This window comes from Sceloporus occidentalis, unplaced genomic scaffold (assembly GCF_023333645.1).
Source record: "Sceloporus occidentalis isolate IW3139 unplaced genomic scaffold, rSceOcc1.0.p SCAF_100, whole genome shotgun sequence".
Taxonomy (NCBI): domain Eukaryota; kingdom Metazoa; phylum Chordata; class Lepidosauria; order Squamata; family Phrynosomatidae; genus Sceloporus; species Sceloporus occidentalis.
Window position 1 is genome coordinate 1,118,647 of NW_028317080.1, and position 144,179 is coordinate 1,262,825.

At 40.3% G+C, this 144,179-nt stretch overlaps 5 protein-coding genes across 6 annotated transcripts in view; 2 read left to right on the plus strand and 3 right to left on the minus strand.

The window, feature by feature from the left end:
- Window positions 1-1,554: 1,554 nt before the first annotated feature.
- LOC149284034 (protein transport protein Sec23A) lies at window positions 1,555-35,689 on the minus strand. 2 transcript variants are annotated; one of them, XM_089497184.1, is made up of 19 exons: window positions 35,469-35,689; window positions 34,336-34,393; window positions 33,883-33,967; window positions 33,378-33,562; window positions 32,960-33,039; window positions 31,918-32,062; window positions 31,211-31,369; window positions 30,214-30,329; window positions 26,982-27,105; window positions 24,763-24,843; window positions 22,534-22,623; window positions 10,639-10,745; window positions 8,584-8,737; window positions 7,811-7,888; window positions 4,449-4,610; window positions 2,938-3,024; window positions 2,610-2,765; window positions 1,868-1,933; window positions 1,555-1,644 (listed from the first exon to the last, which is right to left on the minus strand). In XM_089497184.1, exons 1-19 carry the CDS (start codon window positions 35,687-35,689, stop codon window positions 1,555-1,557), a joined length of 2,244 nt encoding a protein of 747 aa, XP_089353310.1. The 2 variants fall into 2 exon arrangements, with proteins under 2 accessions (XP_089353310.1, XP_089353309.1); XM_089497183.1 differs by having other exon boundaries at window positions 33,378-33,614; window positions 33,881-33,967.
- A 21,378-nt stretch (window positions 35,690-57,067) lies between these two features.
- Window positions 57,068-101,081, plus strand: LOC149284035 (pleckstrin homology domain-containing family G member 3-like). Its single transcript, XM_089497218.1, has 18 exons — window positions 57,068-57,242; window positions 58,016-58,246; window positions 81,493-81,878; window positions 82,545-82,645; window positions 85,158-85,227; window positions 86,815-86,861; window positions 87,818-87,968; window positions 88,122-88,253; window positions 89,196-89,378; window positions 89,766-89,858; window positions 90,392-90,478; window positions 90,903-90,936; window positions 91,179-91,274; window positions 94,858-94,927; window positions 97,683-97,773; window positions 98,262-99,123; window positions 99,175-99,732; window positions 100,174-101,081. Exons 1-18 carry the CDS (start codon window positions 57,068-57,070, stop codon window positions 101,079-101,081), a joined length of 4,275 nt encoding a protein of 1,424 aa, XP_089353344.1.
- A 7,390-nt stretch (window positions 101,082-108,471) lies between these two features.
- On the plus strand, window positions 108,472-111,194 carry LOC149284036 (neuroglobin-like). The gene is made up of 5 exons (XM_089497219.1): window positions 108,472-108,647; window positions 109,252-109,359; window positions 110,199-110,319; window positions 110,761-110,841; window positions 111,072-111,194. Exons 1-5 carry the CDS (start codon window positions 108,472-108,474, stop codon window positions 111,192-111,194), a joined length of 609 nt encoding a protein of 202 aa, XP_089353345.1.
- A 1,008-nt stretch (window positions 111,195-112,202) lies between these two features.
- Window positions 112,203-114,244, minus strand: LOC149284037 (signal recognition particle 14 kDa protein-like). The gene is made up of 5 exons (XM_089497243.1): window positions 114,221-114,244; window positions 113,756-113,828; window positions 112,661-112,773; window positions 112,545-112,577; window positions 112,203-112,292 (listed from the first exon to the last, which is right to left on the minus strand). The coding sequence occupies exons 1-5, from the start codon at window positions 114,242-114,244 to the stop codon at window positions 112,203-112,205; spliced, it is 333 nt and encodes a 110-aa protein (XP_089353369.1).
- A 24,383-nt stretch (window positions 114,245-138,627) lies between these two features.
- LOC149284038 (bcl-2-modifying factor-like) overlaps window positions 138,628-144,179 on the minus strand; it is a 14,672-nt gene continuing 9,120 nt past the window's right edge. Inside the window, exons 3-4 of the mRNA XM_089497220.1 lie at window positions 142,281-142,432; window positions 138,628-138,687 (exon numbers count right to left, since the gene is read on the minus strand). Coding sequence (XP_089353346.1) covers window positions 138,628-138,687; window positions 142,281-142,432 — 212 coding nt within the window. The remainder of the gene's footprint in view (window positions 138,688-142,280; window positions 142,433-144,179) is intronic.

Sequence of the window (144,179 nt, forward strand, 5' to 3'; positions counted from 1 at the left end):
GCGCCCTGTGCGGACTACTCCTCTGGCGCCCCCCCCTCACTACCCCCCCTCTCTGCCCCTTCAAACTAACCGCCCTCTCTGCCCCTTCAAACTACCCCCCCATGCCCCTTCAAACTACCGCCCCTCAAACTACCCCTTCCCTCTGCCCCTTCAAACTACACCCCCCGTCCCTTCAAACTACACCCCCCCTCTGCCCCTTCAAACTACACCCCCCCTCTGCCCCTTCAAACTACACCCCCCCCTCTGCCCCTTCAAACTACACCCACCCAGCCCTTTTGCTGGAGAAACTCAACTGCCCTTTTTAATACCCAATGTAAGCGATTTCAAATCACAACTCCCCGGCAAACTCCCCGTTGAGTGTAAGGAGACTAGTGTGGTCTTCGGAAGAGCAGATACTGTTGTAGAAAGGAATGATGTGCTTTCTGGAGTTCCTCATAGGACATGAATTCCCGAGAGGGGTCAGCATTCTTACGCATAAACATTTGACAAAGTATGTGGTAGGGATAGAAAAAAACCCACAATTTTAAAGCCATATTTTTGATAATCACAACAAAAAGCACACCGACTGCAGAATATGGGCAATAAGAGGATATTTTATTCAAAATATAATAGAATGTGTTAAGCAAGCAATGGCGAAACATGATGCTCACACGATCCATCAGCTTTGGTTTCAAATATCGCTTTTCCTCGTTATGCTTCATTTTTGTGATAATGGACTTTTCAGCTTCAGCAGAAAAATACAATTTTGCAGCGAGGATATATGTCTTATTCTAAACAGGCAGCACATTCTGGGCTAAATAGTCTTTCTGGACTAAAAGGACACAGTCAAAGCCTTTTACTGCACACAAGGCGCAAGCCAGAGTAAAAGGAGAAAGAATCTGCAATCGGAGGTAAAAAGGTAAAGAAATACAAAAAGAATCACAAAAAATGCATGCAAAAAAAAAATACAAAACAAACCATGTTGAATACTGACTAGAATTTTAGGGTATTTATGTGTAGATAACGAAATGTGAAGAACGCACGTGGACACAAGAAAAACTCCCAAAGAAAAGACAACGCATCATGGGATGACATGATGAAAGGGCATCACGTGGCTAAACATGTTTTTAACGTGTGGAATATTAAAGGTCAGGCAGCTCCAACTAGAAGCCAGCTTCGCTCAAAGTAATATTTGTGGCCCTTTAGTTTGAAATAAGCAAATTGAACTTGAACATTCTGTAAATATTCTTAAAATTTGAGTTCTTGCTCATAACAGTCTATTTGGGACTTAAGAGACTTGGGATACGTAGTCTACTTGTCACAGTTTGCAGTGCATACACACGGGCTATAAACTAAAATGTGTAGTTTTGTTCTTTTTGCTCAAAACACTTAAAAATCCTTATTGTGATAAATTTGCTCTAATATCGATAGCGCGAGACCGTAATTTCTGCTGCGTCCGAAGCCGTTATCCAGTCCTATGCCCTCAAAATGGGGCCAAAAAACAACCTGAAGGAGACAGGAGAGGCAGCAGCTTGCTGGATAAAGTGTCGTGCCCAGGTCACATGGTGTAAGCGATTAAGCAGCGCTGGAAACCGCTAATTTCTTTAGATGATCCATAAAAACTTGAAGGCTGACATCATCTGTAAGAATGGGAGCTCCAGACTCCTGCGTGAAAAAGGCTCAGTGTTATCAAACTATAGTATCCACCCCGCAGTGCCTATAGAAATATATAGACTCCATAGCATCATCGACCTGTCATTACGCTGGGAAGCAGTTTGCTGCAGAATCATCTTTTGTTTATAACCAATTTTGATCTTTTTTATGCATTATTTTAGGAGTATATTCTCTGTTTTCATGTATTGGTGAATGCATGCAGAATAAAACTGACCTGTCCCCATCCATACATGTTGTTATGGGTCTGGGATGGATTCACTTTAGAAAGCAGAAAACGAGCCTGAAAAACAAAACACGCAGAGGAGCAAGTAAGAAACATTGCTACGAATAACCCGGCACATTTTCGGCGTGTATAGGGGACACTGCCTGGCTATACTTGTAGCTTTAACCTCTTAAGGACCAGGATTCCTCTTCAGGATCACGGATGAGAAGAAGAGGGGTCATCAAGTGGCTGTCATAATGATCACATCACTCCTATAGGTCAGGAGTGATCTGATCATCATCAGCCCACTCCTGATTGGCAGTTTGAACAGGGATGGTATTGCCAGGGGCTCTGTCTTTCGGTTGCTGGCCTGGATTCCTTGGCAAACAGCAGCAGTGCCCACATGCAGCATTTTTTCCCCATGACGTCCCAGGTACATCACTGGTCCTCTAGGGTAATTTTCTCATGACGTACCTGGTACATCTTCCGTGCGAATGGGTTAAATGGGTTAATCCTGTTTATTTCTTCAATTGATTTGCCACTAGTGAAAAAAGAAAATTTGACGTGGGGGGGGGGCTAAGAAATATGACCATATAGCACGATTGAATCCTCAGAATTTATGCTTCATATCGGTGCTTTTCAATAGTATTGCCTGAATGTGCGCAGATTCTTTGCTTTATTGTAATATATCCTCTATGCCACATCTCTCCTTTCATATGTCCAACTTTCATATGTCCCTTTTCTGTGCACCCACCTGACTGCCTCCGTGCTCGGTGTCTACGTAGCGAGGCATTGGGAAGCGCGACTGGAGAATCTCCTGCCCGTCATCCAGAGGGGCCTGCAATAGGTGACGGAAATTGTCGTATTCTGGCATGTCTTGATAGCCGGCCTTTCTCCACTGGGCAATAGTCTGCATATAAGAACAAACAGCATGAGAATACGGCGAGGAAAGATGGAAAGCGCTATCTGATATAAAGCCAGTAGAATGACTGGGAAATTGAGTACAAGCATTGAGGGGCCCAAACCAATGCAATGTAGAAGTATTTTAGATGCGTTGCTTTGCTGTTGCTTTCTGTACTCACCTCGCCATGATAAATAAGAATCTGGAAAAATGTGTCCATCAAGAGGATCCTATCAGGGAGAATACTGCTGCTGTCTAGCAACACAGGCTGAAACACAAGGATTTATATATGTTCAGTGCATGTGCAAGCATTGCTTGTGTTCCAGATCATAGCTCACCAGTCACTGTGAGAATCCAAATTGTATGATTTTGGTTCTGTTCGTTCTATGCTCGTTTTTCAGTCTTAAAAAGGCCCCCTCGGAAATCATGGGAACTGGTAAGGATTGACCAAACCCATCTTCTACAAGCCAAGGAAGGGGCAAGGAAATGTATAGCGGGAATTTGAATCCCTTAATGCATTTGCAAGAAAAAAAAAATTCTAAAAAAATTCTAAAAAAAATATTAGAATTAGACATTTACTCCCCCCCCCAACATAATATGCATCAGTGTCATGTATGAAAAGCTGCAGATAATCAAACATTAAAACAAGCCGGGCTGTAGAGACCGTGGCGATCTCCTCGTATCTCTGGATTAGATATTATCTTTTATGTATATAGCGCCAGCTATTTGCGCAGCACTTCGGGCAATACATATATTCACGACTAAGCCGAACAGATACATTAGGTAAAGATTCGTACGAAGCACTTTAAATGAATATGCGGTTATCAGGAAGACAAAATATACTTTGTGGCGGTTTGAATGATCAGATCCAATGACTTCCCATTTGCCCACTGCAAACACAACAATGGCACTTAGTAATGCCCCTGACGGCCCCTGCTGAGCCAGAGGTTAATCATTCAAGCAATTAACGTTACAGAAGAGCACGGTCCGGTTCATTAGGCAGAGCATTAGTGGGTTTTAATATAAGCAAAATGTTAGTCACTGTCGTAAAGTAAATATTTAACAACGTCTCTGCGGAATACTCTGGATTTTTGCATCACGCGGTTTACCTAAAGGGAACCGTATCGCAAATAAGCCTCCTACCCTAGAAAACGTGATTGTTGATGAATATAAGCGCAGAATTCAAATGCTTATGTTTACAAAAAGGACATGCGATGGATCCCTTATATGTTCTGTGAGCGCCCTGCCACGCGATAATCCGTATTACAAGATTTGTACTAGATGTCGCCACCGAATCTATCATAAAAACTTTAGTTTTGGGTTTAGACCATGGAACGCCGGAGCAGTAGCTCACAGGATAACATGAATGCAAATGTGTTTAAATAAGCAAAAAAATAGAGCACCAGTGTTGCAAAGTTCAGTTTTATGAACAATGACAACATTATTATGTTTTTCATAACATACTATTTACCAAAATACCAAAGTCACAACTGATGCTATCAATCACTGCTGTCGACATACCATTAATATAACCATCGGTCACAATGTCAACGGCAGGGCTGACCTCCACTTGGAGGTGTAGAAGTATGTAGGATTTTCATTTACAGAATTTTTTCTTATATTTAGACACGGCAATAAAGGTTCTTCTTAAACATTATGTACATTTGTTCAGATTTCCCCCATTCTTCATACCTCTGGTGGTCCGCTAAAGGAGTAGGAATACAGAATAGGCTGCATCATTATCAAGGACTGGGTGAGATCTTGACGCATGAAGTGATGTCTGTAATAGGAACTTTCATCCGGACTGTTATTAAAAACTTGAAGGAACGGGGATCTCCTCAAATGGAACATAAACTGTAAAACACAACATTGCAATCAAGGTGAGGCATCTGACTGGCCCCAAATGTCTTCTACAACATGACAAAGACCCCAAACATACAGCCAAAGCCATTAAGGACAATCTTAAGCGTAAAAGAAGAACAAGGAGTCCTGGAAGTGCTGGTATGACCCCAACAGAACCCTGATCTCAACGTCATCGAGTCTGTCACGGATTACAAGAACAGAGAGGAGCGACTGAGGTGCCTAAATCCACAGAAGGACCGTGGTCAGTTCTCCACGATGTTTGGAACAACCTACCTGTCACGTGTGTGAGAGAACCTTGAAGAACTGATGCTGTTTTGAAGGCAAAGTATGGTCACACCAAATATTGATTTGATTTAGATTTTTCTTCTGTTCATTCACTTTGCATTTTGTTAAATGAAAAAATAAACTATTAACGTGTGTGTGTGTGTGTGTGTGTATATATATATATATATATATATATATATATATATATATATATATATATATATACTTATGTGTTTTAGAATTTTGAAAAATGAAGCATATGGCTGTAAACGAACAACATACCATTTAAATGTCATATTTTAAACATGTTATCACACTACGAAGGTGTTTTTTGCTGAGTATCTCTCTCCAGTGTCTCGGAAGGGCCATACAACAGTCCCGAGATGCCATAATCCTGGCACGGTTCATAGGTGTCTTTAATTTGTAACACAGAGAACAAGGCTGATGGATAAAAGAGTTATTGTGCTGGGTTAGCTAGCATTACCAGGCCAGGTCACATGGAGAGGCCAAAAATACAACAGTCACAAAGTGTGAACAATAGCACTAACAGAAAACTGAGGCTTAACAAAAGGTTATTTAATAAAAGATTATTTAGAATTCATGTCTATAAAGCGGATCTTCTCCTTGTTCAAATGTTACATTTTATCATCAAGCATCCAAAAAACCCCAAAAACATATTTCCACTTTAATCATGTGTATGTGCCATGGGAGCGGCCATCTTATCTTGTTCTCAGATTTTTAGACATTATTCCCCTAGGCTGTCCTTTCCCATTTTTGCCAAGTTATTCCTCTCCTTTGGTTGAAGTGAGCTTCATAAGGGTGCAGGGAGGCAACCTTTGTAAGGGTGAGAACATACGGGAGATCCACACAGAAAACAGGTTTGTTACCCTTGCCATTTTTTGGCCACTTAGGGTGATTCATAGGGTTGCCAATAATTGTGGCACACATATATTTAACATTTTTCTTTTTTGGGGGGAAAAAAACTATGTTATGCGTGCACTTCCACGAGTGCATTTTTTTTTTTTAAAGAAAATGTAAACAATAAAGACCATTTCTCACAGCCTTTTTTGCTCATATTTACCAATGGTGCCAATATTAGTGGAGGGTGCTGTATAAACCACTACTGTGCAGTTTTGTATATTTATGTTTTTTGGTACACAGTCCCTTGGGTGTTTTTATTCCGAGTACGGACACACTTGCGTCTTGCTTGATTAAGTTTACCTCTTTCATGTCTCCATGCTCCGTTGTGTGACACTGTGGTGATTTTATTATTCCTTACAGGCAACTCGCTGCCCGCGGCTGTCCCCATGCGTGCGCTGGCGTCATGGCTACCATGGCAACAGTATGTACAGATCTGCTAAGATTTGTGTCAATCTTTGCGCTGCTTTGACAGCGTTTTACTGCTATGTGCCTATTTGTGTATTAAATGCATTTTGTTACCTCAGCTTGCGTTTTCTGGGGGGTAATTTAAAGGTAGCGCTGTTGCTGGTGTTTACGGCTGTGGGTTCACGTTGAGAAACGTTTGTGGGACTTGCTTATCTCCTCAGAAGCGCTGTGGTTTTCTTCTTGCTGGTGTTTACTGGATATTTTGCACGACTTTGGAGCAGTGGGGCTGTTTACCTAAGAGCTGCACAGGGCGATATTGTTTTTGGTGCTATTAGTACATACCCTACCTTTATTTGGATTGCCAATCTCCAGGTTGTCTTAATAAACTAATCCTCCCATACTCTGCCTTGTTTTAATGCGCCTGTATGTGTTTCTTGGCTCCACTCATTTTAGTTACGATGGCCCATGCATCTAACTTGATAAAGACCTCATTGTGAGGTCGAAACGTTGTTGCTGTCTTCCTATAATAAATCTGCCTGAGCTGGAACCCTTGAGTGCCTGGAGCCTTTATTTATTTTGGCCCATGTATCTAAGGCATAAATATATTGGGGATTCCATCACACTACATGGCTATATATCGCGAAACCCACCACTACGTCAAAGTACCCCAATTACATGGCTATAGTGCTTACCAAGCAGCTGAATCAGTGGGGCTGCACCTTCACCTCAGGGTTAAGCACCCTACTTGCCACACAGGTGCCTCATTAATGCTGTCCAGAGAAGGCTTTACATTGACTAAAAGTCTCTTTTGGGTTAAAATGCAGCTGCTTGGTAAGCAATACGGCCATGAAAAATTAGGAATTGCCAAACTTGGGGGACTTTGACATAGTGGCCAGGTAAGCAATATATGGCCATCTAGTGTGACGGAATTCCCAATCTTTTTGCCTTAGATAGGTATGTGCTGATTTCTTGCTCTGTTTAGGGGGCACCAATACTGATAGGAGCAGGCAGGGTTCAAGCCCGCACCCTGCCGCCACGGTAAAATCCACTAGAAGCATTGCACTTGCATGCTCCAAACGTTTGCGTCCTCGCGCTGCATCGCATGCACATGCGCAGCACACCCATTGGGACTGCTCGTCAGCAGACTGTCAGCACCTGCCCCATGAGCTAGCAGTTTAGGAAAAGGCTACGTATAGTCTGAACAATAACCAAGTGGGATTTTCTACAAAATGATATCCTCTTATGTCATTAAAACGGGTATTTTTGCAGTTTGTTGAAAGACATTTCTGTTGCATAGCTTGATTCAAAAACCACTAATCCTTTGGAGCCATTCCATAAAATTCATGCATTTATTTTGTTTGCTTGATTTCTCTGGATGTGTGGAAATTCCAATAATCTGAGGCAGTGATGCAACCCTTGCCTTTTCTCATGATAATAATGAATATTTTACAATATGATCAGGGGAAGTGAAAGAGACATCACTCATTTACATTAATTTATTAAATGCCTACAACTGGTTTTTTTCAGCCCAAGAAGTTTTCATTCCCCCCCCCCGCCCCCTCCTAATCATCTCCGGTCTCAGTTGGATATTACCAACTTACTTGCGGGTAGAGAGAAAAAGTCTCCGAAAACCGGAAAGAGTTGGGGTCATCCTTGTGATATTCTCCAAACTTCTGACACTAGAATGAAAGCAAAATGCATCGTTATGACATGGTGCCTTTATCCATGATCATCTGTATATCCGTATCAATATATACACACACATATATATATATATATATAAAAAACATAGTAAAACTAATAAAACCATGTATGCCCAGCGCTGAGTCTGTCTCTGATTCCTCACCTTATCCTTCGAAAGCTAACAGAATAAAAGGGGAAGAATATGTTAACCGAAGTAAATACGTTTAAAGGAGGAATAATCAAACAAAGATCAGGAAGTTATGGTCACCGAGGGGTTTAGTTACTAAAAGTAAAGTTTGTATTGGAGCTGAACTTTCCACTCCCTGACTTCACTTTATATTATGAAAGGTCAGCTCCAGCGAGCTTCTGATCTAAGCATAGCATGGATGACCCTGTATAAAAGAATATTTAAATCAGGAAGTCTCCTCACTAAAGTATGGATTACGCAGGGGTGGCCATTTATAATAAAGCATAATATATATATATATATATATATATATATATATATATATAATAAAGCATAATATTCAGGCTAATGGAACCACAGCTGTCTTGTCAACTGCCACTTTAGTGAATAACCCTCCAAGTGCTACGTATGTATAATAATATTGTTTCTCGCATTTGTGAACATATGGCATTTGTTTACTGGCAATAAACGCACAATATTCCTCAAATGGTGTTCTCAACTCACCAGTCGAATGAGCTGCCTGTCCAGCCACCTTAGGACATCAGGACCTTCTTCGGTTTCCGCCCTGTACACCGCCAGCCTGGCCATGAGTATTGCCGCGGCTTCTTGATCAAAAGACGCTGCGATGTTTTGGATCTGTGTCTGAGCATCGGCCCAGCTGGGGGGGGGGGGGCAGACAGTCAAAAGATTGTCAGGAAAACCTTTTATTATTTTATTATTTATTTTTATTGTGTTTGCAAAAAAAAACAAAAAAAAAACACTCTCTCACAGAGATGTGGTTTGGACTCACTTAACCAGTCACTATAAAGAAGACCTGATCTGACCCTGCATAATGGATAATTCAATGGTTCCGGGGATTAGGGGAATCTCACCGATTTATCTCTGCATTATCCATGGCCAGTCAGGCTTTTCCTTTAGAAGAAATTTCACGACGTTGGGCCTTTATGAAGCGTAGCGGATTAAAAGAGCTGAAACCAGAATTGTCTTGCAAACCCTCTTTTCCTTTTGTAGTGAATACATCTGTTTCTATTTGTTTCTCATCGATACTGGTTGATCCCACCAAAAAGTGCCCCCTTAAATTTGAGGGCTAATCTATAAAACAACAAGCAGCAAAATAGTTTTCAACTGTAATTGCCCTGGAGGCATTTAATATCTGTAGCCAGAGCCTGACTATGGTATCTGGTTTCCCGCTGCCTGCTGTTGTGGGGACGGTACTTGAATTTCGCCCCAAAATGGCAGCGTATCCATAGCAACAGCCACTTACACGACATTTTGCTTCCATAACAATTTTTTCCTGCCTGATTTCCTTTTCCGCCGCCCTTATCCCAAGCAAAATAATTGGATTTTGTTTGGAGCAGACGTGCTTAAAACGATTCTCTCAGGATACAGACAACTGATACTGATAAACATTATACTGTAAAAAAATATTTAAAAACATTTTAGAAGTATCATTTCCTTCCTAGTGAAAATGATGACTTTGCCCAAAGATTCTTAATGTACAGAAAAATTGGCGTTGTCTTATTATCCACTAATGTGGTCAACACGAGAATGTCCCATAACATGCGCTAATGTAAAAGTTTAGTTTGCTTCTTCAGAAAGTCTTCTGATTTGTTTGATTCTATCTGTTCTGTCTAGAATTACGTCATTTAAGACACAGCTTTCATATATTCTATATCAGTTAGTGGGGGATTGACGGTGGTCACCTTGGTTGTATCCATGGTGGCCCTCAGCCGGGAAGAGAGTTGGATTTCTAGTATATACAGACTGGTTATTTCAACCATCATCTAACCAGCCAAAATCAGATTTTCTCCCCCGCTGTTCCTGCGGTGAGAGATGTCTGTTTCCACAACACCTCGGTAGAGGGGACCTAGTTAAGACTAGCCGAAAATGGCGTCCCTTCATGCAATAGCAGTGACTTAATGTCATTAAACGTACTCATAATTCATAATAATTCTTGGGACATGGTAAATAGAATTTTGGCTTCTTCAACAAAGCCAACGTTATTTCTAAAGTCTAATGGCACATTAACCATGGGCCACAAGCACCAGTGTGCCACCAGTGTTACTTTTTTGCCATCTTGGTAGGGATTATTCCATTCTAGCAGTGCCAAGTAAACACGTATCCTTCTAACAAATGATGTCTGCTATGGAACTTTCGGGAAACTAATGGAGACACATTTCCAACTTGTACGAGTTGGCCGTGTTCTTTTCCCCCCCAGTTACTAATTAGAGAAAGTGCTAATTACCACAGAGAGATTACTCATTACGTGGCCAGGCTGGGCATGCCGTGACCTGTTCTACGTAAATTCAACTCGCAGCAGGCGACACTGAAATAAAAACAGTAGAGCCTCATTACTGCAGTAAAGCGGCAAAGAAATACAGAATCTCTCTGCAAATAACAATCATTTGGCTCACCGATGTCATGCTTCCTATCCACCATGTATCACAATAACCCTCTTCATATTCATAACTAAGCCCATTGGTTGTGGTTAGCCATCCACCACCCAGCAGAAGTTGCCATGAAGTCACCACCCATACAACAAGATAGTGAGATTCTTACTTTCTTGCAACGGTGGTTACACGGATCCGTCTCTGTCCGCTGGAGTGTTGGTACTGTGTCACAAACTGGATTGCACCACGTCCTCCTTGTGGAATGGGAGCATTGTGCTAAACAATTAAGAAGCGAAAAAATCAGCATTAATGACAGCAGCTGTAGAAAGAAATATGTACACATTTTATTCACAGAGGATTTCCACCTGACTATATTAACGAGCGCAGATGTAATTATTTGTGTAACGTATGAAAACATATACAGTTTAAGTCCGTCAAGTACAGTAATGGTTATCTGCAGTATCTACACCATGGACGACAAAAAATCCCATTGAGAAAATAAAAATGTGAGCTTTGTGAATAAAAAGCATTTGTTTCAGAAAACTTTTGTATCAACATTATTGATACAATTGATACATTCATTGCTCTCTGACAATGAAGGAGACACTTGCTTTTATTCCATACTTAATCACAGTTGATGCATAACGCTATTATAGTTAATGTTAAAGAAAACATAAGCAAGCAATGCATGTGCAGGTTATCAATGACTGTCTTATTTTCTTTAACATGCTATTGCATAAAATTGAGAGAGAACAACCACCCTGGGGGGAATTTGGGAATGATGGGAGAGTACATATAGGGAAATCATTTGGTAAGGCAAGGATTAAGAAGGATAAAAAGCAATGCTTTGAGGAGGGAGACAATTCTTGTGTAAGAGGACCTGGAAGTAGTCAAATGGGAGATAACGGTGGAGAAAATAATGTATGTGGGCATCTTTGTGGAAATCCATGCTAGTTTTGACTTGAATACTGTAACAGGACCTGGTATTGTTATTAGATTGGGCTATGTTTGTGACCACCTTGTACCGTAGCCCCGTTGGCAAATGTGTCTCCTGCCCCCACATCCCCTCCCTGTGCCTACATGCCCTTGTTCAGGTTTCCAATTGCAAATTGTAGGCACCATTCCAGTTGGTCACCACTTCCACCTCCACCCAATTGGAAGCACCTGGTTGGACCCTGTTTTTCCCCCAATAAAGCGTGTGTTGCGTCATCACTGTTGGTGTGGTTCTTTGGGACATTTACTTGGTACTTTATTAAGGTAGCGACGATAAGCATCGCTATACAGCGTGAAACCCCAGGTTTAGATACTACAGGCGTAAGATTCTCTTTTGCGACGGCATTTTCTCTGTCCCAGAAGAGCAGTTTGTATCATCATCAGCGTTCTAACCATGGTTAGTATGATATAGTTAGGAGCGACAGCAGGCAGGTTAATTACATTGAAACAGGGCAGGGCCAAAGTACACAAAATCTTACTTATTTTTTTTTTTCTTGATTTACATGGTTTCCACCACAATCCAAAACAAACTACGGAAGGACTCCTTTCTGTAGGGTTCATGTATCTTACCATACATTTTAATAGCTTATTCTATAATTTATTAAACGTAGGTTTCTTTACACCATTTTCTGACCCCATTCCTAAAATTCCAAGCATTCATTGCCCCGCAGTGGTCACTAGTTGTAAATTGCCACTACATCAACTACGGACAACATGCATTACAAGTCTTCAGTTTAAATATTAAAGAGGCAGGTATGCGAGTTTGTTTCCCTTCAGATAACACAATCAGTGGTTCTCTTAGAAACATTTGTTGACTTTGCCAGTGGCTGCTTCATGTCTTCTGACAACCGGCATCATGATGACATGAAGGCTTACACAGGCATTGGCAAACCCATTATTATTTATAGTTCAGGTTACATAAAATAGTAAAGAACGTAAGGTAATTTCATTGTTAGGACCATATTTTAAAATGCTGAAAAAAATAATTCTGACGGTAGAATGGAGAACTTAGAGGAACATCTGCAGATAATGAGGGAACAGTTAGCAAAACCATTCAGGAGGAAAGCAATATTTTAAGAGCTGCGACGTTTGTAAACGCAGTGATACGGGGTTCCACACCAACAATGAATAATTTCCTTAAGTAAATCCATCGAGACGTCTCGAAATGAAAAGAAATCTCGTTTTCTATAGTCTTAAAAAATAATGCACATGTGAAATAAACATTTCTTGCACGGCCATTTTTTTTCAATATATATGATGAGACAGAACCTTTAAAAGGTAACAATATCGTCAATTATTAGCGAATCTTCAATTTTTTTAAGCAATCGGCTTTTTGAGTGACTATATTAAATATGGGGATTTGTTTGACATTCGTATTTCAGTAAATCGAACTCGATTATTTAAATCTCTTTTTTTTTTTTTTTTTTCTTTCTATATATATTTTCCAATTTTACCTCCAATTAGTCAACAGTTTAGTGAGACGTTCGGTCCGGGGTTTCATCAGCCTCTCAACTAATTAACGGAGCTTTCATTAAATAGACGGACATCAAATCTAATCGCGATAATAAAACATCAGGCGTGATTACGGTCACTGTTGTCACAGCACATGTTTATTCTCGGTATGCAGCGGGGAGGAAATTGGCTGTAAAGTTTACAGCCACAGAAGTACACGATAGGAATAATTTGAGATTGTGTCTCTAGGGTTTACACACTTGTGTGCATCAGTCAGCTAGCAGACACTGGATAAAACAGGATGCTGCATGTCATATGATTACTGATCCATAGACGTCCGCTATACAACTGTCCATCTGGGCACAGGCTGTCTCAGTATCCAAACGACGACGACGGAATCCCTACAGCTGCTCGCTACAGAAGTACAGATTCTTCGCTGATCTTCTTTGGCTTACAAACCAACTGGTGTTCTTTGTGAGTAAGCTCCTCTTCTAGCCATGTTATAAAGTCTGCGCTTCATCCTGCCTTTCTAGCTCTCTGTCTCGTGTATAGCGTTGGAAGATACCGTATCCCACCGTGTGCCTTTAGCAGTGGAAGAGAAGCAAAGCACGCCACTTTGTTCCCCTGCCACCTAAACCTTTTAGATGTCTAGTTTGCAGCACGTTTCATTTATTCAAAAAAAATGTTTAAATGCGCGGAAAAGGGAGCTCTTGCCATAATGACGATTTTTTTGGAGATGGAGTTAAAAAACGGATAAGATGGTGAATGTACCGAGTAAGAAATTACAAGTAAAATAATAATAATTATAATAGATGGTGTGATTTTTCTTAGTTTATTTTTCTGCATAGGTATGTTTATCGTAACTATTGGCTTATAAAGAGCTCTTTTGATACACTTGCTGTCAACCAACGTTGTTCTTATAGGACAATTCTGCATTGCCTTAAGTCTGACCGTAGTGTTTTAGACTACATTTTGTTAAGGATCAATAGCATTCTCCGTGGCGAAGGAGAGAATAAAAAGATAGGCGATATTTATCATATATTACTTGGACTGCCCTTGTAAAACCTTGAAGAGGAACTGTCACGTTCACAGCTTTTAGTATAACCAAATGCATTAAATTAAATAGAGACTATTTCACTTTATGGAGGCTGAAACATTTATAGTGCTAATTTAAATTTTTTATTATTATTATTATTATTAATTTTCATTTTATACAAAAGTACAAAGACATAAAAGAATACATCGTTACATTTAAAACATCCGACAATTACAGACAAGACAAAATTAGGATTCCATTGTCCTGTGCATTACCAATAGTTAAGTACTCTAAGTGTGATAATGACTCTTATGAGGTATAGTATTTGCTAATATTAACCTGTAAATAACTTTGGAAATTGGGATCTAGTGTAACAAGATTTAAGAAAGTGGCAGGTCCACTCTAATGGGTACAAAATAACAATAGTAATGAAGAATCATGAAGTACATACTCCTCTCACGTAAAAATACATACAATGCATGGTATTCTGTAATACACTCTATGCTTCAGATACAACCCTGGCCTTGAAACTCACAATCTAAATTGGGAGTGACTGGCACAAGGTCAAGACCTAAGACAAGTCATCTCCTTACACCCGACCTACGTCCTGTCCAAAAGCGAGCTGTCAACTTTTACTTATAGAACCATGTTTGTAGAAACACTATTCTCTTTAGATGCGTCTATGATACGTTGTACTTGGGTCTTCCAGCTAGTATTTCAAGGGTGCACAACACGTTCCACTCTATAAAATCTTTTCCAGAACCTGAAATATGTATATATTAAAGTGGCTGCTTTGTTCTTTGCATTCAAGAGGCGTGATGGTGACTCGGAGCTGCAGACAGAAATTGCGTAATAGAGAAACTTAGGATAACGCACAGGTTGAAGATGCAAGCCGTTCTGCCTCTGTATTCCACTTTGATGAGTACCACTGGCATTGGTACGGTTGGCGCCAACCTTCTCCTTCTCTTATTATTTGCATTCCACTTAAAATTACGCACCGACACCTGGGCTCTAACGCTGAACCTTAGCATTTGCGACATGATTTTTGGAATAAGCGTCATACCAGTTGCAGTCTACAATAGTTTGTTTGGAGGTGGAATCTTTTCTCAGGATGGTACCGCCTGTGACCTGTTGGGATTTTTGTTTGTCCTGCTCCAGGTGGCTTCTTTGAACTCTCTGGTATGGGCAACTATTGACAAGTTTGCAGAAATCCGGTTTCCCCTACGCTACACTCAGCTCTTCACCAAGAGCAGGACTTGGATTATGCTGGTGGCTTTGTGGATGTACTCACTGGTAGTGGCTGCTCTGCCATTCATGGGGTTTGGAGAGTATCATTTTGATGAAGATGTCTACATTTGCTTGCCACATTTTGGCTCATCCACAAAAATTTACAGCACGTTGCTACTAAGCGTCGGAGTTATCGTGCCTATAACTATCAACAGCATATTGTACATATCCATCATTCACATTGCAAGATACCAGGCAAAGAGAGGAACTTTCATTTGCAACGATCAACACTGCTATTATGTACCCATTCGATCATATTTCAGGAATACACTCATCCTCATTGTATCCGCCGGTAAGTGTCTCTATTGCAAAACATAGCAAATATTAAAATCAGGAATCTGATATTGTGGTTTGGCTCGGCATGGACAGGATTAAGTGTGACCATTAAACTGGGGAATATCCACCTTATTTTTATGTTATGTTCATAAACGTAGGCTCGCTGCAACCTGGGTACCGACACCTGCAAATTTCCCATAAAAGATCACAGTTGGTCCTTCGTAATTCATGGTAATTGAAGAAGATCTTTCATCTCACCGCTACTCTCCTACAAATCACTGTTAATTAATCAACCCTGTATTTGCACACATTCAGACCACTTTACAAAAAGCGTATGCAACCAAAATATGGCCGACTTACTCATAGCTTCATGATAACAACAACACTACAGGTACTTCAACGGTTTGCCAAGCAAGATGGCGGCCCACAGCGGCATTACTTTACTAATTTCAGGGTGAAACAGCTCATGTCTAGGTTATTTATAGTTAAGCAATCGATTATAAAACATCTTTACCCCTAAATTATTTTTAAAACATCTCCTTTTAGCACAATGGTTAGCATTTGATAAAAATAATCCAAACACTGGAATTTTTTCAACAATTGTACTGGACCATTTTAGAAATCCCAGAATAACGGAAACTTTTAACCAAATGGAAAGCTATTTCTGTCCCCACTGACCAAAAAAAAAAAAAAAAGCATATTGAGGAGATTAAAGTGAAATGTCAGATATTTTCATAATGTTTAAATCTCACATCCCCTAAGGGATTATGGGAAGAATCCTCAGATACATTTGTTCACTCGAGACTTTGTATAAGAGGATGTAGCTGGATTTTGCAAATAAACAGTTTTACAGAACGATCTAATGGATTAAACGAGAGATTTTACCGACAGATACAAAAAAAAACGAAGGCAGCTTCGATAATTTGGGTTTCATTTTTCAGCAATCTCATTTCTTTACAAACATTTTGACATTTCTTTCCCAAAATAAACACTTATCTCACATAACAAAATGGCAAGATTTGTTTATCAGGTTTAGTATTTCAGTTATCTTGGATAACGGAATACATCCCTTAGAGGGACAGATTCACTGGAGAACAATATAGAAGTATTGATACAACTTGGGAATCACAAAAACATATTCACAAAGGATTTTATGTACTAAAGGAGCTGAACTTTGCTTTTTTCAAGAAGACCTCACAAAATATGTAACTTTCTATACAACAACTGGGGGGTACCTGGTACTGCATGATCTGAGGTCCTAGCAAAATAGATCTGGAGGCATGATCTCTTTGTCAGTCCAAAAACATAACAATCTCCCAACTCCAGAGACGGCAAAGGGTTTGAACTATGCAAAAAATGCAATGACTTGGGATAGTTGACTTGAGGGTTCACTTCCAATAAGTAGGGAAAGGAAAGGGAGGTTGGAATAACAAATCAAATGAGAAAGGGATGAAAATTAGAAAGATTAAGGGAGTGCTTCATAGCCAACCCAGGGCAGACGAGGAGGGTGATCTGTCCTGCAAGTTAATTCATCAGCCTTTATATGTGCTCAGTACAACAGAGGAGAAAAGTAGTATATGTATCCGATTTGTAACAAGCTAAACGCATCTGCGTTTGTTACTTCCTTGTGAAATTAACCGCAACTTTCTTCATTGAACTTTAAAAACTGTCTTGTCCTCTCTTATTCCAGTCTATCTGCTGGTTTGCTGGGTCCCGTTAGTCACAATTGGCTTCTTTGAAACCTTCTACCCTCATAATGTTCCTGCGATGGCAAAATTGGTTTCCATTTGGCTTGTAGCACTAATGCCCGGTTTGAACCCTTGGATCAACTCCCTGGCCCAAAGGTAAGAAACTGTTATAATTAACACCATTATACATGCATTTGAGTGTTATTAATCTACTGCAGACCTTGGAATATAAATATATTAACTCTGCACCAGCAGCAATTCAGTTATTTAAATTACATGGACTCCAGATAACAAAAGTGACAACACCGGAATTATCCATGACATTGGTTAGAAAATACAGTAATGAATCAGTGCATTGCCCATTTGTGTAGAAGCACCGTATATTAATGTGTAGCTTTTTTTTAACCATTACACCAAGCTATGCTTTATTTTTATGGTATATCAAGCCATTCCCGGCTGTTTATAGGCAAACCTGGCAAAAAAAATGGCATAGGGTTTGATTAAACAGTATGTGGTTCCACCAATATGTCACAGCCCATTCAAAAATATACTAAAAATCATGGCTGCGATATTAACACCACAAGCGTGCAAAATCCTTTCTGGAATACGGCAGGAAAGTAGGTTCTGGAGTGCAGATATATTTCTATGGCTTTTTGGGCACAATACACCTACCAAGCCAAAATATAAAGATGGAAAGCGCCATTAAGGGAGATGTAAGGAGTGGTCCTCTGGCATTGATCTCTGCAGGGAGCAGAGGGACCTACATACAGGTCTCTACTCCTTCCCCAGACTGCCTGGCTTAGACAAGCATGCCAGAATATAAGAGGTTGGTCTAAAAGGAAAGGTAATTAAAAGCCATGAATTGATCTTAGTCAGACCTAAGACAGCATCCTCCATAAATAAATCAGGAGCATCAGGGGAACGTGGAATATGAGATGATCATCGGCTTTTTTTTGCCACAGGAAATACAGGAAGGCTTTGCGAGAGAGTTGGCGGAAGCTGAAAAGGGTCTTTGAGAACATGGGATCCAATACAGAGTCATCAAGTGAGAATGACAGACATTCCAGCATCCAGTCCCATCACTGCTTGCCAGGACACAACACAGAGAATTTAGCTCAAACCTGAGTGGGGAAAAAAGGTTCCTCAACATACACAAAGCATATTCTGCGGCGGTAAGGACCTGCACCCTATTTTAAGTGTGTTATGCGATATAGTGAAGCTTTCCAAAATAAGTTTGGCGACAATACAGACAGCAAAGGTTAGAAGTTAACACGTATAGATGTGTATTCAAGTTTTTGCTTGATGGATCTTCTGATGGAGAGAGAAATCATACGATAGAGAATATAGTTACCTTTTACTGCTAAGTCTGTATCGTGAAAGTGTTTAGAATCTGTTTGGAAGTTTATCCATCAGAGGCATATTTAAAATAATGGCAGCACTCGTGTCATGCATGCCTCCAACCTCCATAAACAATAAAAGAGTAGGTTGCAAGAGATTTAGCACATATTCAATATTGGTTTTCTCCCAAGGATAAATCGTGGGAAACCACGAGTAGAAATATGACATTTCTTTGAAGCACTTTTTAGCATAGGCAATGATACTGTCCCACAGACCTAAAAGGCTAATAATCACCAATGTATTTAAGCTAAAAATAACTTGATTTTTTTGTACATCATTCATTTCAGGACTCATCTTTGTGGTAGAAAAAAAAAAAAAAGATGACAAACAGCTAGAATTCAAGAATTCCTCAGCAATATCTTCTCATGCAAGTACTGCAGTTGTGGAATTTCTGTGTAGTGGACAATCTAGTTCTATGAAGAAACAGAATTTCCTTTTAGGAATGTGTTAAACACTCAACGGAAAACGGACTCAAGTGTGGGGGGGGGGACCATTAAAGAAAAAAACTGTGAAATGACCAAAGAATCTTTGGTTAGGAGACGACATAACTTCAAGTTGACGGTTCAAACTAGCAGCGTTGTCGACCAATTTCTTTAGTGTTCTGTCTTTGACGTGCATATTTATTAAATGTCTCAAGCTAAATGTAATGAATTCAATATGTGGTGCAGTTACTATATATTCAGATATGCAAATGCGGAAATATACCAAATGCTAAAAAACATTAAGTTGTTTTGCATTGCCATTCTGCTACACTGAATGTCATAAGAAAGATTGTCGTAAGCCTGATAACGTCATCAGTACGCAGCGGATAGTAATGCGAGTGTTCAAAATGCCCTATTCCAATACACCAAAGCTACTTCGTGACTGTGGAGGTTCATAGAACAATGGTAATTGGGTATCGATAGGAATTCCAACGGGTAACTTGGATCTCCAAAAACATCATTTATCTAATTTTTCTACTTCCCTATACTAGTGATCAGGAAGCAGGTCTCTATAGTCCCGCATTGCTGATCATACGACCTGTGATCGGCAAGCAGGTCGAGCGATCGGGGATACCAACATGGTCTGGACAGACCGTTGTGGTGCTCCTCTCCTCTGTGCTTCCAGCAAGCAACTATAAGAAGGAAATACAGAATTGTGAAATCAGGTATTCAGGTGGTGACAGAAAAACCTGATCTCTCGTTTCCTGATGCTGGAAAAATACAATATGTCCTAAGGGTCATACTAGTACCTTTTCTGCGAGTGTATTAGTATGACCATGGAGTGTTTCCACTTACTGTCCCAGACAGCCCCAATAAAGATGGATGTATATTAAAGTATGTGTTCCTAGTTGACAACTATATGTTCAGTCTAGATGCCCCACACTGTGAGCTTAAATAAACAAAGATCAGTTGGTATGCCACTGCATTGTATGATCCGTTCGGATATGACGTGAAGAGACAGAGATGGGGAAAAGACTAAAACCAACCACTGGAGACGCGGTTGGAATGTTGGCCCCGTTTGCCAGCCACATGGAACGCTGAGAGGGGACCCCAGAGAATGCGTCTGTCATTCTAAGGATGAATCCTATGTGTATAGTTATGTAGTAAACAGGGTACCTAGTAATGTGTGCTTAGTGGGTAGAAGCAGTGAGCTTTTCTATGGTCTTCCTTACTTCCTGGTCCCTCTGTTTCTACAGTCTCCCGTTTCTTTCTTAATAGCGTTCCCTGCTTCCCTCATCCGGACCTCCGAGTAAACCATCGTCCAATGACGCCTAACCCCCCCATGCATGAAACCACATATTGCAAAAAAAAAAAAAAAAAAAAAAGCTGCATTTTCAGCAACATGCCGTTTCCCATTGGATGCCATGTAGGAGAGTACCAGAGGATCATGGATAATCGTGGCCAATACTCTTGTTAAACAAAAAAATAAGTACAATTTAAAGAGGTCGCAAATTAAGTATGTAGGTACAGTAGGTACGTCAATCATTACAAAGAAATACTGGTACGGCAGTGTGAGTTTTCTGTTAAGTGGTTTTCAACAGAAGTGAACCGGCTCAACTGTGACAGCAAAATGAATAAACACCAACAATCCTGACAAGATAAAGGCTCGAACAAAAGAGTGTGTAAAAATCAATGCTTTCCATCCCTAGTACGATAAAATCAAAGAATGAACAGCCAGCAAGACACGTTAAGGAAGATAAGTAGAATCCAGGCCATGACCGCTAAATATCGATGCAATAAAGGTCATAGAAACATCTGCTCTTTAGTTATTTAATGAGGTCGGCAGAGAATCAGGGCATGTAAAACATACATTTCAGTCAGATTTTTAAACAGGTCTAAATTAAACAAAAATAAAAATAAATCAAAATAATTAAAAAATAAAAATAAAATTAAAAAAAGGGATTCTTAATGCATCATTTTTTACTCTCCCCAGCACATAATCGATAGCTAGGATGTTTGCCAGCAACCCGGTACAGCTTGCATGTAAAGTAACCACTTAAAAACCTTTTAACCCCTTTGTGACAATGGCTGATTTTATTTTTGTACCCTTCATGACAATGGTTGTTTTAATATTTCTGGGGTGCTCACGTTTAGCTGTAATTTTCTTCTTTCACAAGTTATTTATTGGTTTTTTTTCAGGACAAGAAGGGCTTTCTTTATATGTCATTATTCTGATTTTATGATATAATTTACTATAAAAAGTATAAAATACGGTGAAAGATTTAGAAAAAAAGGACTTTTTCTGACTTCTATTTGAAAAAACTTTTACACGTGCTATTTGGGACATGGTTGAAGCCCAGACACCCCAGGGTATGCACACATTTTACCACCAGCCTTTGTCAAAGTTTGCAGTAGTATTTTTTGTGTGATTTTTTTCCCCACACACATTCTACATTAGGTATGAATTTACAGCTCCTGGTATATATCACCATCAAACAACATCCCAATTTGTGTTCAGCAACATCTCCCGAGTACAATGATACCCCCAATGCGTGGGTTTGTTGGGTTATTTGGGAGGTAAAAGGCCACCTTTGTGAGGTGTGTGTTTTTGGCATTCGGACATCTGGTCAGTCTGTGCCCATGTCCCATAGACCCTCTGTGAACTAATTTATCTGACAGTTGGCGCCGCCATCTTGTGAGTGGTGGCAACGCCATCCACTGATGGTGCTTGTGGTTGCTCTTCAGAGCAATCACATGGCGATCGGGGCAGGGGGTTGTGTTCCATATCGAGGCACGTTGGCAACAACGATTATGCTTAGGTAGGAACCGATCTTTGATGATCGGTTTAGCGGCGGCCATTTTTTTTTTTTAGGGGGAGGGCTTTCCTCCCATGATCCACGGCCAGCCTCACTTGTGAGGCTTCCGTTGATTCTGCAAAGCCGCCGATCATGGCGAAAACAGGCGATGCAGGTATTAAACAGCAGCCCATACCAATGCAGTGTATCGTGACCCCGTACATGTACAGGCTTTGTCGTGAAGGGGTTAAAGGACGCCGCCACTTGTGACCGGTCATCATCGGGTGGGCTTTTGGTGTCACTATAGAGGCATTTCAGCGACAAAGTTTAAGTTTAGGAGGTGATCAACAAAGTTCTTTTAAACCAGGCGTCCGCCGCCATAATATTTGGCGGACATTGATGTCTGGGGGAGGGGCCACATAAGTAAAATTGGAAAAAAAAAACCAAAAAAAATACCTGATGTTTTAAATGTTATTCAAACTTAATTAAAGACTATACAAAAAGTGGTGTGAATAGAAAAGCCCTAGCTTCCCTTGAAAAAACAATATATAATGTTTGGGCACACTAAACATGGAAAAGGGGAATCATGGTGATATGCTGAAAAAAATGGAAAATAGCTCTGCTCACCCAGGGGACTAAACCAAAGAAGTATATTGACACTGATGAAACTGACAAACATCAAATTGGAAATTTGGAAAAATACTAACAACCACCCACCTGGTTGACGACCTCAAAATATACAGCAAGGGTTGTGGATGTACTGAGCCCACAGATTTTCCACTGACAAGTTCCACCGGTACCGATCTCCTGAGGTTAAGGGGGGGAAAAAAGACATTCATGAATCATTGGATACTGACAAAAAAAAAGAAAAACATTTTTAATAAAAAATTGCTAATTGTACAAAGATCAGCTGCCACAAGCAATAACAATGCACAGTATTTTGTATCCTAGAAAACTGGGATTTAACCCCTTCGTGACAAAGGCTGATTTTACTTTTTTTGTACCCTTCGTGACAATGGCCGTTTTAACATTTCTGCGCTGCTCGCGTTTAGCTGTAATTTTCTTCTTTCCCGTTTACTGAACCCACACACATTAGATATTGTTTTTTTTCAGGACAAGAAGGGCTTTCTTTAGATGACATTGTTTTGATTGTATCATATTATTTACTATAAAAAAAAGTATAAAATATGGTGAAACATTTAGAAAAAAATGACTGTTTCTAACTTTTAGTTGAAAAATCTTTTACTCATCTATAAAAGGTAATTAAAAAATCTGCTAAATAGATTCTACTCTTTGTCCTGAGTTTAGAAATACCCAATGTTTTTATGCTTTTTTCTACACATTATGGGGCAATAAGTACAGGTAGCGTTTTGCTATTATAAAGCCATTTTTTCCAAATCTGGTAATTCTTCCCCCCATGTGCCGTTTCGGGTACCTTTGAACCCGGCCAATGCGATTTACCCCATCAAGTCATGTATTGTTGAAAACTAGACAGCCCAGGGTATTCCAAATGCTAGTATTGTAACCCTTTTCAAGCACTTATTCTACCATTAGCCTTTGTCAAACTTTATGGTAGTAATTTTTTTGCATTTGTTTTTTCACACACATTTTACTTCAGGTAGGAATAAATAGGTTCTGGTATATGTCACTATCATAAAACACCCTAATATGTGTTTAGCAACATCTCCTGAGTACAGCGATACCTCACATGAATGATTTTGCCTGGCTGTTTGGGAGCAAAAGGGCCACATTTGGGGAATGCGCATTTTTCAATGTTAAACTTTGGCATTTGGGGATCCACTGCCCATGCCCTATTTGGTACATCTTTGAGCCGGGCCATTTCAGTGTGCCCAATAAAACCATATATTTTTGAAAACTAGACACCCCAGGGTATGTTAAATGCTGGTATTTTAACTCTTTGCATGCACACATTTTACCACTAGAATTTTTTCAAATTTTGCAGTAGTATTCTTTTGTGTGTATTTTTCCCCCACACACCTATGTTATGTATGAATTTACAGCTCCTGGTATATGCCGCTGTCACACGACACCCCAATAAGTGTTCAGCAACATCTCCTGACTATAGTGATACCCCACATGCATGGGTTTGTCATTTTTTGAGGGAACTAAAAGGCCACATTTGGTACGTGTGCATTTTTCTAATTGGAAATTAGATGTGTGGCCATCCTTCCCCCCGTGTTATTTGGGACATTGTTGAACCCGGCCAATTCAATTTACCCCATCAAATCATACATTTTTTAAAAGTAGACACCCCATGGGCATTTAATATGCAATTGTCATCAAGGGGTTAAAGCTTTTTATTTTTGCTTTTCAGGCAGCAAAATATCAATATAATAGCCACAGAAACCAGTAAACAATGTTAAATGGTACCATTACCAGTTCATTATAAACTCCGGGCTAAAAGCCTATAATTAACTGCTTAATTGCTGCACTGACCTAGTCTCACATTGCTTGCATGACAGCATTGATGGGCCCTGGGCCAGCATATGAATCATTTTTACACAATAAATTTACAGTAAAGATTTTAGAACTTTCTGTTCAGTGATTTTCTCCTTTTTAGAGGGCAGTGAAAAATACAGAACCCAAGAGACAGACATTTTGAAAACACTTAATACCCCCCCCCACACACACACTACTGTCTAATGCAGACTTGACTTCTTAACGTAAATCTTTTTTTGTTACCGTATTCCACTTGCTAAAAACAGATGCTAAAAATAGTATGTATATGTATGGTACATACAATACTAATGTCTTATTGATCCAAACAAAGTACACTAATTTGTGTTTATTTGATCATGTGGAATGTAACTCAACTCTGTTCTATCAAAGAATTTACCAAAAAGAAGAGGAAAACACAGACTTAATGGAATTAAATATAAAACTGTGGTGCAATGTAAGTTTAAATTTAGCAAAACCAGAACTCACATTTTCAGATACACATGGTCCCTTGGCATTGAGAGACACACAAGGCCCAATAGCTCCCGAAATCTTCAGTTCTCTTGAGGTCTACAGGGCACATAAGAAGAAAAAACAAGGTCATGCAAACATCTAATACGAGAAGTCTTAACTAGTTCCTTGGATAAGCATGGGTATCGACAATTACAAGACTACTATCAACATGCGTAACTTAGTTAATGATCGCACTAGTTTGGAGACTCTCTAGAAGAACCAAGATTTCCAATACAAAAAGGTATTGCCAAATACCACAGTAGCTACTTCAAGATGCAGCCACCAGTATACAAACAATATATTCTGGAATATGTCAACTAGGCCAAGAGCAACAGATCTGAGGACAGGGACATTCACTCTGGGGCCCTACTGGGAAAGAGCCCAAATTGGACCATTCATACTTTGCAGGAGTATGTATAGTTGGAACAGCCTCCCCGGCACTGTGTATCCTTAGGAGGGGGAGTACAGTGATATAATGTTCGGAATAGCATATTTTTCCCTGTCACAGTGCCCACTGTCAGACTAGAAGAACAGACAGGCCCAAGATTTCTTCATCTCAACTACTTCCTCCAAGAGGACACCTCAAGGCTGGAGTTGCCAGAGACAGTGGTCCTTAATAGACAGCTGAAAACCCTAGATCAGTGGCGTCCAACCTGCGGCCCTCCAGCTGCTGCAGGACTACATCTCCCATAATGCTCTTTCAGTTATGGGGCTGGCTGGGGAGGATGGGAGATGTAGTCCTGCAGCAGCTGGAGGGCCGCGGGTTGGACACCCCTGCCCTAGATGGTGGCACCCAGATAGAGAAGGGGAACTCACAAATGGAGTGTAGGAACTGAGTGGAACAAGTTGAAGGATTGGATAAGTGTGCAGGATAAAAGCAAGCAAAGACTGTTGACTGGGGGGAAAAAAAACAACCAAAAAAGCAATCAGGTAGGAACAAGACTGATCGGCCACAGAAGATGAAACAAAATATCAGGAACAATGCAAGGCCATAATAAGGCTATATAAATAAAAGTAAGACCAAGCACACCTATGCACACACTTATTAGTCTCCAAAAGGCCAGATAATAAAAATGTAATCTTCATAATTTGCAAGAAATATAATTCATGATTTATGGGAGGTTAAATGTGTGAAGCAGCACGCCGTGCACGTCTGCAATGTATAGACATCAAGGAGTTGGTCCCTATTTCCACAGAACGACACAGACCAAGGACCAAGGACCATTAATATTTAAGTAGCCAACTGCTTCCAGTTTCTCTCACAAATCAAAGTTAGCTTGGGATGTTAAAAAATAAAATAAAAAAATAAACAAGTTGGTATCTCTATGAATTTCAACAAAAACCTGAACCATTTTTTTTTTCTCTTATTTGGGTCGACCCTATCAGGTTTAGAAGTTTTGATATTACAAGCCCGATTATAAAACACGAGGCGTGAACACTTTAAATGCTTGGGCAACTATGAAATCTATCTAGTTTTCTTATTACAGTCGCCACTCCTTTAGAAGCCCCCCCGACACATAAATTTAAGCACTTGGTCCATTTATGGAATAAATACTTTTACGGATCTCAAGAATTACCCAATCTTATACTTCAGAGAAACCAGAGCGAAATTCGCCCTCCCAGTTAAACGGGTATATACATGTAATAGCATTAGACATTTCTTTAATATAGTTAGGACAGCCCCTCAAATTGTTCTGGACCAGTTTGTAGAGAAATATACCTCATTAAAGTAATATCTAAAATCATTTGTTTTTTTGTTCAAAGCCTATTCGGGAATTTGGTAAACCATCTTTACTTGAGAAATGGCAGAGTGATGCGGGGAAAGTTTTCTCAATGGAAACGTGGTCTGAGTCTTGGCTTACGACTAGGAAAGCTATTCATTGTCTCAGTTTTCAAGAAATTCATTATAAGGCAATGCATCGCCGGTCTCTGCTACCTACAAGTAAGCGTATATTGGATACGAGTGCCCTTTCTTGTCTTGAATATGTGTGTTTATGTTTTCTTTTGTCTATGTTGATCTAAATTATCAAATAAAAATATACTTGGGGAATATGCAAGTTTTTCTCACCCAAGTGCATAATTTTACATTTGTCTATACTAAAAACACATCTGCCAGCTAACTGCCCACTTTCCCGTGTTGTATTACCCGCAACAATAGTCAAAACAGCAGCTCACAACTACTATATCCTACTTACCTTAATTTCTAAGGTGCCGCCAAACGCCATCTTGAATTGGCCCTGTCCCTCCTTGGTAAATACCCTCTGAAATGTTTGTTTGAAAAGGGAGGTGTTGAAGGAGTCTCCCATCACCATGTACCCACTGTGTAGACAAAACGGGTGAAAAAACACTCACATTGGTTAGTATGAAGCCAGTATGATTACCCCATATACAACTTAGTCCCCGAAGGCCTCCTAATGCTTTACATCATTTTCTTTGCCGGTGGCCATGCGAGTCTCTGTACGGATTTTCACAAATGAACGAAAACGTTAAGGTGATATTTTCATCTAATTTTATCTAGATAGTGAGGTGTTGCTTCCTTCTGCTTATAAATAAAATATGTGCTCTGAAAGATTCATTTTTTTCTTGGACAAAAAAAAAATGGATTGCTTGAAGAGCAGCAGTCGGATGACAGACCTAACATGGTATCTTGATGTAGAAAGATATTTTAGGTTAGAATCTTGCTAAAGAAATATTGGTTATAAATGTAACAGGTCTGCAGGCTTTTTTTTTTTTTTTTTTTGCCATTACAGCATTGATCTCAGTGGGGGGTCCACCAGAAGTGACACTAGTTTTGAAAAGGGTTCTAAAAGTTGCTCTTTTGTTTTTCTAGGGAATTGCTATTAGTTAAAACTATTCTTGGAGAAACTGCAAACGGAAACTGATTAAGTGCTGCCAAGTTTCCCTTTTTAAATGTTCTTTTGAAAGAATTTTGCGTGATTGTGGTCACAGTTAGCATTAGCGATACCGTTTGCTTGCTATATGTAAGTGTTTTACTAACGCACCATTGGGTCAGTCTGTTTGAGGAATGGAATAGCCGGTGGCCAAGACCTCAAATAGCAAAATGACTGAAAGCTGCTGCCAGACTGGCTATTGGCACATGAGAAGGCTATGCTCGGAGCTTACGCAGAAGAGGTGGCGGGGGGTAGCTTCTGGTCAGATGTCCAAACAGCGCGCAATAAAAGACTACTTAAAGGTGGATTTCATTCTTAAGACACAAAATGAACCATGCCTTTTTCTACAGGAGTTATCGAAGAGCATTATGGGATGTCTGGTAACACCAAGCATGAACCTCCCGGACTATCATACAGACCTTAACTCCAACCCATTCTACGATGATGTTTTAAAGAAAAGTATAAGGTATAACAGCAAATAGGAGGTATCGGCCCCAGGATCTAGCATGCCCATTTCTCCTACCTTCTCTAAGGCCTTATGTCTTCAACGGCGCTTTATGCCCATACTAATCAATTATTTCTACTACTTTAGCTAAAAAGATATTCAACCGAACCTCCACCCTCCAAAATCCATCTGACTTTTTTGTCATGATAAAGGTTATGTCAGCTTGGTTACAAAAGATGACATTTTTCAGTGATATCTGGAGTCATTCTTACGTGAGGACGCTACGCCAGGGCTCGACAAATCCCAGGCGCCAGGTTGCCATGGCGACAGAGAATTTTGTCAGCCTCTTACATCCATAAAAAAATGTGGCTGTAAGAGGCTGAGTAACCACACGGGGGCGCTGCTGCTGCTGTCTGCCCAGGAGTCTGGGCAGACAGCACAGCCACTCAGAGCCCGAGCCTGAGATCACTCCCACGGAGTGATCCTGTAGGCTGAAAACGCGGTTGCTGCAAAACCAGCAATCGTGTTATCAGCTGCCACATGCAGCTTCAGGTAAGGGGGTTGTGTGTTGATTGGTTCCCCACACAAGTGTGGGGACCTGACCCAACACCCCCCTGCTGCCTGATCGCTCCATGAGAGCGACAGTGCAGCGTTAACCCCTTCAATGCCGCGATCGCGGCATTGAAGGGGTTAATTCCCGTTTTGTAGCGGGCTCTGCTGCTGATGGTCTGCCTGGAAGCCCAGGCAGACCAGCAACAGCAAAAACGAGCCCCCACAAGCCCTTTGATGATTCCTGTAGGCATGGAAGCCTACAGCAGTCATCAAAGACTCCCCTCCCTGCAATGACTGGTCTATAGACCAGCAATTGAGTCCCAGAGGCAGCTTCAGTGACAGGGGAGAGGGTTCTTTGGTCTCCCCATGAGGGTGGAGACCAGCCCCAACACCCCCCTGCTGCCTGATCGCTCCATGAGAGCGACAGTGCAGCGTTAACCCCTTCAATGCCACACTTGTGTATGACACATTCGTGGCATTGCAGGGGTTAACATTTTTCCCCACAAGCTTGTGGGGACTAAATATCAGTCAATGCTGTGCTCCAATGGAACATCAGCATCGAAAGAGTTAAAAAAAAAAAATTAATAATAAAAAAAAAACAGCACTGACCTGAAAGTCCAGGGTGCTTCCAGGTCAAACGCTGTGAGTTTAGTAAGTGGGCTGATGATGATCCGATCACTCCTAACCAACTGTTAGTTTAAAAAAATCCTGGCTCCTAACTTTTTTTACCTGGCGCCTAGATTCACAACAAAATTTGTCAAGCCCTGCGCTACGCATTCAAGTGACACAAATAAAAGGTAATATTTATCTTTGGAACCCGTTCCTCTCACTCAGTGTCCATTTAACACGTTTGTATACTGTTTTAACACGTTCTATAATGCATGCATAAAAAATATACAATGATTTTTAGACTTCTGCGCAATTATCAGTAATATTCACAACAGGTAGATTAATACCTTTTATCACAAAGATTGTTCTGCTGTGTTGTATGCCTAAATTGCTCAAGAAAGGGACTTTTTATATCCTATTGAATAAGGACCAGGCTTAATAGGTGGCAGAGCCACTTTAATTAGTATACCAGTTTTTGTCTGCACGCTACAATTCCTTGTGATCACATTGTCAATTATTTCCAGCTTGAAGTAATACAAACTCAAACATTTTGGCTACTAGGTGTTTTATAAATGTTATTTAGATTATTTCTCTTTTATGCGACAAAGTAAGTTCCTCTGCCATTGTTATCAGTCTACAAAGATATTCTGACTGTAGTCAACAAATGGTCTAGCTTTTGTTTGTAAAGCATCCTTAGCAAGGAATTAACTGATGAGCTGAAAATGTTACCGGTATTTTGCGGCAAGGGGAAAAATCTGTGATCCACTCGGTATAACCTGTCCTGTATATACGGTGTGCTTTTAGTTAGAATTCATTAGGCGTCAGTGGTAATTCCTACCCCAGTATGTGTGCATATGGTACACCACACAATAGAGATGTAACTGACATAAAAGCGACACGTTATCAGTAAGGCCACACAGGCAGCTTTACCCTGTAAGATTTGTGCAGCATTTCATTTCCAAGAGCCCAGTCTGATCCAGCGCGCAAGCGTAGATGTCAATCACATGGCCGGACACAGCAGCACGGTTTGCAAGCGATTCGAAATGCTGAAGAAAAGAGAATAATCAATTTTTATACTCAACAGTCTTGGAGACAATAGGTCTCTTTAAGAACTACTAATGCTAAATGCATAAGAAAGTATTGGGGAAAAAAATAAATAATAGATGCCTTACAAAAACAAAAAAGTCTGCAGAGTTATTTTTTAAAATTCAGTAATAAGGCTGCACAGAGAAAATCAACTTACAGTTAAAATTCACGAGGCAGCGCTACTTTTACATGTCTGTTACACTTAAGAATAAATTGGTAATAGAAAATGTTTCCTAAAGTGCTGCTTTTCAGAAAATGAGTTTTATGACCTTTCAAATCACGTTACAAAAAATAGTCAACCGCAACATTGCGGATATATTACGCGATATCCGCATTTTATTAAAAAGTAGTAACGTTTTGTGATCAGTTCATACTTATTAGTCACAAATAAATCATTTAACACTGAGAATTTGTTTATCTCTCATTAAATCTTAATGTGAAATTGCCATTTATAATATGCTCTTCACATCCTAGCACACATGTGAGTTGGATTCGACCTCACAAATGTTCTACTGGATGAATGGGCAAAAAATCCCATAGGAATTCCCAGTGGAAGCTGTTATAGCTGCAAAGGGGAGATCAAAGTCCCTGTTGGTGTAATGGTCATGTGTCCCAATACTATTGGCCATATAGTGTGTGTGGGTGTGTGTTATATATATATATATATTATATTAAACTAAGCATTTCAGAAATGTTTGTGTGTGTGTGTGAATATATTTCTGAAATGCTTCGTTTAATCTATAGGCACAACCTGTCTTCAAACAACATGGATTATTACAATAGTAGTTATGTATTTTGCTGTATGTCATTTTTTAAGGGAATAACCAGATGCAGGGCTGACCTTGGTTGCTTTTTTGACATATTTAGCATTGTCTTTTTCAATGTCGTGCCAGGAACGGATAGGTGTCTTTAGCTCATCTCCCACTACCATGCCAGGACCCTGTGTGGCTGGACCTCCAATAAACATCATAATCCGAGCACCGGTGTTCGGAAAGGTACACTGTTGAAATAATAAAAGGCCAACATAAGTGCAAGAGACAATTGGATCTATTCACTAAAAAGTGAAGTAATAAGGTAACCGAGCCTTATAACCAGGGCAATATACAACCTCCTCACCCCAGGTTCCTTTTATTATTCACACCACACGCAAAGTAGAAGTTGGATTTTTGTCCAACTCGTGAGAGTTCACTACTGCAAACTCACATTTTTAGTCAACTCACAAGCACTCACAGTTTATTGAATAGACCTCAATTTGTAGAATTGTGACAGTTGTAAAAGAGTACATTGGACATACCATTGTCTGTTGGATGAGGCTTTAAGTATACGAGTCTATAAATTTCCACCTAACACAACTCAACTCAAAAGGAGGACTACATTAGGTAACATGAAACTATGCTTCAAGGGCCTCCATCTAGTGGTAAAAAAATGTCAGGCTTCACTTATGGTGTCCCTGTCGTGATTCCCTATTTCAGTCCCAGCAAGCGGTAGTGCTAGACATTTCTGAGCAAAGTCTTTAGGACTGGTCAGAAAACATCTCTCTCACATCACCTCAAGAAGCCCAACAGCTATGGAAAGAGCAGCTCCTGACGATCTCAGAGGTCTCTTGCTTTGTGTGACTGGCCAGGGGTCCCGCTGCAGCTCTCCCAACAGGTCAGTGAGATTCATGTCTATGTTTTGTACTGGCTGCAAGAATCTATAAGAACACAATGGGATTAGACAATAATGCAACATTTTAATTCAGGATATCTCATCAAGGGGACATCTGAAGTACAACAGGTCTTTTTGATACCTGTAACAAGTACCAGATAGCCAGATGTGGAAAAAGCACTTGCAATCTTAAAAAATGAAGAACCCTTTTATCAAAAGGAGCCGTTGGCTGATGTGCTCTAACCAGTGGATACGTGTACTATAAAATTATTGGAATTATATGCATCAGTGTTTATACACAGAAGAAATCTTTGTTGATGTTCTATACTATAGAATATCAGCACAAGGGGAAAAAACTGTTACAGTATGTTCTAAATCAGTTGTCACAGAACATTAAATAAACACCGCTGTGAAATGTAAAGGGTAATTATACCTATCTTGTTACATTTTTTGTAGTGCATTTAAAAAAAAATAAAAAATAAAAAATCATAATATCCTATCATCTTCATTCATCAATTTGACCTAAGCTACCATCATGATCTTCTCCTGCACACTTATTATCATCATCATCTTTTATCTATATAGCGCCAACAATTTACGCAACTCTTAATACAATACATAAATTCGAGGGATATGACAAGACAAGAATTGACAGACTAAGACACACCGATACATTCGGGTGGACCAGCATAATGCATGGATAATGCGATCAGAAGTATCAGTCTTCTGATTTAACTAAGCCAGCTCAGCCCCTCTTGGAAGAGAAGCTCATCAATGGTAGCCTTTCATAATACATAGTAATGTGGGGGAGTTGAAATGCTTGACCACCCTGCCTGGACACATGGATCCATCTTTTGGAGAGAATAGTTTATTTCCTCCGGCCCAAACACTGTTTGGAATTAAGAGTCTGTGAAAGTAATGTGAGCACATACATATATAATACCTGTTGGAAGGTGGAGGTTGCTGAACTTGCGGCCCACGTCCTACCTGAGTAGCAGCTGGTTTTGTAAGTGACAACATTTCCTGGGGGGGAAAAAGGTAGAATCAAGAAATCAATGTTATTTAGGTCTACCAACCATGCCTATTTATTACCAGGTATAAGACAGAATTTTACTTGAATATATGATTATTAGTCTACATTTGTGTTAGATTAAGTTCCATTAGATTAACATATTAGACACGTGTGCAGTTTTAAAAGTGCCCTCATTACTATTTCAAACTGTGCATTAGACATGCTCTTTATAAATAACTCCCATTGTGCATTATATCAGTGTTGTGCACTCATTGAAAAACACTTTGCTATGGGGTTCGCAGATGAACCTGATGCTGGTGGTGCATTGTGCAAATTGCTTGTGTTTTACCTGGAGCTGTTTCGCAGACACATCCTTGGTCCCTCGGAAAACATAGCTTTTGGAGATGCCTTCACAACCCAATTCGTGCACATGAACCATCCGTCCAAAAGTGATCAACCCCACCAGGGCTGTAGGTGGCAGCAAGCTGAGAGACATCTGCATTGACTCCTTCAAAGCCTGTAAGTCGTCATCTTCCATGCAAGTATCCACCACGTAAAGAAAGATCAGTGGCATGTGGGGACCTCGCTAAATGTGAAACATCAAAGTACATGGAGGAAGGATTATACATGTGAAAGAGATACATTAGAGGCTGCAAAACGAGACACAGAAATACTACACAAAATGTTTACAATGGTACTGGAAAGAGTGCTAGAAATGTACAGAAGTAAGGGAATACACAAGAGCATCAAATTAGTGGAACGAGCATCTGCAAGCTGCTGTGTATTTTTTATTTATTTTTTTTTAACTAAATGACATCATCACTGCTGAAAGAAGCACAACGTGCACTTTACCTGGACAACATATTCAATGCTGGAAAACTGCGGCAGAAGCTCGGCGGGTTGATTCACTTCAGAAATACCAGCGTATGTAGGTGGGAACTGAAAAAGGAAAATGCTGATTATGTAAGGAGGCAACCCCCAACCACAGCAAAGCTAAAAAAGTATACTGCAGTGAAATATAATCAAGTTGTAACCAATCCCACAATACCAAGGAGTTATTTTATCTGGAAAAAAATTGACCGTCTAAGCCAATTAAACATAAAATGCCAGTGCAGGGATTTAACAGACAAGTTCAATCCTTTAAAAAAAAAAAAAAAGCAGACCGACCATGCCTACAACAATACAACTTTTTATAGCATTCTGCCTATGAAATCCACAGATTGTACTTTGCAGTTTCATAGATTTGATAGCCTAGTCCGTCGGAGCTGGCTCACATAGCAAGCTTCCCCGTATAAAGCTCCCCTCACCTGATTTCGCTGGTAGCAAAAGTTGCAAGCCCAAAGTTTCGCTCGATAATCCACTTGGCTTCAAAATAAAACAGAAACATCAAACCACAGTTTACAAGACAGTAAATAAAGGCAATAACATGTCTGTTTCTTTTACCCCCCCAAAAAAAACATTTAGACATTATCTGACTACGCTGCTGTAAACAATCATTGCTATCAAGATTATCTGTGATTCTACCAAACCCCTTATTAAGATCTACATATTTTTATATCATTAATAAACTGTTACGGCTGTGGGTTGTTTTTTTTTTATTGGTTTGATTCTGTAAACTCAGTCCAGAAATGGAGGAAAACCAGGATGGCCCATCTTCCCTGCGCCAGTCTACAATATATATATTTATTTATTAACATTTTTTTATATTAGAGTCTTTTTTTACATAGACTCCAATAATTTCAGTATTACTAGATCTCAGCCTTAGCCACAGAGAACCGCCTTGCTACAAATGGACATGACGACATGAAAAAATGCAATATCACCAAAATATATATATTACATATTATATTGTGAACTTGCATTGTGTATTTTTTTTTGTTTGTTTGTTTTTTTGCTGCAAAAATGACAAGCCTGCCGAATGGGTTATTCACTAAAGTGTTAGTTAGCAGGAGAGATGCAGTTTCAACTAACTGACTTCACTAAGCATTATAAAAGCCCAGCCCCTGCTATATTCAACTGCAATAATGCCTCGGTTCACCACGTATAAGGTATAATCAGCTGGTGATTATTACTGAACATCTCGCCAATTTAATTTATATTATGTAGGACCAGCTTAGCTCTTTTGAAGAAGAAGCTCATTGGGTTTGACTTTTCATATTTCACAACCAACCAACTTGTAAGCATTCTTCTGCAAACTCTTCCTTTGATGGAAAAACCCCAATTGTGGCTTTACTGGGTAAGATACATAAAAAATGTCTCTTGGATATATATTATAAGACAGGGGGCAGCTTTATAGCTGGTTCAGTTTGCATAAAAAAAACAAACACTCCACCACCTTCCTTCAAGATTAATTTTATGTTCTTCATGCCAAAATAATGACAGCTTTTGTCTAAAAACCTATGGATTGTAAACGTTAATGTAGTTTATTATAAAAACATACCACAAAGGATTCAGCACTGCCCTACATGTTGTCCTGCTGCAGAGCACTGGTTCATACTGTATAGGGGGTAGGTCAGGCCTTTCTTTTAGTGGTGTGAATAGAGAGGCTACCGGGACCACCATTCGAGTTGCTTCCAGGCGGCTTGATGGCCAAACATTCCAGCTGAATCGTACACCATCTCTGTCTTCATTCTGCTGAATAAACTCCAGGAAGGTCGTCATTGTTAGATGTTCCAACTCTTCCTAAAAAAAAATAAAATATATATATATATATATATTCATTTAGAAAAGGAGCCATGATGTTTTGCATTACAGTTCGGACCATGCAATTTAACACCTAGCAACATTCCAGATAACTGTAATTTAATTACTACCCTTAACAATGATAACTACCACTGCCATTAACCTCATCCCTCTCGGGGCTTGAGAACATTAAGACGCGTGGATTTTGCTATAAGCAATCCCAAGAAAGACTTTGGGTCCTACTATACTATATACAATATACACAGGTCTAGATTTACAAGATAAAACAGAAAAAAAGAAAAAAAGAATGAGCAATTGCCGGTTTGTGTGTAAAGCATTATATTATATATATGTATATATATATATATATATATATATATATATATATATATATATATATATATAGATAGATAGATACTGTATATATTTATACCCACAGCAGGATACAACAAACAGATCACCAGGCATTCACAGGAGTTACTTTACTTTGGGACCACACGTCCCTTCTTCAAGATTCTTTATAGTATGTAGAATAATAGCGCTATCATTTTGGGCTGCTAGCCTGGAACGTTAAAAGGTGGTCAGCATAAACTTACTATAAAAATAGTACTTTTATTGCTGTTAGTTTCGTTATTTTTTCCCTTATTTTTTGCAATAAAACAGATAAAGATTTTATGCAAGTTTACACACATATACACACATATATATTTACATTGCTGATTATATAAATGTAGCCCTCGAAAAATAGATATGGTTGACAAACAATGTAAAAAAGATACATAAAAGAAGTCATTTTTTGTTTTACTAATAATAAATAATAATAATAATAAATAATACAGAGGAATTTCTAGGCAAACATCTAAACCAATAATAAGTTAACTCAACTTAAACTTGCCCAAGAATGGGTGTAAAGAGATCGTGAAAGTCTTGTGGTAATGAATGAGACACTTTCCCCACTTACCTTAAAACGTGACGTTTAATATTCAATTAGAGGGAATGAGAAACGTCACCAGCTAGATTAAGTCCACTCACACTCGTCTTGTATATCCACAACCCACTCACCCTCCACATCCACTCACGGCTGTCAGCGCCTATTGCGTTTACTATCCAAACTCTCGCCTTTAAACGTTGTCTCGCTGACAGACCGTCCACTCACTTGTTTTACGTCGTTACTCCTTCTCTCGCTCACACTTACCTTAATACTTCTCACTCCGTAGCCCTCTACCACCAGCACTCAGCTGCACAGCAGCGCACTATGTGACGTCATCAACATGGCGGCGCCCAGTGCCACGTCAAGAAGCAGAGAGAAGCTAGTGACTGACAGCCGGCCCCTGTGGCAAGACGTACAGTCCATGTAGAGATACATGTATCGTTCTACGTTTACAGTACGGCGCGCAATTACGGGCAGTATACACAGACTGTGCTACAATATAATAACAGGAGGCAAACGTCTCTTAATAGTTTATTTACGCGGGATTCAAGGGGGAAATCCCTACTTGAGCTGTAGGAAAGGTCTTCTAATGGAGGCTGATGTTAACCCTTATAGAGTTAATGACTCTAGGATAATTTACTTTCTTTTCAGTTTACAAAAAGAGGTTTAAGCTACTATCTCTAGTTATAGCGAATGAAAAAAAAGACAAGATTTCACTATAGGCATACCTGGGTTTTGCTCTGAGACTCTAGGATATGCGCTGGGTTGGCATCCGAATCCCTTGGGTCACAGGAGTGGGGTCCTGACACAGCCCACTCCCCCTCCATCTCCCCTTTAAATTAGAATGTTTCCCGCAACTTTGGCAGGAATGCCCGCCAACATTAGCAGGAATGCTCACTGATGGCAGCGGGTCGTCCTGACCCTGAGTGTGTGTTAGCGTATGGAGATAGAATGCATGTGTATGTTAATGTATAGTGTTAGAATGAATGCAAGTATGGGTGTGTAGGTATTGGGGTGTCAGCACATAGTGTTAGAGTTCCAATAGTGAGCCTAGGGTTGTAGGTCTGAGGGATATAGTGCGTATGTATGGTATGAGAGTGAGCTGGTGTTAAAACAAGTGCGTATGTTAGTATGTGTATGTTTTAGTTATAGGAGTGGGGCACCGAACCAAAATACTGTACCCTGCATGAGCAAAACAATGGAGCACTGAAATAATCCACATAAAGCATTGAGTATTCTCCAGGTTTGAATTTACAAAAGGTTATGGCACACCAAAAAGGGAAAATATATAAGAAACACATGGTTCGTAAGACGTGTCAATTTGGGAACCACCTTGTCTTTTTAGAGACACTATAACACTTTCTTGTCTTTTATTTGGATAGAGCCAACAACACAGCACCTCCTACAGTACATAAAATCATATGGGTGTGACAAAAATTGACAAACTAAGACAAACCAATAGATGATTAGGTAAGAGGGCCCTACTCACAAACTTAAAGGCGATTTAAGAAAACTTTGCTCCCAAGATTGTGTTGCTGCAGGTTTTTTTCTACTAGGGCTGCAGCCCCTCTGTCACAAAACATGGGCATATTGGGTGATCAGTGTCCCTGGTGCATCGCTGCTCAATGGGCCAGGGTCTCTTATCTCCCCAAAGTTCTAGCCAGCACAGCCTCTGTAGTATGTTGTAAATGGCGTTGTGCTTCTTTATGAGGTGGACGCCATGTGTCCTTACGACATCATAGCCCAGTGCTTAGCAGTAGAGAATGCGGTGGGATACATAGGGTGCTTCCCTGGGTCATGTCTAGGTCCTTGCCCATAGAAAATCTTGCACCATTCTAGCACTCGCAGAGAGTCAGTTGCAGCCTGGTATCCAGAACAGAGTAAGAAGGCAGCTGAGTGGAGGAGGGGTGACCCCACATCTTGGTATGTAAAGAGGTGATGAAGCAAACACTGTAGCATACCACGGATGATCAGGGAATGTGTTGTAAGCACAAGCTTCTCAGAGAATCAAAATGACACTGACAGTGTCAAGACGGAGAGGTTGTATCAATAATATCCCAGTGTAAAGCTAAACTTGTACTGTGCCAGATCATCTTCTATGCTCAGTTTCTATGCCCTGAGCGCATAGCTTTAATACAGTATATATGGGTTTGCATCCAAATGTACCCACCAAGTAAACGATGCTGACTCAGATCATGCAATTCACAGGAGCTCTTGTATTTCGCTTCCCCTCTGACTCGTAGATGTCTTTGTAGTAAAATTAGGTAGATGTCATTGAAGCAGCAAATGCCCTACTCTGGCCTTTGCCCAGAATCTGTTTCAGAAGATGAGGACTACTGGGCAGACATCCTGTGATGAAGATCTCACAGCTGGCTGCTTGTGTCCTCAGACTGCTAAATGATCTGAGGTTCTAAGACGTCTGCAACCAGATGCATCTATACCTGCCTGCCCCACACAGGGCTGGAGCCGAGCCTGTCCCTGCACTGAGGTTTCCACCTGATCTAGTACCCGCAGCCCTAACAGAGGCAAATTCTCCCATATGAAGGATTGGGGCTGTATGTCTGATTATCTGCTGCCTTCTTCTGGATCTCTTTGTACAGTTTTGCAATGTGGAGCTAGTTGTCCAGAAGGTCTGTTGTTCACCTGATGGGCAGAAAACAGCAGAGAAATAGCAGGAAACCGGACAGGAGTGAACAACTGGAGAAGGATACCAGAACATTAGGGCTCAGGAAAGTAGTCAGGACAGACACACTTATGTCATCAGACGGCTTCTGGCCTTAAAGTGCCAGGGCCTCCCTATTATCGCCAGTCCGGCCCTGGTGCTATGTGATGGAAGTAAAGGTCTGTGTGGCAGCTGGATCAGATCTCTCTGCTAGTGTTTTCTCATTTTTTAATCACTTAATTCTGGGTTTCAGAATATGATATAATTTCTGCGTACTCTGCAACATAAGGTGGACTTTGACAGTGTACTTTCGTTATGTGACGAAAATAGGTAACCCCGGGCCCAGGGCAGCTGTCTCGATTGGTCCATAATAAACATAGCCTTGAAATTTCAGTATAAGTGCATTTCTCTTTTTTTCTGTGCAAGGTACAGCACTTGTAGCCTGCTTTTCAGGCAGCTCACTCCTTATAATACTGCCTGTTGTAAACAACTGAATGGTTCAATCTCATACCTCCCAACATTTCAAAATGTGAAAGAGTCACACTTTTTTTTTTAATCTCGCGGAACTTACCGATACAAGCAATTGCACTTTACAATGTCGCGCTTGCATCGCCACTTAAAATAGGCTTCGTTTTTGTCAGCAGTCAAGCATATTAAAAATAACCAACACACTGAATTGAATTCCCATGAGGCTCAGCCAGACATACTACTTCCATGATGCTGGCTGAGTGTCATGGGGAGTGCAGCAACAGTGAAGCTGCAGATGCTAGCTGTGAACTAAAATTCCCATAATTACACACACACATATACACTTACACTGCCCTTACACACACATATACACGTACACTGCCCTTACACATATGATAACATCTCGAATATAAGTAGACACAGCCACCACTGTAAATAGCATGTCCTACATCTCATCATAAAGGAGATTTACCTGCCGATGTACTATCCTGATTCATTCGAAGATTGCAACATTAGAAAGACAAACAGCTGTTTGGTGTTTCCAAATCTTGTGGTTGTGCATCCATTCTACAGCAGGTGGCACTATAAACACTAACATGATTAACTCCGCCAACATATGGCTTTATGATCAGATTGAAGCACAAAGTCTATGTATTCACAGGCTGTCATCCTTTAGCAAAAGATACCTAAATCTATATAATACAACGTTTCCCTCCCTAATTCAGATGAACTTTAAAGTTCATCGTAAGTATTCCCATGTCACTGTCTAGTTAACATTCTGCGACACTGTGATGGGAAGAAATTAGGACTGAGAACATCGTCCTAAACTTTAGAATCTATACTTAGCAGGGGAGGGCTGGCAGGTAAAGGCAAGTGGCACCATTTTGTTGAATGTTTATTTGACAAGCTGCTCTTCTATAACACAAAGACATAGCTATGGATGTATTGGTCCCGAGGAAGACAGTCCAATAACATTTGTGATAAGTTTAGTGGAAAACCATTCATAAAGCTAAGTGCACATGAGGATGTCTGACGTCTTCAACCCTCTGGATCTGTGTCATTTTTTCCCAAGGTAGAAGAAAGTCTTGGCCATGGTCACAACCCTAACTTCTTGCTTACTCTCACCCATTTTCCTCCCACTCCCCAAAAAAATTTACGGCTAGAACCACCCGTTTGTAAAGCCAACTCCTCAGAAGGGGGTAAAGCTTGGGTGGCCTAACCCGGGACATTCCCAGGTAGCTATCACTGTGAGCTTTGGTCTAATTAAAGGCAAAGTATCACACAATGTGTGTGGTCTGCCAATTGTGTGTTTTGGGTATTGTATTTAACAAGCTATTGTTCTCCGAGTACTAGTGCTTGGAAACCTACAGCCCTATGGGAACGCTGATTGTGGTCATCAGAAGGATTTCACACAAATTGATTTAGCAAGGACAAAGTGTTGTTCTTTAACCCTTTAATGACCATGCCTTGTGAGCCCGTACACGTACACTATAGAGCTAAATCCTCTATAAGTGAAAAAGCAAATTTTTTTTGCAATGAACCTGTGCCCCTTCTAGTTAACACATTTTTATCAAATAATCCATTTTGTAAGAAAATGTTTTAACCCTTTAAAATCATCCAAGACATAAAAATACGTATGTACCGCATTGTATCTAGAGAACCTAATTAAGCAAAATAAAATCCAACAATGTCATTATTGTGCATGGGCAGAAAGCATTATAATTGCTTTTAATGGGAGCTTTTCAGATATACAGCATGTGATTATTTTCAAATTACATTGAACTGTTTAATGCCGTATTATTTATTATTCGGCTGTCCTCGGCACGGTGACCGGCATTCGGTATTATCTCTTTGGAATGTGGTTGTAGGCGGGGTACCGTGATTGATGGGAAAGTGGGCGTGGTCATTCATAGACCGCTCAGTGAAGAAGCGTTCCTTTCTCCCTTCTCTCACGGCGGGAAGGCGGAGTTTATCACTTACTGGGCGTGCCTTCTGCCGCAGCGCTGGACTCGTGGTTTGTCGTGCGGGTGCGGTCTGTGCATCTGGTTCAGCGCCGGTGGATAATGAACCGAGTGGTTTCGGTGAGTAGCCATGATAGGGCAGACACCGGGGAAGCAAGAAGCGGGGGCCATTACTAATAAATACGTTAATATCAGCAGAGCTTCTATGTAGAGCATAAAGAGTCGCAATTAGAAGTTAAATGGGTCAGATGTAGTTACCCGGCGACCAGTATATAAGGCGATAGCTATACTGATTTATGTAATTGCGGGCTCCGTGCCGTAAGGTCACCCGTCTCCTCCTGTCCCTGAATGGGATGGCTAAAGTGAACCGAATGGTTCATCAGAAGTTGAGCAGCAGCGTCCCGGGGCATGTAGCTGCTGTCCATGGATGCTGTGTGATCATCGGACCGGGATGTCTTCGTATGACATGGAGAAGACATCCAGCAGACATCGCTTATAGAGCGCAGTGTTTGCCTCCAGAACTTAAAGAGGCTGTGAAGTCTCCAAGAGATTTAATAAACCGGAAAAAATAGTTTGATTGATTCCCTCAGATCAGGATAAATACTGAATGAGAAGCAAAATAACAACAAACAAACACATGTATTTAGAGTCAATATTTAATATCTCTCGGGATCAAATAGACAACACAATTCCAGATTTTCTAATTATTTGGATCTCTCTGTGTTTGTCCTTTATGTGATAGCCCAGTAGTGTCCTTGCCCACATCATCTCTCAAGGGATTTATCCAAAAGAACTTATAAGAACCTAAGTGCTTCAAAGTTTATTGTATCTTCTGTATTTTGTCCTCCTTGCCCGAATATTACAAAGAAGCAGCTGAGTTTTATTGGAAATTGTTCTGTAGTTTTTGGAATATCAAGCGTGGTTAGTAGGATCCAGAAGAGCTTTAAACCTCTAATGCACGCGTATGGCTGACGGTTTGTGAGTTGGCCGCATGTCTTGGGAATGTCAGAACTCTGGGAATTGGTACAACTTTCCACCGTCTGGTTCTCTTGTGGCTGTACTTCACTTGGCTGTAAGGTTGTTGCTTCTTTTCCAGCCTTTGGTCAGATGTCACTTTTCTTTTGGACTGAAAAGCCTATGGCGCTCCCGTTAAGCATAGGTCCCATCAGAGGTGCATGGCCAACATAGAGAAACGTTGAATGTTGCATTGAAATCTATGCTTTTCCCCAGTCCAGTCCTCCAAGATCGAAGTCTTCTAAATAAGGACCTCCCCAGGATTATTAATTTAATGTATTTATGGATGTGTTTTTGGATGTATTTATTCATTCACAGTAGGAGCGATAGTTCTTGAACCTTTTCCTGAGTTTGGCAGTGAGATAGCCCTCTTTCCCAATAGCAATGCAAGTTACTGTAGATTGACATCAATGGAAATATTTCCATAGATATTGTCATATTTCATTTGAAAGAATAACACACTATACTATACTTTGTGTACTGCTTGGTTATTTTAGTGATAATTTGCTTTTAGGTGTGGTTGATCTACTTCCCTTTGTTGTGAGAACCCTTATAAAAGTTTTAACTGCTACAGCAGCCTGTGTTTTGGGAAAAACATATTAGATAATGATGTACCCGACAGATACAAGAATTTATGTTTTGATTAGAATTTTAAAAAAGTTTGAGATGTACCGTATGGTATGTGGTATGAAGTATGTGGACACCTGACCATCACACCTATATGAGCTTGTTGATCATCCCATTCCAAAACCATAGACATTAATACGGAGCCCCTCCTTTGCAGCTATAACAGCCTCCACTCTCTTGGGAAGGCTTTCCACAAGATTTTGGGTGTTTCTGTGGGAATTCTTACCCATTCATCCTGTACAGCATTTGTGAGGTCAGACTGATGCTTGTCTGAAGGTCTGGTGAGAAGGTCTGGCTCGAAATTTCCGTTCCAGTTCATCCCAAAGGTGTTTGATGGGGTGGACGTCAGCGCTCTGTGCGGCCACTGGAGTTCCTTCTCACCAAACTCCCACCATGTATTTATGGACCTTATTTTGTGAACAGGGGCTTAGTAGTCGTGCTGGAACAGGAAAGGGTCTTCCCCAAACCCATGCCACAAAGTTGGGAGCACACAATTGTCTTAAATGTCTTTGTATGCTGCAGCAGACCATTATTCCTCCTCCACCACCAAACTTTACAGTAGCCACTGTGCATTCCAGTAGATGGCATTCTCTTGGTACCTGCTGAATCCAGTATCCAATATAGTTTGCTATACATCCAAGTTCAGTAAGGGTAACTAGGAAGTTCTGTATAGTTACCATTACAGAAACTATAAAAAAACTACAATTTTCATTCATATGCTAGAAATAGCATTCAAGCGCTTGCAGCGTAGAGGGAACATGGTAAGCACGTCACACAGACATTTACTGTGTAGAGTTAGTATAAAGCCATTTGTTCCTGTATTATTTGTATGGCTTGTTCTGTTGAAGAATACAATTACGCTGTGTACAGTGTGTGTTAAGGAGCTGTTAGAATAGGAAGAGATTAGATATGTAAATTGTTTAAAAGATAGAAAGTGGAGGGGGAACGGAATGTGGCGTTTCAAAGATAGTACGGCTTCTAAGTATATGTCTAAAAATATGAGTCATAAGTATAAAAATGTGATAACATCAACAAAAAACTGGTGTGAGTTGGTACGTGAGCGTCTCCATTGGCCCTCATGGAGTCCATCCTCATTTGTTGCGTGTCGGCTGCAGCAAAGGTATTCTTGGTAGGATGCAGTAACCATAAATTGTCATTACAGTGGAAATAGGACTGCATTCTCTACGGGTCACAACACTAAAAAAACCTATATAATTGCACTCGGGCTATAAAACAAACAACCTATATGTAGTCAACAACCTCCCTATAGTTAAACCATGGTAGCAACCGTCTTAACTCGTTTTCCCAGGATTTGTATGATTATTCCTACACGTTGGGGAGAAACTGGCTGGTTCTGGAAGGCTTTTTTTTTGGGTGGGATGTGGAGTCTTCCAGGCATGAATCAAATTGCTCGGCTTAGCTTTGCCACAACTTGCTACAGATCTCAGGTTCTTGGAAGCTTTAGTCTGTTTTGATCTCGCTGAATATCTTCAAATCTCCAAAACAATCTCACTGGTTGAAAAGCAAAAATCCTACGGAGTTGGCAGTTTCAATAAACACGTTTAATGATGGTGAAGTCCTTGTAGGTTACAGTTACCCTATAAATGTGCATGTTTTCAGGAACACGGCGTTAGCTGGAATGTGATGTCTTATCTACTTGCTTTGTCCTTGATGCTTCTAAATGGGCATCTGTGTGGGGCTAGCGGGCACAAAGCCAGAATTATCTGATTATAATTCTGATGGCTAGTGTGCTTGGCGCTGGACATTCAGGATTGAACCTTGATGTAGTTCCAACATGTGCTAGCTTGATACACACACCAATGGTCCATACGATCTTCACCATGTTCCACACAAAAGTACTCTGCATCACTTTGGGATGTGAGGATAGGATGAGGAAGTACCCATAAAATGTCAGTAAAGTAAGTTAAGGAAGGTTAAGATGAACTCAGAGCTATCTTAAAGAGTTAATTCACAAAGAACCGACTAGATGAGCCAATTGATTGTTTGTTTGTTTTTTTTGTCGTCACTATTTATTTATGTATTTATTCAGATTTGGACACCTGTGTCTGTGGCATTTGCTGAAACGTCCGCTATTATACCTGTAGCTGCTTACCCCTTGGACGTCATGTTAAAAAGATCATTTTAACCCCTTAATGGCAAAGCCTGTACGGGCTGAAATGATCAGAAAATCCACATTTGTCAATTTGTTGCTAATGCAAAGTATTTGAGCGTAAGACTGTTTCCTCTCTGTTTCCCTCTAATGTGTATGGTTTGGGGCTGGTATGTTTATTCTTTGTTTTGATGTAACTCAGGCAGTGACCTGTGAACACACAGCTGGAATGTCTGACACTTCCTAACCAGAGCAGAAAGGTTGAAAATAACCTAAAATTGTACAAGGGGTCGAGTGACTTCATGAGTCCTGTGGTGATTTATGTGCGTGAACCTCTTCATTATGATGGACCTTCAGAACAACATTACACACCTGGCCTAACTTCTTAAAGAGGCTCCATCATTTTCCCAAATCCTACACTTTACAGTTCCGCGATTTGCCAGAAGTGCTCCAGGTGGCCTGGTTCATGGAGAAGTGTATGAAGAAAAGAAGATACAGGGAGAATTGGACGGAGAAAGAAGACAGAAGGGGCAAGAGAAGAAGTCGAGCTGCGGGAAATGAGACAGGAATGTGGAAGCAGTCAGTGGAGATATTGAGAGAGAAAGGAAGAGTGGGTGAGAGTGAGTGTAAATGAGCGTGAATAAGAGTGAGTGAGAGTGTTTGTACATTTTTAAAGTGTGTGTGTGGGGGGGTACAAAATATAGGATCCACCCTGGGTGCCAAATACTCTAGGTAATAAACTCTTAAATAAATCCATCACTCGTATTAGATTACATTATAGCGGGACTTTCAGCTCATGCAGGGAGTCGTGCAGTTCCTCTGCAAAGCTATTATCACAAATTCACAGCCATTGAAAATACGAAGTATTGTTCGTGTTAAACATAATATTACTCATGAACTAGAAACTGTTAGTTCAGTGAGGATAAGGGGAGGAAATTGATTCGATAATAATAGTCAGATTTTGTCACAGATACCAGAACCCTTGGGGTATTAGAATGAGCTGTAATGAAGGTACTATATAGAGTAATACCGTAATGGGAAACATTGTGATGATGACAGCTCCCTTTTAATGATCCCAACAGAGACAGTATGCAGTCTATTTGCTGATATCAGCGTCTGAAAGACTAGGCAATTTAATGTAATTTCATAATTACTTTTGCCCCTTAAAAGAAAAGGGGATGATGCTTTCACATTATATTTAACCCTTTTAGTACCCTTAGGACGTACCGGTATGTCCTTAAAATGGTAAGAACACACAACCAGCTGTGTCCAACATCTGGTTAAACACACACAATCCGTCATCAGAGTTTTGTAAACACTACACCAGCAAGATCAGCCCTTTATCAACCTTTATCAAGGTAAAAGCAGACGTGCCCCGGCAGGAATGTGTGGCGCGTCTCAAGAAACCTAAACAATCGGGAAATCCAGACCTTTATGTCTAAGACTGTGGGAACCCAAGGGGGGGAAACCCCCCCAGTGCAGATACCGCTTGATTAATGAGAGCTATGCTTAAAGGTGAATGAATCCTTTACTCTCTATAACTCTTTATTCATACGCCTCATTAGGTGTATTCAATAAAGTGGGGGCTTGAATGGGAGTTGTCGTTCCAGCCAACTTCTTTCTTGGTGTAGAACGTCTACACCGACTGGTCTTGCGTAAAGTTGTATCGCATTATTTTATTCGACTTTTACAAGCTCCAGGGTTTTCTTCACTGCAGCGTGTAAACGCTAGCCATTGTCCGAATAGATCATCATGATGTCTTTTGCATGCACTGCCATACCTTCCAACATTTGGGGAGGAAGGGCTGGGCTTTAGCAAGGCTATTTATATGACTTTGTTACCTATTGATGTATACTTATGTAAAAATAAATTCACTTCTAAACTTGTAAATACACTTTATTGGGATTTTTAGGGCTGCAGAACATAAATATATTTTGAGCTCCTACAAAACAGGAGGCTCAAAGGTGTTGGAACTCAAAGAATGACTATGTTCAATTGGTTCAATTGGTAGACATGCCCTACTCCAAGTACAAAATAGTCAATAGTCATAGCATTTCAGGGCTCGAACGTCATCAAGGCATATTGAGATATACTTGCGTGCTCCTTGGTCTAAACGGCTATAGTGAACTAAACAGCTGTACACTCCCAAGAGTTAGACCGTCCATTATCAGTTAAGAATCCCTGGTGTTTATCAAAAAGGGGCCATTACATTATAAGCAAAACAACCATTGGCAGATCTGCCATTTTTGTTTTTCATTTGAAAGCTTAACAGGTAATAACCTATCAGTGCATGCCTTTGTGTGACATCACGACTAATCATTCGCTGAAAAATGATGAAGGAGACAACATTTTGCGTGGCTCTGGGGAAGGTTTTGGGCATTCAGTAGTGTAAGTAGAGCTACGCATTTGATCGTCAGTACTCTGTGTGAAATGTTAAGTACGAGAAATGATGAAAGGGAAGGGGTAATTACTTCTGCAGGTTTTGCCCCGGGTCCCAACAAATTGAGCTTAAATAGTTACTATTTTTTAAAAACAAATAGTTACAAAACAGTTATACCATTTGATGGCTAAAAACATTTATTACATGCTTGTGGATGTTGCCCACTCAGTGTTTTTCTTCGGGTCTCCTAAATTCAAATCCTCGCCAGTTTATTACCTAGTTATTAAGCGTTTCCAGATAATAGCTTTCTTCAAACCCTGTTCTTGCTGTTGGAAGATGGATCCCCCCTGGGCAGCTATTCTGCAGTGATTTCCTTATATGGAATATTATATTTCTTAAAATCTCACCGTTAATTGTTTTATTTTAAGGACAGTCCTTGGGGAAACGTATGTTTATTTTCCAGGAAGCCAATACGACTACAATCTCTGATGTATTCCACGGACATGGGACTGGTTAACGTGCTTAGTGCTTTCCCGTTACAGGTTACATAAATTAAAACAACGTTCCTAATCCTTAAATAAAATCACTTCTTGTAGCAGTTTAAACATTTCTTCTTAAATATTCCAGAAAGGGTGACTGGATGTTTCGTAAATAGTAAATTCTCTAGATGTTCTCCAGATAGGCAGGACCATAGAAACATAGCATTTTAAACTCAGATACTATTTTTATTAATAATCTTGTATGGCTAATATTAAAATGGGGGGGATTCCTGCTATTTAAACTTCTGTATTTTTTGCTGATGCTGCCGTGGGAAAATGAACTATTTTTGTCTTCTCTTTAAAGGGAAATGCGACTATTTTCCCAAATGGGCATGGGATCAGTGGAAAAAACCCACAGCACAGGAAATGAGTAAAAGCAACGCGATCGTCTTTATCCCATTCGGGATGTTCTGGTTTCTAGCGAGTTAAGACATTTTGAACTGTTTTCATGTGTTTTAGGAAGACTTGCTTCCTCTGAGAAGGCTATAAGGTCACCGTCAGCCCCAGATACTTTAGATAAGCTTTGAATGTATGTTAGAAGACATCTGGCTTAAGTTTGTGCGTTTGGAATGAATATTGCACAAACGCCTGATGTGTGGGAGCAAAAAAGCACCAGTGTTAGTATGGCATATAAACAGTGTGGGAAGGAGACACAGACATCTGTACATTATATTGACAAAAGGATTGGGACACGTGACCATTACATCAACAGGGAATTTTATGACTTCACATTCTAAGTACATAGACATTAATATGTAGCTGGTCCCCCCTTTGGAGGTATAACAGCTCCCACTCTTCTGGAAAGGCTTTTCACAAGATTTTGGGGAGTTTCTGTCGGAATTTTTGCCCATTCATCCAGGAGAGCATTTGTGAGGTCAGACTGATGTTGAAAGAGAAGATCTGGCTTGCAGTCTCCGTTCCAGTTCATCCCAAAAGTGTTTGATGGGGTTGAGGTCAGGGCTCTGTGCGGCCGGTCAGGTTCTTCCACACCAAACTCATCCAACAACGTCTTCATGGACCTTGCTTTGTGCACTGGGACACAGTCATGTTTGAATAGAAAATAACCTTCCTCAAACTGTTCAGAATGACCCATTTTTTTCACAAATGTTTATTTAGGAAGGCCCTGTCTATGCCAGTATAACTGGATACCTCTTAACATTTCATATTTCTGCAGAGGGACAGTTTTGTTTTGGGGTGCGTAGCCAAAGTTGGTTGAGAACATAACCAAGGTCTTTGCAGCTGCTGGGGTGCTGGGGCCTCCAGGTGTTAGAAGCCCCCAAGGCTTCTCGATGCACAAACATGAGCTGATTTTAATCTGATTCTCTTCAACTAGTGTCTATTTGCCCCATAATATAACCACAAATACAGCCAATCAGATCTAAGAAATGATATATGCAACTTGGGGTGATGCATTCCCAAGACTATTTATATGACTCTGGGACCTACTGATTGTATTCATGTAACCGAGTGAGGCATTTAGAAGAAGAATGTGTTTTATTTATACATTGTAACTTATAAACACATTTCTTATTTGTTTATATACACATTATTGTGACATTGTAGGCCTGTGGAAAGAGGGGAAAGAGGGGCAGAGGAATTTTGGTCTCAACGAGGCACTGTACCTTTTGAAGAGCAGAATTCTGGGGACATATAGACGCTTAATGAAGTGGTTTAATATAATCAAACAAGAGATAGGCTACTGATGGTTTATATTTAGGAAACAGCTTGTGGCTTTCATACGATACAGCCAACCTAGCAGGGAGCTGGCCTTTTGATCTTGCATCGGTCTATTCCAGGGGTCCTCAAACTTTTTAAACAGGGGGCCAGTTCACGGTCCCTCAGACCGTTGGAGGGCCGGACTATAGGGGCTGGCAGTATGTTCCCCCACAGGCATACAGCCTCTAGCCATACAGTATGGCTGGAGGCTGTATGCCTGTGTACTGCCCCATTTCAGTGTTCCGACCACCGCTCCGGCCATAGCAAGACCGGAGGATCGGTGGTCAGAACACCGAAGGGACGCGCCGCTGGTAAACACTTACCTCCAGCGCGCGTCCTTGCTTCTTTGCTTCTTCTCTGCTCCTCCGCGCTCGGTTGCCATGGGTGCACGCATGGGACGTCAGTGACATTGCTGCGTGCGCCTGCTCCCGGCGGTCCCCGCGTTTTTAAAGTAAACGCATGCCGCAGGGACTTCACAGAGGCATCCTTGTGTTCTGAAAGCATCTTTCGGAACACATGGATGTCCTGAGGCAAAAACACCCGGCGGACCGGGTAAATGCGCTCCGCGGGCCGCATGTGGCCCGCGGGCCGTAGTTTGAGGACCCCAGGTCTATTCCTTACATGTTCTATATGTCCCAAGTGTCCCGCTTTAGAAGGACAGCTCATCTTTTGGAATTTTGAAGAACTGGTTGTTTTTTTAAGAACAGTGTGAATTTTTAATTTTTTTCTTATTTTAGTTGAAATTGTACAACCACAATCATACTGCTGTAGAATACTCATGATGCTTTTCCTTTGTAGAATTTTGTAATTATGTTGATTTCGTTGAATAGTTTGAAGGAATCTATAAACTGCTCGGCTACTAACATTTAATGTTTTATTGATTTTGTTGTTTTATTGAGTGATGGTGAAAATGATTTACGGAGTCATCTAATAAACACATTCCCTTATTAGCAACCTTCTGTATGTGTTTGATGATGTAAGGACCTTCCATGATGATACTTAAAGGGAACAGCATAACGTCCCTGACATCATACCCATGGAATAATGCATGTTAAAGTACTCTGAGTACCAGCCTGACTTTTGGGGGGCAAATGCATTTGCAAAACACACCACCCAAAAATTTTAAGGGACCACGCAGCTAATATAGGCATCAAAGCATATGTGGACTCGGGCTTCTCTTTTCCTTATGAAACCCGCCAGGAGCCCCTCTTTATCTTCATATAATTTCAAATGACTATTAACTATTGTTTTTCCTTAACTTTAAACTTTTCAGCCCATTGGTTTAAGTATAATTTACTTGCCATTCAAGAACAATCCCCACATTCTATCAGAAAGCCGACTTTGAAATTAAAGTAATTGGTGTCGGTTACGTATAATCATCGACTTGCTTTTTTTCCTCGAAGCAATTACGTTCCAGCTGGAACCATGAAGAAAAACATAGCTAAGAGCTACTGTAAGAAAAAAATATTTATAATTTCAATAATAACATCGATGATTGCAGTGTTTTATGATAATCAATTATACAATGTAAAATGCATAGCTCAAAGTACATACCACAACGGGCTACTTTACACTAAGCAAGTCTTATTAGTCGCATGAAGTTGTTTTTTTTGTCGGTAATTACATTTTATGCTGAATTAAAAAGTGTTAACGTTTTAAAGCCAGAGAGGGGAAGCAGGGCTGTTCTGCAGAGAGTTGGTAAGGAAGGAGTTAAACAGAGTTGCCCGAAAGAGAATGAAAGGGCAGCCCAAACAATTATTTCTTGTACATTGCAGAAGCTTAGTTCACTTGGCGTTGCGCTCACAATGCTCTCTGTATCCACTCACCAGAATAGTTGCATTATTATAGGGTCCATGTGACAGTCCGGGGTCCTGCCTGTTGTTCAGCTTGTGCTGTGCACTGACAGATCTATAAATAAAGCGCCCCCTCCCCTTCGAAAATATATAGCATGTGACCTTTCCACTTTTTCTTTATCCCCCCCCCTATGTAGAGTATAGGTTGAACTAATAATTTATAAACAACACCCCGTCCCCCCCCCGATGTAATTTTTTTCCACGCTGTCGAGGTGGGAAGCCCCTTCTGGAGACCACTGTTTGGTAATTTGTTGTTGAAGGGATACTTCAGTGTCCCACTCAGACTACCACTCAATGAAGAACACATTATAGTATAAGTGCTATAACATGCACCCTTAACCCTTATTAAATATAATTAATACATATCTACCTTTAGGAGAAGCTGCAGCTCCAGTGTCTCCTTGGTGGTCCTGTTTTCTCACCACTGATTGGCTGTTGGTTATTGGATATACTAATGGTTGATAAATGTTGAAGGTTCGGTACTGTTGGACTTTATTTTGATGTTCTGTTGTAAGACCCCCCCATTTATTTTTATCCCCCCCCTTATGTCTGTACATCAAAATGGTTATTAACTCTATATGCTGTCAATGTTTTCATTATATGGTGAGGGTCTATTACTTTTGGTGGTCTAAGAGTAAAATTATATTTTGGGCTGAGATTTTAAAGGTATGGATCAAGTCGTTCTCTGTATACGGATCTGTACATACCAGGAATCTATTCAGCCGTGCAAGCCGTGATTCTAAACTCTATTGTGAAGCGTCCCTTAATGATGTGGAAAGCAGCCAGTACATGGGTTGACAAGCAGGGATGTGGATGGAGGTCACTGAGGTCATCTGTAATGCCACCAATGATTCCAACTTAAAGTCTGCTTTCTTGCCTGCACAAAGAAGGGGTGTTTTGACAAATATTTCGAAGCAATGTCATCGTATTTAGAAGTGTCACTTTTTGGCTATTTGGAAATGCTGGAAAGTGGTATTGATTGTGTATGCATTTAATTTTATGGTGGAGATATATTGAAATATTTCTTTGCAGAGTATAAAGATCATGGTCTTACTCTTTAGCAAGACATTTTATTGATGCCCTATTTGCCCATTTAGCGGCCGCTACAACATATATGAAATAACTTGGAAGACCAGGTCCATGTATAAAAAATATAGAAAAGTAGTTTGATAATGTCAGCCAATTCTCCTTTTCCAGGTTGTGAGATGAATAAGGGATTTGTTGAGTAAAGGCTACAAAAATAGCTTTGTGCTGTCAAGAGGAATAATGAAACCTTGCTATTTTGTTTTGCCGCTCATTTTTTTTTCCATTTTAGCTAAATTGCTGTGCTTTACATTAAAGGGACAGACTAATGTCCCCGACTGGCCCTCTGTAGAAAAATGCATATTATCATATTCTCCAAACAAAAACCAAAAAGAAATAAAACTGACCTAAAAGCTGCAGTCCTGCTGCAGCAGCTGCCCTCTCCACTGTGATATGTTTTGGTTAACAGATCCCATTCCCAGCGCTAGGGGGCCGGGGTATGGGCAAAAACATATGAGGGGGTTCTGCTGATTCCCTGCCATGCCTTTGCAGAACGGACACCACGAAAAGGGGGCACACGGCTATCATGAGATTCAAAGGCATATGATGGCTGGAGTGTCCATTTAAGTATACAACGCAGCAAGCTTTATCTACTGTGCCTGTCAATTGCATTCATTTATATGTATTATACAGCAGACTATAAGGGCCGAATGGTTCATATCTGACGTCAAATTCTGTATATGAGTCCAATTATTCAGCGTTATATTCTGGAGAGGTTTATTCCTATCACTCATATGTTTTGAGTGCACTCACTTGACTCATCTCTACTATTTCTATTAGTGTGGATTGTTATGATATATGTCCTTATCAGGTTTGGTCTAATAATTAACTGTTTTTATTCAAAGATCTCCTTCCAATAACCCACTCGGCTGGAGTTCCCTTTTTTATGAAAGGCCACCACTTTTCCAGATCAACAAAACCATTATGATTTCCATGTGGGCACATTTATACCCCGTCTCCCTTTTTTACAGCTATTGTTAAGTTGAAAACTATCTGCAACCGCAAGTTGGGAAATATTTGGTTATCTGGAGCACATCTAGTAACGGCTTCCAGTTATGGAAATAACGTCTGTCCAAAAAAAAAAAAACAGGTTCTGCATTTACGCCCGGTGACTTGGCATTCAAATTGGGTTCTTTCAGCACGACACTAATATAATTTACTGTTCTATACTGACGTCTTTGGGCAAAGCGTATGCCTGTAAATATACGAGAACGAACACTAGTTTCTGTACCGTTCCAGTTATATAGGCTTTTTGTACCGGTATGCCCTAATTTATGTCAATGTTTTTAATGTCTATTTTGATGTTATTTTTATTTTCTACTCTCCTCCATTGTAACAGCGCTATGGAATCTGCTGGCGCTCTATAAATAAAGTGTAATTGGTACTTATTTTTGTACTTTGTACTTTGGGGCAAAAAAGTATTTAGTCAGCCACCAATTGTGCAAGTTCTCCCACTTAAAAAGATGAGATAGGCCTGTAATTTTCACCATAGGTACACTTCAACTATGAGAGACAGAATGGGGGGAAAGAATACAGGAAATCACATTGTAGGATTTCTAATGAATTCATTGGTAAATTCCTCGGTAAAATAAGTATTTGGTCACCGACAAACAAGCAAGATATCTGGCTCTCACAGACCTGTAACATCTTCTTTAATAGTCTCCTCTGTCCTCCACTCGTTACCTGTATTAATGGCACCTGTTTGAACTTGTTATCAGTATAAAAGACACCTGTCCACAACCTCAAACAGTCCTACTCCAAACCCCACTATGGCCAAGACCAAAGAGCTGTCGAAGGACACCAGAAACAAAATTGTAGACCTGCACCAGGCTGGGAAGACTGAATCTGCAATAGGCAAGCAACTTGGTGTGAAGAAATCAACTGTGGGAGCAATTATTCGAAAATGGAAGACATACGGGACCACTGATAATCTCCCTCGATCTGGGGCTCCACGCAAGATCTCACCCGTGGTGTCAAAATGATCACAAGAACGGTGAGCAAAAATCCCAGAACCACACGGGGGGGACCTAGTAAATGACCTGCAGAGAGCTGGGACCAAAGTAACAAAGGCTACCATCAGTAACACACTACGCCGCCAGGGACTCAAATCATGCAGTGCCAGACGTGTCCCCCTGCTTAAGCCAGTACATCTGAAGTTTGCTAGAGAGCATTTGGATGATCCAGAAGAGGATTGGGCGAATGTCGTATGGTCAGATGAAACCAAGGTAGAACTTTTTGGTAGACACTCAACTCGTCCTGTTTGGAGGAGAAAGAATGCTGAGTTGCATCCAAAGAACACCATACCTACGGTGAAGCATGGGGGTGGAAACATTATGCTTTGGAGCTGTTTTTCTGCAAAGGGACCAGGACGACTGATCCGTGTAAAGGAAAGAATGAATGGGGCCATGTATCGTGAGATTTTGAGTGAAAACCTCCTTCCATCAGCAAGGGCATTGAAGATGAAACGTGGCTGGGTCTTTCAGTATGACAATGATCCCAAACACTCCGCCCGGGCAACGAAGGAGTGGCTTCGTAAGAAGCATTTCAAGGTCCTGGAGTGGCCTAGCCAGTCTCCAGATCTCAACCCCATAGAAAACCTTTGGAGGGAGTTGAAAGTCCGTGCTGCCCAGCGACAGCCCCAAAACATCACTGCTCTAGAGGAGATCTGCATGGAGGAATGGTCCCAAATACCAGCAACAGTGTGTGAAAACCTTGTGAAGAGTTACAGAAAATGTTTGACCTCTGCCAACAAAGGGTATATAACAAAGTATTTATGAACTTTTGTTATTGACCAAATACTTATTTTCCACTATAATTTGCAAATAAATTCTTTAAAAATCAGAAAATGTGATTTATGGACTTTGTTGTCTCATTCTGTCTCTCATAGTTGAAGTGTACCTATGGTGAAAATTACAGGCCTCTCTCATCTTTGTAAGTGGGAGAACTTGCACAATTGGTGGCTGACTAAATACTTTTTTTGCCCCACTGTATAAACATTAAAATAACATGACATGGATCAGAAATACAGTGTAGATTAGCAGGTGATTTTTAATGGAATATCTTCGTAGGCGTACAGACGCCCTTTATCACTCCCATCAGTCCTGTGTTCCAATGGCCCTTTATCACTCCCATCAGTCCTGTGTTCCAATGGCCCTTCATCACTCCCATCACTCCTGTGTTCCAATGGTCCTTTATCACTCCCATCACTCCTGTGTTCCAATGGCACATTGTGTTCACTAATCCACATATGCTTTTTTTTAAAAAATGAATCAGTAGGTTTTATATGCTTTTTTTGCCTCATCAGTCTCTCAGTTAGGTGTCCAAAGCACTAACTAAGCATAGTTAAGGGTCCTTTGTTTGCCGTTAGTCTCTGAAGACAAAGTCTTGCATTGACTGCGCTCCTTCAAGGATTTCCTTTTTCATATTCCCCTTTCACCGTTAAATATTTTTGTGATATTCTTTCCATCCCAAAAGCCCTTGAGATTTCCTCCGGCATTCTTTGTCTCTCTTGGTCTCGTAAACTTTTTATATCTCATGACTCCACTCGGCAAATCGCTCTCTTGAATTCTCTTGTTTATAACAAGAAATAATTGACTCTTTCCCAGAATGTTGTAGAAACATCAGCGCAAAATATTTTATATAGTTAGGTTAATATTATCCAAACATATAAGTTTAACCGGTGTTTCTGCTTCGATACAAGATCTTTCTGTAGCTCTACATGTGACACAACATTAATGATCGTTCTGGATTGGTTTTAAAGGTGATGTTCCATCTAGGCATCAACTAAATACTTAAATTATTATGTACTACTCTGGTACACTCATTAAAATGATGTAGAGTTTTTGTTCCGTATCTTGTTCAAAACCTTTAACCTTAGCCACCTAATTTGTTCCCTCTGCGCTGCTTCCCTCTGCGCTGCACGGAAGGGGTGTTTGTGTTTAAAGGTGTGAGGCTGGTTCAATGGTGGAGTCCGGTATGCAGGGACGTAACCCCAGGAGGCGATAAACAGCTAAATGCAGCTTACAATAGGGAAGATTGAAGTAGCAGAAGTCGGGAACGTAGCCGAGGTCAGGATAATAGCAAGCAGCGAGGTCAAAATCCGAAGCCAGAGTCAGGAAACCAAGAGTAGCTTCGTCGGGTCTGGAGTTGCGGACCCTGACAAAAGGGGACTGGGAGTGGTTGTAGGAGGTCAGACTGCCGTGATGTAATACATAGAGGAAGACTTTGGAAGGATGACAGGATTCTATTGCTAAGCAGCACTAGTATTTCAACGAACCTTTAATTCAGTGTTTAAGGGAGCATTGAGCAGAAAAATAAAATGATGGGCCTCTTTTAAATGATGCATCACTTATCTGTTGATATTTTATGAGGGAATCACGGTTGTGTTATTACTTTTTTTTGCTTGTTTATTTTGTCTTATACGCAAAAAAATACCTCTGCCGGTGATAACTGTATGGAGTTGTAGAAAAGCGTCCCCTTCTCAGATGTCCGTGCTTTTTGCTACTTTCTGAATCTGTTGACATTCCGTAGGTTGCATTGCTAGAAATTATAATTGTCATTTGAAAGAAAAGACACTTTGGGGCATTTCCATGGTTTTTGGCGGAGATGGACATGGAAGAAATAAATTCGAATCTGTGTACTTTTCAAAGAGTTAGGGAGTATTTGTTATTATGCAACAGAAGTAAGTTTTCGGGAACAGGGGCTACTTGAAGCTTGGATTCTTCTAGATACATCTGAAATCTTAAACATCGCTCTTTTAGACTCTTAATTCCATTCTGATGGATTGATGAGGTTGCCACAGTGTCGGCTTCCAAGGTCTAACCATTGAGCCAACAGTTTTAGGTCAACAGGGAACTCACTTTGTGATAAAGCGGCAATAAATATTTCTTAAGCGCTTGATATTCTTGTAGTATTATATGTTGACATCATTGTATAATTCCCATGTCTCATTTATGTTGCAGGTTGGTATCTCATTGTAACAGTTGTTTGTGTGAAGAGCCAGGATATGTTTTCAGCAACTTCTCAACAGACACCAGGACTGGAAGAATATAACCAAGAGGATGAAGACGTGAACCCTGAATATTCCAATGAAGAAGAAGAAGACGTCACCAGCGGAGCGAACGTCTTCCAAACTGCAGAAGACAAAGACCATGGCCTGTGTCCGGAGCATCCAGAACAAAAGAACGACAAAGGTAAAATACCACAAAAAAATGCAGTGATTAATGCTACCCCAGCAAAGTTTTTTCTTCCACTTGTAGAATTAAAATAAAGAAAAATAATTAAAAAGTCCAAATAGCCTTAAGATATGAATAGGTTAGAAATCAAAACCCCAAGAATTATTTTTTTTGCGCTGCATAATAAAAAAATAGCTGTTTTTTTTTGTTGTTTTACTATTACATCCTGAGAAAAATAACCCCTGATCAAGCAGATCACGTCGGTCTCCCCTTTGTCAGCAGGAGGCAACATTATAGGGACCTTGGTGATGTCACCATGACATCATCAGGGTACCCCCTTGTTACAAAAGAGAATTGAATACATCTTTGGATAAGCTAAGCACAAAGTGTGCATTAGAAAAGCTAATGAATACAGTTCCAATTTGTAGGTAGATTTGGTAGATTGTTATCAGACAATTTGACAGTTATCAACTCTGGGTTGTGTGAATAGACCGTCGTCCGGCAAACTCCTTCATGTGATATGAGCGTTTAATTATGACTTTTTGCCAGTGTCTGGAGCAGCAGGTGCAAGCGCCAGGGCTGAACGACATTATTTCCTACATAAGTGTTTCTCTCAAATAATTAAGAGGAGAAAGCATGCAAGATCTTTACTTCTAGCTCCTTAAATTCATCCAGAGGTTAAACGTTCCACTGGCGGACACTTATACTGGCCTAGGCCACCTAGACTTGGGCCACGGCCCCTTGCTAGAAATTGATCAGGCCCTTTGGTGTACCACTGCTCAATGAGCCACGCTCAAGGTCAAGGACGCCTGCATGGTGCATCTACTGTGGCCAGTGGCACCATTTGGTCCAACCAGATTGGAACATTAGAGTCTGTAGAGACATTGAGTGGACGTGGGAACGATGTGTCCCTCTATGGTTTTTCGTATAATTTCCCAAGCATATTAAAATACTTTATTAAGTACTTTAATAAGCATTCTTTACCTGTTAAATGAAATAAACTTACTTAACTGGTCTCAGCATTTCGTGCAACTTTTGGCCACTCGAAGCAGTCAACAACAAGAGTGTGCTCCAGTTGATTGCATCCAGAGGATCTTGTTAGACCTCCTGGACCTCTCACTCGAGGGAGCATGGAACCTTGCGGGCGGTGAGTATGCACACATCCAGCTGAATGCACCTCCTGCAGTGTTAATAGTTGTTTTTTTGGGAAAAGAGAGATGAACAGTGCTGTACATTTGCCTGACCCATCAAATTTAAAGTGAATGTGATAACTGGAGTGTCCACCACATTTGCTATCAAGAACAGACTTGGATGTCCTGGTCTTGACCACACTCTTTACCATAATGTCTTATTCTGAGAATGGTAAGAGGTCTCCATTTAAAAGGTTTACTGTCTAATCTAAAGAAGCGGGGAATAACTGCGAGAAGAAAGTATGTATGCATCAGCAACAAGAAGCTAAGGACAGTGGAGGTTTATATTCTCTGGTAGACCAGGATGCTACTTTGACATACTCTTATATATATATTATATCACTTCTTAACCTGGCAAAAGATGCTAGAGGCAATCCACAATAATTAGCACGTAATAATAGGGCAGAGATAGTAAGGAGGGATAGAGATAATGAGGAATCGTGCAGATCCTGGGAACAGGACGTTTAGATGGCTGCTCCCATTGTATACACAGAAGGTGAAATTCTAATATACTGTTTATTTTAATCTGTGAAAATACATTACATTAGTTTATGTTGTATATAGGATTGTTATATATAGGGTTTGTAAAAACGTCATAGATCTGCCTTAATAAGGGATATTTTGCCATCTCAAAGGAGGAATTATAATTAGACCTCTATAAAACAAATAATAATAGTGATTAATTATTATTATTATTATTAGTGTTATTATACCAGCAACCGACAAATGAAATGTCTTCATGCAGGTGAACAAGGAAGGCGATTAAAGGTGATTAAACCCTTATTAGATACGATATCACAGACCAAACCGCTAATATTGGAACAGCCCCACTTTACATTTTACTATATGTTACAGTAATTTCCATGAACAACTCAAACACAAACCATGCCGAGCAGAGGTGGGCCGGCTGGCCATAGTGGGGCACAAGACAAGGCTGAAAGTGAAGGTGCATTTTTAGCCGGTTTGGCTACAGCTCTTGCTCCCACCATGTCGACAAGTCAAACAGGGTTAGAGGATGGGGGGTTTGAGCCCGAACCAGCCCGCTCAGCTCCAGAAGAGGGACTTTATTCACCTCTGCATCATTCTGGTACCACATAACATTTTATTTAACATTGTAGCCCTTAAAACAATAATGTAATAAAATGTTTAATGGGCATTTCTCAAATTACGTCATGATGTGACCCAGAAAGCATAACATTTAAAAAAAAAAAAGCCCATTTGGGGGGGGATCTACTTAGCTGTGACACTGCCCTCTGGTGGAAACTATTCATATACAATAACGGATCCTGGTGCAAATGTTGTAAAGTGGTATTGTCACCATAGCAACCATCTTGTCATATGTGTGTGTTAGCATGTCAGTACAAGAAACTGATACTTGCTGCAGGATCCCGCCGATCCAATATCTTTATAATTTAAACTGATGGACAAAGAAAAAGCATGGGGTATATGCAGGCCCGGACTGGGACAAAAAATAGGCCTGGGCACTTCAGACTGAGCAGCCCATTTTTATGAAAAAACATATATGTACATACATATACATAATACTTGGTCATTCAACATGGGAAGCCTGAAGCCACAATTTAGTACAACTAATCCTTTAAATAAATATTATAGAGTAAATAACACAATACCTTATCTTTTCCACTAAATGATTTCAGGGCCTTGAATGTTTTGTCCCCTGAAGTCACTACAAATTCAGGAGGGCGTTTTATCTCTTGATAAGTAAAAATGAAATAGTTCCTACTGTAAATTAAGGAAACAGATAACCAAACACACACACCAGGACAGGCTTTTCCACACCGACACCCAGACACACACACCAGGACAGGCTCTGCCACAACGACACCCAAACAAAGTGTGCATTAGAAAAGCTAATGAATACAGTTCCAATTTGTAGGTAGATTTGGTAGATTGTTATCAGACAATTTGACAGTTATCAACTCTGGGTTGTGTGAATAGACCGTCGACCGGCAAACTCCTTCATGTGATATGAGCGTTTAATTATGACTTTGTGCCAGTGTCTGGAGCAGCAGGTGCAAGCGCCAGGGCTGAACGACATTATTTCCTACATAAGTGTTTCTCTCAAATAATTAAGAGGAGAAAGCATGCAAGATCTTTACTTCTAGCTCCTTAAATTCATCCAGAGGTTAAACGTTCCACTGGCGGACACTTATACTGGCCTAGGCCAGGACAGGCTCTGCCACACCGACATCCAAACACACACCAGGACAGTTAAAAAAAGAAGAAATGGTTCAGCACGCAACTCCCAGGAAACTGGGAGCTAGCAGGAAAAAAGGGCAAAACAAAAACAGAAAGCATAACAAAAATAGCAACGTTTGGCCGAAACGTTGCTTTTTTGTTTTGCTTTCTTTGAATAAAGTAACCTAAGGATTGGAAGCTGATTGGAGTGCTAGGGTTCTTTTCTGTGTTCGTACACACCCCAGGACAGGCTCTGCCACACCAACACCCAAACACACACCCCAGGACAGGCTGTGCCACACTGAGACCCGAACACACACACTAGGACAGGGTCTGCCACACTGACACCCAGACACACACATCAGGACATGCTCTGCCACACTGACACCCAGACACACACACCAGGACAGGCTCTGGACAGGCACACCGACACCCAAACACACACACACCAGGACAGGCTCTGGACAAGCACACCGACACCCAAACACACACACACCAGGACAGGCTCTGTCACACCAACACCCATACACAAACACACACCAGGACAGGCTCTGTCACACCAACACCCATACACACACACATACACCAGGACAGGCTCTGTCACACCAACACCCCTACACAAACACACACCAGGACAGGCTCTGCTACACTGATACCCACACACACACCAGGACAGGCTCTGCCACACCGACACCCAAACACACACACACACACACACACACACCAGGACAGGCTCTGCCACACCGACACCCAAACACACACACCAGGACAGGCCCTGCCACACCGACACTCAAACACACACACAACAGGACAGGCTCTGCCACACTGACACCCGAATCCGGAGGGTTTCCACGGACGGTTTCACTTTGGTATTGATTTATGTGATGGTCACTGCCCGCAAAACAGCCTGCCTGTGGCTTCTTTGCTCCCAAAACAGCTTGCCTGTGGCATCTTTGCCACCAAAACAGCCTGCCTGTGGCATCTTTGCCACCAAAACAGACTGCCTGTGGCATCTTTGCTCCCCCTTACACATCCATGCCACACATATTCATTCACTAATTCACAGATAATCATTCACTCATTCAGATATTCATTCATACATTGATACTCATTAATTCCCTCATTCAGATACTCATTTACATATACTCATTCACAAACATTCATTCACTCACTCCTTCACAGATACTCATTAATTCACTCACTCACTCAATCTCACATACTCCTTCATACAGCTTCCCTCCCCCCTTACCTGAACTGATGATGTACTCGCCGCTCGCAGACTTCCGCGGACAACCTGTTCTACTGCACAGGGGAAGCAGACGCGCAGCAGGGTCATGTGAGGTACGTGACGTACGTAACGTGATTCCGTTGGAATTCCTGCGTCCCCCTGGCGGTAGAAAACAAACTGCTCGCGTAAGTAGGTAAGTAGCGGGCCCGCTGCTAGAGTTGCGGGCCCGGTCGCAGTTGCTGCGGGCTTAAGGGGCAGGTGCCCCTTTTGCCCTGCATTAAGGACGGCAGCATATTTTAAGGTAGGGGCCTGGAGCTGCAGCTCCATTAGCCCCTAAGTCAATCCGGCACTGCCGCGGCCCAGTCCAGTCCGGGACTGGGTATATGTATCTTGAATAAATTAAATTATATATATATAATATATATATATATATATATATATATATATATATACACATATATATATATACATAAATATGCTGTAATACTGACAGTTCCCTTATAATTGTAAATATACAATAGGATCAGCTGTGTGTAAGAGGCTTAATAGATCATTATTTTGTACGTCGATGGCCTCAAGAGGCTTTATTCATAGCTGTGAACTAGTTAGGGATTTATACCCACTACCCATGGACCGGCGGATGCACTGTATGATCAGTGGGGCTTGTCAGTGAGGCTCCCTTTTTTACCACACGGCTAGTTTGTGTTGTCTCGTGAGCAGCGGTGGGCTTGCTGGGTCACCGATTGTAAAAGTCCTCCTAGATGTCTTCTTGTTAAAAATATTTGCCTTTGATCATGAAATACAATGCCGTGTAGACTAACGGAGTTAGCATTGAGGAGAAAATTTTTTTTATTTTTTTTGCTCCCATAATCTTACTTTATCTGCAGACCTTAAGGCCACCATTTTTGTCAGTCATGTGATATTTTGGGTGACTTTCCACCACATTGAGCTGACCCTCTTGTGAGCACGGCCCTGTTGGCTTCTCTTAGTCCGTCATACCCTTTGAATGTATCTTCTATAAGAAGTGCCGCGTAAGTTGTTGGCGCTATATAAATAAAAGATAATATTTTTTATTATTTTATATAGCGCCATCATATTCCAGCGTAAACAGGACATAACAAGCTGTATATAACAATTACAGAAACGGGGGTGGAAAAAAAAGGTCTTGCGCAAATGAGCTTACAATTATTAATACAATATTAATAATAATAATACTAAATAGCAAAGCTAAGTAGTCTGCTCCTTCATAGAATTTCAGAGACAGTGTGCTTGGTAGATTGAGCTTCTATAGCAGAGCTACAATGTATACAACATGCAGCTGCCTATTATGCAAAAACTTAAACTCTTTTAAAAAAGCACAATATTTTTCAAAGTGTATTTTTTATCTGATACAAGTAATAAGAAATGACGGGAGTTGCCATTTAACTTGTCGTGCTTTAATACAACTCCTACAAGCATTATCCCCTTCCTGTACGGCAGAAATACTCCCAGCACTTCCATTCTCATTCTGCATCCGATTTTTGCCATACTCAGCAAAATCCTCCTTCTTTATGTGTTTAACTCCCACCCGCATTCCTGCCAGATTATTAGCTCGACATAGCAGGACAGAGACATGCCTTACAACGTACCATCAGCTTTGTCTCTCGGCCTCGCTAATGTAATATTTTATATATGTTATATATCAAGTACTTATCCCTTTTACAAGAGCAAACATGGCTCACCTTATTAAAGGGACGGTTTTCTGACGGCCCCCCGCTAAAGAAGAATTCATATTAAAGTACTCCATTCAAATAGTTGAGCTATTCTTCCAACAATTCCCCTCCAACAATTCTTGCCACTGATTGGCTGCTTCAAACAGTCAATCGGTGGCACAAAGATGCTCCCATTGAAATCAATGGCGGCATTTTCCATGCAGGGGCACTGGAGTTTGAAAATACCTCGGGTTGGAAAAAGGGCAAATGCCTATGGAGGGCTTTGCTGAACTGTCCCTAATGCGTTAGCAAGGAGGTCATCATGAACATTTAAATGGACAAAACAGCTGTCACATGATTAAATATACCTCTGCTTTCTGTAATCAAGTCATTCTTGAGCTTAAAGGCTCCTTTTTTAAATTTTCTTAAATATTTGCGCTCCACCTCTTAGTCCGCTCTGATGTAAACACCATGAGCCGCTACATTACACCACGCCGGAATCTTTTGTGGGCTGTTATTATGGGCCTGGCAATTGGCATAAAACTAAAAAAGTTAAATAATATTGTGTATTTTTGGCCTTTAGCGTCATGTCATGTTCTACGGCGTACGACCTCCAATCTGGTGGCCGAACGCGCAGAGGAATTTTAGTCCCCGGCATCTGGATGCCAGAGACGACAAACATACAGTTTGCTTTTCACATACAAGACAACACACGTGCTGTGAGCATACAGGTCTTTATTACCGATGATATTGGTACAGCTTATAGCGCATGTTAAAAGTAGACAATACAATATAATATATTATAATTGTTATTATAATTATTATATTATATATAATAATTATATAATTGTACAGATGTCAGGAAACAATTAAAGTGCGATTAATGATACGTATATACTGTCTCTCTGAACATGGTCTTCTCAAATAACCATTTTTATTATTATTATTATTATTATTATTATTATATGTTTTATGGGTGGTTTCAAAGATTTCAAGCATGATTTTTTTTTTTAAAAAAGACTCCCATAAACCAATCTCCTTTTTAGGCATTTATAGCAACATCTGAAGTGTTTGTAATTACATGTTTTTAAATTAATGTACACAATGTAACACCTTTTTAAACATATTTTCCAAAACAAGTCCTTTAAAAATCGAGTTACCGCAACAGTCTGAAAACGTTATCACTATCCACCCTTCCTACATATTGGTATATTAAATTTGAATTTACTGAAAGGGTGGTACATAAATGGAATAGCCTCCCAGCAGAAGTGGTAGAGGCTAATTCAGTGAAGGAATTTAAGCACGCATGGGCTAGGCATAAAGCGATCCTGAAGCTAAGCCGAGACCAAGGCAGACTAGAAGGGCTGAATAGTTCTTATTTGCCGAATAAATTCCGCGTTTTTCTTTATATATGTTTGCACACCTAGTGATTACCCGACCCCCCCCCCCTCACCTTATCTGAAGCCAACATCTACATAGTGTAGCTAATCTTCCATTGAGGCATTTGCTATTTAAGTAACAGACCATTAAGGAACATCTCACACAGATTATAGGATTGTCTCAGCAGGACCCTATCCCTTTTATCTCCTAAGAGCTTTAACCCATAGTTTGCCACAGTGATGCCCCCTGAAGCACAAGGTGTCGATCCCTATGTTTGGCGTTATATAAAATGTACCTATCCTGATTCTTGTCTTTGTTTAGCGTTTAAATTGCACTAAGGTGCCGTCCACTTAAACCCCACTAAATATATTATATGTATATATATATATATATATATACACACCAGTTATGTTAGTTACGCTCCTGGTTAAAAACGCCAAATGAAATGCTGGGTGGTTACGATGGCTACTTTAGATACAGATATGGTTAAAAAGCTGTTCTGCTACGCTCTGTTACTCTGTATTTTTAAAAGAATTTCCCCTGGCACATCAGGGGTTACAAGATAGGAAACCATAATAGTGGTAATTTGTAGACTAGAAGCTGTCATGAACAAGCCCCTTTTGTTCTGTTGTTTGATCTTCTACTGTTAAGAATTGTCCTTTTGTGTTGGGCCATTGTAGATTGCTGTTGAATATGTTCACACCTTATAGATAGTCCAGTCAAAAAAAACAACTCAAAAAACAGGATCCTGGACAAAAACGCGAATGCCGGCGGTCCATGATTTGCATTGATGTAGCATTGATTGCTTCGTCTTTCCACCCTGACCTCTGGAAGCTGTCTGGTTAATAATTATTACCCTGTAGGTTAAACGCTTCTTGAATAGTTGTGTGCTGGAGGAGGGGAACATGGATGTCAACCTTTAAAGGTAGCTACATTGTACCCTTTACCAGTGTATTATTATTTGTTTTATATAACATAATAATTTGACTTACAGAAACAACAGACGAGAAGGGCCCTGCTCAAAAGAGATTCCAATCTCCTGTTTATTATATGTTATATATATATATATATATATATATATATATATATAATTTAAATCCGGATCTGTTATTGTTTCTACCTCAAAGCTCAACATAGCGTGTAATGGATACAAAGACCCCAGGGATAGCGGGGTGTCAGGCTGCTTGTAAGTGCCTCCCGCGGCATTTGAAAGATATAGACACGAGGGAGTAGGAAGTTTAGGACCTGCGCTATGGAATATGTTGGTGCCACAATGTACATAAATATCATACAAACTAAAGCAAGCTCTTCTTGAATGTAGCGTAACATACTGCGTGTGCTGAAGACACGATAGGAATGTTTATCTGCGCGGGTGCGAGCGAGTGAATGAGGGCCAGGGATCCTGAACCTGTTCGGTTGGCTCTTTTAAGCCTCTTCCTTTCAGACATTATGAATGTAAGTCTCCGCCTGGAGGGAGTTACTCCTGTGTCCAGCGCTCTCTGCAAACGGTTCTCAGCCTGACTCAGTACATGACTTCCTGATAGTCCCTGGGGGGGGGGGAACTCCTCGCACCCAGGCTGGAAAATTTGGGATAATGCTGAATAACCATTGCTCCTGTGTAAAGGTTGAGGACCTGAGCACCATATCACTACTGCGTCCCCCTTTTGATCAACAACAAAGGTAATTAATTCTCTTTTCTTCCTGTTTTCGAAAGGTCATTTGTGTTTAGTGAATAGTTTATGCTAACATTCTTAACGCATTGGAATGCTGGTGTGTGTGTGTGTGTGTGTGTGTGTGTGTGTGTGTGTGTGTGTGTTGGGGGGGGCGGTATATTGTCTTACATGTTTCCCTAATGTTGATCATTAAAGGGTTAAAAGTGAAGTTAACTTAAACATATGCTTCGAGAGTTGCTGGTACTTAAAGAGTTAATGGAACATAGCTGCTGGATTTATGGCCTGGCTGGTAAAGGTGTTAATTGAGAATATCTATGAGATCTCCCTGTTTGTATCTCCTGTAATCTCTGTTAAGTCCCTGTTTCTCTGTGGCCCCCCCCCGGATCATTCTTGTAACAGGTGGAGATCGGTATCCTGCCCACTTCGTGTTTTTTTTTTTTTTTGCCGCTTGGTGGTTTTGATGGCACACGAGGGGTGCTCATCACCCTGGCACGATAACACAAGACCTATTTATGAAGCTTGGCATTTGCAAATGGCTGTTTCTGCAAAACCGTGCCAGCAATGTATCATTTCTTTGGAACCCTGCACGGTGGGAGAACCAGGGAAGCTGATTGTTGTAGACATACTACTAATGAAGCTGGGGAGTTGGTTAACCATTCAAGTTCCTGGGCATAACAATCTTAATGCCACATACCATGTATGTATTAAAATAGTCATAGAGGATGCGGTGAGACAGTGGAGGAAGTTTGCAGAACATTTCATCTCCATGATATCCCGATACATTCTGAAAGACCTATCTAAGTGAGCTGCTGCTGAAAGAAGGTCTAGTTGACCAAGTCCAAGTCTGGCACACCGGGCAAATGCCACATGGGCCGTTGGCCCACAGCATCACACACACACTCTGTCTGATGCTGCATATTCCCAGTCATACACTACATGAGCATAAAAATGTAGCCTATTGCCACGCATGTCCAGCAGTTGCCTACATTTATACCACTAGGCAGCTCCTGGCCTTAAAGAGCTAGGTCTGCCCTGTCCTTCCCAGTCCAGCCCTGGCCAGATGCATAGTTTTTGTGGGAGATCTGTCTCTAAAAACTTTCTTTATTATTTTAGCGATGCCTTCTAAAGGTCCAACTTAGCGCATCTTACCGGCAAAGCTCATTGGGCTGTGCCCTTCATAATGTATATAATAACATTAATGTATATGGGATATCTGGAAGTTCTCCCATGAACACGGTCTTTAGACTTGATTGTCTCTCACTGTGTCCTTTGACTATTTAAATGGATGTATAGGATATGGTATTGATATGTCGAAGATGTTTGAGGAAGTTTCTCCGCATGCCTCTGAATTGTCTCTATTAAGGTAGATGTGTCTCTTTTCCCATATCACACATTTTCACTCCTGTACACTAAATGTAATATTTAATAATTTCAAAGATATCTTCTCCCAGGAATACACAGTAAATTAGACTGATTGCAGGGCCCTCTTCTCCTTATGTACCAATATGTCTTAAAGTTATTGTCAATTTTAAGTTTTCTTTGTGGAACGTTTTCGTGTCCTCTGTTGTAACCACACTACGGAATCTGAGTCTGTGTAATATAATTGTGTTATGCTCTGTAATGAGAACTAGGTTTGTGCGGAAGACGTTGCTTTGTTCCCCAATCCTAGAGTTATAATACGGACACTGTTGGTAACCACTGCTGTGAATTAGTATAAGTGAAAATTTTGTTGTAATTATTATAAACTATTACTAAATTACAATTTTTATTTCACAGATATGGTTAGTGCTTTTGCTTTTAAATATGTAATAACATTGCGTTCTACGCAGGCGGAATTGCCCCATTAAGTTTAGCAAATTGGGGACTTTTTTTCTTCCCAAAAGAGAAAATGCGCATGACTCACGCCAAAAGAGGCATCAGCCAAACAGATACAACTTTGACAGCTCTTAACCATACTGAAAACACGATGAAGCACACTTATACTGGCCGCTCTATTACACGGATGCATGCAGATGGCTCTCCGTTAGACCAACCAACTACTCTCCAACACACTGACCAGGCCACACTAACACACATCTCAGCCAAATGAAAATTACAACACACCTCAACCTCATACCTCATACTCATTCATGCACAGTATGCACATACAGGAATAGCCACTGTGAATACTAGTTAATCCATCTTTAGCATGTAGGGAATGCTAAATCCTTGCAATAAGACATGGATTTCACACCTCGCTCCAGTGTTTTCTACAATTTAAAGGCCTTTTTTTTAATTTAAAAAGTTTATTTAGAACTTCGTCACTTTTCTTGAAGAGCTGAACACTGACATCTCACTGAGACAACTTTTAGCCAAATTAAATTATTAAGAATATTATCAGGCCACATCCAGACAGGGGGATAATAGGAATTTGCCCGTTTACCCCGAAATGGGGAAAGAAACCCCAAGAGCTGTCAGACATAGTCCATGCCTGGTTTTACACCCATTTACACTCAACTCTGATGTAATGATAGATAAGGATCAAAACTGGTTCTTTTTTTTTTTTTTGTTGGTTTGTTTGTTTAACTGTATAAATTTATTATATTTTCCCCAAATCATGTAATGATTTTTATATGGACTGCTGTCAGCGCAGTTCTCGTCACCAGGTGGTGACTCCCTATAAATTACATCTTTACTGGGCTGTATTATTTAAGTATAAGGACTCATGAGCGTGAGCGATTTGGTAAAGTCAGGGAAGGACTGGGTATAGAGGTTAATGTAGCCAATATTTCGATTTGCCTTTGTCTCTAGCTATATAAAGAACCTGAAACAATATCTACATACAATCACAGGTAATATTATACGTTCTTCATAAAGCACTAACATATTCTTTTGTTGGGTATGTTAGTTCCTAAGAATTTAATAAATATTACATGTTGGTATTTTAGTGCAAAGCATTTTGGTTGAGTCGATATCTGATAAGTTTGTCATAACATAGACTAAACATGTGCTTGGAAAGAGGGGCTAATACAATTAATTCACTCTTACACACATAGTTACATAGTACATAAGGTTGAAAAAAGATCTAAGTCCATCAAGTTCAACCCTTCTACCAAACCTTCCTACTCTTGATCCAAAAGAAGGCAAAAAAACCCCTAATTAAGCTACTTCGAATTCTGCCATCAGGGGAAAAAAATCCTTCTTGACTCCAAAAGGCAATCGGATTTCTCCTTGGATCAAGAAGCTCTAAAATATTAATTCTATTTATAGCCCTGTATGTCATATGCCTTTTGTAAGAAAATATCCCCCACATTTTTTACCATGCCGAGCCCTTTTAAAGCATTTGTGTGGTTTTTTTTTTTTTGCCCACACGTTCTCTGTTTTCTACGTTCTATGTATTGTTACAAGGAAAGATCTTGCATGTTTCCCATAAGGAAAATAATATAATACGTGGAAGGGGCAATCATTGTGCCAAAACTTTTTTTTTAATGCCAATTTCCTTGTTTCCCTTTCATCTTCAATGTGGGATGCTGTACGAAAGTCCTACTTTCTAGAAAGGGTAGGTTCTTTTCTGCCATTGCTATCTATGTATTTGTATATAATTGTAAAATACATCCTTCCCATATGCTTATTATAAACATGTCAGCTATATAACTTTTATATATATATGTTAACAAGCATGGTGCTAATAACTGTCCTTATAAACGCATTGTCCTTATAAACGCAGTCTTGGTAGTAAATTAAGTCACTTATGTTCAGGCTATTTAAAAAGTAGTCTAATGCTTAGACGCAGTAAATCAGAAAGGAACACGAAGGACTCCTGTCCTGGTTGTTGTGGGGTAAAAAAAAAAAACCAAGACTTTTTCTCAAGGTAAGTTCGCCAAGGAATGGAGGATCACCAAGTTAGCAATGATCAAAAGCGTTGTATTTCTGGAGCTTTCTTGGCCTTGAGTCTAAAGATAGCAGCACATTGTAGTGTGGTAGTCTGTAATAAATTCCTGTAGGCTTCCTGATGTTGGGAGGCTCGTGTTTGATGAGGAGCATGCCCTCCTCCCACATTCCTGAAGCTGCTCAGGACACTTGGCCTGAGGCTGTAGACATCAGCGTGCTTGGGATCCAGACCAAAATCCGGGTTGTAGTCTCTTGTCGGCCAGGGAATAGGATGCCTAGAATAACTTGCTCAGCAGGGAGCCCCCACCCCTCCGGTAAATATTTGTGAACACAAAGTGAGAATGAAACATTTGAAAGTATACAATATAAGGTGATTGCCTAATGGAGAACCAACCAAACAGATAAATAAGTATTACTTGTGATGGAATCGGGTGAGAGAGTGGCACTTTTAATAGCTTAGTGGGTCTAAGTTAGTAGCTGCTTGCCTAAGTTAGTAGCTGTTTCTCTGCCCTCCTCCTGATGAGTCTGTTCACCGATTGGCTGTTTGAAGCAGCCCGTCATGTGCAGGAAAGTGCTTCCATTAATATCAATGGCATCACTTTCCATGCATGCACACAGGGGTCGGAATAGAACCTGCCTGCAGCCTTCACCAAGCCAGCCGTAGAGCTGACTGCCGAACACAGCTCCTGCGTGGAAAACAGCTAAAACAGCTGGGGAGGTGGGGAAAAAGGGGCAAATGCATATGGCGGTGATTCTGTATGACCTTGAAAGTAGCCAATCCAAGAAAAAGAAAAAAAAATCATAAACTTTTAACGTTAACAACCGGTCAATGAAGAAAGTGAGCGTTAGCACATAGCTCTCAATTTTACTTAATTTACTTTAGAGACCTCTTTACTGCTGTTGCTATTCACATTATCGCGACTTTAGGCCCGCAGATTGCTGATAGAATTCTGGGGGGAAAAAAGAAATCTGGCGCGTTATAAATGAAATGTAACTGATTTATGTAGGTCACAAGAATTTGTCTTGCATAAGCTTATGTCTGTGAAGCCATAACAATTCCTCGAATATACTACATTACCTGTTTAAATACTATTGGCCTGTAACTAATTACTGATTTCAAAGAAAGAGTCCTCTCGATCTTTTGAGCGTCTGGTGGCTTAGTACTGCACACCCTTTTGGCACTTGCAGAATAATCTTCCGCTGCTGACATTCTCGTTCTTTACCTGTGAGTGTAGTCCACGCCTTGCTCCACTCCCCTGCTGCTGCCAGAGTATGTACACTGATAGATGAAAAATGCATGACATGCCGGTGACCTCATTACCCAAGCCTATCTCTACAGGAAGCCTCCAGATCTCAGATGGGAATTTGAGTTTTAACGAGTACTTTGAACTATAGACATATGCATTTCGATTGTTTAATGTCAGCTGTTTCTTTTAAATAGCCTTAAAGTAACAGGCAGTTTAATTCACATTTTTCCATATTGTTGCTGTATAAAGAGAAGGTTCTGTTTTGAGGCACTGTAGTGTTTTTGTCTGCGGAGGAGTAGAAGTATTATTAAACACTCATCTACAGACACCAGACAAGCCAGAAGGCTTGTTTTTCCCTCAGAAATCTCATGGTGCTTCGACAACCACAAGGGATTCTGGGTAGGCGCATGCAAATAAGGTTAACAATTATCACCTTTGCCTCTATATCCACTTTATACATGGATCCCTTGAAAGTAATTGCTCGCTGTACAAGACAGCCTTTAGACAAAACTCGGGAAGAGGTACAATAGCCAGATCACCACTCATGGACAGCTGTTTCGTCCTTCATGGGACTCGTCAGCATGACTGATGTATAATATGCATTACGCAGGGTCGGCTCTCTCCTTCTTGTAGGAGAACCTCCCTTCATGCATAGCGAAGTTCTTGAATGTAATTGTTGAGTTCTACTGCAGCATTTCATACAAGCCATTTATCGCGCTACGTAGTGGTTTTTATTTAAAAAAATTTAAATCCCGCCAGGATGGAGCTGTACGGAGGATGGGTGCGTCTGTGTTTGCCAAAGGATTATTTGCGGAGAGTGTTTCCTGAGAGTGTGTCCAGTGACACCGCTTAAGAATAGAGCTGGGCACGTCCCACCTAGAGTCATTGTGTAAACAGCACGTGCCGAAACTGGGTAGCATTGTGACCTCGAGGACAAAAAAAAGGAGAGCTCGGAACTGCTCATGCTCTTCTGGGACATTTGCAACATTCCCCAAGGTATGCAAGTTCAACCTAAAAAAAACTGAACATTATAGAGCTTCAAAACATTTTTGAAGGAAATTGAGACTATTTAAGAATTCTGCGTATGGCACAATACTTCTTATTCGGATTCGGCCATCCTGCTTGCACTTTTGATGGTCACCAACCATGGTTCCAGGACAACTTAGCCCGGGGGCCTTAGAAGGACAGAAGTCTGAAGTGTGCCGTATACTTATCTTCTTGGCATCTCCCTGCGTACTATATAATTAAGACCGTTTCCTGCACAACGCACACGAGGAACCTGAGATTGTTCTTATTTTCTGGAATTAGGCAGCCGAGAGTGATGAGCTGGCCGATTCTACTTTTGAAGGCTTCTTTGCACATACTATTGCGTTTCTAGACTTTATACATGATTTATTGTTTGCTATTTTTTTGCATTTGTCTTTTGTTCACAATTGTTTGTTTGTTTTTTGTTTTTTTTACTTGTTTTTTTTCTTTTTGGTGTGATGCTACCATACTCTTCTTTTTTTTCTTTTTCTTTTTTGAGTTGCACAAGACACTTTCTTCTATATCGATTCATGAATCGAGAGATTAGCATGGACCATCTGAATATCTATGATTCATTTCTGGATTGTGAATATGTTGTTTTGACTCCTCTGGAATGAATTTATATCCAACAAAGCTTCTTTAAAGTAGGCATTTAACATTAACATTCTTTTAACCCCAGGATTAACACACACATAACCGTAGATTAGAGAAACCACAATAAAGGTTGGCCAAGTCATTCAATCTGTTGCATTATCGATGTGTTACCTGCCGACCTTTTTTGTTCTCTGTTTGTCAGGATAAGCGGACTTCCTGTTGATTTACTTTAACAGTTTTAATTGGTGTGGTTATTTTATGTTGTGCTCTAGCAGAGTTAACATGTAAAGTTTTGCAAATGGGCTGAATTAGCATATAGACAAAGTATTAACACCTGAATTGAAACTCAAGGTGCACAATGTCTGTTGTAAATAGGCACCCGCTGCAGTATTATTTGTTGTTATTTGTATTTTTAAAAGTTCGTTCATATGTTATCTAGTATCATGGGGTAATAGTAAGTGCCTTGACCCTTAGTGTAAACAGACTGGAGAAATATAACCTGCATTTGCTATTGAAGCAGACCTGTCGTTGTCAAAGCCAGCATTGTGCAGCTCTACACATTAAATAAGACCATATAATAATGTAGTGATAAATATTCAACTTCCTGTTTTTTGGTTATGCATCATTATTCCCGTCGGTTGCTTATCTCCTCTTGTTAAGTTGATGATTGGACCAGGTAGCCTTGGTAATGGTGGAATGAGGAGGTGCGAGAGAAATGAATTTCGTCTCCCACTATTGGGTTTATCCATGCTATTTTGTCACAACAGATGCACCTTCAGTGTAGGAGACATGGGAAATCCATAGATGCCAACTGTCCTCCCAGCAGAGCCCCGTTTGATCCTTGGTATTTGTTAGGACAGACACCTCTAAAGCTGGGAAAGTTGGAATTGGCTTGAGGTGGGCTCCAGCATAGCCCAGCTCAATTAGAGCTTGGCTCAACTTGGCTTTGGTATAGATGCTCGCTTGATCTTTCCTGCTGACATGAATGGGTCCCACTTGGTGTATTTGCCAGCCCACCCACCTCAATATGTTCCCAAATCAAGTTGTTTTGATTCGATACATCTTGGTCCTGCTTAGTAGACTTTACTATGCATTTACCTGCCTGTTGGGGGAAAAAATAAAGAAATCCTCGGAACGATAAATAGTTTGGTGGTAGTTTTGTGGGTATGTAACTGGTGTCTACATAAGAATGATATTAACAGGTTCTAGCTGATTGTCTGGCATGAGAAACCCTTGAGGCCAGGAAACCGAGGGAACTCCACCCAGCGCATGCCGTTGCCTCATGCTTTCCAGTAGCTCTCGGTATGAACCTGCATGAATTGCAAATTCTAATTCCGTTCTTTTATTTGCTTTACAATGTGTTTGTGGCAGCTTCATCCGTGTATGAGTGGTGAATGCTAATTCTATTAAACTCTATCAAAGGAAAACGGCAACAAGTCATTTAAAGTATTTGTCATACAGATCTTAGGAAAACCTATAAAATATATATAATGCTCTTCAGTAATGGCTGGGATCCCACAGCTGCTGTAGTTACAAACGCTGTTGCCCTATCTGTAAAATACTGGCTGGGTGTTAAACCCAGGGGCTTCTAGATCAGAGTTTGTCAGCCTTCGATATGTGTATGTATTCCAGTCCCTTCTATGGGATGTAGCTGTGAATTAGCTTATTATATTTGGGTACAAAATGACACTTAGTATGAATCAAATTGCTGATATCGCCTATGGTGGAGGAAATGGTAACACTAGATTGGGAAAAGGGTTGGAAGCGTTCTTCTAGAATGTTAGCTCTTAGGATCTGGGTCTTCTCTCCCCACTCCCGTCTGCGCTACCATCTCTCGACTGTATAGCACTGCAGAATGCTCTTTATGAGGACCTATATTTCCAGGGCATGGCTTGCTAAATGCAGTTCAGCTAACGCGTTTGTTTGTCATACAATACAAAGGCATGTGCGCCCTAACAAAGTACTTCCCCTCTCTGGATGGAAGGGTGGACTTTCTGTTTAACCCAGTCCATCCTTAACCCCTTTGCGACCTGGATCCTGGGGTGCTCTGCAAAGCTTTTAGAGGATTACGCAAGCTCTTTCAAACCTAAAGGAATGCATTTTTCTTTAATGAGAGAATCCTGTGTACATGTCTGTGCAAGAGAGGTCAAGTCTATCGTAATGGGAATATTTCAAAGCTCTTGGTGCTTTCTGAGATGCCGACTCTACCTCCACAATATATATATATATATATATAACAATATAATCCTACCATTTTGTTTAGGTTGACAAAGATCATGACATAGAAAGTCAGTTTTAAGGACACCTTAACCCATCTCGTCAGAAGAAGGCTACTCTCTGGAGAATCGAATGGTGTGTCTGAATTTTTATTTTTCTTAAATCGGTAATAAATTCTTCTATAAACTCACATGTGAACATACACTTCTACAGCCCATAGGCAATGGCTTGTAATCACTTTTCTGCTCTGGAGCTATTAACCCAGAGAACCCTGCAGCCTACATCTCTCCACGCACATGGAGCCCAATCTAGAGTTTGGCCACTACAGACTTTTCATTAGAGTGGTTTTTGGCTTCTGTGAGACGTCGGATCAACATCCACATTCTTCACGAGTTTGTAGATTCTTGCTGTTGTAATAGCTCGTTTTATCCGGGTAGTGCAAAGAAACTATTCTTGGTTGCTCTTCTGCATGAAAAGTACATGCTTAAAACCTTTTCTTCCCGGCCGCGGTATACCTGAGAACACCTGTGATTTGGTGGGCGGGGGGGGGAGGCAGAGGAATCCTGTGACGTTTTGCTTCCTGTTAGAAGGTGGAGAGAGAGAGAAGGGTGGTTTGAGAGTCTGCAGGTGAGAGAGTGATGTCAGTGTGTCCACACCACTCCCGGAGAAGCCGTTCCATGTAAGGAAAAGATACGAACGTCTATGGAAGGAAGGGCAGGGGCTCTTCAATCGGGACAAAATGTTTGATGAGAGAGGACGTTTTGAAGGATTCAACCGCAGGATCTCACGGCTGTTTGGTATGTGATCATTTCATACATAAGACTTCAAGGTCCTACCACTTGGTCCTACACCTTCTCTTTGTTGTTCTTCAGGATCTAATCATCCGTAGCTTTACGTATTAATGCCCTACTCTGCTTTAAAATGATTTTCTTTATAGTCTTCTCCTGGAAAGATGTTCTCTGCGTTTCTGATCAATGGGTTTGTTTCTTCATAAGTATACTAGACATGACCATGCTGCTTTCTACTGTCAAAGTGCGACAATCTGTTTTGGATTTTTTAGTGTAAATCCCCTGTTTCGGCGACTTTGCTTCTTCTGTCCATCTCATATGTTGGTCTAATCCACCCTGCCAGCCTTCAAGGAAACATTGTTATCAGTGTGTTGACAAATGTGTATTTACCGCCCCGTGCTTAAAGGTGTTTTTATATGACTGCTACGATCGGTTACAATAGAACCGTATGTATTGGGAGTAGTTCATGTTTCTCAGATTTTATGAAATAAATGCAGTTACCAGACAAAATGTCTGTACCTATTAAGTATGTTGGATCTTGACCCTAATTCTTCTAAAAAATTATTTTGGAAGCGAAAAATATTTCTGCTTTAAATAAATACATTAAGCAATTGAACATCCCTATGTTCTTGTCTTCCCAAACTTGGGGTACTTTGACGTAGTTGGGGGCTAAGCTATATATGGCCACATAGTGTGAAGGAAACCCCAATATTTATGCTGCTGATATGTGTTTTTTGGATGGCATTCGCTGCGTATGCACTGAATTCTTGCTCTGTTTTGTATACTTATTGGTTGTTGTTATTTCAGCAGCGACCCAGTAATCTGAATGTGTATGCTTTTTAGGGTGTGCTCCCCTCTCTGTGTATATTTTGTGTGTGTGGGCAGAGCGGATTACAGTCCCGATTAAATTAGATATTGCCAGGAAAACTACTGGAGTGTAAGCGCCACTCTCAGGACTGTCCTGAAGAATTCAGGAGTGTTGGTAGTAGTTATTGCTGGAAGTCCCATGTTAAGACATCTTTTCTGACATTGGCACATGTCAACGCCACGGACAGAGAGGGGGCTGTGAAATGGCACAAAGACTACACCTAGTCTTTAAAGGGCACAGTAGAAGATCCTCACCCTTTATACTTAGTTGTGCATTGGCATGATGGAACGGCACATAGGACTTGCTCACACATGTTCAGGGGTGTATCTCACCTGTACACAGAATAATGCAATCCTACTTGGGAAATTGGGTAACATCTGATTGCCAGAGGAAAAAAAAAACAGGTTTTACTGTTACCTCATACAATACTAAGTTGGTGCAAGTAACCTAGATCGCGCCAGACCTGTCTGTGTATTTTTGGTGCCTGCCATTTGGAAAGTCGTGAAGCATTTCATTATTGTGGCTGATCATTTGCGTGCAAGATAAGGTTTTCTTACGGCGTTAACCCCAGAGACTGTCTTTTGACAGGTGATTACTGGTATTTGTTACCTAGATCCTGTATCACCAGAATGGACATTAAAGCGTTAGCCAAAGGCAATGTTATCTGTTACTCGGAAACAAGTTTCCCGTGGCTTATTCTCATTAGAAACAGGAGCTTATTATAACCTAACCTACTTAGTCTTTTGAATTGTATGTTTTCATCTACATTGCACATTTTGGTGCTCCAGTGCAATGTAAACGATCTCGATTAATGGTCTATCAAGACCTTTAACCTTCAATCTCAATTGATGGCTACTTTAAGTTTTTTGGGGCACACGTGACCCAAGCATTTCTCACCAATTAGATCTTCTTTCTAGGTGCTAATCCCTTTTAACTCATGGGCTTTTCACTTTTCCTCTGAGATTGCATGCTCTTATGTTTTCTTTGTAATTAGATATATCCCATAAGTTAGCCATGGCATTTAAAGTTTTGGCACCTAACTTTTTTTGTTACCGTAATATTGATCTGTGTATATATCTCCTATCTTGACCCCTGGGGGCAAAAAACACTCTGGTTGCCGGCATTGTTAATAGCTTTCCCCAGCCCTACTTGGAATGATTCATCGTTTATACGCCCCATTGTTTTACTTTCGTAATGTTAAAGGAAGTGTAGCCCTGCGCTTTCCCTGGTTCTGCCCACTTGGCTATTACTTAAGTGTGATTATGACCTTGGCGTGTTTTTGATTAGGGTTTTTCAGTCTGCACAGCGGGCTGAACCACGTACAACATATTGAATAATGCCATGTTTCGTGCCAGTGAAAAGCATCATGGGTAATGCGCAGAACAGCCTCTGTCTGCAGTTTGAAAGTCTCTTCCCATGTCATAGGAGAAGCAGTTACTATCCTCTATCATCTGTAAAAATTTATATCAATTAATAAAAAAAAAACAAAAAAAAAAAACCAAACCCATAGCCTTCTCATGATGGTAAATTTCTCCACAAGTGCTTTGTTGTTAACATCTTCCCGGTTATGTATTCTATCTCGTCAGCCTATTGCGTAACCTTTATTGTAACTTAAAATTCCAAAATTCCGAAAGCAACCATTGGAAATGTCAGCCTAGTTTCTGTTCTGAGGGCTAACAAAAGGGCTAGTGTGTGTGTGTGTGTAGGGATGTCATGGGATTTGCACCTGCTTCCTGGGAGTTCATTCTCTTTACACAAGCGAGGAGCTGCCTGTGGTGGGGAAGTGACACGTGTGCCCTTACAATAGAATGGAAGAAAAGCGACGGAGAGACCTTGGCACGTCCAGTGTGAAAACTGCGAGCCCTGCCCATGTCTGCAGGTCTAGGTATTCTGAAAGTGAAGAAACCTTTGCCAGCACTTAGTCATTCGGTATCATCACCTGTTTCATGACGTAGTCTAGGTGTGTGTGAATTATACCTAAATTTACGTGTGAAAGAATGTGCATGTACTGTCAATAGAGAGCAAGGGAGTTTTAATGATATTTGTTACATCGTATAGAAATCATATACGGCACCGTGCAAAAGGTTTAGGCGGGTGTGAATAAATGCTGTCAATTGTAGAGATGCTAAAAGCTTATTTTTATTATTTTACAAAATGTTTTGGGTTTTTTTTCTCAGCAGGTAGATTGTTCCAAACCTCTTGAAGAACTGTTCACAGTTCTGTGTATTTTTAGGTGCCTCGTTAGCTCCTCTCTGTTCTTGTAATCCCAGACAAACTCAATGGTGATGAGATCAGGGCTCTGTTTGGGCCATACTCCTTCTTCTTCTTCTTCTTCTTCTTCTTTACGCTTAAGATAGTTCTTAATGACTTTGTTGGACATCTTCTCATTGTGAAGGGAAATAAGCACAATGTATCTTTCATATTCTGCAGTAAGTTTTCTTGGCCGACAACGGCGTCTATGGTCCTCAGCATTGCCGGTTTCTTTTTCAAAAGAGATTGGGCAGAACATCTGGAAACCCTTGTCTGCCTGGGACATTGCTGATGCAGTATAGCTACCTTGTGTCTTGTTGCTGTGCTCAGTCTTGCCGTGGTGTTTGACTTTTGACCTTGTGAGTTTGGCGATTCCTTACCCAGTTTTATTCCTCTTGCACAGCTGCGAGTGCACCTACAAGAACTGATGTTTTGAAGGCAAAGGTCACACAATATATTGAGTTAATTAAGATTTTTCTCCTGTTCAATGACTCTCCATTTTCCGTAGGAATAAACTATTAACGTGTCTAATTTTGAAAGCATTCCCACTTTACAGCATTTTGTTACACCTGCCTAAAACTGTCCATTGGAAAAAATGTTTTCTCCTTGAGCGTATCAAACACCACACCGAGCTGATTCTTAATGGCAGCCAAAATTAAGTCCTTTCCTCCGTTTACTTTCATTAGTGAGTCTGGCTGGTTGACATAAAACATTGTATTCTTTACCACAGGTAGTACGATAAAGAGTCGGGGCTTTTGTCCACTAGATTGGGTTACGTTAACGCAGCCAGAAAACCTACTATGGCTAATGGGCAGTTGCCTGGAAACATATTATGCAAAAACTAGAACCGTTTTAAAAAAGGAAATGGCAAAATATTTTTTAAAAAAAAACCAACATATTTTTAATGTGATACTAATAAATAAAAAATATGTAAGTTCCCCGTTAACATCATTGTTTTGTATTTATTCTAGAGTCCCCCAGGCTTTCTGCTGCTTCTTCCAGTAGCAATGAGAAGTTATCCAGCTCCACCTCACTTTGCACAGAGTTTTACGACTCTGACCGGCCTGTGAGCGTCATCTCCACAGCGTCGTCTGGCTCTTGCCGTGAAATCTATGAGAATATAAGTGGCGGGTTTCAGGGGGAAGAACAGGTGGAAAACGAGAAGACGCGTCAGGACATGGAGCTGGTGTCATCTGCTGCAGGTAGCCTGCAAGCAAATTATCGAGAAATGCAGAGCGGGATGAAAAGTGCTCGTACTCCAAACAATAACACGGCAAACAGGCATAGCCGTCTTGGCTCTAGATCCCTCTCGCCCTTTGGGACCAAGGTTAATGTAATCACACACAAATTAAGCTACGTGGAACGCGTGGTGTTGGAGATCATAGAAACCGAGAGGATGTATGTCCAGGACCTGCGCAGCATTGTAGAGGTAGGTGTCTTTTTTTTTTTCTTGCCGTTCCAGCAACTCCATGTTCTACAGGGGATGATGGCGTAGCCGTTGGAATTATCCTTTTTTCACTGCTTTAGGTTCCCTCCTCTATATTCAGACCTCTGTGGAAAAAAACCTTTTATAGTAAAAATGCTTGACATTGTTCTCATTCTATTGCTTATTCAAGGAGCGGTTTCTTGTGAAGCAGAATTGCTTGTTTGTATAAACATGCCATTTATAGCTGGGTTTTTTTTGGTTTGTTTTTTCTCCACGTTTTTAGTTGAAACCCATCAGATTTCACATCCGGGTGTGAGCATTCTAAAATACTCTCTTTTTAACAGGAGGCTCAGTTTGAGAGTTAAAGCGCTGGTCCATTTAAGTGACTCTTTGCTTGCCTCATGTGAACACATTTTGGTGAATACTCCAGCTAGGAATTCAAAGAGTTAACCCCATATTTGGAATATTCACAATAAACGCCATACGTGTTAATATATAAGAAAAGTAGTTTCGGTTAATCAATTTGTCACATAGGTTATTACAAGATCATGTAATAAAATCCGCACCATAAGCTCAGGACTCCCAGAGGACTTGGTCAATAAAACAAAATACTTCAGCAATAAAACCCTGAAAAAGTTTCACCCAACAGTCTGCGTTTTCTTTCTGTAGGATTATCTCGGAGGTATTATAGACAGACAGGAGCTTCCTATGAAGCCCGAGCAAGTCAGCGCTCTCTTTGGAAACATTGAGGATATTTATCAGCTCAACAGGTGAGATGCTTCGCTTTGGATTTTATTTTGGCCATCAATACTTGTATGCTATTTCTGCAGAATGACCTTTAAAAAGGCATGCCAGTCCTCTAATTCTGAAAATACTGGTAGACCTTTCTCTCGATGTCCATAGAGTTGACAAAAAGCCCGGTGTCCAGCGAATCTGTTTTTGTTTTTTTGTTTTTCTTACAGCTTTTTTTTTTTTTTTTTTAAACCTTCTATAGCTATAAACATATATAATAGTGTTTAGTTTCTAAGCCAATGTTTAATGGATTGCAGCACAGAAATACCCCATTACCTTGATTTGTATAAATTAACCCCTTAATGACAAAGCCCGTACATATACGGGCTCAAAATGTATTGTTTTCAATGGGTTTAGGGACCGCCCATTGTCCTTAAGGGGTTAAGTCTATCAAGTGTAATAAACGTATGATATGATGCAGTCTACTACCCATGAAATACTTGATAGTTTAAGGTAATGTGTTTCATTCTTCATAACTCCGTCTGTGGTCCAATGGTAACTGGAAAAGACGATTCTAGCGGCCTTGACGAATATTTTTATTTGTTCAAGCAGTCTCTGTAGTTATAAAGCAGTAAAGGAATGAAGCCCCATACTTTGAATATTATGATCCAAACAAGAATATCGGAATAAACAGATCCATTTTCTTGCAAAACGTATGTAGCTATAGCTCTCCAATTGCCTGCCATGGAGTCGATAAAAATGACTCTATGGATTGCGTAATGTCGGTTCGTACTTGTCTTCTGTAAAAAGCACATCAGTAACAGGCTCTTTTATTGTTTAACATGTCAGAACACACACTATGACATTGCGCTTAGTAACTTAGTATATATCTTGCGGGGACGTAACTTTGTAACATTTTTTAGATTTCTTTCATACAGGAAAAGACCGTTGGCAGGAACCACATATTATAATGTATTTTTTTGTGTGGATCCTTGATGTCTCATAGTGGTTTGAGGGTGCAGAGAAAGTGGTTGCTTAAGAAATGCAGCATGTAGGGACGTTTCTGAGAGCTTTGTCCGTTCCTGCTCCATTATTTGTAATCTTATATGTTGCGTTTGAGACATTTACTTCCATGTCTGTGCTTGGCTTCTAGCAAGATTGATGGTCTGGCTATGTATGCTTAGATCATAACTGAAGACGGTACTAGTTTTGTTGCTGATGATGTCATTTTGTAAAGGGTTTTAACCCTCTTCTGTAGTTCTCAGCATTGCTGTCCACAGGAGTTAGTTGGAAAGCTCTGATATGTATCATTTACGTTACGCCATATATTTTGGATATACTAGATTTTATTTAGCGCGTGTTTGGTAAAGGTTTGATATGTACCGGTTTATGCTGTAATTTAAGGGGTGGGGGGTTGAAAATGATTCATTTTCTATTATACTGGGTTTGCAGCCTTGGTTACAATGAGGAAGATAAGCTCACAAAGTTTCTAACAAAGCAATGTAAAGAAAAACAAACAAATGTGGTTGTGTGTGTGTGTGTGTGTGTGTGTGTATATATTTATATATATATATATATTTAACAAATTGTGTATAACTTGATTTATTATATTAATTTTATGTGTGTGTGTGTATGTATAATTTATATAATATATAAAAAAAATACACACAAACAGTCTTTGGCTACCTCCTCATTGTGATGATGCTAAACCATGCGTTATAGGCTTTACTGCTTTTTTAATAATTACTTCCGGGACACTGATTTTGCAGCTATGATTTTTTTTTTTTTTACTGAAACCTAATGTATATCTGCATTCTTTTTTTCATTATACTTTTCCCCACCAATCCACATTAGTGAACTATTAGTATCAGGTAGGTCACTGTCTAGGTTGTGTTCAATAAGTGTGTGTGTATATAGAAATATGGTGCATGTGTGTTTATTTTCATTCATCGGATGCTCTCATTACCATAATATTTTTACCATCCTTTGGCGGCATGGATATATTAAATGTAGCGTCTCCTTTCACTGCATCGGTAGTGTTTATTTATTCTGGATTATCGCATGCACATTTTTTTATTTTTTTTTTGTGACCGTGTGCTGGTTTTAAACACCTAGAATCTTATAGTCTGTTATTCCAACCCCCTGGCAATGATGTGCATACCACTTAACATGCATCCTAATCGTGTGTTACCACGGTTTTATTGCCGTTTTGAAATGACTTGTCTTGATGTAAAAGTCGTCATTAATCTGGATGTTTTTCTAGAATTGCATGCGCAATCCCGTGAAGAGTGTTGATGAATATTCATAAATTGGGAACAATGTTTTCTTCCTCACGGACACATACTTCATACACGGAATTGCATGTGATCTCGGTTGGTTCTCAAACTACATTCACCGGAGATCAATTAGAGGGCTTGATCGAATTCATGTGAATAATCGCCTATATACATACACCTAGTGGACCACACATGTAAACCAGCATTCCCTGTAAGCTTAATGTGTAACGCGGTTCCTTTTTTAAATGTGATTTTATTGTGTTTTTATATACAGCGAGCTTCTCCAGGATCTTGATAGCTGCAGGGATGACCCCGTGGCTGTTGCCAGTTGCTTTGTTGAAAAGGTCAGTGAAAGCTCGAGACGTCAAAAACCTATTGTAACTTTGTTTGCTTATTGTGTTGTGTACTGTAGGTTGTCTTTGCACTGCGCGTGGAATCATTTGTTTTTAAAATGTTCTAAACGCTACACAAGGCTGATTGGGAAGGCCCAGTCGGACTCCACCACTTGCCATGTGATTAAACTTTTGCCTTAAGCCACAGCCAACATGACCGAAGGGTCCTATGGTGACAAGGCTACCAACTAATATATATATACCGTATTTGCTCGATTATAAGACGAGGTTTTTTTCAGAGCAAATGCTCTGAAAAATACCCCTCGTCTTCTAATCGGGGTCGTCTTCTAATCAGACCTCAAATAGAGTCTGATTAGGAGACTAAGATCCAGATCCCCCCACCGCTGCAGGGGACCTGGATCCTCCTGTCTCACCCCCCCCCATCATACACACACTTACCGGTGCTTCCTGCTGTACTGCCGGGGCAGCGGGTTGACGTCTACGCGATTCGCGTAGACAACGTCCGCTGCAGCCGGAAGGAGGTGTGGCTAGCAGCGGGGGTTGTCTGCGTCCGTCGCGTAGACCTTCCCCGACTGTCAGAGATCAGAGTTCCCCGCACCGGAACCGCACCGGTGCGGGGAACTCTGATCTCTGACAGCCGGGGAAAGTATACGCGACGGACGCATACAAACCCCCCCTGCCAACTCCACCTCCTTCCGGCTGCAGCGGAAGGCGACGTCAACCTGCTGCCCCGGCTGGAAGCACCGGTAAGAGAGGGCTGAGAGGGGAGAGAGGGGTGAGAGGGGTGAGAGGGGGGGGGGGGAGTGTGTGTGTGTGTGTGTTAGTTAAATGGGGGTATAGGGTGTGTGTGTTAAATGGGGGCATAGGGCATTTCTGAAGTGGCGTTAAGGGGGCATTTAATAGAGCACTCTGCCTCCTGAAATGCCTTATACCTCCCTATATGCCACTCTGCCCCATAATATGCCTTTTAACCCCCTAAATGCCAGAGTGGCATATAGGGGTATAAGGCATTTCTGGAGGCAGAGTGCTCTATACAATGCCTTTTAACTCCCTTAATGCCACTCTGCCTCCTGGAATGCCTTATACCTCCCTATATGCCACTCTGCCCCATAATATGCATTTTAACCCCCTAAATGCCAGAATGGGATATAGGGGTATAAGGCATTTCTGGAGGCAGAGTGGCACATAGGGGTTCAAAAGGCATACCATGGGGCACAGTGGCATATAGAGGGTTAAAAGGCATATCATGGGCCACAGTGCCATATTGGTGTGGCAAGCCTGGGGGCAGATGTGCGTAACTGGGGGACAGGTTGGAAAATACAAGGAAATAAAAACAAAAAAAATATTTTTCTCAATCATAGCTTTTATTTAAAAAAATAGTTTACATGAATTAACATTTACTGGTAAAACTTTTTTCCTTTAGGGTCGTCTTATATTCAGGCTTTTTCTTTTTTTCCTAAGTTAATATTCAGATTTTGGGGGGTCGTCTTATAATCAGGGTCGTCTTATAATCGAGCAAATACGGTGTATATATATATATATATATATTCCTCTAATTCATGGTCTTTTGTTTTACAGAGCCAGGAGTTTGATATTTACACCCAGTACTGCACAAATTACCCCAAGTAAGTCTAGAACATACATTAATGTTTTTGTGTTAGGGTTTCTTATAACAAAAGTTCTCATCATATGGTCAGTGCATCGTTGGTAGCATCCTAAAGACTAGCTAAACCTAAATAGAGTCAAAGTGATGTGACTTGATAGTGAGAACAGGGCCCTCTTCTCTTTCGGTGATAGTATGTCTTAACGTGTGTTAATGGTAATTTGCTGCCATATTGCAACCTGGAATGTTTGAATGTCGGACTTGTGGCTTGGATTTGGCATACTAAAGCCTTGTTTTATAACATCCCGTGAATGGGGATGTCACACTTGTTGTGTTTCTGGGGTTTATTAGGGCCTAATCCACCATTTCCAAAGTATGGCCAACTCAGCTAGAACTGTAGCTCAATTGCAACATGCTGGCGGTGAAGTTGGCTGAGCAAGTTTGTGCTCTACGTTCTCTTGTTTCTTTTGGTTATGAAGGGTGTTTCATCCAGAAAAGGAGGGTGCAGGAGATAGGGAGGGCCTGTGATGTGTCTGAACAAGCGTATGAGTAAAAACAGGAAACCACTAGCGCGTGACAAAGCAGAGCAATAATGTATGTTAATTACAGATTACATTATTACTGAAACTGGACTTTGGAATAGTCTCAATATTTTGAAGCCTATAATTATAAGGGTGCTATGGGGCCTTTTTTTTTTTTTGAAGAAAGGAATTGGTGATAACCGGGATAAAGTTATGTTTGTACCCTGTTTTATTTACTGTGGTGTATAATTGTTCTTTAGTTTTACTGATATAAACCAAGAATCACAAAACATGAGAGAGAAAAAAAGGGTCTTTTGGGGTGCCATCAAAACAGAGCATTCTGTTCCAAGACAATAAAAGGAAAGCGTTCTGAAATAAGTGGTATCATTTGTAAAATATTAATATTGTGATTGTGGGAGTGCTGGTAATCACCATTCATTTTGACTTCTGGTTTTAGCTCTGTAGCCACCCTGACAGACTGCATGAGGAACAAAGTCCTAGCCAAATTCTTCAGAGAGAAGCAGGAGATGCTTAATCAGTCCCTTCCGCTAGGTTCCTACCTCTTGAAACCAGTACAGAGAATACTGAAATATCACCTTCTGCTACAGGTACAGTTGTGAACATGGCGCAGGATAAGTGCAGCTGAGAATTTAGAACATAAGTCCAAACTAAATTGGGGATACATAGCTAAATCTTGACCTTGAATGACCAAATGGTCTCTTGTCTGAGGCATGTTTAACCATGTTTCTTACATCCCTCAGGAAATAGCCAAGCACTACGATGTTAAAGCAGAAGGGTATGAAATTGTGGAAGAAGCTATAGAAACCATGACTGGTGTCGCCTGGTACATCAATGATATGAAGAGGAAGCATGAGCATGCTGTGCGGCTGCAGGTGAGATGTAAAAACCACCATCCTATAGGGGAAGAGGTCGGGATAGTCGTTTTATGGGTTATTGTGTTGTAAAAGGCATCTGAAATAAATAGTCAGTTGGGCAGGGGCGTAACTAGAAGCCTCAGGGCCCCGGTGCGAGAATCTGTTAAGGCCACCCCCCAACCCAAACTACCCCCTTCTGACACTATCTACCCCCTCTCCCTCCCTTCTCACTATCTACCCTCTCCCTACCCCCACCTTCTTACTATCTACCCTCTCCCTTACCCCCCTTTGTAGGTCACTTACCGTGCAGTCCTGTGGTGGGGGCACGAGGCCTCTGTCTCGCTGCGGTGCGCACGGCTTCATATGATGTCATATGCCGGCGCTCAGCTTGAAGCGCCGGCACCCGAGACAGATGCCTCATGCTCCCACCACTGCAGTCAGGGCAGCGCTGAGGCAGGCGGTGGCGGCAAGGAGCAGAGGAGACAGAAGGGCGCCGAGCGGATGCTGAAAACGACCGCTCGGCACCCCTTTGGCCCCCTTGGCTGGCAGAACTCCAGGGCCCGGTCGCAGTCGCGACCCCTGCTGCCCCGGTAGTTCCGCCACTGCAGTTGGGTGTAGTATGTGTTTGGAAAGGCATTTAAGAAAACGATACAGTAATTTTTATATATAAATGTGTGTGTATGTCTTAAAAAACACTGATGTTGGAACTCAATGTTTTGGCATTGCTTGATTCTCCTACCTAAACTACCCCAAGTACCAAGCCTTGAGTACACAAGAAGTATATTCCCAACACATTGGGGTTACAGCTTTATGGGACCCATCATCTTGAAGGGGCTGTAGTCACTCATTGGTCTACTCACTAGAACAAAATAACTTACAGGGCAGCTATAATGTGCCTTTAAGGAAATGAATGTTTTAGACTTTTCCGTTTAACAACGATGCTTTTGTGTTTTACGACAGGAGATCCAGTCTCTGTTATTAAACTGGAAAGGTTTGGACCTGACAACTTACGGAGAGCTAGTTCTAGAAGGAACTTTCAGGGTTCAAAGGGTCCGTAATGAAAGGACCTTTTTCCTGTTCGACAAGGCCCTGTTCATCACCAAAAAACGCGGGGATCACTTTGTCTACAAAACCCACATTCCGGTAAAAGTCCATCATTCATTTATGTGTTCCTACATATACTGGTAATAAGGAGCTAGATTTTCCTACTAACTAAAGAGACATAGTTTATTTGTGCATTTATTCTTAAACTCAACTTGTGATTCAAATATTGAATTTGACTCAGAAAGTTTTGTGGTTCCTTTGAATGGACAAGTCTGAATACGGGACCTCTGAGGACTTTGTGTGTATGTGACTAGCCATCCTATGCTATAAATGTATTAGTCCACTAAGTTGGTTTTTTTGCAAACATTTTTGGGCTTTCTTTCTTTGGGGGCATTATAGCAATAACCATTTTTGTGTTAAATGGAGAATAATAAATAGATTTTTTTTGGTTTTATTTTAATGAATATGTATGGTTCTCAATTCTAGTGTTCAAGTTTAATGCTGATTGAGAGCACCAGGGACTCGCTTTGCTTCAGTATAACTCATTATAAGAACAGTAAGCAGCAACATAACTTACAGGTAAGTTGGTCTTACTGCTTAAAGGGGGCATTAGGACCTGAACCAAATAATATCTGCCTTACTGATACCGTCACCGAATTTCACCAAAAAATGATCAATAGCAATACAAGGTTGACTTCGTACCAGTAGGACCAAAAATGGCTGTACTAGTATAGACTTCTTCCACAGATAGAGGAAAGTCCCTGCCTCGGCCTTGCATGTCCAGCATCTGGATTCAGCTCCAGGTATCTGCCTGCTCAGCAGAGGCAACATTCAGTAGCAGAATATCAGATCTTTCTCCTGTTTTTAGGTTGATATATTTAAAGGACATTTATCTTGGCACCATCTTATAGACCTAGCGTAATCTGTTGTTTGAAGGTGGTGTATAAGATGGTGCCAAGATAAATGTCCTTTAAATATATCCACCTAAAAACAGGAGAAAGATCTGATATTCTGTCTCTCGATTTCATAAAAACATATCAAAATATCCTGTCTTAAAACACATAATTGTGTTATGCAAACTACTTATGTTTACTGACTCTCTTCTTCCTCAGGCCAAGACGGTGGAAGAAAAGCGCCTTTGGACTCACCATATCAAGAAGCTTATTTTGGAAAATCATGATGCCATCATACCACAAAAGGTAAAAAAAACTAAACCCAGAAGTGCAGTTCGTGTTGCAAAAAGTGCTTTATAAAGAACATCACATGGTTGTAAAAATAATATGGTAATTTGTATGTATGAGTGTGTGCGTGTGTATGTCTTAAAACATACATGCAAAAGTGAGCATCCAGTGATATGGAACGGGAACTACCACTCCCAGTGTGGACTACAGCTCCTATTATTCTTTAAAGTTATTGCATGACCACTGTTACACACATCTGGTATAAACAGCCTCATGAACACAGGTGAAATGTATCCTGGCATGTTCTTTTTAGCAGATGAAATATAATATTTGTGGGGTGGGGGGATCCATAATGGTGGTTCTTGCGTGGTTTAAAAAAATGTACACATGGCTAGGAATCTATTCAGTATATAAAGACTGAAAATGTCCTGTTTTGTTTCAGGCCAAGGAAGCGATTTTAGAGATGGATGCCATTTGTAAGTCTTTGACATGAAATTCATTTACCAATCCTTCTTTTTTTAAGAAACACTTTCGGGGGAGAACGCCTAGTTAACCACTTTTTTGTTTAATGGTATTCCTGCAGATTTTTTTCTGTTATTCTTTAGATTGCAGTAGTGAGCAGGACTCTTTCTATCTATCTATCAATCTATCTAATCAGCAATGAAAAGTGTTGGAGCTATGTAAATAAAAGCAGTCATCAGTTCTCTTAATGTCTCAGATCCAGGTCGATACAGATATAGCCCTGAGAGACTGAAGAAGGCAATGTCAACGGTGGACCCCCCTGTCACTCAACGGTCAGGGCGCAGGCAGTCTGGTATGTTACCGTTTTCTAGAGCTGAATCGCATGGTTAAAGATGCTTTTCCAGCTAGCGTTCTAAATTCTAAGACACATTGAAATACTAACATACATAGATGACTGTGGACTAAACAAGGCTATAATAAACCCATGGGTCATCATCCTAGATGCTTTCTATGTACTGGCACAGCTTACAAAATCTGTTCTGCATCCTTATGCCTTTAAGACCATACGACTTATCTATATGCCTCCTTCTGTGATCTATGGCAGAGCAATTGCCAGACCCCAATCATTGCTTTTGTACCTGCTGCTTTTCTCCTTTATGTGCTGTAAGATGTAACCGATGTAGCTTATTACATCGGTAGCCAATACCAGTCTTCCATTTCTCAAATAAGTCAAACAGTGTATTACACACGTTAGTTACACACTGTCGATTTGGGGGAATTACTACTTCCAGTAGATCTCATTTTAATGTGTACCGTTTTTGTTAACTTCTTCCTAAACTGTTAAAGGGGACTTTTCACTGAACAAAAAAAAAATCAACTTGAGCATAAACTATAGTGGGGTCTACAGTAATGTAGGTTGAAAGTGACAAAAAGGCAGCAAAATATTTTTTGAAGACATATTTTACTCTGATTTAAAAGAAAAACACACATCAAAAAAATGTGGGGCCCCTTTTAATGGGACTTTTCTAATGTCCTCGGCACCTTTACTACTGAAGAATGCATAATAAAGCACTCCCTAATAATAACAATAATACTAAAACACTTAACCGACACACAATTCCTCCATGATGTGGCGTTTCTTGCCACTGATTGGCCACTTGAAGCTGTCAATCAATGGCAGGAAAGCGCTCCTATTAAAATCAGTGGCAAGACTTTACACATGCCACTGGGGTCTAAACAAAGTCGCAGTGTTCAAAAGAGCTGACACTTGAGCCTAACGGAGCATTTACTTGAGGTACCCCGCAACTGTTGTGTATTAAAGTGCATGTGATGGCTGGAGTGTCCCTTTAAGTTTGACTTCTTCTCTTCAGTACCGGCATATGCGGAGATCTGTGTCGTCTCTAAAGCGCGGTCTCTTTACTGTTTAAGAGATAATCTCTCATCAGCTATTCAGATCAGCTCTCACGTCCCTCTTATATCAATTAGCCTGCCTGTGGCATATGGAGTATCCGGAATATCCGGCTGTTTACTGTTCCATTAGTGCTATTCCTTTGGTAGAAATGCTGACCCAAATTTTTGTCCCAGGAATGTACTAATGGACCTTATTAGTACCGGTACCGATTAATAATAATTAAATAATGATTAATAATAAATCCTTTGTGAACTTCATTCTAAGTTAAAGGTTTAATATACTGCAACCCTTATGTGGGTTGGCTGTTCTGAGTCTGTGTATAGTTAATGACGGTCTTTTGGGTCTATAGTATCATCGTTATTTTTCCGTGTTGTCTGTTCACACGAATAAAAAAAAAATAAAAAAATACGGCAGCCGGAGTATACGGCACATTTATATGTCTGTGTATGTAAAATATATATATATATATATATATATATTAGTATAGTAGTTACTAAACATTCTTAACAAAACTGGTAATTATTACATTTTGTAACGCCTGTTAATTTATGGAGGCCTATAACGTTTAACTTAATGACACATTAAATCAAAGATTTTCTTGTTTCATAAGCCGTCGACACACAAATTCTGCAAAGTAATTTTGGATGAATCGTGGAAGCTCCACAGTTGTACTTATTACGATATACAGTATGTATATTTATATACTGTATATACCGATCTATCTCAAATTAGGTATGGTGGGGGGGGGGGAAGTGTGATGGAAAACGCCTCCACTAGGAATTGGGTAATAGCAGGCATCATTAAACAAAATGAGTGACTAGAAGAAAAATCGAAATCAAATCGGCAATAATTCTTCCAGGTACTCTCACACAAAGCCAGGGATTAGGCATTTAGTGTATGATTAAATAATTATGACCAAACATTCTATTTTCTAGTAGAATGGTGCATTCACTGAATTACCTGTAGATTTGCAAAGCTTTAAGACCGCCACGGTCTTCATATACGATATTCATGCGGGGAAGGGATGTCTGCAAAGTTCCAGTTAAAACATTTAAGGATATGTGCCAAAACTAAACTGGTATTGGCTGCGATTTTGACAGTCCTACAATTTCTTCCTTTTTTTATTTATTTTTTATTCAAGAAAAATAGAAAATACATAGGCAAATAAAATATAAATACATAATATACACATCATATAAAATGCATAATAAAAAAAAAAAAAAAAAAAATCTACTAAGGTAATCGCCATTCTTACTCGGGGAAAATTAACTTGGCAGCATACACACCATTACACACTAATGGAGGAGCTTGACTCAATATTACTATAGAATTATTTTAACAGACTCTTTTTACTCATGTTTTGTTAGGGAATTTCCCCAACCAAGGCTTCCATAGTTTAAAATGTTTTCTTCCTTTCCAATTTCGTATTAGGTACTTTATTGGGTCAAAGCCTGGAATGGAAGAATACATTGCCCCTTTTCCCTTTTATGCACAAACATCTGATGTGCTAATATGGCATCATTTATTAAGTAATAATACATTTAATGTATAGCCCCAAGATTATGGTTAATCTATCGGCGATGATCAGAGATTTATTACGTTCTGAGGAACCCATAGCTGCTTCTGCCCTGCGCTTCAACACAACTATGTGAATTAATGGCGGACATCCTCCCTAACATAGTTGGTCGTTTTTTTCCTTGATGGCTTAACTGCTAACTGGAAACTGGAATTTAGTGGGAAAAGTAAACAAAATGTCTAACAGGCTGTCTGTATCCCGTCCTCAGATCCCAATCACTCTAGGTACAACCCCGGAAATGTTAAGGAGGGAGACGTGTGCCATGCCAATAACGGCCGCAGAAAGTCTGGTGCGAGATTCTCTTATTTATTTATTTTGTATGGGATTAAGAGTGCTACGTTCTATACCGATAAGCGATCCAGCGGAACATGAATGCAACGTGATCTGCCGTTCCACGCGTCACGAAAATGATTCCTCCGACAGACTGTTACTTAGTACAGGGCTAGATCTGAGCCACAAAATTGTGTTAAGTGGGAGCAGCGTATACAATTTTTACAAAAATGGTAAACAAAGGGATGGTGTAATTGGTTATAATAAACAGTGTATGCATATGGCGTCCGTACAGGAACAGGTATATCTGTAACCGCTACCGTGCCAGCGATGTGCGCTGTGCTTGTCAGTCCGTTGCTTGCCTCTCCCATACTGTCCTACATTGTGCGATCGCTTTGTAAATGCGTTCTTTGACTTAATCTCCTCAATCACGGTAATTGTTGTTTATATGACGACAACCCTCCTTGCAAATGTTGGGTACCGTCTTGGTGCATAAAATATATTACTAATTTTCATTCATGTTAAACGAAGCACAGCTGACCCTCTCGGCATCAAATGGTTTTACGTTGTGAATAACTTGATATAAATTACAAAGGATGGTGGGGAGGGGGGACAAATATGCTGTAGACTGTATTTAATTTTAATACGTATTCATTTTTATTTATTTTTTTTTTTTAGAGCCAGCAAAACACATTCTAAAGCAACTGGGGGAAAAAGGTAAGCTCACGATTAGATCGGAACGCGGTTTGCTTTTATAGAGCGAGGTGCCCAACCCCAGTATCTCGAAAACGTGTTCTGCACAATTTTTGGCATTAAATCACTCATAAGTCCATCTTTATGTATCGACGACAGGCAGTTTATAGTGGTTTTGTGAGCCGTCATCTTAGTATAGCCCCCCCCAATCCATGAAGTCCTATATTTCAAAATTATTAGCACTATGGAATTTATTCCATTTATTTATTTATTATCTTTTATCTATAAGTGTGCTTTATTATATAGTCGGGAGAAATCTATAATGCACGTGAACACATCCGTTGCTTTAATCAGCAAAATTGACTGTTTTTTTGTTTTTGTTTTTCTCCCCTTTTTTTCCCCCATGTTCTTCTAATATTTCCAGTTGGATTAAAGGTAACTGGTTATGTGATTTTTTTTTTTTTTTTTTTCTTCTTCTTTTTGTTCCTTAATAAAACTAAATTAATGCAAACTACTTTTTATAAAATATTTAAATGTAAGTAGTTTTAGATTTCACCGTGTAAGACACAGGGCCGGCCCAAGGCAAAATGCCGCCTGGGGCGAATTTTAAAATGCCGCCCCCCCTCCCTTATTTACCACTTCCTTGCCGCCCCTCCATTATCTACCCCCCCCCCTTGTACTTACCTTTCAGCAGTCCTGCGTTGAGTCTTCCTGTTCGGTCTCGGTGCCGGCACTCAGCATTACAAGCCGGCACCGAGACCGAACAGGAAGACTCGCCGCAGAGGAGAGAGGGGCGCCGAGCGGGTACTGACAGCTTGGTAAGCTCGGCGCCCCTTTCCCTCTCTCTTTCGCTTTCGCTTTTAAAAACAAAAAGGGGCTTGGGGCGGCAAAGTGCCGCCCCTTCAAAAGTGCCGCCCGGAGCGGTTGCCCCACTCGGCTCCATTGTCGGGCCGGCCCTGGTAAGACACAATTCATAAATGCGAAAAATATTAAGCCAGCCGTGTTCTTAGAAGACTGATATGTCAGGCTTTCACATGCATTTCTGTTTCACAGCAATTTAAGAGTAAATTTATAATTATGTATTATTTTATATAGCGCCATCATATTCCGCCGGGGTGTACAATTGGATATGACATTTTGATATGTTGAAAACTGAATAATTAATTGCTTTGCTTCATTATGACTTTATGATGTCTATGAGAAAATAACCTGGTCGGTCTCAAGTATTGGTACCGAGTAGCGGTTTACTGGGTAGGGTGGAAAGAGCAAGGAGTGCACGTCTAGTATAGATCTTTGTTGGTTCTTCGCTACTCCGCGTTATGCTCGATATCTGCTTACCACCTCCTACCAGGTCACCATTAAATGCAGAGTTTGAGGGGCCAAAACCCCTATAATTACCCAACTGACAACGGCACAGGGTGAAAAAGTCTGTTGTGTATGGTTCTGTTTTTTTATTTTTTTTTTTTGGTTGTATATATAGCGACTTTGGAAATAGCAACCTGTGTTAAACATTTGAATGAAAATGCTTTTGCTTTTAGTCACTGTTTAGCTAATAGTGCCCCCAAGCCCTAGGTGGGCGCTGAGGCAGGTGCCATGGGCGCCTGTGTTACTTGGCCCCTGAGAGACAGCAGTGGACAGCTTACATGCCGTGCAGACAGGTCTGAGGAAGTATGAGGGGGGTTAGTGTATATGCCACAATTTTCTTCATGTCCCTGTTGCATCTGCTAATATATTCTACTTCATGTTCTAAGCAAAGTTATACACTATACCTCCCAGGCGCCATGGCGACCTGGCGTCCGGGATTTGTCGAGCCCTGATGTAATGGCTGCTTTTTCATTGCCTGAATTTTATTTGTTTTTTAATCTTAAGTTTTTTTTCTTCACCTTATGAAGAATCACAAAAAAAGCAAATGGAAAAGCAGTTTCAAATCTCGTGGTATATTTAGCTTTAGGGCGACCGTAGCTTTACGTCGTCACTGCTTAGCTTTCATCTGCCTCCGAATGACAGGGACAGTGAAGGAGGTCATCGTTAAAATGCAATCCTTGTCTGTCTAGCACGCGGGCAGTGATGGAGCGCTACTGGATTTTGGGGACATTCTCCAGCCCAATACCAGCATAGAGCAGCCTCAGGCCGAGGGACATGAAGAGCAACCGGCCAGTACACAACTGAGTAGGAACTCGGGGGCAGATCTGAGTGCCTCTGAGGAGGAGGAAGAGGTGGAAATACATTTGAGAGAGGATGACCAGGTAGCTGATTTTGCCGGCTCCCTGCTGGCCGTCATACATTGCTGGCACTATAGAGCCAAGAATTTGCTTAATACGTTGGGCGCTCCTACGGTGAGGGTCTTTCTGAGTTCTTCCTCCTCGTGTGTTTCCACACGTGTTTAATCTTAATGATTAAATCCCTCTCTTGCTGGCAGCTGTCATCCCTAATACAACATTAATCCGTATACAGCGAACCTGCATGGCTTTCTTTTTGTCCCTGCTAACTTTGAGCCGTGTGCATGCCTCCGTTTTTGGTCCTATGTTCTAATTGCCTAGGCTACTAACTGCATGGACCAACTTAACCGGTGGTGTTTTGATGACGCTAATATAGTTCTGATCGTACAATTATTGTTGTGTTAGATTATGTGTTAATTCTAGATGCATTTGTAAAAAAAATAAATAAAAAAAAAATGCATTTTTAAAATGCATGGTGGTGAGTAATTGGGTTGGTCATTCAAAATACGCGGTGGAAATAAAGTGTCCCGGCTTTTGTTAAAATGTTCAATAATCTACATGTTTTCACCGAATACCACTATGTTTTCAGAGCAAGGAGTCTGTGTCACAAGAATCCCATAAAGGATTTAAGAGACAGAACAGTCAGTCTTCTGGAAATGCAGAGAAGAGACGGAGTGTGGAGGTTACAGCTGCAACTCAAGAGGTGAGAGTCCCCTGCGGGCCATTAAACACGTTCTTTCCGAGACATCTTTGCGATGATGAGCCTGATATTAATGAATAATCATGACCTGCAGAAAAGTGAAGTCTGCAAGAGATTAACCAGTGAAGCAAACGTGGAGACAAAAGCCTTAGAGGAAATGTATTTGAATTGTGTAGAAAATTGCTTTATGTTACTCTTTTCCCAGTACCTCAACCATACAGGTATATTCCCGGGATCATCTGGGATTTGTCCCATTTCTTTAGCATTCTGTAACTTCATCTCTTATAGAACGTTCCGATTATTCCCCTAGTGCGACGTCCTCCGTAATATTAACTTTTATTATTCATTTGAAGACATCATTTTCTTTTGTGCTAATTTGATAACATCTCTTCTAGGACTTACAAAATGTACGTTTTTTTTATAATTCCTTACCCATGATTAACTCTTTTTTTTATTATTTATTTATTAAGGTTGTGTATGAAATGGAAAAAGAAAATTCTGAGCCAGAAGGCACTTACAGTACAGTTGTGGTCAGCTCTTCTGATACTGTGTTAGCTGCCCCTTTGGAACACATTGAGGATAATCAACCAGAAGAGGAGGAAAGAGGGATTCACCAGGATGCGCATAATCCATCGGAAAGTGTAGAAACGGAAACTACAGAAGACCTCAAGACATTCAGCAGTGAGGAGGATGACGAAGAGGCAACATCCCATGAATCAACCAGTATCCTACCTCCTTCTGTGCTTGACCAAGCTAGTGTTATTGCTGAGAGATTTATAAACAACATATCCAGAAGAAGTAGCTTGGCTTTGGATGATGGGAAAGTTATCGGTTATTTAACCCCCAGATTAACAAGCCGGAGCAGCAGTGTATTAAGCTTGGAATGCACAGATAAAATGCTCTATCAAAATGGTTCCTCTGATTTTGAAAACTCTGTACCAGCCCAAGAATCGCTGTCAAATTCTGATACAGCCATTACAGAGATTACTCTCAATAATGAGAACCCTTCTGGCATAGAAAATGTGTTTGAGGAGAGAGAAAGAGTCAGCTGTAAGAGAAGAGAATCCATTCTTTCCATCCAAGATAGACAACTCCTCAACAAAATCAAATCGTACTATGACAATGCAGAGAATCAAGATGCTTCGTTTAGCATCAAGCGTCGAGAGAGCTTGACTTATATCCCCACTGGGCTTGTCAGAAATTCTGTATTTAAAATAAACAGTTTGCCCCGGTGTGATACCAGCCAGGTTTCTTTGCCTAGGGCACGACTGAACAGCTCTGGGAATATCAGTAATGGAGGCAGCAGGCTTAATTCCTGGGGAGACGTGTCCAGTTCAGTGACAGAAGACTCAGAACAACATAGTTTCCAAGCAAAACAATCAGTTGTGGCATCCAAGAATGGGATGGCAGAAGACCAGTTCTCAGTTTCTGATGAAGAGTTCAAATCTCCTGAGGAAATGATGAACATTTGGGAGGAGATTGAAAAGGTGGGTGCATGGAAAGACGTGAATGTAGTCATAACAGATGTAACCACTAAGAACAGCATGGACAACCCAGCAAGAGTCCTAGAAAATAAAGTGGAATCTCCTGAGCCTCTTGTGATACTGGAAGACGGTGACCTTAGTACCATAACAGAGGAATCTCCGGTAACCACGCCAGAAAGCACGTCTCCTAACCAGTTAAGGACAGCTGATATAGTCTTTAATGAAAAGGACTTCAGGACACCCATCAAACTTCACCCCCAAATAATGCAGATTGCAAACTGCATGGATGCAGATATGTCAGAAAAGATGAAGAACAAGGTGTTTCAGTTGGCCAGGCAGTACAGTCAGAGGATAAAGTGTAATAAGCCGGTGCCACACAGACGGTTGAAGGAAATAGAAGATGAGCTCAGAAGAGGTAGCCTGCCGTCTGTTAAAGAGGAAAAAATAGAGCAAAAAGGTAAGTTTTCCTGGCACAAATAATATATTAGATTACATAATGATAGCCACCATCCAAATCCAATCTCTGTACTACCAATTCACTCTTCAGTTAACAGACTGGATCACCTGTACATTGTACACACACAATGGTTTGTAAAATTGTTTTTACAAACGCTGCACATGTCTTTCTCTATCTATCTCTTTGGGGTTTATTTACTCAGCTGATTTTTGTAATAAGATATTGGCCGGCCGGCTAACCGACCTGTCTTAAGTGTGCAGCTATACCTTGAGAGAGCTCTCCTGTTTCACCACTGCTTTGGGGGAGATTTGGCCTTCTTGGTTTCTTAGCTCAAGTTAATATTAATGTTTCAATGTTGATTCTGTAAAATATATGCATGGCCCAAAACTCTTCTTGTTGTGTAGTGTTAACTCAAATTACTACCTTGTTGTTTCTTTGTAGGCAAACTAAAGCCCGTGATGTCACTTCCTACCTATGACCATATTGTGCTGCAAGAACTCAGCCCTTCAAGTCCAACATCTGCCTCGTTCAGGGAAAAATCGCCAAAGCGCCTCTCTTTCTCCACTTCTGATGATGGCCTGGAAACTGCGTCTCCTGGAAAGTCTGATGGCAGAAGTCCTCTGAGTCCAGTTAAAACAGAAAAATTCCACTGGCCAGATGTCAGAGAACTGAGATCCCGGTACACACACACAGCTGGCACTGGGAAAACTCTTTCAGTTAATAGGAGCCATTCTGTGCCAGACAAGATGATTGAGAATACAGAGGATACTTCGCTCAATCAAAATAAAGAACATATGAGCCACTCATACAGTATGAACATAAATTACTCTGATGGTAAGAATAAAGAAACAAGTTATAGTAACAGACCACTAAGTAATGTTGAAAATACTATGCCTGTTTCACCTGGTCTACTAGAGAAAACCAAGACCCTTCAGAACAGTAGAAATTCTGGACAAGGGATGGACGTTGGCTACTATATCAGTGCAGAAGCTCCATTGGAGAATAACAAAAAAGTTATAGTGATGGAGAAGCTCCCCATGGTTAAAGGTTTTATAGATTGTTCTGCCCATGATCTGGAAAGTGATGAGACATACGTACACATCAGATCACCAACCACCAGAGAAAAGATTTCCCTCAAAGCAGTGATTGAACGTTGCAAAGCTTATCAAGAGTCTGAAGAATATAGAATCAGGGAGGAGAACGCAAGGACAGAAGTTTCCACCGAACCCAATCAAGATCCTTCACCGGGAGAATCAAAGCAGGAGAAGCAACTTTTGCAAACAAATGAGCAGAACAGAGTGAAGAGTCTGAGAGAGAAATTTCAGACACTGACCTCAAGTAGTTCATGAAAAAAAAAACTTTAAAAAATCCAGATGGAATACTAACTTCCAATGGAAGCATCTTTTGTGTAAATGCATGGTTTTCACCATGTGCATCACTGACCACTGCAGAAATGACACTGTAAAAAGTAACTTTGTATAGAAAGATGTTATTTAAATTATAATAGCAGCATTTTGTATTTTAACCCCTATTTCTTTCCAATGGCCAATGTAGTATTTTGACATTACTTATTAAATGTGGTAAGTCGTATAAAACACACCAGCTTATGATTTGCATTTACCTTTTTTTTTTTACGGCAGAATATGCAAAGTGTATACCTTGGCTAGTGATTTTTGGTTTGTATCAGCTCCATTTTAATATTTCAGAAAATCAAGCATTTTTCTCTAATTCTCTGTAATGTAAATACAACTCATTCTATAAAGCGTATTGCAATAATTTAGTTCTAAAGCCTCTGTCGCTTTGTGTTGAGTGGTCTAGTTTAATTTGGAATCTATTAACATATTCTGAAAATATCAGTTCTTGAATGATACATATTTATAAACATCTTGAGGGTTCCCTAAAGTTCAGAATGCTTTCTTAACTAATATAGTAATAGTAGTAGTGCTTTAAAAAAAAAATTGGGGGGAAAACAAATTTCAAATTGCATCTGGTTTTGGAATTCTGGATTCGGCAGTACTAGTATAGAAAAATATTGTATTCAAGCACTCAACCAATTAAGCAGGTACGCACTTTAGACCTACACAATAGGGGACCTACACAATATTAGGCAGGCGGTCATAATGTTATGGCTGATCGGTGTATATATCCAAAGGAACCTGAAATATGTACCAAAAAGCATGTGACCAGCTAGTCCTTATTTTCTTTTTGATATACCGTATTTGCTCGATTATAAGACGAGGTTTTTTTCAGAGCAAATGCTCTGAAAAATACCCCTCGTCTTCTAATCGGGGTCGTCTTCTAATCAGACCTCAAATAGAGGTCTGATTAGGAGACTAAGATCCAGATCCCCCGCACCGCTGCAGGGGACCTGGATCCCCTTGTCTCCCCCCACCCCCCCCACACCCCCCACACACACACTTACCGGTGCTTCCTGCTGTATTGCCGGGGCAGCGGGTTGACGTCTACGCGATTCGCGTAGACAACGTCCGCTGCAGCCGGAAGGAGGCGTGGCTAGCAGCGGGGGTTGTCTGCGTCCGTCGCGTAGACCTTCCCCGACTGTCAGAGATCAGAGTTCCCCGCACCGGTGCCGCACCGGTGCGGGGAACTCTGATCTCTGACAGCCGGGGAAAGTATACGCGACGGACGCATACAAACCCCCGCTGCCAACTCCACCTCCTTCCGGCTGCAGCGGAAGGCGACGTCAACCCGCTGCCCCGGCTGGAAGCACCGGTAAGAGAGGGGAGGGAGGGGGGAGAGAGTGTGTGTGTGTGTATTAGTTAAATGGGGGTATAGGGTGTGTGTGTGTGTGTGTTAAATGGGGGCATAGGGCATTTCTGGAGTGGCGTTAAGGGGGCATTTAATAGAGCACTCTGCCTCCTGAAATGCCTTATACCTCCCTATATGCCACCCTGCCCCATAATATGCCTTTTAACCCCCTAAATGCCAGAGTGGCATATAGGGGTATAAGGCATTTCTGGAGGCAGAGTGCTCTATACAATGCCTTTTAACTCCCTTAATGCCACTCTGCCTCCTGGAATGCCTTATACCTCCCTATATGCCACTCTGCCCCACAATATGCATTTTAACCCCCTAAATGCCAGAATGGGATATAGGGGTATAAGGCATTTCTGGAGGCAGAGTGGCACATAGGGGGTCAAAAGGCATACCATGGGGCACAGTGGCATATAGAGAGTTAAAAGGCATATCATGAGCCACAGTGCCATATTGGTGTGGCAAGCCTGGGGGCAGATGTGCGTAACTGGGGGACAGGTTGGAAAATACAAGGAAATAAAAACAAAAAAAATATTTTTCTCAATCATAGCTTTTATTTAAAAAAAATAGTTTACATGAATTAACATTTACTGGTAAAACTTTTTTCCTTTGGGGTCGTCTTATATTCAGGCTTTTTCTTTTTTTCCTAAGTTAATATTCAGATTTTGGGGGGTCGTCTTATAATCAGGGTCGTCTTATAATCGAGCAAATACGGTAGTTCTAAATTGACTTATGAAATATTGATTCTGAAAAAGTACAGTATCTTACATCTGCTACGACATAGGCTCAATTAGAATATATGGCGGTACAAGATGATTTGGTGCTAAGGAATTCTAACGGCTGTAACCATTTCGATTCCACCTGTAATGTGTTATATAGCTTTCTGAAGAACGATAATGAAATGTATATGCTCAAGTGAATTGCAAAGATTGGCAAGGAACAGAGATTACGTGAAAGGGTTAATGAGTGACTTTAATAGTTCATTTAACATTTTCTGGTGATACGTTACATTTTATGAATAGACTTCTGCATAAAGAAACGGAACATTCATGATGTTTAACTTTTACATAATTATATTGGCAGGCGAGTGAGCGCATTGAAGTACTGGATGCTGATTGCAATTTAATTAGGAGCCCCTGTGAGTTTCAGATGCGTGTTAGTAACGATGAGACTGACGTCTGCAATAAAGACCCCCGGTTTTTAAGGGCAATGTCCTTTAAACGTGGATGTTCCAACATTACCCTGCTGTGTTAATGATGCATTCATTTTTTAGCTCAGTTCATTGCAAAAGGGTAATCGTGATTTGCAAGTTTAATGGATTTCCGGTCTCCCCTGGGTGCTGCCACCTTTTGAGGACTTGGTAGGAAAAAAAGCAATGAACAAAACTTGAAATATTGAGACTAGTTATAGGCTCCAGTTCAGAAATATCCCAGTTCTTTAAACATATTTAAAGGAATCAAAGTGTTTGGGACAGGGGTTTGTGTTCTTTGGAAATGTTAGATTTCATTACTATAGTCGTATTGGTCAAGTTTTTTGACACTGAAGCCGTGCGGACCACAAGGGAGCACTGAAACAGAAGTTTGTAGGAACAGATGTTGTGCTCCCTTTGTTTTGGGCTAGTAGGAATAAGGGGCTGTGCAGGGGGTGAAAGTTGGTGGCTGTAAAGGGGTGGAAATTAAGTGGCTATGGCGTTTTTAAATTATCGTTGTTAATCTTTGATTAGAGCATTGGCCAGGGTAAGTAGGAAGGGTTAGGATTTTCACAAAATTTCACATTTAAAAAAATAAACAAACATTGGCTCCTCATTTTGTACAAAAAAAGACTAACTTCACACCATATGCGACTTGCGCTAACACGACACTCTAACATACACACACACTCTAACATCATACTTGCATGCTAACCCCATATATTGTATGAAAAGCAAATTCGGAAATAAGAGAACCAGGATATCGCCTCTTAAACCAACTGAGCAGTGCACAGGGCAGCAGAGATGCCAACGGCTACAGACCCACAGGTAATAGACAGGTAATATGTTTTCTGTGTCTTAACACTTAATCATGAATGAAGGCCTAAGCCCCCGGGGCATATATAAATAAGTTAACAGAAATGAGGATCATTAATTAAATCAATTACAAAAAATAAACAGAAATGAAGAGAAACTACAACAAATATACGGAAACCAAAAAATGAAACTACATATCTAAAAGTTCCAATAAATTGTGTAGAAACATTAACAGTTGTTATACGTGAGATATAAAGAAAGCTGATAAGTATGGATTCCACTGCTACTAATCTCTTAAATTCAACTCAATGGCAATGGAGGTATCCATGTAATTATGCAGTATAAATAAAGCTATTTTTTAAACTCAAAATAATGCTCAATTTTCACACAAAAAAAAGATTAATTGTATCCTGTGTCCAATTTGTAATCCTTGGATGGATGATGACCCTCAGACCAAGTTGCCTTTACTTCTTTAGCCAGAAGACCGGTGAGAGCTTTTTGACTCCCTTACTGGCAGTTTTTGGAAGGATGGTTTAAAACTAGAGCTGCAATTCCAAAATAATGCCCCAGCGGGGACAAGGATAAGTTACAACTACAAATAAACCAATCCCGTTCCCGGGATCAAAAAATACCCTTATTATAACCCCACCCTAAAACATGACTTTTATTAATATGTTTATTAAAAGATATAACCAAAAAAAAGATTTTTAAAAACACCAGTGTCACCAGTCCTACTACTATTAGGTCGTACATACTGTTGATGGCTGCAGTCCTAACAACAGAAATAATTCAATTATGACCAGTGACAGAGGCTAATTAAAAACTCAGACAAGTAGCCCCCCTGACATGTTTCGCTCCTCAGAGCTTCATCAGAGGTCTGGGCTAATGGCCAAAAAAAACTAGAGCTGGGACTCCTCATATGTTTGTCAAAAAAAACCCAACAATGCACAAAATAATTATGGTAGTCAACAGTACATGGGAAAAAAAAGTCCTATGCCTTTTCCCAGCTTCCTTCCCCTGGTTTCTTAGTACTCTTTTTAAGTTCTCAGTGTACTGTATAATCGTAAAATCAGTGAGATTGCGGTTTCCTCATACATTAAATTCTAAATTCTCCTTGCATTGTACAGGACCAGCTAAGTCCTTCTTTGGGAAATGTGCCAATGTTGACCCTTCATAATCAATAGGGATGTGAGGGAGTTGAAACCCTAACTCTTGAAAACGCTACCTTTAGTGAATACAGCCCTTTATTTTTCATCTGATTGGCTGTGGTGTTTGTACTCCAAACGGAGTACAAAAGTCAGTGTGTCTTGGTAGATGGAAACAAAAAATGAGGAATATTAGCTCAAGTTACCTCAGTAGTGGACCATCTCCACCACATAAATAATGGTGGTGCCAGGAGTAAAGCTTAAACTAAATAAAAGCTACAAAGACAAACTCCTGAGAGAAAATCTACACCAAGCAGTAATCGGGAAAATAATTTTATTACCGCATACGGGGACCTATATGAAGACATTCATATAGGTCAGTGATGGCAAACCTTTTTGAGCCCAAGTGCCCAAACTGCAAACCAAAACGACTTATTTTTTTCAAAGTGCCAACACTGCAATTAAACCTGAATGTTTGAGAGCCGACGCCGTGACTACAGTGTATGACTGTAGTCACGGCCAGGGCCGGACTGGGACTGAAAAGCAGCCCTGGAAACATTTGGAGAGCAGCCCCATATAGTTTATCTCGCGATTGAGCTCTTATACCCACACGCACCCCTTATACATACCCGAGTCACACTATTTGCCGTACAAATAACTATAAAACATTCTTTTTATCACATTATTTGTATTAAAATACCAGAAAGCAAAACTGTTAAAAGGCCCTAATAAATGAAATATATTACACATAATGGAATCAAAACATTTACTACTGCAAACATTTTTAGATTGAGACATTTTTTGTTTTTGTTTTTATTTCCTTTTATTTGCCAACCTGCCAACAGCCCCTTCTACCACCCTTTTTATTTTCTTTTGCACAGAGCACCATGTCAAGGAGCTTTCGATTACTTAAGTGAATAGAACCTGATTAAGTTAGTAGAATCTGATGTCTTTTCGTATTGCAGGGTACATCCAGAAAACAAACACAGATCAATTCTGGTGGAGTGCCAGACATCTGCCCCAGGCTTGCCACTCTGCCCCCTTTTAACTCCCTATATGCCCCTCTGCCTCCAGAAATGCCTTATACCCCCTATATGCCACTCTGCCATATAGGGGGTTAAAAGGCATTTATAGAGGCAGAGTGGCATATAGGGGGTTAAAAGGCATTTATAGAGACAGAGTGGCATATAGGGGGTTAAAAGGCATACCATGGGGCACTCCAGAAAAGCCTTATACCCTCCTATATCCAACTCTGCCCCATGATATGCATTTTAACCTCCTATATGCCACTTTGCCTCCAGAAAAGCCTTGTAGCCCCTATATGCCACTCTGACTCCAGAAATGCCTTATACCCCTATATGCCACTCTGGCATTTAGGGGGTTAAAAGGCATATCATGGAACAGAGTGGCATATAGGGGTATAAGGCATTTCTGGAAGGAGAGTGGCATATAAGGGGCATAAGGCATATCAGGGAGGCAGAGTGGCATATGGGGGGCATAAGGCTTTTATATAAAAAAATATTATACAGTTTGTTAAAAAAAAAAGTGTGTTTTATTTACCTTCTACTTCTTCCACTTCGGGGCTTTTTCATCCTGGCCTCCGTCCTCTGGTAGCTGCAGGCCGCCGTTTTCTATGTTGACAGGATGTCAGTGACAGGACATCCGGTGCTCCAGCAGTCTGAGCGTGAGGGGGCGGAGCTTTCACCCCTCACGCTCCTCCCATCACTATGCGGCCATCAGATTAATGGAAATTTAATCGAAACGGCCGATGCGTGCTGACACCGCTGGCCGGAGCTACTTTAATTCTTTTTTTTTTTAAATTGAATATGCCGGATCGGCTTGCCATATAAAGTAAGATAAAAAAAGTATTAAAGTAGCTCCGGCCGGCGGTGTCAGCACGCATCGGCCGTTTCGATTAAATTTCCATTAATCTGATGGCCGCATAGTGATGGGAGCAACATGAGGGGTGAAAGGTCCGTGCGAGGGGGCTTTCACCCCTCACGCTGCTCCCATCAGTAGGCGGCCATCGCACGCGGCCGCTGAGTGCTGATGCCGCCGGCCGGCGCTGCTTTAATACTTTAATAAAAAAAGAATTGAAGTAGCGCCGGCCGTTTCGATTAGATTTCGGGCAGCCGCCCGGCCTACAAATCTGCCGGCCCTGGTCACGGCGTGCCCACAGAGACGGCTCGGCGTGCCAACAGCAGCAGTTAGCACAGAGCCGTAAGGCTGCATTAATCTATCGCTGCTTAATCTGATCACAGGTTCCATTAAGACAGAGTCAAGCATGTCTGCTTCTTGATAGATACATCTTGTTTACTTGTCTGTGTTCAACAGGCGATAGAAAAAATAACCAACAGTTTACGCCTCCAGTCTGACTTTTTATTTTGTTTACTTTAAGTGACAAGGGACATTGAGCACAAGGTGACAAGGACTGTCAGTAAAAGAGATCCTTTGTCGCCAGGGCAATTTTGTGACTTGCACGTGTATCTCTAGCTCTAATGGGTTATTAACATGTCAGCCTTTCTTCCCTGGAGCCATAACAGACACACAGCATCTGAGGATCTCCAGTGGGCGCAGACTGCCTTCCCCTCGTCACAGCTGGAGCCTCATGATTTTGATAGGAAACCAGAAGAGATATTAAGATAGTGTTGGTGTGACTGTCGTTGCTGGCATCCTGTGTTCTGACAAATCTGTTTCCTCGGGCAGACTGTTTGCCTTCTGGTTTGGACAAAGACGGTTTGGGATGTCTACTTCAGCACCCTGTGGCCTTCATTACTGATCTAATACAATTACGCCGAAAAGGGTGCTAAAGTAGCCATGGGTTGTGTTTTTTCAGGGCTGGGTTGGCCACGAAGAACTTCTAGGGACCTTGAAGTACCTGAACTCTTATTGCCTGTACTAGCTTTATCTACGCAGCAACAGCAGCTGCTTACGGAATCCTGGAGACTCATTCAGGAAGATATAGCGAAGGTCGGGGTTATAATATTCATCAGGTAAGGATTTGTATGTTATCTGCTATATGACATCTGTTAGAATAGTCCTGAACAATTAGAGATGTAATTAATAAGTAAACTTTAAAAGTAAAGAAGATCTGTATTTTAGGCGTATTCACTAAACCAGGAGTAACATTCTAACTTCATTCTAAATGAGCTCATCCTGCGACTATTGAAGTATTAACCCTTTTTAATAGCCCATTCTGAAGATTCTATATAGTGACTTGCCACATGTGTTAACCAGATGTCTGTACTACCATCCTCATGGAAACATTGACTTGTCATTATTTAGAGATACACTTAGTTGAATCACCTGCTTAAAAGCAGGGATATCAACCATAACTTACTGGGAGTACTACTGAAGAAGGCTACAGGTCCAACGCATGTGCCACTGACTACATTTGAAACATCCGACATAATTGAAACCTCTGTATGTCTACCGTGTGAAAGTCATAGCTGGAATCCATGTGTATGTTTTGTAAATGGGAATTGAATTCGCCCATGAACAGCTGTGATGGTAATTTCATTGAGGAGAAAAAAAAAAGACAATCATCTTGGTTGCCAGAGCAGCAGACAGATTACTAAATGATACGTGTGATTTCAGGCTGTTTGAAACACACCCGGAGTGTAAGGATGTATTTTTTCTTTTCCGTGATGTGGATGATCTGGATGGATTGAGAAGAAGTAAGGAATTACGTGCTCATGGACTGAGGTGAGAAAGCTATGAGGAGCACCTTCTACAATCAAATTCATAATGTGAAGTTTCTAAAACATAGCAGAGAGTAACATACCTTAGCACTGACAGTCCAACCTGTTCTGGTCAGTCGGAGAATTCCAGAGAGAGCTGATCTTAATCGGTCATTGATCTTGTCTTAGATTCAAGATAGCTTTATGCCTATCCCCTGCATGTTTAAATTCCTTCACTGTATTAGCCCCTATTACTCCTGAAGGGTGGCTATTCTGTTGATCTTCAACCCTCTCTGTAAAGTAGTAAGTTACATGTCATTGTCTCAGAGATTCTTAAATAAAAAAAGAAAAGCCAAATTGATAGGTTTGGAAAGAACACAGTGATATAGTCATCAACAGATTTTGTTTCCTAGGGAAGGGTGCCCCAATTTGCCTCCTCAGAGGCGTACCTAGAGTACCAGGGGCGGATCCTGTATGTGGCGCTCTCCACACACATTTTAAAATCTAAAGACACCCACAAAAATATTGGCAAAAATATTTATTGCACACATTTATTAACTGTATGTCAACTGGAAAAAAACTAGAAATCTGAATAAATTAGTTTAAGAAACTAACCTTTACTGAAAAGATATGGTACAGCATAACTCCTATGACTATATACTGAGCCAGTAATTGATGGTGGTACAGCATAACTCCATAATGTCTAGCTATATACTGAGCCAGACATTGATGGTACTGCAGCCTCTAGCCAAGTATATCATGCTTCTGTGTTAGTATATGGTGCAGATACTATATTCAAAATTATAATAAAGTATCACTAAAAGTCATGAAACTGCTTTCTGTCATTAACATATTGCTTGCCAGGGTCCTGTCTTTTGTGGAGAAGAGTATAGCGCGATTAGCTAATGTCACACGTCTGGAAGAGCTAGCCTTGAAACTTGGAAGAAGTCATTATAGATATAACGCTCCACCAAGATATTATCAGGTAAACACTAATCGCATTCAATAATTATTCTTGTGGATTGGAATCATACTTGGAAACGTTATAAATGAGCCGATCCCGAGACTCTTGAAATATTAACCCTTTTAATAGTCCATCATAAAGATTCTATATAGTGACTTGTCATTATTTAAACATTCACTTAATAGTCACCTGCTTACAAGCAGGGATATCAACCATCAGAGCTGCATAGGATAGGAAGGAAACTGTGTGACTGAGAATCTGCCCCTACACCCTGAGATTGGGGGCATTTGGTCCTGAATGTTATAAACTGCTCAGAAAAAAGCAAGGTTTTCTGGGGTATATTTACCAACCTGGGGGTTTGCAGAAGAGTTGTACAACGCAACTCAACTATGCATATTTTAATTTGACAACTTTCTGCCCAAGATTGGGGACTGTTTTTAAAATGTATAATTCGCTCTGCAGTATGTGGGAATGGAATTCATTTCTGCTGTTCGCCCAATATTAAAAGACAAATGGACACCAGATGTGGAGGAAGGCTGGAAGGTAAATAGATCTGTTCTTTAATACTATACGTAGAATGGATGATGGATGGGTTGTGAAGGATTTAATAAGTGGTTTGTTTGTATCTAAATCGTCCTTGACGGTTCTCTGATGTACTTAGTTGCGCATGTTATGCTACAGTCTAATCCGTAACTTTAATTTAGTTGGGTGTCCAAATTATTGTGCATAAATGCATGTAGTTTAACTATTAATTGTATCTCTTATCTCAACAGGGTCTTTTTACGTACATTTGTGCTGTTATGGAAGCTGGATACCAGGAAGAGGAAAGGAAGTGTTTGAGCAACAAGATGGGTAAAACTAAACCAGTAGAAGAGACTCAGCCCATCACAGTGTAGAAGAGAAAAAGAAAGCATACCACGGACAGCATTTCTATTAGGGAAAATAAAATACTCCTAATTCAATAATCCTAATTGCCAAGTGACATGTTTGTATTATTTTCAAATTTAAAATCTTGGTTTACATTTGTTTTTTATGCTGACCAGCTTTGATGGAGCACTTGAGTTACACCCAGCCGTTCTTGCTGTCAGCCATGAGCATAAACATGGTGCCTCACTCATAGGTTCGCACAGAGATAACTGTGTAGCCTGTTTGTTGATCACAATCAAATTCATAATGTGAAGTTTCTAAAACATAGCAGAGAGTAACATACATTAGCACTGACAGACCAACCTGTTCTGGTCAGTCGGAGAATTCCAGAGAGAGCTGATCTTAATCGGTCATTGATCTTGTCTTAGATTCAGGATAGCTTTATGCCTATCCCCTGCATGTTTAAATTCCTTCACTGTATTAGCCCCTATTACTCCTGAAGGGAGGCTATTCCGTTGATCTTCAACCCTCTCTGTAAAGTAATAAGTTACAGGGACCTTTTAGAATGTTTATTTTTAAATATGTGTACTGATATTATTCTACATTAATCTAAAAGAAATCTTGAACAAACATTGTAAATATTGGCATATCCTAAAAAGGTATACAGGTCTTGCCAATTTCCAGCCTACAGATGATATATTTTGTGCCATCTTGGCAGTTATGAGAGACTTTACAAATGTATAACAAAAAAAAAAAAAACAAAAAAAAAAAAGGAAAAACCCACTCATCCGCTGCTCCTATAGCATAACTTTATAGGCTGCCAGAAAAAAACAATCTAATACAGAATCAATTTTAATGAAATATTCATACATGTCTTGACAACCAAAATGTAAGGAAATTGTTTTACAAAATAAAAAGAGGCAGCAGTCGTCACTGCAGGAAGCCAGGAAGGTGGGTACCATCTAGAGCTTTTCCACCCATGTTTTCTTTTGAGTTCCCAGGCCAAGTTAGAGATAAAAGGGGTGCCCTTAGTCCATTCACTGCGCTGCACTAGCTTTCTTACTTTTACTCTTCTTGTCCTTCTTTTTAAGTCCATCCATATTAGCTCGTAGAAGGTTGGAATATGCCTAGGACAAAGAAAACAAAAGATTAATGATTCTCAAGGACCCTATACTAAGTTCTTGACAAAAAAATGCAACGGACAAAAGTCCCATCCTGTCCAGCATCAGATCATTCTTGGCCAACATGATGACCTGCATGGCCAGAAGCCTAGCAACAGATCAACAGCCTTCAAATTGGAGTCAATGATTCTCATCAGCAGGATAGTTCCTGCAATTTCTAAACAAGCATGGTCACTTTGGAAAGTTGGCATTACATACCATCTGGAACTTGTTTACATCTTTTGAACTGACCTACAAATAGAAGAAAACAAAGAACACTTAAGACATGCTGGATGTAGGGTAAGCAATAAGTATCTGACTAGCAGTAGACTTACCACTGTACTAATCTTCCGCTTTCCATCAGTAGCTCTCAAAAGACATTTATTATCCGCTGGTTCAAAGCTTTCAGATTGTCCCTTTCGAGAAACTGGTTTTGTTCGACCATCATCTTTTGAAAGCAATGCAGAGACCAGCACAATTTGTTAGTAAAAAATGTTATCTGTATTACGTACAGATGCAAATATAACAATGTGGGAATATGCAAACTACGAAAGTTTATGGCACACATTAAAATGTATTTTTTTTTGCATATCACCACTGGATCTAGCAAAGTAGTAAAGCGTTCAATGGTCCCCTTACTTTGGGAGATATGCAATAAAATATACCGAACGACTATTAACTACTTGAGTGGCTTTAAGAAACATGGTATACTTCACAGACTTTTTATTTATAGTAGTTTAAAGACTTGCGTCCATCAAGCTCAACCCTTTTCCTACTCCTTCCTACAGTTTACCACTGTTGATCCAAAAAAAAAAAAGGCTGCCTAAAGCAATTTCGAATTGTGCTTTCAATGATGAAAAATTCCTTCTTGACTCCAAATGGCTTCGATCAACAAGGACTAAATAAATATTCATTCCTATACATACATATATATCATACATAGCCCCCTATGTTCTGCTTCATTAAAAAAGTATACAGGCCCCTTTAAAGGCATCTAATGTATTTGCTAGCACCACCTCTTCAGGCAGTGAATTCCATACTTTTATTGTCCTTACTGTCTGCTGTCAGACTAAATCTCCTTTCTTCAAGTCTTAGCGGGTGACCTCTTGTCTTTTGTAACGTTCTATTAATGAACAAGTCTTTAGAGAGCCATTTTTATGGGCCCTGAACATATTTATATATTATAATATCCCCTCCAAGATGCAGTTTCTCTAATGTGTACAAATTTTACTTTTCTAGCCTTTCTTAATACCTGAAACCTTCCATTCCTCTGTACGAGTACACACTGTGCTTACTAGCATTGGATTTACTAAACTGGTCACTCAGAGTTGAGGGTGGGTGATCAGGAAAACCCTTCCGCATTTAAACTTGTAATACTTTAAACAAGCTGCCTTGATGAAGACCCCATTAGAGCATACGTTACCACATACATTTCTTCAGGGTTATATAAACGCTTCCTGTTGTTCGGCATTTCTGGAACAATCGAGTCAGCTCGGTGAGAAACTGGAATTCGAGAGTAAGATAAAAACAAGTTCATGAAACCTATTATAATAGTATGGGGGGGGGAGGCAGATAATCACATATACTGCAAACAAGTGGAAAAGGCCCCTCTTTACTAAGCAGCGCTCAGATGAAACCCCAACAATTCCTTGATCAGTGCCCCATACCAGTGGAATGTATATTTAAGATTCAGTGACTATGGCTCAGAACTCACATTTAGAAAATGAGTTATTCAACCCTCCCCCCACCTTTTAAATACCTCCCGGCTTAATCCTAGCAGCCTGGCCCCCATCCTCTGTCACACTAGAGCCCCCCTATTCACATCCACGATAACTGTTTCTAAAAGAGACCGCTCTATGGTGCTTTATTTGTTGCATCGATCCCTGCCTACTCACCTGTTCACTCTCGAGCAGAACCATATTTTCACAGCGCTGAGATCAGCACAAGCCGGCGCCAGAAAAACGTCACCCGGAAGTATGCAAAGCGATTGCAACAATAGAGATCGGCGTGTTATAGAGTGTGGCAGCGCCACCTGCCCACCGGGGGGGGTAACTGCATTCACACATGCCTTACTGTCTTAGCTATGTTGCACAGAATAGTTATATACACACACACACATACATACATACATATATATATACACATTAAAAAAATATATAGATATATATACACAAAAATATACACTGATTTGTCTTCTATTATACAGACATCCCCACTGTGATTGGTTGATGATTGATTAATAACATGGTAGTTTGGGGAAAATAATTAAATAATTAAGTTAAGTAAGTGGAAAGAGAATATCTCCCAGGATCATCTTTTAGACTGCCTCTGAATTGGGATGAACGAAGACACCTGAATTCCATGAACTTTTCCTTTAGGTGAACTCCATAGATAGACTGTCATCAACCGCTAACACTAAGAACGTCATCTTATATGGCCGAAGGTTTTCTGAATTAGACGTTGAGTGATTGCTCCACTGGGGCAAGCGAATGTGCTTAAAGCGGAGCCGTCGGCAGATTTCTCTTGCTGGATGCCTTGAGGTGTAAATATGAAGGTATGTATTGAGTGATGACTTATGAGGCACTGAGATTGATTTAATGACATAATCTGATGACATCATCATATGAAATGGTGTATCGGGCAAGCAGGACTTTTTGCTATTAATGGTAATATTATAGGATGATCCCTCTTCTCTGCTTTTGTGGAAAGAGAAATCCTTAGAACTGTTGAGATAAGTTATGAAATCATGGTATCGACATGAAGTACACCTCTACTGGTATTATAGATACTCTGTAGCGAGATCTTGTACGGTGTACAATGTAGGACATTTGGGCAAGAATATTTACCCCGGTGCCGGGGTTCTTAATCTGTGGGGTAGGTGTCTCCTGGCGAGGTCTGGACTGACTCCAAGGGAGGTGTGAGTAGCCTCTCAACTATGAATTGTTTTATGCAAACTCATCTTGCCTACGCCTAAATTTGGGGGCGTTAAAACATGGGAGGCGTGGGTCATAAGATTTGTTGCGACACCAAAACGGTTAAGAACCACTGTGGCTAGTGCCAACATTTTATTGCCACTAGGGTGCACTCCTTATCTAAATATAAGTAGACCTCAGGTACTGTTTACTTTCTAATTCTCACAGTTTTCTCAAGCTCAATATAATAACTTAATATACCGGTACGTTTTTGATACATTGGGATAATCTGTTAACAATATCTGTGCAGAGCAGATATTGACTGACAAGTCTATCAGTTTTCTGTGTGCTTAATTTTAGAGCAATATGTTTAACATCAAAGACATTATAGACAAGTCCCCGACGCATCTATGGATCTGTGTGATAACTCTCTGGTTCGCAAATAGAGCAGATGTGGCTATGGTGGATGGACGTGTTACTGGTGGCAGCGGTGTGCTTTAAATAGTTTGCTTAATTCTTTCATATAGTCCACATCTCTCTAGTAATTACTGGTAAGCCTCTGCTGGTTTAGATCTCATAGACTTTAATTTTGCTAACCTTGTCCTTTGTCCTAAAGCCTGTATGCCCTATGGCCAGTCAAGGCCTGCACACAAGCATGTGGAGCAGTAGTTTTTGTGGATGAAGAACTGTCCTGTCCAGTATCACCTGTGCATATAAGGAGGCTCATAGACGACATCGGCAAATGGTGGTATTTGTCAGGTGGGTCTATCCCAAAACGCTTCCTCTTTCTGTTCCGTGGAAAGGAGGAGGTAGAATCTTGTGATAAGAGGCAGGGATAGTGTGAGTTGGTAGTAGGGCGACCACATTACATTTCTGCCAGTCAGGGACACACAAGGAAGCGCATGAGATTACACACACACAGGCGTATATTGTATATAATAGCCTGGGACAGGTAAAGCTGAGTGTCCCCACCGCCCAATATTTAAAGATGACCTCTTGCTACTGCAGTCTACACGCCAAATTCCCGTATTAGAATAGTTGTAAATTTGCCAGGACGGCCCCTCGCCAATTAACATATGTCCCGTGTGTCAGCTGTCCAGACAAAGGTCCTGATATCAGGACATCTAGCAGCTGCACATGCATAGTAAAACAATATGTGCTCTGCGCATGGACAAAAGGGACTTTCCTAAGGCCCTTCATGATGCTTTAGTAAGAAAATCATTAGTTAGCAGCTCAACGTGTGTGACCATAACTATTTGCTGACAGTATCTTCACTCTGACGTTCGAAGGTTGAACATATCATGGCAGAGGCTCAAACTCTATGGTTCCCAAGTACGCAATGACGACCCCCTTATGTTGGCGATGGAAGCTCTTTGTAACAACTCACAAAAGAAGACACACCGGGGGTCGCCGCAGAGTTTAGCGGCTTTGGAGGAAGCCACTTCCTGTTTTGTTGACACTCATTGCTGCTGAACAATGGCTGGAAGAGACGCCGTGTATCGCAGACTGCAGCGTCTGGTATTCCGGGAAGTTATTTCTTTCCCATTTCCACATGCAGATTGTGAATAATTTCCCAAGAGACTGCATTAGAGACCAATTGAGACGCTGATGGAATCCATCCCCAAGCGCCCCTCTTTAAGAGGCATAGCTCCCATCCCGTCATAGTGTTGCTCATTTAAAAAGTCTTAACATAATTGATATATCTATGCGTACCTAAAATATCGTTTCACAGTCTTATCTTGATAGTACATTGCAAGCAATGCGAGTAACCAGATGTGCATTCAAGGGGTTAAACATTCTGTAACGCCGGAGGGACTAACAAATTTAATTTCAAAAGAAACCAAACTACTGTACTCCGTCTTAATTATGTACTAGTTTGTTCAATAATTCATTCCACATTAAAGTAGCAAACAGACACCTATTCTGTTTCCTTTATACAATTTCTCCTGTAGGATAGTGATACCGTTTACCCTTTCTTGGTCAATGGGTATCAGAAACAGGACTTTATGAAGAAAGTTAGATGCACTGGTGGTAAAGAGTGCTATTTTTAGGATAACTTTACTTCTACAAACATCTACTTTTTTTTTTTAGTAGATACTGTATATATGGTGGAATGTTCTTTTCATGTGCTTTGTATCTGGATACGCTCAGCGTTCGATACGTCCAAAGTGTCTTTATTTAGGACTCAAATCTCTACGTCCCTCCTTCCCTTTCTTACTTTCCTCTTTTCTAAAAACTGGAAAAAAAGACCATGGGAATAATTAACTTCCCTCTAAAAGAAGGCCAATCAGCAATCCAAAAATGCCCGATTCTACATCTGTTCTTATATGTATTCTGATTTATTCCCTAAGGACACATTTCTATAGATATGTTTTGGTTACCATTGTGTATTCACTAAAGTGGTAGTTCACATTAGAGCTGCGGTTTGAACTCATCAACTAACTATTCTTTATAAAGGACTCCAGTTCATTGACTTTTTCTTTCCCAAAGGCCATATGTGATTCAAGGTTAAGTCAGAAACCTTCCTTTAAAATCACCTCACCAATTTTTATTTTAGAGGCACAGCTATCCTGTTTGTTCGATAAAATGTGAGAGAGAGGCAGATGAAGAGGGTGAGAGGAGTAGAAGGCAGATGAGGAAGAGGAACGGGTAACAAACTGAGAGGGGGTGAGAGAGAGAGGCAGAGGAGGATAGGTTGAGAGTGTACGTAAGTAATGTCTGTAAGTGATGTTTGTGTGTGAAAATACGGTGTTAGTCTGTTAACGTTTGTGTTAGGGACGAGCCTAGAGTTAGTGACCCATGGGAGGAAGAGAGGGCGACAGAGGTAGATTGTAAGCTTGCTAGCGGGGCCCTCTATACCTAACTTTTTTTCTTAGTCTTGTCATACACTCTGAATATATGTATTGTAAGAAGCACTGTGTAAATTGCTGCAGCTATATAAAAGATAATAATATTGTGTATAGAATTACAGTAAGTGTGTTATGTCGGAGGGAGGTGGGTGTGTGCACCAAAATGAAAATTGCCCTCAGGTGCCACCAACCCTAGGCTGACATCTGATATACCCTGTTTTGAATTTTAATGGCTGTGTTTATAAAACATTAATTAATAAGTCTCAGTAGTACAATAAATCAATACATTTAATGTAATGTCAGAGTACAGTTGTGGAGTGGTCCAGTTTTGCAACCACTGCACCACTTATCATGGTGACCGAGATAAAAGGATTTAGACAACCAAATAGTGTGTGATGTCCCATATCCATTGCGGATAATGGTATCTGTTTAAGGATTTTCCCATCCCCCTATAGACCTCTGTATCTGAGAACTTCCCATGCACACCCCCTCTCGGAGATTTCAGAGGTACTATCAGTGATATTAAGAGGAAGCTCCTCTAAAGATACTCAAGCCCCCTTGCTATTTTGATCTCCATTCCAAGTGCAATGAACCAGGTTTGTCTCAGACTTCCTTCTGATCTCTACATCCAGTGTAGCGAATCTGGCTTCTCTTTTGACCTTGTCCATTGCAGCCTCTATGTGCTTGCTATGACCATCAAACTTCCTTGTTGTGTAGCAAAAGTGGTGGGCAAGTATAAGAAGCCTAACCTCAGTGGAAAAAGGACATCTAGGATGTGTACTGGATCTTGCGTGCCAATCTCCAGACAGATTATTAATAGTCAATATACAATTGTTATTTTAATAATTAAAAAAGGAAAATTACATTTCTTATCCTTCCTCACATAATTGACAGGCGTACTGCATTAAGGAGTTTAATAACACTTGAGTCCTGAGGTCACGTTACACAACAGAACAAAAATAAATCAGACTATATAAATGTTATCATTATTCTTTCAATCATGGGTTTCTTTGTTAACTTTTTTTTGGCGTAGATGACCATGGAAAGGCTATGTGCTACTTACAATGACTGCATCAATTATGGTGAGATAACCAAGAAGAGAACTCCTGCTTGTATAAATAATGCTACCCAGTCACTGACACAGTCCTGTAAAATCTTGGAAGCTGTTTCTTATACGGCTAATAGGAACTCTATTAATGATCCCCCTCCCAATTTCTGTCCACTACTCCATCTCTGTCCACCCCAACCCTGTTTAGCTCCTACAGATAGAAGCAGTGATTACTTCGGCTGACTCTGCAAGCTGTCAGACTGTAACCAGAGCAGGAATCTTTCCAAGAAAAGGCTGTTCTGTGTTTTGATGACAGCTGGAGATGTGATTTACAGCTGGGGTCTCTATTTAGGCAAAAGCAAAAGAATACTGCTGTTTAACTCTCTGCTGCCACAACTGTTTTGTTCCTCGGGATGTCTGGGCTGGTGGCTATGTATTGTAAATACACAGATGGCTATAAGCTATTTTATTATTAATTGATTCTTATAGCGCCATCATATCCTGCATCACCGTACAATAACTAAACAAAACAAGTAGTGAATCACAATGTGGACTTTTTAGTATTTAGGGTGCAATTATTAAGTCACAAACTTCATGCATCTCCCCAAAAACAGACCAGTCGAGTAGGACACTCACATACCTCCAACATTTAAAGTTAGCACACCAGTGTACCAGGCAATTCCCCCCAGGCCCAGCCTGCCCCTGTACACATCCAAACAAAAGTTTCAGTACACCTGACCATTACACCAACAGGGACTTTTATGACATTGCATCTAGTAGAGCATTTGTGAGGTCAGACTGATGTTGAAAGAGAAGATCTGGCTTGCAGTCTCCTTCCAATTCATCCAAAAAGTGTTTGATGGGGTTGAGGGTCAGGGCTCTGTGCTGCCAGTCAAGTTCTTCCACACCAAGCTCATCCAACCATGTCTTTATGGACATTGCTTTGTGCACTGGGACACAGTCATGCTAGAATAGAAAATAACCTTCCCCAAACTGTCCCCACATAGATGGAAGCATAGCATTGTCCAAAATGTCTACGTTTCCTTCAACGTAACATGACATTTTGTACAATACTATGCTTCCAGCTTTGTGGGAACAGTTCGGGGAGGCCCTTTTCTATTCTAGCATGACTGTGCCCCAGTGACAGTGAGCTATTAATAACATCTTACATAAAGTTCTAGATAAAGTTGTAGATTTAAGAAACAACTGCATTGTTTCAAGTGAAGAAGTGGCTGTTTACTGAAAATCCACTAACTCTGTTAGGATAATAATTCAACTATCGGCATACATTAGAAAGGTGTTTTTCGTATGGATAGATTTGTAAATACCAGTATATTTACTTCAAGCGTATTCTTGTGAAAGACTTGTCACAAGCCAGATACTTATCTTCAATTAAAGAAGCCCACAAAGCTGATCTAACCTCCATTATGGGTGATGTCCAGTTACTATGTTTGCTTGGCTCTATAGTACTCTGATTTCCCAATTTGCACAGCTCGGCTTCCACATCAGCTCTTAAAGAGAGAGGATCCAGAAACTGGGTATAGTTTCAGAACTAAGTTGATCTCGTTTTTCACCTTTCTCAAAGTCTACTCAAATACTACCGGTAATAGATTGGTTTACCGACTGGCTATGCATGTAACATGATTTTTATAAATAACAATTAACCTGTGGGATTGTTGAGTCTGGGACTCAGAATTTTCCTCTTTATCCCCTTTGTGGCTTTCTAGGGGGAAGGGATTGCCCCCTCTTGGACCATGATTAAGAACACAAATAATACTTCCATTACAAAAACACAATCCCTATATTCTGGATAGTTTTTATTGTAGCCCCTGCTGACTTTCTTCTCTTTTTGGGATCTTTCCGTCATTAGAATCTTCTTTTTAGTCCATTGCCAGGTCTGTTCTCCAAATGAAGATGATCTGCAAATTATTTTTTCATAAATAATCTACATGTCTTTTTGGCTCATAAATAAACCAGATGTTATAGATTGTACTTCTGCTATGAATGCTGCTGGCAACTGCAGGTGACCTGTCTGTAAGAGTGAGAATTTCCACTCAAGAAGCCAGAGTCTGAAATTAAAGACTGGTTACATTTACAAAACGTACAATTAAAAGCAGCTGAACCCTCATCAAACTATTATTCACACACTTAAGCACAAACTAAAACATACTCACTAACATCATCTACTTACACTGTACGCTAACACATACCTGCTCACACCTTATGTTAACACTCTTTAACACCATACTCTAACACACACAGTCTAGCACCCTACGCTTTCTGATGAGGACCGATTCGTAATAAGAACACCCACTTGCCTCCAGTTGTAGCGCCATTTAGTGAATATGATCCATGTATATGGCTGCTCCTTACTGTCTGCACATACACTCCTTGTTTTGAACACCTTTGTAGAGTTTAAACAAGGTCGCTGCAGAGTTAAACAATGTAGCCGGCAATACTGTGTCAATACTGGGTCTGCTGAAGTAAATAAACATTGCAGGCCGGAGCCCAGACAATGGGGCTCACGGTGAATTAATAAACCCGGTGACTCGTGTTCACTCAAGTGAGACAGATTCTGGCGGCAGTCCCTGGCTTTCTGCCACAAATAATTATTAGTAGGCCGAGCCAAGGAAGACTTGGCTCGCGGAGTATTCAGCTGTAAGAGTGGTAATCGAGCCAGCGCAAAATTAAATAAATTAGCAGTGTGCAAGTATCTTTGTATACCCAGAGTGTGTATGAAGAGCAGGTAAAACTAAATTCAATACATAATTGCATGTTCAGCAACACTGTTCTCTAATACATTCTGTAAGTACCCGGTACAATATAAGACAGCGTATGAATCTACAATTTCATATGCACCCTTCATAACCATCCATGTATTTGCAGACTGTTCCAAATTTTGGCCATTTGCCACCAAGCTGCCCCATTGTCCCAAGTCTGCAGGCAGTATGGCAGTTGGGGAGCTCTTCATCTGCCCTGACCGGCCCATCGACGGAGGTCTGTGCTGTCCAATGCTCTGAAAGTGATGGCTCTTTGGGTGAGGTAGAAGACCTGGCTCCAGCCCTTTTATTTCTTTCAATGGCCTCTCTATCACCATCTCCACCCACGCCGCCCAGCAATGGCGGACACCTGACATGTTGGGGGGGTATGCCATTTAGTTTTACTGAAGTGACACTTTTTAATTGCAAAATAGAACTGCGAAGTTAGAGCGATTTACATTCCAGATGATCATGTCAAAGAAGGACACTTGTTTTTGGGATGTAGCCAGTGACCTATTAATGGTTATTTATGTATTTGAGGAAGGCATTTAGAAGAATAATACTGTTTTGTTTATATACACAGTGTGTTTTTGGCTGTAGAACACTGTAATAAGCTCATGCCCAGCACACTTTCTGAGCTCCTAGAAAAGACAGAGATCGGGAGGAGGCAGAGATAAGTGTGTTCGAAAGAGGGTCATTTGGGATATGGATTTTTTAGAACGAGAGAAATGCTCCTATACTATGATAAGCATTAATTAAGAAATACAAGAGGACTGCATGCCTCTCTATTGGGTTAACTGCTTCAGTAACAAAGTAAGTTACCAAACATAGGCAGATCACCATTTTGATCTGTATTGCCCAACAGTTTATTGGACTGCTATAGTAAATAAAAAGCTCATGTAATATGCAGTATAACAATCAATATCTGGGGTCCTGCTCATGGTCCCCTGGGATTATCCCATGATCCCCAGTGATTCTACAATGACAGCCTGCTGCGATTCCAGTCTTAAGTCCCGCTTTTGCTGCCAGAACAGCCCTGACCCATCAAGGCATGGACTCCTCTAGACTTCTGAAGGTGTGCTGTGGTATCTGCACCAAGACGTTAGTAGCAGATCCTTTAAGTTCTGTAAGTTGCGAGGTGGAGCCTCCATGGATGCATCCTGGTGCCAATATCTCTCTGATGTCAGGGAATGTGACATTTGTCAGGCATGTGCTAGATTACTACACTCAGAAAACTTATTATGTAGGATTTGCTAAACCTATTTCACAGAGGATGTGATCTGCCATGAGCGATGGGTGCCCCTACAGACATATTTGTAATATTTTAATAGACTTGTTTCCTTTTTAGCCACTCTAGCCAGTGTGATATTTTTCAAGATACGAGACACATGGTTGCTATACATATAAGCCTTTACAATGAGCTAACCCTGACAACATTAAGCTTATTCATCAACGGGATTCTAAACGATAAACCTCATTTAATCCTAGCCGTGTTAATATTTACTTTTTATTCCTGATCGTTAGGCTCATTATTTTACAATGCTTTGTTTGTAGGGATTTCCTGTCTCATAGTGTCTGAATTCTGTTTTAAAGATGTGGTTGAAGACTTCAGCGTGGCTGAGACTTTAGGCTTCATGAGCCACTAGTATAGTCAGAAGCTCTGAGCTCCAGTTACACAATAACACAGGCCATGTGTCTGTCTCGGTCCGTCTTCACTACTGTTGCTGTTATGATTTTCCCTTCAGACGTAAACAAGGTCAACTGAAACCACAAAGGGTGAATGTCAGGTCTGCCACGTCACCAGTCCGTGGAAGGGGACATGTGACCTAGTTGGGGGAGAGAATACAAACAGAGAAAGCTTTGTTTTCTGGGTTAAACACATAGAGGAACAGCTTAGAAGCAGGGCTGGACTGGGAATTAAAACCAGCCCCATATTTCATGGTGCCATTTTTGGGCACACTGCATATTTCAGGTTCTGGCCCCAAAATGTTTTGTTCAGAATAGGGAAAAATCATGCATTTCAAAAGTATGTTTGAAAAACAAATTAGTCATAGATAACATACATATTAAATCATGTAAGGGGCTGGGATCAACTGAGAGAGAGCACTGGTATAGTTCAAATAATGCGAAAAAAAAACAAAAAACACCTTAAGTACACAATCAATAATGTAATTTTTAATTTTATTTACTGAAAACAAAGTTACTGAACATTAGGTAATAAACAGCGCATGTAAACTTAGCTCTCCTAGAAAAAATGTAAGAGGGAGGCTAAGGAAAGAGTTGTTAGAATGGCCATGTGTGTATGTATGCGTGCTTGATCCCAAACATCCTAATTCCTTCCTGTTCCTAACCACAATCATTATTCCCTAACCATAATATATACCTTGATCATCATATTCCTCCCCACCATCATGTCTCTTCACACTTCTCTCCTTTTTGATTGTTACTATTATTTAACATAAGTTAATGATGCAGCGTGTATACGATCATGGGACACCAAGGAGGTCAGACTTGTCAAGGGTTGATTTTGAAAGTGTGTTCTGAGCTATTATTATGTTGTGTTATGTTTATTATGGACCCCCCCCCCCAAAAAAAAAAAAGATTAACTGAACTTATATAGAGCTTGTGTCCAAAAAAGTAGCAAGGGGTAAGAGCCTCCATAAATTCCATGGAACTTTCATGGAATCTCTATGGAACCTTTGTGTTCCCACAGGTTCTCGTGGTTACAAGAGAATTGCTTGTGGCAAAACATGCACAAAATGGGTAGGCACAACTTGGTTCTATTATATGCAATATTTATTAGGACCTGATATAATTTGATAAATATGAATTTCTATGCAAAACTAGATTCAATATGGGTGACATGTTGGTGTGTTATTGATATTGTGTAGACCACATCACTTGGTTAACAGAGAATGGCTGTCACTATTCAGCTTCCATCATATCCATACATCACATTTGCATATTTACTTTTTACTACATAATTTCTATTTTAATTAAATTGTGCACAATGGAACAATATTTTGTTAAGAATGTTTTATTAAAAATAGAGATAGGAACAAATAACAAAAAAAAGTAAAACGTCATATAATACAGATCAAAAATGTTTCATTCAAAGCAACGGAAGTCTTCATAGCACATAAGCTTAACCAATTCATCTTGAGGTTTGTAGCTCAAACACATACAAGCTGCATTTATTAATGTAGGATAGCTATATGCAAGAACAAAGACCGAATATTCTTAAATCTAGAGAACAACCCTGATCATTATGCATTTTAATTTCACAATATCGTTCTTATATACAATACTCTATAGACAGATGTAGTGATATTACCACTGGGAGCAGACATCTTAATGTCCTGTTATCTAGATATGTGCAATTATGCCTCCGGATAAAGTTGTACTTGACTTTTGTTAGCTTACTTCTCTCTTTTTTTGATGGGGGGAAAAAAGTGTGCTCATTCTTTTGTGCATTAGTTTTTTGCCTGTATTGCTCTGTGATAAATGTTGCCTGTATTTCCAAGATGAACCAGTCCTTGCATTGCTACATTGTCACTGGGTCTCTATCCATAAATACGTGTTATATGTGCTAATCAAGACTGTCCAGAGGAGTGGCCACCGTGCCATCGCAAAACAGAAATACAACACTCTGCAGAGCATACAATATATGGTACACAGAAACACATGATAAAAAATATATATTTTTATTCTAGAACAATCAGCCTGGTATTCATTAACCATTAACCCTCTTCAAATGTTTAAAGGGAATTCATCACCAATATGTTATACATTTTGCAGTAAAACAAAGCTTTGTGCAACATGTATATGGGGTGTAAATCATTAACTTAGGGGTTAGTAGAGACTTGGGATATTTTAACTCCCTGATACCGTTACGCTTTAGATTCAACTCAGCCCTTTTTTGCAGCAGAAACTTACTGGGGTTAGCCCTTTTTATAATACAAAATGATATCCGATGAAACTCTCCATCAAACTTCTGGGCTACATAATATAATTTCTTTAACAATGCTATATAGGACGAAGGGCCACCCTCTACTAAGGCATTATTAATCCCACCATTGGTGCAGATTTAAGTCTATACATAATACATCTACCCCAAAAATGCAGGAGAACTGTCTGAAGTATAAGTGGACAAGTGGGCTGAAAGTAGATGAACAAGCTCACATCTCAGAGGGCTCTCATGCACCCATCCTACAGTTGGGTCAGATATATTTTAATCAAAGAGTGTAGTTAGACTGTTGGGTGTTAGTAAGGTTTTACTGGCACGTAGCTCATGGTAAGCCGCAACAAACTCATGTAGGGTTTTTCTTTGCCCTAACACAGCACTTGTCAAGATTCAGAAAACCAAAGTGTGGCTAGGCCTTGGCGCCAATTGTTGTGTTTGGGTGGAGGTGTTTATGATTATGTTTTCTGATGTTTATTATATTTATGTGTTCAGTTTACTAGCCTTTGCCCTGTTAAGGCAACGAGGTGTTGGGCTTTAGGTTGTGTGGCAATGACTTGATTGCTAGATAAAGTTGGCTGTGGCTTTTTCAACCTTAGACTTTCTGGTGTCGTTATTGGAAATTGGGTGGGGGGGGGCTGCCTGGATATCGAGGGTACCTCAGTCAGATCAACAGTATACATTTTCTATAACCATACCCATTTTGGGTAAGGAGGAGCCTGGTAGCTGCAATGCTGTGTATAGTAAATATATGGTGGAATTGCTGCAACAAATGTATATTTTAGAGATAAGTATAACAGTACATTGTTTTATCTACAGATTTACAGACCAGTGCAATTTACACACACATTTGATCATAAGGCTGAATCACGCTATTCGCGATGATGAAAACCATGAAACCAAAAACAAGCTCCCAATGTTTCACTGGAATTTTAAGACACACAGGGTACAGCTAGATCCGTGGGCCCAGTAACATAGCGAATTTATTAATGCTAAAAACCTATTCTTAATATCTTCATGGGCTACTGGTGATCACCCTCACCCACAACACAAGGGAATGTATTTAGTTTAGAACAGGGAGACCAGATACCAGACCTTAACTTCAATGGGACAGGAGTGTCAGCTGCTCATAGTGCCATACGGTGATGGGCACCTTGTCCAGAGCCCTTTTGTAGAAATCAATATGATGTCAAGGTGGGTCAGGACCTCTCACATGGCCACAAGTCATCAGACTTCTCACACCACTTACCCCAAGACAGCATGGTGAGTGGTGAGAGAGAACACTGCATGACGAGTTTCAGATTCTAACACAAACAGTCAAATAACACTTTCCAGATAAAAGCCAGTAGGTTCAAAGATCAGCCTCACAGCATAGTAGTCCTGTAATACATAACCCACTATATTGGCTTAGCTTTCAAGAGCTGCAGGAAGCAGCAATAGCTTGTCATATCCAGATGGCTTCTTACTCGGGACACTTAAATCACAAAAAGATAGCAATGCTTTAGTGCAGCCCGAGAATTTAGGTTTTCCATAATATTCCCATTTAAAGGGAAAATCCTGTTAACAGTCACTAAGCCTTTGATCATATACCAGACATTTTTCAGTCCTTAACATCTGTTGTTACAGTCAAATTCAAACACAGGGTTCTCTACATTAATGAAATGTATCATGCTATTTAGTATTACATAAAAAGGGTCTAAATAAGTCATTTCATGTATAGTAAATAAGGAGGAAAGCTGTTGGGTGAGCAAGTTCAAGGACCTGAAGAAAGACCATAATGTTCTGTCAAGGGTGGAAATGTTAACAGAAACTGTGACCTTATAGAAGGACTGGAAGATTTGGGAAAAGCAGAGATATTCTTTTTCTAATAAATTACAAATGATGACATTTCAAGGGCTCCATCTATAGTTCAACCGCAATCCCACGTTGTTGCTATAGTCCTACATACACTTGTAAAAAAAAAAAAGTTGTCTGCAACATACACAAGGTAGGCTAGTGGTTCCAACATATAATACGGTATCTTCTAATTACAGATCCCTAAATTCCTTTAAACAGGTATTAAAACTAGATGACAATCAACAAAGCTATGGGTTGCTTAAAAAGTTGCTGAAACATATTCTAAATTGAGTATACCTGAAACATTCATCTTCCTCTGTCCATTTTACCTACAACTTTTGGTCATCTCAACAAAACCACCACCAATATCACAGCCTGAAATATGCAATGTATGATAACATATTTTCTGTGTGGTTGCTTTTCACCAGCTGCATTTACCAAGTTGAAGTTTAATTTGTCATATTATTTGGTTGTCTCCTACCTCCCGTCACCTGCCATCTAGACGAGTTGTGGACCATATGGCCTCCTAAGCAAACAATCTAACCTAGAGAGTTATTGCAAAGCAATCAATTCTGTTCATGTACTAGCCTGATGGTGACCACCGTACTCATTAGCTGTATATGATAATTATATAATGTAATATAAAACAGAAAATCATATACAGACAACAAAGTAAGATTGGGACAATGGATGTGACTGTCAGTGGCAGAACTATCACGTCCAAAACAAGACTCATGATGTCTAGGCACACTTTTCTATAAATCATATCCGACCTTATATAATTCAGGATACCTGTTCCAAACTTACACTGGCCAGAAAAAGGTGCAATCATGGAAAGCCTTTATCAGTAGTTACAAATAACAGGTGGTGCATGACATTTTGAAACTATCTAACAGATGGTGAAATTAAATACAATTTGTAATAATTATGATAACACTAGAGAGAAACTACCCATCTGTACCTAAACCACGGTTTCCTCCAGTAATATATATTTGAGAATTCCAAATTGCTATGTAACATTTTCCAAAACACGGTTAACCTTTTGTTAGCGCTATTACCTGACTTTGTTGTATCTCACAGTAAGGCTTGTGGTCAAAAGTAGCAAAGTAAGAGTAGCCCCTGAAATCAGTAATGTCATTTCAGTTAAATTATAGGCAAATTATATTGATGCAGATATTTATCCATCGTACAGCGCTGAGGAAAATGATGGCATTATATAAAACAATCCTAATATATTTTATTACCCCAAATGCCAAATATTACAGTAGGGTTGGAACTTCGATGCAAGAATGACCTCTGTAGTAACTCTTCCCGACATACCCTTCTAAAGTGACGCAGCACAATATGACATCATATTCCTTTGTGCAAAAAAACAGAATGTAAGCTTTATTTTTCCTCAAGCATAAAGGAGTAAGGAGTAATATTCACAAGCACGCGGGTTGTAGTCGCTCAGCTATGCCAGCTGCCTAGGCAGTTGTTTTTTTTGCACATTTTGGAGGAGATATGAAGGTCTCTCAATGGTGAAGACCCACGGCGCATTGGACGTGGAAGCTACAACACTGGGAAGGGTGCCGTTTGTCCTAACTTTCTAAATCATATTCTTTTACTCCGCAAAGAGGATACAGAGTGGAAGGAAAAGGCCCTCCTTGACACTGATTCTGCGGTTAGCTGGGTACACCACTTTTCTTGACAATACACCACTTTTCAGGACAGCAGCTATATTTGGTTTTTTACCTCTATGCTGTCAAATATCGGACAGCATACCGCTAAATAGTAAATCATTTCGGATCGTAAATTGTTTTACAAATTGGCTGTCGCAGTATATAGTGAAATGTCCATCATTAAGTCTGTAGGAGTCAACCCAGCTTATGTTGTCTCTCTTTCCCCCTTGAAATCGTCACATGATGAACTGGTTTTCCCATTGTTGCCACACAGACCTCCACTGTAGCTCCATTACGGCCACCTCCCAATGCTGAGTTCCAGAAGATGGCTATTTGGAGTAGACAGGCTAGTGGCCGGTGGTCCTGCCCAACCTGTCCCTGCCTCTTGCTACACTCTACCCCCAAAACATGTGTCCTGATTTTGACATCTGAAATGTTGAGGGCAAGTGATATTTTTTTCCTAATTAGAATGTTGGAGGACCGTAATATTTATGCTTTGGGGCACCTGAAGTATAAGTCTACACCTGGTTAAAAATACATATTTGATGGATATTTTAAATAGGCACTGTGGCCTCTCAGAACTTTAAATAAGCCCAAGGAGCATACCAAGCAGTCTTCATGTTTAAATTCTGTCCTAACATTTAACATGATTCTGCGGCACAAGACTACTTATTAGTAAATGAGCAGTCAACTCAAGATGTAGTCTGCACTTAGTACCCTAGACCGGGGTGGGCAATCTGCGGCTCTCCTGCTGTTGTGGATTACATCTCCTATAAAACTCTTACAGTCATACTGCTGGCAAAGCATCAAGGGAAATGTAGTTCACAACATCTGGAGAGCCAAAGGTTGCCTACCCCTGCCCTAGACAAATTATGACAGCATGCATCCTTTACTTTCTTACAAAGGAGAGAGCCTTGTGGAGGCAACCCCACCGGCTCATCGCTACTTAGGAGGCCCATTTGATGAGGCCTGCGAAGATCCGAACAGTGTCTGCGTGCCAATCTTGGCTACAGCTGTGTGAACTCCAGGTCATGCGATGGTGTGAGACACTATATCGGCCCCCTATCGCTTACCTTGCCCTATTTGTTTCCTTGAACCTCTATATCCCCTTCTCGTGACTATCCTACAGCCTCCTAATTTGAACCCTTCCTACATGCTGCGTATGACAGTAATTTATATTCACATTAAACACATTTAGTCATTCTTGAACTGTTCTTTAGAAGTCGAAATGAAAATTGAGAAATACATATCGGATCAGCATACTACACTTTTTTGTTTACGTGTACTGTATATACATATGGCATGTACAGTATATTATCATGCGTTTCCTTACCTTGACAGAACTTAACATATTTGAATATAGTTGTTTATTATATGCATGTAAAGGGAAAAGCTATTTTCACTTCCTTAAGCACAAGCAAATTTTAAAACAGAAATAAAACGATATTTTTTTTCACCGAATTATACAGGTTTATTCATTAAACTTTTAAAGATTTAGAAAATCAAGCTATATACTTGAAATTGAGAAAGGGATGGATTCATCCCATGTGTACTCAAGTTACGACACTTGGCTATTCGCCAATTAACTTTAGTTTTTCATAAGTACATTTTGATTTTTATCTTCAATGGGGGCTCAAAAGCTGAACTTGAGAAAGTTTGTAAATTCCCATGTTAAGAGGAACGCACACATCAGCCGGTGCTATAAAATGTTTGGTCCTAGTCTGACTCTCACTTGTTTTTAATGAATAAACCCATTTATTGGTAAAGAAAATGTTTGCAAGTTAAAAAAACCAAGCATAGTATTGCAATATGTACATCTTACCTCTTTAACAATATGTACAAAAATATGTACAACTATTAATATATCGGTTGGAGATCAAACTCTTCTTGAAATATTTTTTTTTTGCGTTCTTTAAAACTTGAAAAGAAACAAAAATGGAGGCCCTTTAAGACACAAATGGGGGTCATTTGATTGACTTTCTTCATTTTACAACTGCGCTTGTTTTAAATCGATATTACATTTACAATGCAGAAGACGATATTGTTTCTGTGCAAGCTGGATACTCAAACAGTGTTTGACCAAAGTTCCCTGAAGACATCCTAACGTCCATATTAAACGATTAGATTTGGGTAGGTACAGTAGATCTTTAGTTTTATCCTGTGAACCGTTCACAGTCATTCAGTGGTTGGCAGGTGAGTTTCATTTTCATCGATGAATCGGCTCGCCCCTGTTTCTCTCAGTATGTATTGCCAGATTGCGGAAAAATATGAAAATCTGTGACCAAGCTTGGTTTCTGTTCTGCTGGAGCTGTGAAAAAAACCAAAAGGTATCAGATAGTTAAGTTGGACTGAATATTGAATGTCCAGTGTACTAGTCAGCAATCCTAAATTAATGCACTAATATACTTTATATCAAATGCTACCCCTTTGGGTTAGGTTCAACTTGTAGCCACCTCTATGCTCATACACATTTTCCCCCACTTCAAATAATCGCACCCCTCAAAATGTCAGGTCCTTAAATGGTTGGAGGCTGGTTAGAAGACAGGCTAGCGGCGAGACAGCCAACCTCTTCCCAGCCACCTTGCCATATACCTAAGGAGAACACCAGGTTAGAACGCCATCACCCTCTGATTGAATACGTTGCAAGGTGGTCACTTGTAAGCTGCAGTTGTGTTCTGCGTGGCAAGAATCCACACTGGATTCAGGACAGTTTGGCAACTCGGTAGGACGGTGCCTCGAAATCATGACGGTCTCACGCAAAAGGAGACATTTGAGAGGAATGAGTAAGACGAACATTCCTCATTAAACATTTAACTCCTTAAGGACAATGGGCGGTCCTGAAACCCATTGAAAACAATGCATTTTGAGCCCGTACATGTAAGGGCTTTGTCATTAAGGGGTTTAACTGAATTTACAGTGATTAACTCTTACATCATAGATACATTTTAGACGTGATCGCACGTTGCACACTCAGACTTACATGATCTTATCATCCATGCACTGTAAAATATCCATTTCTAACTGTATTGTACAGAGTATGCACTTTAGACAACCATACGGCTCATCTCGTATATTGTTACTATAGCTGAAATGTATGCTTGGTTATTCTTAAAATAAAACTGGATAATGGACAGACAGATGTGTATTTTTATGTAAAAATAACATACTAGAACATGCAATGAAACATTTGTTTTGTTCTTAGTGCAGTTGGATTTGCCAAAATATGATTACCGAATATCTTTAGACTTTAGTTTTATTTCAAATAACGTTTTAGAGCGTGTTGGAGTGCGGAGGTTTTTTTATGTAGCCGTTGAGAGACCTATTGAGAGCCATTAATCAGGGCATTTAGAAAAAGACATATTAGTTCATAAACACACTTTTGCTGTTCATCACGAGAATCCATAGAAATTGCTCCAGGAGGAGAAAATGATCCCTATCCGAGGAATGGAGCGCTGACAGAATAGCGCGCCGCCGCAAAGGGAATTTCCCTACTGTCGATGCTCATGCTGCGGTTTATAAACATATTGTGAATTTTAGGTCTGGAGAACACGTTGATACATACATACCACCAAAACATACTGCAATCCTGGAAACGAGATACCCGCGCTATTACAGAAGGAGACTTGGAAGGTACAGTATAGAAAGACAGTCTCTGTTTTGTTTTTTTAGATGGTAGAACTCATTTTGAGGCCAAATGCTTTCTCTTTCTGATAAATCAATGTACTTGTCAAATTCACTGCTGCACTTATAACAGAAAAAAAAAAAAAAAAGATTTCAAGGAGTAGCTTTGCACTTCCAAACTTTCTTTAAAATCTCGGAGCGAAAGGTTTGGGAGCGAGCGATGATCCATCTGTAAGCGATTTGACACTGTGGAGGTCGTGGGGTTAATCTTCAATTCTAACCACAGTGCTGAGGCAGCAAAAGTGAGATTTTACACAGCACAAAAACCTAACCATAATCCTTCTCCCACAAACATCTCCCAGATAATGCACGGCCTTTTTATGGCCACATTTGACACGGAACCATAAATAATGGTCCCTAGGGGTTTCCAGATTGTAGGAGCCAGTTAAAACAACAATAAACTATTCCTGTGTTAAGCCACATTTGTATACTCATTCAATTCAGATAATTATTATATATATATATATATAATAACTTATTTTGTATACCAAGTTGAACATAATATTTCATACTCACTAAATAATTAATCAGACATTTACTTGAGAGTATACATATTTATGTATGTATATGCATATATATGTGTGTATGTATTATGAGGGTAAATTTAAATTCTAAGGCGCTCCTTTGTTCGCCCTCACATTGATTGCAGCGCTTCCCTGTCGATCTATTCCCCCATAAATTATTTCCATGCAGCATGTAGGCCTAATTTCAACTTAGCTCACTGCTGTTAATATCATATATGTGATATATCACCCTCATAAGGTGAGCACTGCATATAATAGCTGTGTGGCTCCTTTTACTTTTTCGTATGGTCCATTTTGCAAATGCATTATTCTATTGTGGGGTGTTGGCAGGAACATTAGACAGTCCCTTTAAAAATATTTTTGACTTCATTGGAATCAGTCGAAGATCTATGGATTTATGTCTTTTTATTCAACCATACTATGTAACCTTTTATTATAACCCAACTTTAAATACCATACCAATGATATTTCAGAAGAATGACATACATTCTAAGACAAAACACAAATGTTTCTGTTATGTTACACTTTTTAAATGAACAGTTAATGTAAAAAGAAAATTCACATAACTGTAATTGAAGTTCCCTGATCCGCCCTTTGATTGAGTTGGCACACGAACCTACTCCAGAAGCCCAGTAAGTACCGCGGCAGGACGTCTGCCAGTAAAATGCCGAGTTCTGTTTTGCAGAAATTCACATGCATTCAACTGGCTTGTTCATGACAATTTTTCTTTGTACCCTTTTGCAAATCTAACATCCCCATTTTGAAGTGCCCCTTTTTGGCATTCAAAGCGTTAAATTAATAGTTTAGAAATATAGAAATAAAGCATGGAGTTTTCGGATGCCCTCGGGGTGTTCTAAAGTAAAATCTGCTGGGAACGCGTAAAAAGGAGAAACAAATAGTCAGGTGCATTGTGGGTAGTGTGACACATCTCATGATTCACAAGATAAATATAGAACATCATATAAACAGGGAGGGGAGGGCAAGCACAAAACACACGCAGCCACGCTACCCCTTCCTTACTCACGCAATGCTGTCTCTTGTTTTTTCCCCTATCACCCCTCCCCCTCCTATTTTCCTTCCATTTCACCCTATTCAACCCTATTCTCTAGAACCCTGCTGCCAGGGCAGAAACATTAGGGCGATAAGGATCTCTTGGCTCACATACAATGTTTTTTTTCCCCTATTAGCCTAGTTACTTTTTTTAATCAGCAGTGCTCCTTAAAGGGCCAGAAACACCTAATAGAAAACATTACATACAGAGTTGAAGTGTATCATATATAGATATATATGTATTATAGCTCATGACGTTTAAATGTGTGCCTATCTAATATATACTTTACATGGATAAATGTAATTTAAAAAGGTTTTTGTTGGACCTTTCGGAAATGTAGTTTATCCATGCAATCTAATTTGCACTTGAGGGGGGAGGGTTTACTTTTCATGCAGGTTTTCCAAAGCAGAAAGTGTCATTTTATTTATTTATTTTTTGGCATAATCTCTCCCAGCCCCATCAAAGTCATCGGCTCAGTTTCAGCCGGCAGAATTAGTTTTAGCTGTTACAAGTAATTGTAAATTTAGACGTTTACCATTCCTTTAATATTTTTTGTTTTGTTATCTGATTGCGGTTTTGGCCACGGTCACCACAATTTTGCTACTTTAATAAAATGTCCTGCGGTCCCCGACAAGGCAGGTACCCAGTCAATACCTCAGTGTATGTCATACATACAAATGGATCATACATGTCATCATGTCTGTACCTCTATGTATTTAATAAATACCCCAGTGTGTAAGTCGGTGGAATCCTTTTCTCATCATGTTGGAAGATATGCGTCCAGTAGCGGTGTTGCAGTACTGGCCTGCTATTATAGCGGTCTAGTTTATTGGATAAATAGTAACTTGATGTAATGATGACTTAATAGAAAGAAACTATTAGTGATCAAAAGTGCTGATCCATTAATGGCAGAAAAAATAATCTGTCATTTTGTTCCTTCCTCTGAGGGTTTTCTCATTTCTATGACATCTCATCAGTGTCTGCTTTTGCATCAGATAGGAAACAAATGTTGTAAGACCTAGGTGGGGGGACATCAGGATGGTGCTATTGGAGGGGAGATGGTGTGGCACACTGGCACCTCATAGAGTTGCTGTGGGCCACCATATTTTGTTTGCTCGCGGCTGCCCATTGCCAAGTACATTGAGGTCATCCATTTTTTTATAAGAGCCCCTCATCCTCCTTATCTAAAGTATCAAAGTGTCCAGGCCCTCGAATCCCTTAATCCAGGACTGAGAAGAGTATATGAGTTTGAGTGTAACTATTTGTGTACTTGCAACTATATAATATGCACAGGCATGTGACTCTGTACATTTACAGTGGCAAGTAAGTAAACCCATTTGGAATTACCTGGTTTTGTGGATTAATTGTCCAAAAAATGCGATCTAATCTACATCTAAGACACAAGTATAGCCAAACTCAATGTGCTTAAGCTAACAACACACAAACAATGATAATCTTTCATGTCTTTATTGAACGCACCCATTAAATATTCACAGCGCTGGTGGAAAAAAGTAAGCGAACCCTTGGATTTTATAACTGGTCTCCTTTGGTAGCTGCGGATCAGACCAGCACGGCGTTCTAACGGAATTTTTGTAAGGTTTAGACATTAATGGCTGACTGTTGAGTTATTTTGAGGGGACAGCAAATTGAAACTGTTGTCACATGAAAAGATATTATAAAATATTTACTAAAATGTGAGGGGTGTAGATACTGTATAAGTATGTATATATATATATATATATATATATATATATATATATATATATATATATATATATATATATATATATATATATATATATATATATATATATATATATATATATGCAACCACATTATAGAAAGACACTTTCATTGGTGGCTTGTTACACCGTTAGTAATTAGTATCTAGAGCACTGGGAGAATGGGTAACTAAGTAGTCCAAGGGTTCCAGGAATAAGGGTGGGAATCCTGGTGAGCAGGTATTAGCCAACCCAATTCAGTTCTGTTCTTATATTTTCCATCGTTCTTACTTACATATGTAACATACAAGAGTTTTTTTCCTTTGTGCTTTATATTCTCTAGTGTTTCCTACAATTATTAAAATCAAAACTACCAAATATAATTAGCAAATACTTTGAGACCTCACTAGAAAAGAGGGACAGAGGAAAAAGGAACAGAAGATTTTGCATCAATATGCCTCATGCCGTCTGCAGGTCTTCTATATTTACACCATGCTCTGCACTCTGTTACTATTACTATCTGCTGCCAAATACTAAAAATTATGGGGGAGGCTATGTGTTCATTTGACTTGGATTTTCATTTATTTTTCTCGTACTGTTGGCCACGTTCCTGCTCTTGTCACTCATTCACTCGCACGCACTCCCCATCACCCCTGGCATAACATATTGTACAGGGAGGAAAGGAGTCAGATTTCTGCAAAACTGGTTCTACAACTGCAGCTTTTTGACATCAGTTTAAACTTTTTTTCCCCTACAGAAAGCAAAACAAAACACAAAAGTGTTATCGACATGTGCTAGATTAACACTTAACCCCTTTAGACAAAGAGTGTAGCAAATGTTATTGACCAATTGTAACAAAAGTAAATGTTCAAGAACATTGGAGCACAATTAGAACTTAGACCTGGGTGTCTTCTCCCAGACTTGGGTAGACGTGGGGGGAGGACAACAAATATGGCATAAGTGCAATAAGCGTTTTGGATGTAGCCAGGAATGCCACAACGTAACATCTTCAAAAGCAAACGCAACACCTGAACCAGCATCTTCAACGCAAAATGAAAACCCACTATAGCCATGGAACATCACCAGCGACTGGTAACCTTCATCCAAAACTCTTATTGCTGGTTTTTTTCCCGTGCACATTTTATTTTTGAGATTTTAATAAATTGAGATTGGATTTTAACAAATATGCTATATTTGTTTCTTTACCTCCTAACATGTATACCTGAAGACATCTAGTTCATTTAAAACAAATAAAGGATTGTCAACAAAGTCAGGGTCTTTTTTTTGTAAAATTTATTTAAAGAAAATCCATAAATTCAATTTAATTTTCATTTAGTACAAGTAGGGGGAGGAGGAACCACTTCTGCTGTATTCTCCAGCACAATTTACCCCTCTCAATCCTTAAATTTGTATTTGTATTTTAGAAACAACTGACAGGACCCAAAAGTTTGTCATTAAATCATTTGGATCCTGTGTTTCCAATACTGTCTCCAGCCCTGTCATACACAAAAGGTGATGCATTTCGGTCTGCGTTGTGTCTTATCTTGAGTACCAGGTTCAGTATCATTTGGTAAAATTTTTAATACTATTTATCTTATTAACGTCTCTACTAAAAGTAAATGATCTTTGGGTAATTAAAATAAGATCATTGTTGTAGTTTTCTGCATAAGGGATAGCTAACTCTGTGTGATATGTGGCCCTATTGTAGACTATTTGTATTTAGAAGAAGTACATAGACCTTTAGGTCTGCAGAGGCTCTTTGCTGTTGAGAAATATGATTATTAATAAAACATTACATTCATTCCATTCAATGGGTTTTACTGGATTATTTCCCCACATGCTCTATTACAACATAGCCATTCGTTTTAGTAGGTAGGTAACAACTGGAAAACCTTGACTCCCCTTTGATCGGGTCATATGAACTTCTCGTTTGGAGTCACCTCCAAGATCAGCCAAGGTTTATCTTCAACGGGAGGCCTATCAGTAGTGGTGCAAAACTACCAGTACATACTTACTGTTTGGGATCAATAGAATATTGTAGAATGGAATGTAAACGGTGTCACTGAATGAAATTTCTTTATCCATGTTTCTTGACTATTGTTGGTTCTAAAAGTGGGTTCTATGTGGGTTTTACGTATGTCGAATTATTTAAAGTCAGAGAGGGCATGGTCTGAGCATGTAGAGTGCATGTATCTACATCTAATCTTGTAAACAGGGTAACATGGGAAGCAAATATATTTAACATGATGTGAACAACATTTGTTCATCTATCTTCAAACATTCTTGTAGATTATGATGATCATGGCCATGTGCTGAGGATGGCAGACATTTTGTAGCCTGACTTTGTGAGACTTTCAAGCTGAAAGAAAAAAAAAAAAAAGAACCTAGTTGACTATTAAACTTAAGTAATTGTGTACAAATGTATATCAACTAAAGTGAACTTGGTTATATTGTGTATTATAGCAATGATTTCAGAATGCCACAATATGGAAAGCCTTCATAAAATATCCTGCCTATACTGATCTGATATGCTTCATCTTCAAGGGTCTGAAAATCCCACAAAATAATAGCATGACTATATGATACTTCATGTCAAAACAGACAGCAGTCCGATAGCCTGGATGACATGACATGACATGGTTAATTTTGTCTGAATGGCGAGTGGTGCTACCAGGGCCAGATTAGCCAAGGGGCACATAGAGCAAATGCTCCAGGAGCCCATATTAGTAGGGGCCACAAGTCCCAATCCTGCCATAACCTGTGCTGCCCATGAGCTCTGGATTAATGTGAGGAGCCTCTCTACAGCAGGTACGTATATTACATGATCCATACATACAATCCAGAGCAAATCCCGCTCCTCTCCCCCGTTGTCCATCAGTACCCAACCAGGAAGACTGGGAGGGTTTTAGGGCACAGAATGTGCCTTGATCGGCTGTTCTGCCTCCTTCTTCCGTCATTTTACTGCCCTCCCTTTCCCTTTATCGTTTAAGGGCTTGTGTGCCCAGTAAGACGCTGCGCTGGGCTTGTACCTGAGAGAACTGCAGTCTCCCGACAAAAAAAAGTGTCTTGAGGTGCAACGGCTTATAGCAACACTGAGTTTGGTGGAGCTTAATTGCCTATTTTTTTCCACCCCAGTGTTGCGTGTATATATATTATCTGATCCTCTGCTGATTTTGTACCACTGACAGAATCATGATCAGTCTAATTTTAATGGTATTTATTATTATTTTAATGGTTTTTTTGAACAGTGAGAGACAGAATAACAACAACAAAATCCAGAATTTCAAAGAAATTATAAATTGATTTGCATTTTTGATCCCCTATCAATCAGCAAGATGTCTGGCTCCCAGGTGTCTTTTAAACAGGTAACCAGCTGAGATTAGGAGCTCTCTCTTTCAGTTTGTTACCTGTATAACAGACACCTGTCCACAGCAGCAATCAATCAGATTCCAAACTCTCCACCATGGCCAAGACCAAAGAGCTGTCCACGGATGTCAGGGACAAGATTGTAGACCTACACCAGGCTGGAATGGGCTACAAAACCATCACCAAGCATCTTGGTGACAACAGTTGGTGCGATTATTCGCAAATGGAAGAAACACAAAATAACTCAATCTCCCTCAGTCTGGGGCTCCATACAAGATCTCACCTTGTGGAGTTTCAATGATCATGAGAACGGTGAGGAATCAGCCCAGAACTACACGGGAGAATCTTGTCAATGATCTCATACTCACCAAGAAAACAATTGGTAACACACTACGCCATGAAGGACTGAAATCCTGCAGCGCAGGCAAGGTTCCCCTGCTCAAGGAAGCACATGTACAGGCCTGCCTGAAGCTTGCCAAGGAACATCTGAATGATTCCGATGTGAACTGGGTGAAAGTGTTGTGGTCAGATGAGACCAAAATCGAGCATCAACTCAACTCGCCGTGTTTGGAGGAGGAGGGATGCTGCCTATGACCCCAAGAACACCATCCCCATCGTCAAACATGAAGGTGGAAACATTATGCTTTTGGAGTGTTCTTATGCTAAGGGGACAGAACAACTTTGCCGTCTCAAAGGGATGATGAATGGGGCCATGTACCATCAAATCTTGGGTGAGAACCTCCTTCCCTCACCCAGGGCATTGAAAATGGGTCGCGGATGGGTATTCCAGCATGACAATGACCCAAAACACACAGCCAGGGCAACAAATGAGTGGCTCAAGAAAAAGCACATAAAATCCCTCATGAGATGTGTGCAAACCTGGTGGCCAACTACAAGAAACGTCTGACCTCTGATTGCCAACAACGGTTTTGCCACCAAGTACTGAGTCATGTTTTACAAAGGGGTCAAATACTTATTTCACAGAGTAAAATGCAAATCAATGTATAACTTATTTGAAATGCGTTATTTGGGATTTTTTGTTGTTATTCTGTCTCTCACTTTTTATATAAACCTGCCATTAAAATTATAGGCTGATCATGTCTTTGTCAGTGGGCAAACATACAAAATCAGCAGGGGATCAAATAATGTTTTACATTGTATTTTTGCCAATTGCCTTGATATGAATATGGGACAGTTTTGACCAGGAGTTATGTGCCACTTGCCAACAGTCCTGTTTAATGTCCCAGCAGATTGGCACTTCTTTGGCTGCGCATGTGCAGGGTCTGTTTTGCAGTGAAACATGGTTTTCACATTTTTTCACATTTGCAGTGGACAGGCCGATGCTTGAAGGCCAATCTACACAAAACTTTTTTTTTGTTATATTTAGCATGTTTTATTTGTTTTATGTGTGGAAACATTATTGGGAAAAGGAAAAGAGGGCCCTTTTTGCAAAAGTGTCCCAGGGCCCCAAGATCCTTAATCTGAAAAACCTACTTGAGGCTTCCGAAAAAAATGGGAGACAAATATACAAATCTGTGAGGTATAGACCAAAAATTACATATCTACAATTCCTTAGTTTGAATATAATTGAACTCACAAACTGAATTAGGAATCATGCCTCTAAAAACCTAGACGCACCCCAAATGTCACCAGTCAAGGCCGACTTTCATTTTATTCACACAAATCACATTTACACAGATACATGGATATTTAATGGTAATGTTCCTACCTTAGGTTGTCGGGTCCCTATTATTGTTTTCCACTCCTCCTCTTCGTCGTCTGCTGTATCAGTTTATTCTACTCCAGGTTGCGTTCTTCTTCTTCTTGTCGGGTTTCATTAGTGATCTTCTGATTGAGCTTCAAGACTTGGTATTCATTTTGATAGATCCCAGGAGATCATTAAAATTAGGTCATTAGTCAGGGGTATTGGGGGATGAGCCGATATTAATGTGTGACAGATGAGTGCAATATCTGCTGATCACTGATTGAAAGCAGGTTCCTGTAACCCTGTTGGAATGTATAGTTTAGGGCTTATCGGTATGTAGTAGGGATGTTTGTCATTGTAGTGGAAACAGTGCTGTAATGTGGGGGCACACTATATATTAATGTTTTAGTTGGGTCCCAATATCTCTAAGGGCCTGTAAAATGCTAGAGCAAGCACAGGTTGAAAATAACGAGATCATGATGATGACAAAATAATTGAGAATATTGTGTGGGGGGGTCCATCTACCCTACTTTGTGGCACTACCCTATATAGTAAAGACACAAAAAGGTAGAACCTTACTTACCAACATATGGGTTCCTACCGCCGGGACGTTACAGCATGATCATCCCATGAAACATGTATATGGCATGCTTTGGCCACAGATTACCCTCATCCCACTCCTTTTGAAGTTTAATTTACATTTGCTTGCAATGATGCTCTGATAATGTACATATTGTAAACACTGACTTTGCGACGCAATAATCTATGTTCGGCAATGATTTTTGGGATTGTTCCTACGATCTGTGGTTTATACATAAATTGCATAATGGACTTTTACAGTCTTTCAGCATTCAAAAGATGAAAACATCAGGGAGTATTACCTTCTGTAAATGAAGTCTGTGAAACTGATCTCCGATGCATTGCAGTCTGCGGGCAATCCTGCGTTCTGCGCTCTGCTCTTGCCTCCTGTAGTCCAAGTTCTCTCCAGGGGTAATGGGGTTTGCAGGGTGGTGTAACAAGTACCCTGCGTTCCCTGCAAAACCCCGAAATAAGGTTCAATTTACAGTAAAGGTAACCATGATGTAGACAACTAGGAGAACAGATACATGAAGTTTTAAGTGAAACAATCACTGACCAACGAAATGGCCAGAGACTACGCATATAAAAATCTATATCTGTAACAGTATATATACACACATGTGTGCATATCTATCCTATCTATATCTATATATTGATAAATATCTATATACTGTAGTATAGAAGCATTGTGCAGGAAGGGGGGGCATGACTGCTCCTTTAAATGGTAATTAGAGAATGTGATTAGAGATCTTCATACTTCGAGTATTTTCAGACCCTGTCCTGCTGTACAGTGAACTTGGCCCTCTGTACCGCTTTTTGGGGCACTGGGGATCATAAACTGGTTGGGTATATCAGAGAATCTGCCGTGAAAGCCCACTGATTGTAAAATCGATCAATCACAGCTCCCATGTGGCCAACTCATGACATAATGAAGCAGAATGCTCTCAAATGATGTCATATTCTGGCATTCTGCTTCAATCCATCTCGAGGTGGCCAGACTCGTTGACCGTCCTGACTCTACAACTAACCATGACCCCCCCCCCCAACCAGGGTGTCCCACTTCGAGCACCTGAAATGTAGGGGATGTGGCTGGTTTTCTCTACATATTTATAACTATTCTTAACAAACATTAATACAAGTATGAACATTTAAGTAACTGTCTGCATGTTGTAAAGTGCACACCACATTTTGGCTGCGACATATCATGTGCTTTGGAAGCCACATCCCAAATCATGATCATAACACGCCACCATAGACGCTAATTAGAAACATATTTTCCGTTTTTTTATAAACAATTGTTATCTAGTTTTCCGATTGTAGAGGCCCTTTTGCGTGCATTTTATCTGGCAGGAGTATACTATCCAACTCTACACGTTGTGCCATAGTCGCCTTCCAATTAAAGGTGCTGTTTCACTTCGACAAAATATGAATTGGACCCAAATACACTTTACCAAATCTGCAAATTTATTATTTTGTTTCAAAGTTTGTGCTACTTGTGGAGCCTGCAAATATCATTATAGGGTGTGGAAATCCATTTTAATGTTAGAAAAAAAAGAAAAGAAAATAAATATTGAAGTTTTAGCTGGTTTTATAATACAAAATAAAAATACAAAGGGCCAATCCCTACGGGCTTTTCCAACAAGAACAGCTAAGTTGGCCCTATATAATGCATAATTAATGCAGGTAGGTATCTTGAAAGTTTTCACAACAATTTAACTATACACTATATTAATATTTATATTAATATTTCTATTAATATAAATATTAATATACACTATATTAATATTTATATTAATATTTAACTATTTGTAGACCAGCTCCAACAGGACACTTTTGTTGGGCCCTTTGTGACTCATTGTCTTTAAAGATTGTTGTAGCTGGGACAGGACCACCACCAACAAACACATATTTACACTTTCCAATATTTACTCTCAATTCCTCCTTCTATTAATCATTTGCCCTGAATTTAATACGTTTTGGTGAATATAAGGGGGTGCGTTTCCCATTATAAATCACAACTAAATATACCTAATATGTTCAACTGTCTTAAAAGGTGCTGTTCTACTCACTTGATTTTTTCCAAACATTTACTGTTTATTTCTCTCGTTTGCACTAAATGAGCTTACCCTTTTTTTTTTTTTTTTTTTTTTTTTTGCTTTGCTCATAATTTTCTATGGAGACTCTTAAATCCGCAATGAAAC

What these genes read in the sequence shown, in the direction of transcription:
- LOC149284034 (XM_089497183.1), bottom strand. Translation starts at nt 35,689, where the DNA reads ATGACGACCTTCCTGGAGTTTATTCAGCAGAATGAAGACAGAGATGGT. An exon ending in TGTCTGCGAAACAGCTCCAG is followed by an intron (nt 33,040 to 33,377) that starts GTAAAACACAAG and finishes TTTCCCCCCCAG; the next exon opens with GAAATGTTGTCACTTACAAA. An exon ending in ATGTCAAAAAAGCAACCAAG is followed by an intron (nt 30,330 to 31,210) that starts GTCAGCCCTGCA and finishes TCTTTTCTTCAG; the next exon opens with CATTTCGAATCGCTTGCAAA.
- LOC149284035 (XM_089497218.1), top strand. Translation starts at nt 57,068, where the DNA reads ATGCAGCTTACAATAGGGAAGATTGAAGTAGCAGAAGTCGGGAACGTA. An exon ending in CCAGTTGCTTTGTTGAAAAG is followed by an intron (nt 85,228 to 86,814) that starts GTCAGTGAAAGC and finishes TTTGTTTTACAG; the next exon opens with AGCCAGGAGTTTGATATTTA. An exon ending in TCTACAAAACCCACATTCCG is followed by an intron (nt 89,379 to 89,765) that starts GTAAAAGTCCAT and finishes TCTCAATTCTAG; the next exon opens with TGTTCAAGTTTAATGCTGAT.
- LOC149284036 (XM_089497219.1), top strand. Translation starts at nt 108,472, where the DNA reads ATGGGTTGTGTTTTTTCAGGGCTGGGTTGGCCACGAAGAACTTCTAGG. An exon ending in GGGGTTATAATATTCATCAG is followed by an intron (nt 108,648 to 109,251) that starts GTAAGGATTTGT and finishes GTGTGATTTCAG; the next exon opens with GCTGTTTGAAACACACCCGG. An exon ending in TTACGTGCTCATGGACTGAG is followed by an intron (nt 109,360 to 110,198) that starts GTGAGAAAGCTA and finishes ATTGCTTGCCAG; the next exon opens with GGTCCTGTCTTTTGTGGAGA.
- LOC149284037 (XM_089497243.1), bottom strand. Translation starts at nt 114,244, where the DNA reads ATGGTTCTGCTCGAGAGTGAACAG. An exon ending in TTCTGCTCGAGAGTGAACAG is followed by an intron (nt 113,829 to 114,220) that starts GTGAGTAGGCAG and finishes CTCGAATTCCAG; the next exon opens with TTTCTCACCGAGCTGACTCG. An exon ending in TTATATAACCCTGAAGAAAT is followed by an intron (nt 112,774 to 113,755) that starts GTATGTGGTAAC and finishes TGCTTTCAAAAG; the next exon opens with ATGATGGTCGAACAAAACCA.